Source organism: Schistocerca piceifrons, chromosome 7, assembly GCF_021461385.2.
Source record: "Schistocerca piceifrons isolate TAMUIC-IGC-003096 chromosome 7, iqSchPice1.1, whole genome shotgun sequence".
Taxonomy (NCBI): domain Eukaryota; kingdom Metazoa; phylum Arthropoda; class Insecta; order Orthoptera; family Acrididae; genus Schistocerca; species Schistocerca piceifrons.
Window position 1 is genome coordinate 94,143,095 of NC_060144.1, and position 143,699 is coordinate 94,286,793.

The 143,699-nt window shown below is 42.6% G+C and overlaps 1 protein-coding gene across 1 annotated transcript; it reads left to right on the forward strand.

Moving 5' to 3' along the window:
- Positions 1 to 11,467: 11,467 nt before the first annotated feature.
- LOC124805468 (myogenesis-regulating glycosidase-like) lies at positions 11,468 to 92,135 on the forward strand. The gene is made up of 6 exons (XM_047266032.1): positions 11,468 to 11,477; positions 20,532 to 20,636; positions 48,476 to 49,464; positions 62,359 to 62,793; positions 77,294 to 77,450; positions 91,936 to 92,135. Exons 1-6 carry the CDS (start codon positions 11,468 to 11,470, stop codon positions 92,133 to 92,135), a joined length of 1,896 nt encoding a protein of 631 aa, XP_047121988.1.
- Positions 92,136 to 143,699: the final 51,564 nt, after the last annotated feature.

Here is a 143,699-nt window from a genome sequence, read left to right on the forward strand (position 1 = left end):
ATTTTTATACCTATACATATACATAGGTAGGCTGGCAGCAGCATCGTACGCTGCTCTTCAGCCTTCGAGTTTACAATGAGAAAAAACATTAAGAAAATATATAATAAATAGATTGACGGGCAAAAAACAGTAGACACAGGAATACAAAACATGGAGCCGTTCACACTCGACGAAAATGGCACTGAAACACGTTGGCACGGCCCACAAATACTGATGATTCGATAGCACAGGTGAACGTTGGAGTGTGACGGTGAACACTAACACAAACACGACGGACACACACGAGAAACTGATGGCGATGATCTCCGCGAATGTCCATGTAACATGTGCGAGTCCAGGGACCTCCCAAGAGGGGAAGAGGGGAAGAGGGGTGAGGGGAGGGAGAGGGGAGAGCAAAGGTGCCAATGGCAGAGGAGATGGGAGGAGGAGTAGAGGGATGGGGGTAGGGGGAGCCTGGGGGAGGAGTGGGGAGAAAGGGAGGAGGGAGAGATGAGAGAGAGGGTGCCCAAAGGAACAAACACAGGAAGAGGGAGGGAGGATCAAAGTTGATAGGAGGGGTAGATGGAGAGAAGGAGGGCATCTTCAGGGAGGGGAAGCTGGCAGAAGCCACCTTGGGAGAGGGTGTGGAGAGTGGAGAGATGGAGAGCAGGTGGGAAGTACAGGCGCAGCAGTAGAGGATGGGAGAGACCAGCAGGTGAGGAGGATCGAGTTTATGGGAGGTGTAGAGGATCTGTATCCGTTCAAGGAAGAGGAGGAGGTGGGGAAGGGAATTAGGTCGTACAGGATCCACGTGGGGGGAGGGGAGATGGATGCGATATGCGATGCGAAGAGCATGGCGTTCTAGGATCTGAAGGGATTTGTAAAAGGTAGGGGTGGGCGTAGCAAAGGATAGGGCGAATGAGGGATTTGTAGGTATGGAGGATGGTGGAGGAGTCCAGACCCCAAGTACAGCTGGAAAGGAGCTTGAGGAGACAGAGTCGGGAGCGTGCCTTGGCTTGGATCGTCTGGAGGTGGGGGGTCCAGGAGAGGCGTCGGTCGAGGGTGACACCAAGGTACTTAAGGGTGGGGCTGAGGGCGATAGGACGGCCATAGATGGTGATTTGGAAATCGAGGAGACGGAAGAAAGGGGTGGTTTTGCCTACAATGATCGCCTGGGATTTGGAAGGATTGACCTTAAGCAACCACTGGTTGGACCAAGTGGTGAAACGGTCAATATGAGATTGGAGAAGGTGTTGGGAGCGCTGCAGGGTGGGGGCAAGGGCAAGGAAAGCGGTGTCATCGGCGTACTGGAGAAGGTGGATGGGGGGGTGAAGATGGCGGCATGTCCACCGTATACAAGAGGTACAGAAGAGGGGAGAGGATGGAACCCTGGGGCACAGCGGCGGTGGGGAAAAAGTGTAGGAATCCGTGTTGTGGATGGTGACGTAGAAAGGACTTTGGGAAAGAAAGGAGCCGATCAGACGGACGTAGTTGATAGGAAGGGCGAAGGTTTGGAGCTTGAAGAGGGGACTGGGATGCCACACGGGGTCATAGGCTCGTTCAAGGTCAAGGGAGAGGAAGATAGCAGAACGACGCGAATTAAGCTGTTCAGAGAGGAGATGAGTGAGGTGAAGGAGAAGGTCATCGGAAGAGTAGGACGGCCGAAAGCCACACTGGGTAACGGGAAGGAGGTGGTGCTGGCGGAGATGTTGGTGGATGCGTCTTGTGAGGATGGATTCCAGGACCTTGCTGAAGACTGAGGTAAGGCTGATCGGACGGTAGGAGGAGACAGCGGACGGCGGTTTACCGGGTTTGAGGAATCAGGATACGGGAGGTTTTCCACAGGTTGGGGTAGTAGCCGGTGGACAGGACTACATTGTAGAGCCTGGCCAGGGTGGAGAGGAAAGAGGCAGGAGCTTCGCGGAGGTGGCGATAGGTGACACGATCGTGACCAGGATTTGCTGGGCTCAGTGAAGGATGATTTAGGTTTGAGAAAGCCTGGGATCTACAATATTCCCTGCCACTGCGGGAAAGCCTATATTGGAAAAACGATTCGTACGGTCCAGGATCGATGCCTGGAACATCACCACCACACGAGTTTATTACAGACAGAAATATTCGCATCGGCGGAACATTGCTTACTGAAGGACATAAAATGTTGTACGATGAGACACAAGTTGTTGTCCCTGCGTCGCGGTATTGGGACTGTGTAGTGAAAGAAGCCATTGAAATCTGGCTGTGTGACAATATTATAAACAGACATAAGGGGTACCCTTAAAGTAAAAGTTGGAACCCTGCTCTATTCCACATTAAGAAACAGCCGTCTTTGTTTCAGTCATCAAAAGCTCTAAATAGTGTTTGATATTGATTTATCGTTTCCGCGAGCTTTCCTCCTGGTGCGTTGTTGTGTCATGCGCTATAAGGCAGTTACATTCGCGCAGGCGCTTTAGACCTAATGTTGGTATATAAAGGGGCCGCCGCAGAGATAGTGCAAATTAATTTACTCAATTGGAGACGGCGATAAAGTGGACCGTCGAAATAATGGGTCAAAATATAGATGTATTCCGGATGGAGACTCGACATGAATATCAGAAAATACTACTACGAAAAAGCAACAGCGTAAATATTAGATCAACAGTTGTTTGTGAGTGTGAAATTTACGATGTGCTCGGTAATCAAGATCACGCAGTCAGACGCATCACGGCTAATCGAAGCATAACTGTTACGGTGCACACGGTTGCACGACGAGTTTAAATCAGATTTTTTACAATAGGCCCGTGGCATTTTCCTTTATATTTGACAGGAGTAAAGACGGTGAGGTTCCAAAGGCACATTCGAGACATCAATGTCAACAATTCACTCGACTACACGATTTACGTTGGCCAGACTGTTCATGTTTTACTGTCCACTTAACTTGGTGCATGAAACAACACTTCTCTGAAAGTCGAAGAAGTTCACCATGATTAGTAAAACCGGAGTGTGGTAGGGTCCAACAGCCGAATCTTTCTGCTCAACACTCGTCCGCCTTGTGCTTATCTCACAAGTCACACTCATCCACCACTTCACCTCAAGTCTGCAATTTTCTTTCCTATTCAGGTATATAACACTGTGACCATCCGGCTGTTTAATTTACTATCCACGTTTTCTGTGACACACAACATACCATCGTCACGCAGTTCTGTGCCCGCCCAAGCGAATCCAGAGGCAATTTTTGGTTTAACTTTCTCTTAACGTGAAGTAACTAATAAATATTAATTGTGTTGCGCTGGAGTTGTTGTAGATGGCTGGAATCCTTGTTGTGGAGGCAACTGATATTGTCGTAATTTAAATGGAAAAGATAGGGTAGGTTTCTTGTAAGGTTCCCAATCACGAAACATTGCGTCACTTTCCTGCAGCGAGAGCATGTAATGCTGTTTATAGTGATTCATTCGCTGGGTGGAGTCGTTAACCTGAGCAGTTCTTTTGCAGTTACTGCATAGCAGAAGATCTTATGCCGACAGCAGGTTTGAGCGTCTCCCTTCTTTCTATTTTCGTTGTCATTCGTGAAAATTGAAAATACCACAAGATAAACTTTCATCACGATTACATCCGTGAAACTTCCTGATCGATCAAGAGCGGCATCAGCAAACTACCTTCACATGAAACTAGTCGAGTAAGTCAATACAAGCTCCCCACAAATGTTTCTAATTCAGGAACAATTTACGTGTCAAGAATTGTTAATTTGCTTCAACTCGTCGACAGGATAGGCAATGATTCTCTAACAAAGTGTGACACTGATGTAAAAATATTTTACATCGCTAACAAAAAACATGAAAGATATTTCTTCAAATAATTCAGTACCTGAAAAACTAGCTAGTAACCTAATCAATACCCACCTTCATTTACTTACTATCATTTGGTGGAAACCTCCTGAACTGCTTGATTAAATGGATTGCCATTCTTAAGGATGGGCTAAAAATTAGTGGCGAGGAATAAGTTATCATCAGATACGTTGCTACGCTATGACTTGGACAGTGACCGAGAAATAATTTGTACATTTGTATATATCATCGTTTGTTGTCAAAGTGAACACACCACATTGAAAAGTCGTCAATCACTATAACACTCTGCAAATAGATTCTTGGAACCTAAGAAGGAGAGGCCACAACCACAGACGAATTTCAAATAAGTACCGAGCCATGGACCAACGCCTGTTGGAAGTACAGTAGTTTCTAGGACAGGGTTTACGTTATTACTTTTCCGTGCCCTTAAAAGAAGTAGTGATGCAGGATACGTTTCTGTCATTTTGATTCGCTAGAACTCTCAAAAACTGGCAAAATTCTTCTTATAATCATCAGATGTCGAGAAAACAAAGAACCTGTGATTTCCACCTCGAGCCGAGGTACTCGAAAGCAAATCTTTCGCTTACTGTGGTAGTTACCCTACTCGGCTGTATCGCCTGTGAATCAGAGTCACAAATTCTTCAGTTTCTTGAAATCAATTTAATTGGGGTAAGTGACTTATTCCCTTCTTCTCAAGTCTTATAATTTCACATGGTGCGAAAAGGATGCTGCATCGTGACATGTAACCTCAATTTTTCTTGGAAACGGAAACGTAGTGACTCAAATCCTTTTACAAGATACTTTATGTCACCCTCTCCCCTTTCCGACTACAGCTGTTAAAATTTACTTGACTCACTGCTTCAACTAGTGAGTTAACGAGCATTGCGCTCTTGTTTAAATATATGGCCGAAAGAGTCAGCCTACAGGAATTGTGAAACGAACCCTGTCGTCGAGGACCGTGTGCCACAAAGGGCGCAGACTCACTACAAGATGGGTAAATTCACAGGCGTCTATTGCTTATTGAGGCCAGCGCTGTAGTGTGCGAGTGAGACAGACGAAAACCTACGTCATAGGGAAACCCAGTAGAAGGCTTTTGTGGCTGAAGAGATGTAGCAGTGTAAAATATGGCGGACCTAAGATCGGCCATAAAGGGAAACATTTATGAAACCTAATTAATTCTCTAGTAGTGCAGGGAATTAAGCCACAGTAATTTTAATCTGCCATCCTACAATACATAAATTTTCCTGGTGATCCCAATAAACCTTGAATATTGATCATATCTATAATAGCTTAGGATTTACTGTTAAAGTGAAATTAGCAAGTTTTGTAAGAAAGATCTGAATACTAAACTTAACGATCGATATTTCATATAGAAGAGCATCGATAAAGTGACAAACGTTGTAAATATCAACTCTGTAACTTTATTTGTTTAAAAGATGTAGTGAAGTTAAATTATCGGTATTTACAGTTAATCACCAGATCACCATTTCCTCCACACAAAACACATTGAACGATAACTGCAAGACACCTTATTGAATTATTAGGTAATAGAATATTTGTTATGAAGTTGAGTGCATAATAGTTACTTTTGCTCTATTTATTTATCAGAAAGCACATGGGTGCAAGGCTAATGCCCGTGGCATTCAAAGCTAAGAAGGAAACTGTATTGGTTTTATGCAAAAGAATTTATCGTTTGTCAGGTAATGGAGATTACTGTTACTTTATTTAGAACGTGAAAGTGGTAAAGTTTTGATTATTTAAATGTGTTAAAGTGTAAAGTAATGTAGAATAAGCCGTAGCCAATCAGATGGTCGGCTTCAAGAAAGGGAACTGCGCTAGTCAGTTGAGCGATTTTGTTTGTTTTCATTTTCTTCAGTTCCAGAGGGTATGATTTCATGTGTTGTACAGAAAATGTGTGTGAAATCTAATGGGACTTAACTGCTAAGGTCATCAGTCCCTAAGCTTACACACTACTTAACCTAAATTATCCTAAGGACAAACACACACATCCATGCCCGAGGGAGGACTCGAACCTCCGCCAGGACATGTGTCTTAAATATTGTTTGTCCTAAAAGACTGAACAACGTAAGAATTAAATTCGTCATATGTTACGGTATGATAAAGCCCAGCGCCGTTGGTCAGAGCACAACCATACGAGTCAGTCAACAGAAATGGTTTGCACTTTTCACGTCTACATAAAGAGTGAATAACATAACGGTGGACTGCTTCCATCCAGTAACAAGCTAATGGATAGAATTGTAGCTCTATAAACTGAAGTTTGACAACCGCCACCGAAAGAAAAGAGATTTGGAAAAACATCGGAGCTTCAAACTACGGGGAGAAGGCGTTCTATTCAGATTGAATTACCAATATACACGGTGCAACAAAATTAAAGCATCACTTTTTCCAACGTCGTTATTGTCTCCCATTTGGCTCAAAGGTGCTACAAACTACTTATGTAGTGGTGCACAAAAGCGCGGGGTCCTGCGTCGTCACCCTCAGGCTCATGGACACTTCAACAGTAAGGTGTCGAAAATGCGAAATAAGTCCAGTGCTCCGAAGTTCATGTGAGCTTTAATCCTGTAAGTGGACATGACGGATGTACCCCTCGACGCTCTGCTTATTCACAATGGGTTAGACGGACATATCTATCCGCTGCGTTATGTGGCTAGTAGCTAGTGGGAATGACGAATTACCGGCCTTCCGTTGAAACTGTGATATCAGCAGCTTCGTTCACTATAAGGCAGCTCTTTCAGGTAGCGTTTCGTGGGCTAGTTGTAACATTTTCCACTCAAGCGCGAGACGATAGTACACGTCCTGTGACGCAGCCGCAAAAGCGCGACTTGTTTGTCTGTATTTGCCGCCGCGTTAGTGAGTGATCTTTTGCAATGGCGAAAAGAAGTCGTTTATCAGATTCGGAGAAAGTGCAGCTGCTTTTAGAAAGCGACGATAATTTCACTGACAGTTCTGCAAGTTTTCAAGATGTTTTCAGATGTTGAGGCTAGAAACATTTGACGACGAGACACTATTGCAACAGATGGTACATAGATCAATTGTGCGTGCTAGTTCAGTTCGTAATAAATATTTTTTCAGTGGCAGTAGTGGTACAGTTTGGCCTCTAAAACAATGTGACGTGATGAGTTGTTTTATTTGTTTTGTGGAAGATGCTTTGTGCAAAGTAATAGCTGAATAGCTGAACTTATGTACAACAACTCATAGCTTCTCATCACAATTTTTCAACATCGTAGTTGCCAGGATACTACAAGCGATAAGACAAAGAACACTTATTGGAATGTTCATACTTCAAGGAATTCTCCACAGACCAGAATATAAGATGTACTTTTGAAAGAGAAAAGCAGTTGACACACCTTTCTTCAGGAAACTGATGAGTGAAAAGCGGTTTCATATTTTATTGAAATTCCTCCACTTTGCTGACAGTACCTCGAATGACCCGCTGAGTGTTATCAGCAGAAAACTATTCAAAATTCACCCGATTATGGAGCATCTGTGACGTAAATTCAGATCAGTATACATGCCAGAAAGGAACCTCACCGTTCACGAATCGTTATTGTTTTGGAAAGGACGGCTTTGATGGAGGTAGTTTATTCCATCAAAGTGCAGAAAATTCCGAATTACATTTTACGACCTCTGTGAAAACGGCTTCGGTAGATATGGATCTTTGCTTGCAGTGCAAAGGACACTAATTATGGTAGCCACTATCAAGAAGAAACAATAACCTTTTCAATTTTTTGGAGCTTCCAGTTGATCTACTTGATGAAGGTGACTACATTTATCGTGAGAGCTGGTTCACTAGTCCAGATCTGATAGACAAAATAACCAGCAATTGCACCGCCGTTGTCGGCACAATGCGGCAGGACAGGTAGGGGTTCCCTGACTTCGTAAGAAAAGGAAAAACTGAAGAAATCAGCGTGCATAATAGAGAACAGAGGAAAAAAGATAGTAATGAAATGGAAGGAAAAAAGAGACGTTGTTCCGGCCAGCAGTTTCCATGACGATACATTTTTAAATGTTAACTCGAAGAACGAAATCGTTCAAAAGCTACATGTCGTTGATTACAACAAGAATATGGAAGGCGTGGATAGGTACGATTCTCAGTCGCGCACCTGCCGGATGTCGATGCGGAGGTTGAAAAAGTATCAACAGGAGCTTTTCCGCCACTTGTTGCACATTGCATGCTGGTGAACAAAGTAGAATGAGCTTTCTTATTTAGTCTTGGCGAATAGTTGGCCATCAGCAGGACCTACCTCGAACACTGAACGCAACACGCCTTACAGCCGGGAATTTTCCAGACCTTCTGCAGCCCACAGCGAAAAAAAGACCAACAAGAAGGTGTGTGGAATACACGAAAAAGATCTTTGCAAAGAGAATTCATGCTGTTGAGCTGTATGCGAAGTTTCATTGTTACAGCACCTTGCTGTAAAACGTGTCTCGCTGAAAACAACTTGTAATATTTCGGAAATAAGTTTTTGTTAACTTCTGCAATATATTTTATTCATTCCCACCTAGTAACAATTTAAATTCGAAAACTGAAACACAAAAGAAAACTTTTGTGTGTCACAAAAGTACACAGCACAACCGCGCCAAGGCGTGCTGGCTATTGAGGCCATATTGGTACCAAATTTCATCACAGTTCTGCCCAAAGCTACAGTGGAGGCGTCACACGATAAGGTTGTCACACACCTATTACCCATCTTTCATCCCTTCTTTTGACTCCTCTGCGACGGAAGTGGAAGCTGTGAAACCCAGACTTAAAATCACGCGGTTTTCCTGTGAGCGGCATAAGGAAACATTTCGGACACATCGGCGCTCAGAATTGACATGAAGAGACCTCAGGGTGTGGCGTAAAATGCGTCGGTGAAACAACCCCTTCCCTTAGGGCATTGATTCCCAAAATTTTGCTGTCATACAGGACAGTTTGCAGTGCGGTGAGAAACAGGACGACATTCTTCACAACATTCCACACTGCTGTCAACCTCTCGGCGTTCCAACCCTACACTAAGGACATGGTGAAGCTGCAAGCCAACCTAACTTGATATCAGGCCTTTGGAGTCCAGTGTATCAGCAGTTTTTTCTCTGGTATATATGGCAGAAACACTGGGAAGCATTCAAAACCATTCAACGAAATCGTAACGCGATCCAAAGAAGCTAAGGCGTTCTATGTTTTTTCAGCGCTTGTGTTTCGTGCCCTCCTGTGCTGTGTTCACGGAAGGTGCCACTCATCGACCTCTGTTGGGCACCTTATAAATGTATCTGTCAGAAACCACACCGATTCAGCCACGTGGCTCCTCTGACACCTGATTGTTAGTCAAAACTATAGTTGCGGTGTGCGTAACTAAAGGCGCTAGAACAGCCGCGAGACTAAATTGATATCGAAGTTTCCAATAGGTACCTTACTAAATGCTCAACAAAAGTGTTGCTGGACTGGTAGGTGATAGAGGGACCCTTTGGCGTTTTACTCAGGCACATAATAATGTAGCGCTCCCCTCCCTCCCTCCTCCCTGTGTTCACGCCACAGGAGAGCGTTGAACAGAAGTGCTGTAAAACCATAAAACACCCTACATGCTTCGAATGAAGTTAAAATTTCATGTAATGGTTTTGAACGGTCCATAGCAATTCTGTCTTGTACACCAGAGTCAAAATTGCGGTCGCCCTACACTTCAAAGGGGACAGATCATGTTCAGTGGGGTTACAGCCCTAGCATATCGTTAGTGTAGGGTTGAATCACTGAGACGACATTTATACCTGATCCAAAGCAGCAAAGAATGTTTACGTTCTTTCAGCGCTTCTGTTTCGCGAATTGTTTGGGAATAACGTCCCAAGGGAAGGGATGGTTACAATACCGCCTTTTAAGTCTCCCGTCGGGGAGTTTTCGTATCGATTCTGGTTGGCTTATCGCTATGTGTCGCCATTCTGACCTTCACCACAGAGGCAGCAAAAGAACGGGTCAAATGTGGGTGAGAGCAGGTGTGACGACTTTACCATCTTGTGACGCGTCCACAGTGGTGCTGGGCAGCATTGTAGCGAAATTAGATGCCAATGTGACATCACTAACACACCTTGAAGCTCACATGAACTTCTAAGCAGTGGTCTTTCTTCGCATTTGTCGATCTCTCGCTGTTTGAGGTGTCGCTGAGCCCAAAGGTGACGACTCAGTCCACCACGCTTTTTGCACCACTACAGAAGAAGTTTGTAGGCAGGCATGTTTGAGCCCAATGTCGAACTTAAGCGTAGGACTGAAAGACAGTTACGGAGTTCGAGAAAGTGAGCCCTTAATTTTGTTACGTAGTGTAGATTAATCTGCCAAGGATGCGAAATGTCGTCATACTTAAGATCATTTTTGCTGAAAGAAGCATTCGATACTCAGGAAGTTATTGGTCATCCATTACGAATCTCGTTCTTTACAGTCCACGGATAAGCAAAAAAGCATTCTTAGAACAATAAGAAGTTGGATTAATAGTAACAGATGGACAAAAGAAAGTGGAGAATACTACAGTGAGCGTTATGGAATTGGAATGAGGCAACACTGGCCACCGCAAAATGGGCTAAGGTGAGAGTCGCTTTGATTCTTACTAGTATTCTCTTCGACAGAAACTTACCGTAAAGAAACAGGAGAGATGTACACTGGAACTTGAATGTGATAGTTTTATTACGTAATGAAGTAATATAGAGGATTTTATACGACAGGTGATGGAAATTGGCTGATAATGATGATGCTGATGATAATCACTTGCCTTATTTAAGAGTAAATACCTAAATTACACTCTCTCACACGCAGATACTGTTCTTAAAACAGAAAAAGGCCTTCTGTTGTACATCCTATTGTAATCTGTTTATTTATGCTGAATTTACCCTACAAAAGTTTGATGTAATACTAGCTCATACTCGGTTGCTAGGACAGATGCCACAGTTCTTAAATTTCTTTCAATGTATTACACATGTAAGATTTGTGTCTTTATGGAAGTTAATAATTGTAATATAGCTTTGGCCCATTAAAGTGCATTTTGTGAATTCTTATGAGGCTAAACTGCATGTCGTAAAACACTTATCTGTCGGTTTCTCCAGTTGATCATTAGGAAGCATTAGAAAACTTCTCATATCGTTTTTTCAAGCGATCCTTAACCATATGTCTTAAGTTTCAGTTTGATTGGTGATTCCAACTTCTAAAATATTAAAGATATTTGAGCGTCATTGTGGATTTTATTAGTTCTATGAAGCACATTAATAAACAAGTCACACCCCATCAAAGAGGCCGTATTAACGTATTTCTAAATACAGAACTTTCCTCTTTACATTTCAGTCTCAGGTTACTCGCATTTTGTTGTAATGGACAGAATCTTGCAGTTTGTACGCTATCTCACTCAACTAAAATAACTGAGCGTTTAGCCCTTGGAATCATTTTATTAGATACACATTCGAATGCTCTAAACCCTGATGATCGAGATAATAGACGTATCAACAGGGAGAATTATGATTAGGTCTCGTGACATAAAACTTCCGGCATGACAGAACTTAAAGATAAAAATCTACGTCTTTGTCTCAAGAGAATCTTCTCCTGGTGACACTGGAGTGGTCTGATAAGGTTACCCTACATATGCATGAACGAATACGTGGGAGCATTTCTGATGCTGCTCACGCACACTAGGGGAATGTCACCAGGTAAGCTCTCACCTCTCCTGTTTACGATATCAGTAAAATTTCACCCCATGTTTCAAGGCTAGTGTTTCTGCGTTTTGGGAATTAGTTCACGATCTCCGTGAAGTATGTTTCAAATAACTTAAACGGCTAGCTGGGAACACAATCTTACCACTTGCTACAGATAACGGCTTACAATTTGGAGAAAATTTTAGTAATAAATTCAATATTAGACCTAAAATGTTAATTAAAGGTAGTAACTGGAAAATACATTTCCCTTATAAGAACTCCGAAGCTATTAAAATAATAGTGGTCTGAAAAATACCTCGTCCCAATCAATTGTTACTTCCGACATAACTACAGAACGTGAAGTTTGTAAATGTATTAGGGCAAGGTCCCTACAATCATTTTTAACAACACTCATTTGCAGTCAATTGCTTGGAAACCACCTTTCAGTGCACATTTTATCAGATATACAGTGTTACTTAAGAAAAAGACTTCAAAGAAAAAACAAAATCAAAAACCGCATAAAAATTATAAAATGGAGTAGTTATGACTGTTTTATATTGAACAACGCCTAAATGAAACCATTCTCGGTACACATTTCTCAATGTCAATGTTTTGAAGTAGCTTGTTTATTGGCTTGACGATTTGACCTGTTTATAAGTGGAGACATGTGTCCAAATTGAAAAATCCTTACACACATAGACAATATCAAATAAGTTCATTAGGATTCAGTTATCAATAATGTGCTGTAATATTATTTTTTGGAGAAAAATGTTACACCTATAATATTTAAGAAAATCCAAATAGTTGCCTCAAATATTTCTACATGAATCAAATAGCATGGAAACAAGAATACAGGAGTCCTGGTTATTAGCGGAAGGTTTATTTAAAGCTGTCAGGACTGGGGCAACAAAAGATGTTCAACAAACCGTAGTAAGGCACGAGTATGTCGATTCTTTCGAAGTCTCTGGATCTGCTCCTTTACAAATGTAATTCAATTACTAAATGTGCTCTACAACAATAATATCTTCCACTCTTCATTCTTGAACAGATATAAAAAATATGCGACCATTTCTCTTTAAAGTTTCAGTCGGTTGTCAGTATTAACTATCAGGTGCTCATGGTGCGCATCATGCGGACACACATTTTGGTTTTCAGTGCCAAGACAGTTGCACCAGACGATTAATATCCAATGGACTCACGAGGTAAAGGCTTCTATGTTTTATTTGTTATGTCATGAGCCCTCTGAATGGTTTGATGAAGCCTTCTCCGAATTCCTCTCTTACGCTAACCACCTCATCTCAGAAACGTCCTCAGTTATTTGTTGAATGTGTTCCAGTTTCCGTCTCCTCCTATAGTTTTAGTCCTTTGCAGCTTCTATACAACCCTGAAAGCAATCCTTTCACTCCATAACACGTGTGATACCATACTGTCCGTTATTTTGTCAATGTTTTCTACACGTTCTTCTGGAAAAACTTCTCATTTCCAATATTAACAGTTCACCTAATATTCAACATCCCTGCGTAACACAACTTCTTAACCCATCTATTCCTCTTCCGTTTTCCCAGCAATCACTATTCATTCCAACACAGTGTAGTGCTCCAAACATACATTCATAGCACTTCCTCAACTGGAATAGTCGCTTTGTGGCCATTGCCCCCCCCCCCCCAATACTCCCACCACCCAAAGATATGAGAAATTCCGCAGGAATGTTATTTGGTCCCCTCTTTCTTACTCCATAGCACGTCTGCCAAACCTCTATTAAACCCTCAATCTGACGCTAGAACCCCTGTCTTCCATATCGGCTTCCATTCCGTCTTCTATCGCGTAATAGTACTTTCCTATACGCCGAATCGTCAACGAGCCTTGCTTTTTCTGTTTTTTTTTTTTTTTCTCAGTTTTCCTGAAGCCATTTCGCTTTTGCTTTCTTCTAGTTCCTGTTGACTTTATTCGTAAGGGACAAAATATTCCAGCATTTTCCTGAACATATTTGTATTTCTTTCTTTCGTCGCTTAATTGAAGCATTTCTCTGTTATCCGAGATTTCTTCTCAGTTATCTTCGTTGTACCCATTCTTTTCTATCGAACTTCCGTAAATGGCAATTTTAGAGATGCCAATTCTTCTTCGTACGTACAGTAATTCTTGTGGTGATATTCTCTATCATAGTATCCACAGCTTTAGAAAACTTCAGATATACCTCAGCTTTTCTGAGTACTGTGGAAGACCATTTCATTCTGCTTTGATTATACCAAACGATTCTCTTAAGCTTCAGTCTATTTTTTTCCGTACTAAATTGTGATCTGAGTCCCTATCTGCTCCTGGGTACGCCTTACACCCAGTATGTGTCTTCTTTTAATTCCCCTACAACAACGTTCCAGTCACCATGATTAGTAGAGTATCATCTTCTTTTACATATCAAATTACCCAGTTGGTACCTTCACATAGGCCGCGCAGGGTAGCCTTGCGGTCTGAGGAGCCTTGCGCTTCGCGCGGCTCTCCCTGTTGGAGGTTCGAGTCCTCCCTCGGGCCTCAGTGTGTGTGTTGTCCTAAGCGTAAGTTAGTTTAAGTTGGATTAAGTAGTGTGTAAACCTAGGGACCGATGATCTCAGCGGTTTGGTCCCTTACGAACTTACCACAAATTTTCAAAATTTTCAAAATTTCCTTCACGTACTTTCTATATCTCTTTATCTTACACTTGTGATATTAGCATCATCTGTGGTTGTACGCTTCGCTTTGCTGTCGGTTCTAACGAGAACAAACATTTTACTATACAAGTCACGCTAACTCGCTCTCTATCATTATTTCTTATTTATAGCAGCTCCCTCTTCCATTATATCGTGTTGTTACATTACCTTATATTAGACTGGCCACATAAATTTATCTTCTTTCCATTTCACTTCACTGACCCACATTATATGTAGACGGAACCATTTCATTTCCCATTTCATGTTTTCTAGACACCCTGTCGTGTTAAACCTCCTAACATTCCATGGTACGACACAAAGAATGTTACCGTTTCTCTATCATAATTTCTTATTCATAGCAACTCCCTCTCCCATTATATCGTGTTGTTAGATTACATTATAAGTCTGGAAACATAAATTTATCTCCTTTTCATTTCACTTCACTGACCCCCATTATATGTAGACGGAACCATTTCACTTCCCATTTCATGTTTTCTAGACATCCTGTCATGTTAAAGCTCCTAACATTCCATGGTACGACACAAAGAATGTTACCGTTTCGTTGGTTGTCCAGTCTGCTACTCATGTTCAATTCGCCATTACAAGTCACCTCCCGGAGACCTGAATGGGATGCTAATCGGAAATCTTTCTACAATGGAGAAATCATCATGATCCTTTCTCCGTTAAAGGCCACATGTCCTGTAGATTCACATTAACTGCCTCGAATGCAGTGGTTTCCATTACCTTCTCCATCCTCATGCCGTTCGTCGTGCCTCGTCCTTCCACCTTTTAGGGGAAGTTTCCGACACCAGAGACATGAATATTCCCAAATTACCCGCACTTCTGCCCACTCTTTCACCGTCTTTGATGAGGCCGTTATAGAACTATACCTGATATCTTCGGCCTCCGTGCCTGGGAACGCCATCAGTTCCATTATCGTAATTAGTTCATTATAATGTTCTGTTTTCAGTCTTTGAATTGGAATCTAATTCCATTATTCACTCTCTGCAAATCACTGTGGATCGCATGGTGCAGGGTACTTTAAATTATTTTGAGTAATAGGTATCTTTCGCATTTGATGCGCAGGAAGAGTGCTTGTCTAAACGTGTCTGTGCGCACTCTAATTAGTGTAGTCTTGTCTTCGGGATCGCAGTATGTTCCATGGTTCCTCAGTTGAAGCTGGATATTGAAACCCTATAAGTCGGCTTTCGCAGGATATGTAGAGTATATCTTCAAGTGTCTGTTACTTAGGGTTTTTCAGACTCCCATGAGTCACAGGTACCTGTCTGTATTAGTGTTGATCTTCTTTGTATACGTTAACTGTCTCCTGTTAGTCATATTTGATACTGGACCCACATGCACGAGGAATATTCTGGGATGGGTCGCACGAGTGTTGTGTAGACTGTTTGCGTTTCTGTACTTGAATTTAAGTAATTAAAATAGAACAGTGATAAGAAAATTAATGGTTGTTTGGGTAGCCACCGGCATGATTCTGGACGATTATTATTGAGTTGGTGTACAGACATATAAAAGACACAAATTAAGTTTTCAGTTGTGATTGCAAAACTGTGTAATTACACAAAAGTGAATGAATTCAAACTGAACATGCAACAGATCAATGAATAAAGGAAGAGATCAGAAAGAAACATCACTAGGCGAGTGAGCTCCAATGAGTTATCTCGATAATGAAATTAAACTTGACTTGTAACGAAAGAAAATAAAATCATTTGAAACAAGAATTATATTGCAGGAAATCTTAAATGCCAGAGAGTGAAGCGCATAGATCAAGTTAGAAATACTAATAAACAGAAACTAGGAATAAACTCCTCCTCCCTCAGTATATCGTAGTTCCTGAACTCTGGACTGTACATTGCAAATGCGATGTTATCGTGACTGCCACTGAGGTGGTTGCAGACAAGACGGGGTGCGCCGAATTGCGGCCGCTGATAACTGTTGCTGGGCTGAGCCGATGTGATGATGATGTCTGATTTCTGGGGCTCTTAACTGCGTGGTCATCAGTCCAATTTTTACACAATCCAATCTAGCCACATTCATGAACGATGTTGATGATGATGAAATGATGATGACAACACAAACAACCAGTTCCCGCGCAGAGAAAATCCTCAACCCCGCCGGGAACCGAACCAGGGACTTCATGATCCAGAGGCAGCAACGCTAGCCACTGTGCCACGAGCTGCGGACTGAGCCGATACAATGAGAGTGCGAATCGCGGATCCCTTCATTTTTACTGGCCGCGGATGCACGTAAATTCGAAGTGAAACGTCGAAAAAAGACTGCGTATAGAGCCGAAGTCAGGAGAAATAAGTACGAGACAGATTCCAGAGTATAATCACCAAACAGAAGTTCGAATCAGAATACCCATACAAATCCCAGTACTGACTCCGAATCCTCTGTCAATTTTTTGGTAGCCTTACTTCAGACCTTGGAAAGGCATCAATCGCAGAAACCGCCTTAGTGCTCTTGCAACCAGGGGCTTGAAAGTCCGTTTCATAGCTCCAACCATAAAGGTAAAGATTTATCCGCCAATGAAGTAAGTGTATAAGGAAACGGGAAATGAGTGTCTTCCCGTGCCCACATAGACTTGTTTCTCGCAAATTGTGGAACTTTGCTGAACTTCACACAGTGTCCCCACGGGAAGTGCATAGTTTGGAAATTTGCAGACACACTAGTGGCTATTTAATTGCCTTCAGCAAACATATCTGGAGAAAACACACAGCAGGATAACGTCACGTGAGCGGCTGAGGACTCTACCTAAAACTTACTAACGAACAGAGTTGTCACCCCTTCCACCAGTGGTTTCCTGTTCAGCTATAGAGGACACCAGTCTTCCATTCTGCCGCTCATTGGCTCTGTGGAGCCTCACCCAGGAGGATAATCCCTGAAAGGGTTGCCTGACTCCGAGCCGTCTGCTACTGTAGGAGCTGCCTTCTCAGTGACCGGTAGCTCTTCCAAAGCTTAGGAAATTTCCTCTTCTTTACCCCCTAGGGGAAAGGCGTTCCCCCTGTCAAAGCCGGATGCATTTAATGGGAACATCTACTACAAGAATAAAGTATTAAGTTAGATACAGAGAGGTCGGTAATCAATCTGGCTATAAGCTGCCCCTTATGACTCACGTAATGGGCGCGCAGTATCTGTGGAAAGTTGACAAGTGAAAACTGAATCGGAAAATAAAGAAGGCAAGAGGATCTCGTATGCAAATTCAGTATGCAAATATGATAAAATGTGAGGAGAAAGGCTTGAAACAGGCTCACGTCCCAGAAACGAAAGTATTTTGAACAGCAAGACCGTGCTGTGCTATTAACATCTAGAAGAGGACACAGTGCTGGAAGAATAACAGAAAAAAGCAATGCACCTGAGTTATGTGACAGAGAGTAGTGGACTACCTAACTATAATAGTGTCATTTAATTTAAAGCCGGGCGGTGTAACTGTTCTTCTGAGGCGCCTTGGAACGGTTCGCGCCCCCAAGTCAGAGGTTCGAGTCCTTCCTCGGGTAAGGGCGTGTGTGTTGTCCTAAGCGTAAGTTAGTTTAAGTTAGATTAAGGAGTGTGTAAGCCTAGGGATCGATGACCTCACCAGTTTGGTCCCATAGAAACTTATCACACATTTCCATTTTTTTTTATTTTAAAAAAGTATCAGTAAGAGACGAAAAACGACAAATTGATTGAGATGATAATGCTAGGCGTGATTATTGTTCAAAATCTCTTTGGTTTACCTGCACACGATGGAGTGGACTCCACCACTCGGTGTCAGCGACTACTGCAGTCTGAATGCTGCGGCACACTCCACGTCTTGGGTCGGACTCGTAAAACATGGCTTCCTTCGTTGTGGCAGATGTTCACGCTGTCTCCCTGTTGTTTGGCATTCCTATTGGTAGATTTTCATATTGTTTTTTGATTGTTTGGCGTTCCTCCTACGGCTTTGTCCATCGTTGCAGACGCCGTTGATGCACTGTGTTCCCTTCTTCTGCTAAGGGTAAATACTATACAACCTTTGAAATCCAGCCGGTACCACTAATAATTTTAAGAATCTCACTGGTATGCGCTCCTGGGACACACTACGAACACAAAGCGTTTCGATCCAAATGCCGAGTTAGTTTTGTATCTCTCTAGTTTTGTTTCTTGTCATCATGCACCATGTTCTTTTCTTCTGTAAAGTTTCAGATATGTTCGTTTAGTTATTTACATTAACTCGTAATTATGAAGCATTAATATCGACTCTTTATCGAAGCGACTTAGAGCAACCTTCAGAAACAATGAATGTTTAGAGCCTACTGGGGTTTTCACTCAGTGAATCGGTTGAATTATTATGTCCCGAAACAGAATCACATATACAGGATGAACCACCTAGAACTTTCATCGCAGATATCGTGGAAATGGGAAGTCCTATTGACTGGATAGTTAGCTATGGGCTGGTTAGCGATTCAATAGAATGTAATAATTATTAGAAAGTGTGTTTTTTGTGCAAACATACACTTTTTTATATGCAGCAGCACACATTAAAGAACAACGCAAGTGCATAAACTAGCTATGAGGTTTCTGATCAGAAACGAGACAACTGACCAAGACAGATTGTGTTCAAAATGACCACTGCCTGCGGAAATACACGACTCCAATCTGGTAAGGAACGACTTCCTCGCACGGGCTAGCTATTTCAGAGGAGATGTCCGAGCAAGCTGCAGTGATACGTCGTTGCATATCATCGGGTGTAGTTGCTACGTCATTGCAGGCAGCGTCTTTCAACTTCAAAAATGGCTCTGAGCACTATGCGACTTAACTTCTGAGGCCATCAGTCGCCTAGAACTTAGAACTAATTAAACCTAACTAACCTAAGGACTTCACACACATCCATGCCCGAGGCAGGATTCGAACCTGCGACCGTAGCGGTCCTTTCAACTTCCCCGCAGAAAAGAGTCTGTAGGTGTCAAGTCCGGGGAACAAGCCGGCAAGGGTATATGCCCTCTACCTCCAGTCCAACGATTTGGAAACAGTTTGTGAAAACACGCCGCAATATTGTACTATGGGCCGGACGACCATCATGTTGGTACCATATGTTCCTCCTAATCTGCAGAGAAACTTCTATCATCCGTGGAAGGTGGCTTGTGGGAGGCTGCGATACTTCTTCACCTTCAGTTTTCCGTCTACAAAAATCGGACCTATAAGCTTATGGTTCGCTATTCCACACCACACGTTTGCACTCCGCGGACGCTGACGTACCATCTAACGAAGTCAGATCGTCAACAGACCATCAGTCCATGTTTCGGAGGTTTACCTGACCATGATTGGTAAACGTGGTTTCATCACTTAACTGGACACATGATACATTTGGAGCATTCTGTCTTAGCGCCCATGTACAGAAGTTAACATGGGTGCTCTTAATTATTTCCATGCAGCTTTTGATGGAAAGAGATGCGATAGGATGGAACCTATATCGATGGAGAATGTGTAGAACACTTGCCTGACTAGTGTCACTTGCTCAACAGCAACAACAACATTAATTTCCCCTCTTTTGTTGTCACTTGTTTCCTTCTTTTAGGTTGTCTAGGTGTTACATTACCACTTTCACGTAACTGCTTGAAGAGGGTGATACACCGTACAAGGACGAAGTACATTCCCCCTACACACTCCATACGCCATGAGCATGTCGGGTTTTTCTGCGTTGGTAAATGCTTGGACTTTCTTAGGTCGCTATTCACTCAAGGAACACACAAGCACACTGTAAGGAAACGTCACAACATCGTACCTAGCAACTACGCAGGTTGAATAACACAAACAAGTGTCAGTGAGGAAGGTTTTTAAAATGCGATATCTCGTAAATAACTTGCCCTAGAATCCTGCAACCAACACCGCTGATATCCCCAATTATCCTACTATTAGTTAGTTAACGCCAATCGACACTCTTCTATTTAAAGAAGAGTATGTTTGCACAGAAAGTATACGTTGTAAGTAGTATTAGTATCTATTATTGGCTAACAATACAAACCACTGACTACTAATCCATTCTGTGAAAACCGCATATCGATAGCACTTTCCATTTCCTCTATATTTTCTATGCAATTTTTAGGTAATTCACCCTGTATACTTAGGATAGACCATTTATTAACGATAATTCATAGCTATAGCTCGATGATACTGCAAACAAAATGGTACCTATGGAGCCATAAGCAAATCAATTACAATGGAATTTGTGTTAACTGCTGCAGAGGAACACTGAATCATCTCAAACAATGAGGTTGGTCATAAGCATGATTCCTCAGCAATCGAAGTCCTTTCCATAGCAATCTTTTTCGTGATTGGGTAACGTCTGGTAGTCGAACAACAGGTAAAGACACTTTCTACCGTTTATAGTTTATGAACTTCTCTGACGCAGGTTCGAGGCTGCTCCTGCTGGGATTGCTGGTGTCTTCCGCCGCAGCTAACCTTAGCGCTCGATACGACGAGAACACTGGCCGGCTCCTGATACTGTCCAACAAAGGTGAGTGTATAGAAAGATGTAGTGTAATGTGCTGGTGGCGGCAATTAACGCTAACTCATCCGGCAACAGTTTTTGTACAGTAAGTTCATTAAAACAAAACAAAAAGTCTACTTCAACACTTACGGGGTATACTGTTCGATATTTGTGCTACCCTGTTGTTGACTTCGCACCCAGAACCGGATTCTGCAGCTTTCCACGACAGTGAGCTCTGTCCAAGCCTTTTCATCTCTGAATACCTAGTCCTGACTACATCCACGTGAACCTGCCTACTGTAGCGAAGTGTTAGTCTCCCTGTATAATGGTGATTTTTTCCGCGGGGTACAAACCAGGGTTTATCGATGAGAGGATGTGGAACAAAAAAGGTCTGTAAACCTATATACGGAAAGGCATGTTTGCCATGCTAGAGACCATTTATTCAATCATACGTTGTTATACACGCTGTGCCATGCAGCTACAGTTCCGTATGCAGGGTTTCCTCCTAGAGGATGGTACTGTTCCTCATACGTCATGCCCTAGCCCTCTCTCCTGCCACAGAAATTGCTAATGTTGTATCCAATTCACTTCTGTTGCTGACTCACCTTGTAGTGGATGTGATACAATGCCGTACGCAATAGTTCCGTATTCTAATCAAGAGCTTGCCGACATTGTGTTTACGGAAAGGCAAACGGCAACAGGCGGTGGGCAGTAAGGTTGTATCAGGAACTTATCCCCACCAACAACGAACACGGCATCATTGTTTGCAACAGTGTTTCACAGTTTGTCTGAGACAGGGTCGTTTCAGGAAACAGAAAATCACAAAGGACGTACCCGAAATGTTCGGATACCAGGCTTGAAGAAAAATATAATTAACATAGTGAAATGGTGACCGGCGTGTCAGTACCAGGCAGTAGACCCGCCACTACGAGGTAAGACAGACGACCGCGTGGAACATTCCCCATGACAATTGTTACTACCCTTAGCACTTACGGCGTGTGCAAGGTTTACTAACGACAGACTTTGGACATCGGGAGCAACTTTGTCACTGGTTTCTTCACCAGGCAACCACGACTCCAGGATTTTTGTCATCGATTCTGTTCACAGATGAGGCCACCTTTACGCGGAGTGATATATTGATGTTTCATAACAGTCATCTGTAGCATAGCATGCAGAACCTCCATGGTACGGTGACAGCGAATCATCAGCATTGATGCAGTCGGAATGTGAGGGCTGGGATAACTTGTGACCATATTTTGGGAACAGCCTTCCAAGTCGCCTAACAGGCCGAAACTATCGGCATTTCTTGTGAGTGACTTTGCCTCCCCTGCTGGAAGAAGTGCCATTCACTATTTGATGGATTATGTGGCTGCTACGTGATGGTGCTCCAGCCCATTTACCCTTCAACATCCAGACGAATCTCAATCGTGTCTTCCCTGATCGATGGTTCGGACTAGGGGATGCAGTTGCACGACCTGATCATTCACCGGCTTTTAACTCGTGCGATTTCTAGTTATGGGACCATCTCAAAGGTATCGTTTATGCAGAGCACATTCCAGATGTGGAGATACTGGAGGAGCATATTGGTGTTGCCTTTGACACTGTTCGGTTCCAGCCTAGAGTGTGAATGTGTGAGACAGAACCTGCTACGGCGCGTACACGAATGTTTAGAGGCACACAGAAACCATTTTCAACACGTACTGTAACTATGGCTGCATGGTACAGCACGTATTATACCCCAGTCTCTGCAACAATCTGTGATCGAAAAAATCGTCTCTAGCATGGAAACAATACATTTCCCAACATAAGACCTTTTTTGCTTCGTATCCTCTCATCGATCAGTCCCTAGCGTTTGTGCACGGTGAAAAAAATCACCCTGTATACAGCCACCCCACTGCCCTACAGCACCAAACTGATTATTTTTTGACGTCTCACGATGTGTCATGTCAATTGGTCGGTTCCTTCAGTCATGTTGTACCAAAATTTATTTTACATCATATCCATTCATATATAGAATGATTTGGGCCTTGTGAAGATGACAGTTATACTATTGGCAGACATCATCCACGTAGGGCAATACATAAAGGTATCCATATAGTTCGCAATATATTCGCTCATATTTCCTTCAATCACTACGGGGTATTACACGGAAGTCCAGGTGAACGTCCTCCATAACACACTACTGTCGCCACTACCGTGCGTCTGTTTCACAATGAATGTTTCCTGAAGCTATTTGACAGCATGACACCATATCTGGTCTTAACCATGAAGCTGGTGTAACAAGAAACTTTATTCATCTGACCAGGTGACGAGGTACTATCCAATATCGATGATCCCGCAACCGCTGCTGACATACTTGACGATGTAGTTGGCTCAAAAGTGGAACATGTCCGAGTCATCTGTTGATGAGCCACAGTTCCAGAACTGTGCGCTAAACAACGCTCTGCTCTCTTGTACCTGTGCCAGCGTTGTTCTCCGCCGTTAGACCTGCCACAGATTACTACCTATACTGATTTACAGAACGTGCAAGCTTTCGGCCTCCTCTTTCTGTGACAAGGTGTGGACGTCCAACACCTCGTCGCCTACTATTGTTTTCACTGTCCAACCACTGTCCATTGATTCTCTCGGCAGCTGGGCGGCAACAGCCGATCAGCTATCCGTTACCGAGATGCTCATTCCCAGGAGACGGGCTATCTCGTCAAAGTAGTTTCCGTTAGTGGATTTCCTAATCTGCTGCCGTGTCGTCCCTGGAATCACCCCCCAGTCACTTCTGCTCCTATTACATACTGTCTGTTACGCCGGCAGGTGGTATTCAGTCTGATAGTGGACAGTGGTCATTAAGTTTACGCTAATTAACTCGGAAGCGGTGCAACGTATCGAATTTTTCTTAATAATTATTCTCTCAGCACGATCTCCCCTGCAACGCACCTAGAAACTTCTCTGAACTATAACTGACAACCCAGTATAATTATAAGGCAGAGATTTCGAAGTTATATTATAAAAATGTCAAGAAGCAATGGCTGTAGAAAGAACGTAAAGCTGCTGACTGCAGAAAAAAGGTGTATGACTTTCAAATGCTTGGTTGAAAGCCAGTACTAAGCCAAGATGCAAAAGGTGACAGGGGAAGGAACATGCGAAGGTGGTACACAAAGAAAACAGATTCGAAGACGATGTTATGGGTAGAGAAGACGACCAAGATAAACATTAAGCACTCCGTCTTCAGACCACAACTGGCCCATCGGGAGCATCCGACCACCGTGTCATCCTTGACTGAGGATGCGGATAGGAGGGGCGTGTGGTCAGCACACCGCTCTCCCGGTCGTTATGATGATTTTCTTTGACCGGAGCCGCTACTGTCCGGTCGAGTAGTGCTTCAGTTGGCGTCATGATGCTGAATGCACCCAGAAGATAAACATTGCAACTGAGATATAACATTGCTAGGAATCTAAACAAAACAATTTGAGTAAATGACGCCCAGTGCAATTGCTGAGATGCTTCGGAGATTATACCATAACAAAACATTTTCGACCTTGTGTGCAACGTATGTGAGACAGGCTATATACCCTCAGACTTCAAGAAGAATTTGATAATTACTGTTTCAAAGAAGGCAGTTAGTGGCAAATGTGAATATTAAAGAGCCCTCGGATTAATAAGTTTAATAAGTTGTGGTTGGTAAGTACTAATACGACTCATTTGCAGACGAATGGACTTAACGATAAATTGTGGTACTGGGGAAGATCATTTTAATTTCTGGAGAAATGTAGCAATATTCAAGGCAATAATTCCTTATCACCTATCTCTGAAGACTATCGGAACGGAGGCAAAGCTACGTTTAGAACATTTGTAGATTTAGAAAAAGCTGCTGGTGATGTGATTGGAGTGCATTCATCGAAATTCTGAACGTAGTAGGGATACTATGCAGGAAGGGTAAGTTTTATCTACGAATACTACACTACAACAGAAATCAGACTGTATTTATGTGAGTAGAAGAACATGAAAGGGAGGGAGTGAGACAAGGTTGTTGCCCATCTTCGATATTATTCAACAACCATTATTGAGCAGTTAGTAAAAGTAACCACGGAGAAATTCAGGTAGCGATTTAAAGCTTTAGGAGACAAAGTAAAAACTGTTTGCTGATCACATTGTAATTCTGACAGAGTTTGCAAGGAGAAGGGCAGTCGAACGGAAGAAATGGAGTGTTCAAAAGAAATTATAAGTGACTATCAATAAACTTTATTAAAAGTCAGCAGAATGTAGGCGTTAGATGATACTGAGGGAATTAAATTGGGATAAAAGATACTAAGAGCAGCAATGAGATTTTAGACTTAGGCAACAAAATAACCGACAACGAGTGAACTAAATAAAATGCAGCACAGCAACAGAAAGAAACCCATTTCTAAAAAAAGAGATTTTAATGGCATCAAATTTGCACTAAATTTTAAGAAGTCACTTCCGAAGGTACTTATCTACAATGTAGCCTAGTGCGGAATTGAAAAGTGCATCATAAGTGAACCTATCATCTTTGCCTAGGTGTAGTGTGTCGTCTTCCGGAGCCTTGGCTTTGCTCTGCTGCCATTGGTCTGTTTGCTTTTAAATTTCGGAGGGCGCTGCGTTCTGGGAGAGACCTGCTGACGGCGAGAGTATCGAGTGCTGCTACCGGAGTGAGACGGGGAGTTGTGTGGCAGCACATTGTTGCGGGAAAGGTGGTACAATTCCCTGTGAACGCACGTGATTGCTACGAGCGTGTGTACTACGGACGGCGGCAGTCGTTCTGGACGGGCTGTGTGATAAGGAAGGTCGGCGTGGCAACTGTTGACGCAGCGTGTCCGCGTTGCTATGGCGGAACTGGGGCGATTGACATAACTCGAGTTCGTGCTGGTTGCAACCTGTCGCCGAATGCTTGTCTGCCTTCTGGACTAACGTGAGAATTTCTTGAGTTGATGTGTCTCACTCAGTTTCTGACCGTGTCGTCGGGTGTGTTGTGCTCTAAGGTCGTGTGCTGTGGTGTCACCGCCAGACACCACACTTGCTAGGTGGTAGCCTTTAAATCGGCCGCAGTCCGTTAGTATACGTCGGACCCGCGTGTCGCCACTGTCAGTGATATCAGACCGAGCGCCACCACACGGCAGGTCTAGAGAGACGTACTGGCACTCGCCCCAGTTGTACAGCCGACTTTGCTAGCGAAGCTACACTGACCGATACGCTCTCATTTGCCGAGACGATAGTTAGCATAGCTTTCAGTTACATTTGCTACGACCTAGCAAGGCGCCGTATTCAATTGATATTTATTATGTGAAGCATGTATCATCAAGAGCGATGTTCTACAATTGTGGATTAAAGTTAAGTATTACATCATCTACGTACTTTATTTGCAATTCTCAAGATATTGTCCTGTTCCAGACCTCACGCCAGTCAGCGTGTAATTAAACGCGTGCATTTCGGCCTCCTCTAGCAACACAGTGTTGGCGCTTCTGCCAACACTACTTGTGCCATGGTGTTTCGCAATTTTAGTAGGCTCAGGCGTGCCCGAAATCCCGATTCAATGATCCGCTGTTATATTTTCAAGTGTAACTATCACTAGAAAAAGAGTGTTAACTCTCTGCGCCTTAATAACTGAACCTAAAATATTATCTGTCGTTGAAATTTTATTCTGACCCAGGTGAAATAACGATCTTATATTGTACAATTTGTTGAGTGGTATTATTATTTAGTACTGGCCGTCACATTTACTAAGTGGAAGATTTACGAAGGCCAGTGGGCGTCATTAACAGTTCCTGCATAGACAGGCGTTATATTTTGAACCACGTGTTTCAATGTATAGTAATTTTTATTTTATGTGGTGGATTCGCCACGTTGGTGAAGTTTCTAGTTGTTCTGCTGGTCTGTGCCATATTGCTAAAGCAGGCAGTCCTAGCACAGCTGATTGTAAATTTTTCCTAGTGGCAAGGAGCACGGGCTGGTTTTAAGTGCTAACTCACTAACTTCAACCATTCTCAAATATTTATTACTACTGATATTCAGGCCTTTCAGGCCGAGTGGTGACATCACTACCCCTTTTTGGTTATTAATTTTATCTTGTTAGCTTGTTTCATTAAAAAAAAACTTTGGTATATGATTTTGTCTTTTGGTCTTTACTGCTCTTTTGGAAGAAGTAAATTAACTGTTGGTTTTGCATTCTTGTAGCATTATCAAAACAGCATTTGTGGTTATATTTGATTGGACCTTCTGGCCGAATGATTAAAGTCATTCCTTTCAGTAACTTATTGTATTGATCAATAATTAATGAAAAGTGTTGGGTCCTTCAGACCGTGATTATCTCCTTATGTTGAATCTTAAGGTTGTCATTCTGACATTACAGTTGTGAATGTTCAGCGGCCCTTCAGGCCTGGAGTTAAAATAAATTGTGTTTGGAACTGTAACCTCATTTGGGTCTGTTGCCTTTGAGCTCTGCTTATCTTACGTTTTGGTTAAGTTTCCCCATACCATGACGTATGAATAAGCTATTCAGACGAGAAGAGAATCGAAGCTTTTGAAATGTAGCGCCACAGAACCACGTTAAAGATTTGTGAAATCGTATAACAGATGATAAACTTCTGAATAGGAATGGGAAGAAAAAACTTCAAGGCCCAACTTTGAGTGAAAGGCAGAATGAGTTGATTAACACATCCTGAGCCAACAAGGTAGTGCCATTTTGTAGAAGGAGAGAGAGTTTTGGCAGCTAAAACTGTACACGCAAGACAATGCTTGTCTATAGAAATAAGTTCAAATGGATAATTATGTAAAGATAAGAGGCTTCCGTAGAACAGACTAACGTGGACACATTCCTTAAACCAGTCTTCGCGTTTAAGATCCCGATACCACCGACACTATTGTCTTCTAATCTGAACTGTTTATCGTTCACGTTTCACTTCTGTAATTATCGACAAACAGTTTCAGAAAGAACCTTGTGACAATGAAATTTGTGTAAGATGTAAATATATTTTTAATAATTTGAATTTCTTTTTCTACAATCCATTTTATGTCACTTTTACATCGGCCGTCGATAGTCTTTTTCTGCCAAATCATAAATCGTGTTTTAATTTTAGGAACTCCTGCCCTAATCTAATTCCTTCAATTATAGCTGACAGATTATCAGTGTCATCTACAGTCGTTTGGGTATTAGGTTTACAGTTTTTTGAAATTGCGATAGAGTTGTCATTTCATATTTCCACAATATTTCGACAACTCCTCTAGTTGTGTTGGTCAGATTTTGTTCCCCGCTGTATGGACTCCATCCAGCCACCGCTCGCAGCACTGTCAATTGTTTTCAAGCTCTGTTAAACAATAAAACTACCAACACAGAGTTTTATGTTTCAGTAGAAGTTTGAAACAAATGTTTGTTTAGGAGGAGCAATACTCTACCATATCTTTCATGCTGACTAGGAGAAGCATAAAGCTTAGCACTGCCAATGATTTCATAATTTATCACGACCAAATTGAGAATTGCTCAGTGCCAAATACAAGACAAATATACTTTACTAAAAAGTTAAATTAATATAGTCACGCAGAAGAATGTGTAATTAGAAGAATGACGAAAATTAACTTCACTTAACGAAGGTTTATTCAGCACTTGCACATACAAGAGCGCGGAACGAACTGCCTCCGGCCAGAACAAATACATTATATATACAGCTACAGAACATTCCAGTACAATGATCCTTCACATTTGTGGATACTTCTAGAATGTACTCCAACCGAACATAGAAGTTAAAATTGTACAGTCCAGGGGAGTTTTGAACTCACGACCCTTCGCGCACCTGTTTAGTATCATAATCACTATACCACGGTGCTACCCAGCTTCTGCCGTGACATTACTCCCTCCTTAAGTGAACAGCATCTCGCTGTTACGTCCTAGTCCGGGAATGAGTCGTCATACTCCGACTCCTGATGACTGAATCTCGCCCTGGCGGTGATCTTCTTAGAACTTCTTTTGCCGCTACGCTCTTCGTCACCTTTCCGCTTGTTGCCTGTCGCTAGAGCTTCGAATTCACCCTGGGTTGCAGGATACTTATAGGGCTTCATTCAAAAGATGTGGACCGTATCTCTGACCTTCCGTCGTCTTGTGTCGGGGTCGAAACTTCATAAGTAACATCAGACAACTGTCTTAAGCCTTATAAGGTCCAAAGTAGCGCCTGAGGAGCTTCTCAGAGAGACCAACCTTCCAAAAGAGGAGCGAAAATCCAGACGAGGTAACCAGGCTGGTAGACAACATGGCGGTGGCTGGCGTCATACATTCAACGATCGTTTTCTTGAGCCTGCAGCGTGCGGAGCCGAGTTATCTGCCGAGCTTCCTCAGCTCTGATTAACACCTGGTGAATGTAGTCGTCGTCCACGTCATCAGTATGTAACGGAAACACAGTGTCCATTGTCGTCGTCGCCTCACGCCCATGCACCAGGAAAAACGGCGTAAATCCTGTGGTGTCTTGTTTGGCGGTGTTGTAGGCAAACGTCACGAAAGATAGCACCTCATCCCAGCTGCTCTGCTCAACATCGACGAAAACTGGTAGCATGTCGGCTAAGGGCTTATTAAGTCGTTCAGTAAGCCCATTAGTTTGCGGATGGTAGGCAGCCGTCATGTGATGAGTAATGTTGCACCGACAGGTTATCTCTGCCACAAGATTCGATTGAAAACCTTTCCCTTGATCCGTAATTAACGACCCTGGGGTACCGTGTTTTAATACAATGTCTTCCATGATGAATATGGCTATCTCGGATGCTTCGGCTGCTTTCACGGCTTTTGTTATGACATAGCGTGTCGGATACTCAGTGCAATCAATAATCCATCTGTGGCCACCAGCAGGCGTTGGAAATCGTCCGAGGAGATCAATCCCAACACTCTGGAAAGGCTTTTCGGCTGGAATTGGCATGAGTCGGCTAGATGATTTCTGAGGAACTGCCTTTCTCCTCTGGCACTCTCGACAGTGCGACCATACTGACGGACACTCCTCAACAAATCTAGCCAGAAACGTCTCTTGCAGATTCTATCGTATGTCTTGATAAATCCTAAATGTCCAACCTCAGGTGTGTCATGAAATTTCAGTAGAACATCTAAGCGCATGAGTTTAGGAATCACCGGTAGCCACCTCTTTCCAAACGGATCAAAGTTTTTCTTGCAAAGTAATCCATTAACTACCTTAAATTGTCTTTTCATATCCTCTGACCGATTTAAGGCAAGCATAATTTGAGATATCTTGGCGTCCTTCTTCTGCTCAGCAGGGAGATCCTGGAGTGCAGCGAGACAGTCATTATCTTCATCAAAGTCTTGATGGTCTTGCGCAGGGTTTCTTGAGAGACAGTCGTCATCTTGGTGTTTTCTTCCACTTTTGTACACTATGGTAATGACATACTCAAAGACGTAGTGCCCACCTGGCACCTGTCAACCGACAAGGTGAATGATGGTCTGTAACAACTGTGAATGGCCTTCCATAGAGATACTGTGGAAATTTACAAATGGCCCAGATCACAGCAAGACATTCTCTTTCTCTAGTTGAGTTGTGTCCTAGAAGCATAGGCTTCAACCTTCTCTTTTGCATCTTAAATTTGCCCAGAACAGCACCGATCCCATACCCGTTGGCATCTCTGTGTTGTTCTGTAGGTGCTCTCTCATCATACAGACAAAGTACAGGGTCAGTCATCAGAGCTTTTCGCAGCAAATCGTAAGAATGTTATTGAGTACCACCACGGATAAATTTCGCGTCAGCTTTTAACACTCTTGGAGTGGCCTGGCTTTGATTAAAGGACGGTAATAAGAACACAATACTTTTAGGAATAGGAAATTCCGATATAGATCTCACCTTTTCTGGGTCTGGCCGCACACCTTCATTTGACACAAGGTGTCCAAGTCTTTTGATTTCTTTTGCTTTAAAGAGACACTTTCTTGGATTAAGTTTCAGTCCGCCTTGTTGGAACGGCCCTCAGTCTTTTTATATGTTCATCAAATGTATCTGTGAACACTATTATGTCATCTAAATAACAAAGACACATAGTTCATTTCAGGTGCCTTAGAAGATTATCCATCATCTGTTCAAAAGTTCCTGGTGTATTACACAAGCCAAACGGCATTACATTATACTCATACAGGCCCTCAGGGGTGACGAATGCAGTTTTCTCACGATCAGCCTCATCTACTTCGATTTGCCAGTCCATGGTTGAGAACAACTTAGCTCCCTTCAGACAATCTAGTGTATCGTCAATTCGTGGAAGTAGGTAAACGTCATTTTTAGTTATCGTATTAAGCTTCCTGTAGTCAAGACAAAAGCGCCAACTGCCATTCTTCTTCCTGACGAGGACCACTGGTGACGACCATGGGCTCTGAGAAGGCTGAATGATGTCATTCTTCTTCATTTTCTCTACCTCGTCGCGAATTATTCGACGATCCGTTGCTGACACAAGGTATGCTCTCTGGCTTATTGGCTGATGATCTCCAGTGCTAATCCGGTGCTTCACAGTCGATTGGCCTAATCTTCTCTTCACCTCTGGATTCAAACATTCAGAGAAATCTTGAAGAATGGCAAGTAGCTGCTTCTGTTGTTCCTTAGTGAGATCTGGTGATAGTCAAGCTAGCAGATCTTGTCTCGTAGTGTTAGCGCTAATTTCGCACACAGACTCGGCATGTGAGGTTTCTATGACACTCAGCTGTTCTTCAATTAATGGCTCAGCGTTTGCTATCCATATGCATCTTGGAAGGCAAATGTTGATGGTGTTAGGACAGCAACCAGCCACAAATTTACTTTGAGTTCCTTTATTCAAAGGAAACCGTTACCGGTTTCGAATCGTTGTGATTCATCATCAGACGGTTTACACGCTTTCTTTCTGACATTTAGTGTGTTTTTATAGATTAATTGTCCTAAAATATAAATAAAACATAATTATAAACACGCCACACACAGATGGTTGCGTTACAGATTTTCGTTGCATGTGACCTACGTGAAACGTCGGTTTCGAGTGATTGTTTTCATAACGTTCGTCCAATCGATGTAAATGCATTCCCGCTGCATCCTCGTTGTTGCACACGTAATAGTTCTCACTGTACACTTTAGATTTGTCGCTGAGATCATTTCAACCACGCACCACATGTTTTGATACATGCAAAGAGCTTACAAACATATCAGTGTCACAGATGCTATGATATATCGTAACATTTGACGATGATGTCCTATGTTTGGAAAGGATCATATATTCTTTTACAAAACTGTAATGCCTTTTACATTAGTACGGAGACATAGATTTTTTTTATCTGATATTGCTAGTTTAATTATAAAGTTTTTATATATATTTAGAACTGTATAGGTAAAATAGTATATTATTTTATTACATTTTGCAGCATGAGAATTGTAGTAACATATAAATTTGCTACTTGATCTGCAGATGGGTGTATTAATATTATTTGCTTTGGGGGCTGGAAAGTAATTTTTGGAAATTTTTCAGGAAAGGGGTGTTAGCTAACTCTGTTTGTTCGTTAAGGATATAGTCTGGGGTGCTGTTTTTGGGTGTGTGTATTTCTAATTCATCTAATATATTCAAAGTCCCGGCGGAGGCTCGAGTCATCCCTCGGGCATGGGTGTGTGTGTGCTTGTCCTTAGGATAATTTAGGTTAAGCAGTGTGTAAGCTTAGGGACTGATGACCTTAGCAGTTAAGTCCCATAAGATTTCACACACATTTGACATTTTGAACGCGGAATGGTAGTTGGAGCTAGACGCTTGGGCATTCCATTTCGGAAATCGTTTGGTAATTCAATATTCCGACGACTTTAGTGTCAAGACTGTGTCGAGAATACCACATTTCAGGCATTACTTCCCACCACCGATATCGCAGTGGCCGACGGCCTTCACTTAATGATCGAGAACAGCGGCGTTTTCGTAGAGCTGTCAGTGCTAACAGACAAGCAACACTGCGTGAAATAATCGCAGAAGTCGACGTGGGACGTGGGACAAGCGTATCCGTTAGGACTGTGCGGCGAAACTTTGCGTTAGTGGTCTATGGAAGTAGACGATGACGCGAGTGCCTTTGCTAACACCACGGCATCGCCTCTCTTGGGCTCCTGAGCACGTCGTTTACATTGTAGACGACTGGAAAACCGTGACCTAGTCGGATGAGTTCTGCTCTTCATTTTGATTAATAATCAACATTGGCGGCCGAAGACTTCCGACATTAGAAGTCACCCTAATTCAGCCAATGGCCTTGTCGAAGAGGAAGGAGGAGGGCACAGAGGTCCAGAGCCTCTCTTGTCCTTGGGTGGGAAACTGCCCCTAAAGGCGGAAGAATCGCACAAATCCCTAGTATTGTACAAATCAACCGATGCCTGCAGCTGCTTTACCTACGACTGAACCTATGTAACGATTCCACTTCACATCCCTAAATATCGTTGCACACAGATGTTTGTACGAGTTGATTTATTCTAAGTGTATTTGTAGGAGAATACCTTTTCCGTTTGATGCAGTTCGCAGTTTTACGTTTCGGAACAGTTAAACCAAGTAGACAATCTTTACACCGCTTGGATATCTTATCGAGATATCACTGATATTTGTGTATCTCGTTCAAGACAATACTTCGTAATGGATAACGCCATGAACTTTGTAGAGTCTGAAATTGCTACTAACGTTTCCGGAAGGGTTATTAATATGCAACACGAACACCACTGACCCCAGCGATCTTCCCTGGGGAATGCCTCAAGTAACTCATCCACCTATCGCAAAATTCACTTCATACCCGTGATACCAGTATAGAACTGCTGAGTGATCTGCTATATTGTAGCGTGCCGTCTAGCTGTTGCAGTCCACTGGACGGCAGTTGTCGTTCAACTGCTGTCCACTGAGGATGACGCCACGGCAGCTGAGGTACTGAAGGCCTGCTGCCCCTGCCCCCAAAACCCTACGGAACAAAACTTCCTGTCTGAGCCCGTAGGCGGCCCATGAAGCTGCTGACGTCGTGGCAAAAGTGCGAAGTGCCGTACTAAGCTCAATGCCGTAGCGTTGCTTTTTTCTGACCAAACGGATTTCCAGTTCTATTGATTATAGACGTACCATTTTACTTATCGTGTTGAAAGGGGTCAGTTTAAAAAAATGGTTCAAATGGCTCTGAGCACTATGGGACTTAACATCTGTGGTCATCAGTCCCTTATAACTTAGAACTACTTAAACCTAACTAACCTAAGGACATCACAAACATCCATGCCCGAGGCAGGATGGTGGCGGTCGCGCAGTTCCGGACTGTAGCGCCTAGAACCGCTCGACCACTTCGGCCGGCAGGTCAGTTTAATCTGTTTAATAAATACACCGTGGTTACAAGGGTCATGGAATAGTGAAGTGCACATATACAGGTGGCGGTGGTATCGGATACACAAGATATAGAAGTGCAGTGAATGGCGAAGCTGCCATTTTTTTCCAGGTGGTCCATGTGAAAAAGTTTTCGACGTCATTATTGCCGAATGAACGGAACTAAGAGACTGTGAGCCTGGAATGCTAACTGGAGCTAGACGCATGGAACATTCCATTCCGGAAATCGTTAGGGAATTTAGCATTCCGAGATCCACTGCGTTAAGAGTATGCCAAGAATATCGAATTTCAAGCATTACTTCCCACCATGAAAATCGTCAGTGACCGACGGCCTTCACTTAAGCGGGGTAGGACGTGAAACGGGCCGTCTTGGAGCAGGAGAGGCACCATAGGACATTTTATTTTCTACTGTCTATACTTTTACAAATAAATTCATAAAACTTTGTTAGCATGACCAGGAAGGATTCAGGATTCACACATAGCAGAGGAAGTTCAAAAACATAACAAAACAATTTTTTGTTACATGTGAAATTTCATCATATTTTCACTTGGTATTGGCTGCATTTGTTGCTGTAGGTACACTTTTCTTCATAAGTAAGAGAGATTCTTCGATGAATTTTGCACAGCATTCATACAGGTGTATGAAACTCTAGAATTTCCCAAATCTGTTAAAAATTGTGGTAAAAATTGAGATAATTAACTATAAAATTCGAGTTTTCTCTAAACACCCATTCATTTTTCCATAGATTAAATAAATTCTAGAGTTTCATACGCCTGTGGGTATGGTTTGTATGCTGTGCAAAATTCATTGAAGAATCTCTCTTACTTATGAAGAAGAGTATACCTATAGCAACAAATGCAGCCAACAGTAAGTGAAAAAAATCATGAAATTTCACATTTAAAAAATATTATTTTTTCGTGTTTTTGAACTTCCACTGTTATGAGTGTGAATCCTGAATCCTTCCTGGTCATGCTGACAAAGTTTTATGAATTTATTTGTAAAAGTGTAGACAGTGCAAATTAAAATGTCCTGTGGTGCCTCTCCTTCTCGAAGTCGGTCCGTTTGATGTCCTACCCCCCCTTAATGATCGAGAGCAGCGGTGTTTGCGTCGAGTTGCCAGTGCTAAAAGGCCAGCAACACTGTGTGAATCAACCACGGAAATCAATGTTGGACGTACTATGAACGTGTCCGTTAAGACAGTGCGTCGAAATCTGGCGTTAATAGGTTATGCCAGCAGGCGACCGACGTGAGTGCCTTTGCTAACAGCACGACACTGGTTGCAGCGTATCTCCTGTGCTCGTTGTCATATTGGTTGGACCTTAGACGACTGGACAGCCATCAGATGAGACCCGATATCTGTTGGCAATACCTGACGGTAGGCCTGAGTGTGGTGCAGACCCCACGAAGCCATGAACTCAAGTTGTCAACAAGCCACAATGCAAGCTGCTGGTGGCTCCATAATGGTGTGGGCTATGTTATATGAAATGTACTGTGTCCTCTGGTCAAACTGAAGCGATCATTGACCGGAAATTGTTATGTTCGGCTACTTGCAGACAATCTGCATCCATTCAGGAACTTTGTGTTCCCAAAAAACGATCGAATCTTTATGGATGACAATGCGCCATCTCACGCTGCCTCAATTGTTCGCAACAGCTTTGAAGAACATTCTGGACGATTCGAGCGAATGATTTCGCCAACCAGATCGTCCAACATGAATCTTATCGGACACTTATGGGATACAATCAATTAAATCCTGCACGAAATCCTTCACTGGCTACTCTTTCGCAAATATGGAAGCCAATAGAGACAGCAAAATGGCTCCACATTTCTGCACGAGGCTTCCAACTGCTTGATGAGTCGATGGCACATCAACCTGCAGCACTACGTCAGGCAAAAAGAGGTCCGGCACAGCACTAGGTGGTGTACTATTACTTTTGTCTCCTCATTGTGTTAAGAGCACTTTGCGTCTATCATGTTAGCAGTGTCTGGCTCACTGTCGTTTTTACCCAGCCACAATCACACTTTATTTACCCATGCATAGCCCACTTCGATTCACTTTTTTCTTCTACGTGTCTCTGTGTGAATGCACGTGTGCGAGAGGATATTTTGAAGTTTGTAGCACAGAAAGATTGTATTGCCAACCTAACGCGGTACTGGCAAGTAGTAGGATCCATAGAGTTTGTCGAACATTGACAGCGAAAGAGCTAGGCTAATGCATCTTCAAGAAGTAGTCCGTATTCCGCATCTGGGGGAAATGGTCTGACGCTGCCTGCTAAGTGTCACTCGGTCGTGGATGCTTGGACTGCTAAGTATTTATGGATGGTTTTTGCTGTTTACTTAGTAAGGACGAAAGGTAATGATTTTACTTTACTTGAGCCTAAAGGATCGCTAACATTTTCTTTCAGCTGTGATTTTAGGTTAGACGTTCCACGGACTTCCTACAATTTGGCATTTCTATTGACACAACTGTTTCATTTAATTTGTTGGTGAAAACTTAAGGTGGTATCTTTGTTTCTGTAGCAGCGTCAAACATTCTGTCCTTTCTGTTGCAGTCGGTATAAATGAGGCGAGCTTTGTACTTCGTTTCTATAGTAGCCTCCCATAATCCAGAAAGCTCGGTTGTTGTGATTTACATACTTGTAACTATCCTTTCAATTTATTAATAAGCATGTTCATGAACGGAATTATCCATGAGTAGTTTCATTATAGAATATCGATATTTATAAATTGACATACTTTCTGAGCCCTATTAATCACTTGTGGCGATAGGAGTAATAGTGATTCACATTTGTAATCCAATAAATCCTGATTGACTTCTTAATATATTCTAAAACACCTTGAAGCCGCACATCATGCATCACCTCAGTTTACATTCTAACCTGATTCTTTGAGAGACGCTGTACCAAGCAAATTTGATAGTACTGAGAGAAGAGTCAAAGTGCTTAATAACAAGTTAACATATTCACCAGTCTCGTCCCATTTGCGCATCAGCCTTCTAATTCCTCAAATGTCTGTCAAGCAATCAGTTTTATTCACCGGAGTTATCCACTGCGGCCGCGCGGGATTAGCCGTGCGGTCTGAGGCGCTGCAGTCATGGACTGTGCGGCTGGTCCCGGCGGAGGTTCGAGTCCTCCCGCGGGCATGGGTGTCTGTGTTAGTCCTTAGGATAATTTAGGTTCAGTAGTGTGTAAACCTAGGGACTGATGACCTTAGCATTTAAGTCCCATAAGATTTCACACACACGTTTTAATCCACTGCGTGTAGTAAATATTCAAATTACCGCGATTTAAGGGCTCGTTTTTGTACCTGTGTTACTGGTTGATAGGCATGCTGGTCAGTGAAGTTGACGGATATAGGTATGTATGTGGTTCCTAGAGAATCAATAAATGAAGATACAGTCCCTCGATAACCATTATTCACAGACGATTTTAAATGAGATCACATCAAATAATAGATGATCAAAAACAAGTCCGTCCTCCAAATACAAGCCTCTTCTACTTTACATTAAATTTTTCACTAATTTTTGTCCTATAATTTCTGACGACTGATCATTAGTTATTCTAATCAGAATCGTTAGCAAGCCAATGACAACAATAACAGATCAGCTACACACGTCGCCGTCGCAAGCAGAAGATGAAGAGACAGACAATACATACAAGTTATGCAGTTTGTAGATGGAAATGAAAATACACACACCAAAAAAAGTTTTTTCACCCCGGTTCTCGGAACTCCTGAAGATAGATGTTGACTGTGGATATTGTATCACAGACACAGTCCCTTCGACTGTTCAGAGATGACACAAAATCCACACAAAGATGTAAACAACCATGCGTGAGCTGCTCCTAGTAAACGGAGGGGGTCCGACAGCCGATCAGTTCCAGTCATTCTACCAGGAAGAAGGTACGCGGCTCGTGTTGTCTGTAGTTCAACCATTCCTAGACGGTCAATACCGCGGTTCGATCGCGTCCACATTGTTATTTTGTGCCAGGAAGGGCTCTCAATAAATGAAGCGTCCAGGCGTCTTGAAGTGAACCAAAGCGATGTTCTTCGGACATGGAGGAGATACAGAGAGACAGGAACTGTCGATTATATGCCTCGCTCAGGCCGCCCAAGGACTACTACTGCAGTAGATGACAGCTACCTACGGATTAAGGCTCGAAGGAACCCTGACAGCAACGCCACCGTGTTGAATAATACTTTTCGTGCAGACACAGGACGTCGTGTTAGGAATCAAACTGTGCGCAATAGGCTGCATGATGCGCAACTTCAGACGTCATGGCAAGGTCCATCTTTGCAACCACGACGCCTTGCAGCGCGTTTCAGATGGTCCCAGAATCATGCCAAATGGACCGCTCAGTATTGGCATCACGTTCTCTTCACAGATGAGTGTTTGCATATGCCTTCTATGCCTTCAACCAGACGTGTTTGGAGGCAATCCGAGCAGGCTGAACGCCTTAGTCACACTGTCCAGCGACAGCAGCAAGGTGGAGGTTCCTGCTGATTTGAGGTGCCATTATGTGGGGCCGACGTGCACCGCTGGTAGTCATGGAAGGCGCCGTAATGGCTGTACGATACGTGAATGCCATCATTTCAACGATAGTGTAACCACATCGGCAGCATATTGGCGAGGCATTCGTCTTCATGGACGACAATTCGCGTCCCCATCGTGCACATCTTGTGAATGACTTCCTTCAGGACAATGACATCGATCGACTTGAGTGGCAACCATGTTCTCCAGACATGAACCCTATCGAGCATGCCTAGGATGGATTGAAAAGGGCTGTTTGTGGACGACGTGACCCAGCAACCACTCTGAGGGATCTACGCCGAATCACCGTTGAGGTGTGGGACAATCTGGACCAAGAGTGCCTTGATGATATTGAGGATAGCATGCCACGACAAATACAGGCATGCATTAATGCAAAGCTACTGGGTATTAGAAGTAGCGGTGTGTACAGTAATCTGGACCACCACCTCTGAAGGTCTCGCTGTGTGGTGGTACAACATACAATGTGTGGTTCTCATGAGCAATATAAAGGGCGGAAATGACGTTTTCGTTTATCTCTATTCAAATTTTCTGATAAAGTTCCGGAACTCTCGGAACCGAGGTGTTGCAGAACTTTTTTTGATGTTTGTATAATAATCATGAGGGGAATAACGCTGTAGTAGGGGAGTAAACAAGTAACAGTGTTATGGGAGAGTGTGGATATGAGGGAGAACATTTCAGCTTGTAATAGCGAATACACTGTTCAAAAATCCCAATAGGATGAGATATACTATGAAACCACGAGAAGACACGGGAAGATTTCAGCTGGATAGCAGAATGTTGAGACAGAGATTCAGAACTCAGGTATTAGACTCTCAGGCGTACACATTAGAGGGTATAGACTCGGATCCCAGCTTAGTTACGATGAAGAGCAGATTAAAGTTTAAGAGAATAACAAAAAAGAATCAGTGTGAAAACTAATGGGGTACCGAAGCGCTGAGGCCTGATGTGATTTAAATTTCGTTAAAACAGTGGATGCTGCAATGATGATTATCACAGTAGGCTGTTCAGTTGAAGAGTTATTGACATATGCAAACTGAGTAAGCACGGAAGTTGGACAGACAAATATAACTACAAGAGAGGTGATGGCGAGAAGGAGCATTAGTAAATCGGGAAGACTTCAGATACGGATCTGTTAACCAGTCAAAGAACCTGATGGATTCGCTACAGTTGCCATTTGACTGTCCACACTAGAAGTTTTTGCCTGTTAAGTCCATAACTGCTTAAACACTACTTCGCTGTACGCTTCAAATTATAAAATGATTATCAGTAATACAGCCCTTCTTATTGCACTTCATACCAATTGCAATGAATGAATGGTGTTTTCTGTTCAAATGTAAGCTTACATGCTGCAGAAATTTTTGTCCTACAAAGACATTAACTTCATTACATGATCACAAATCTCACATCTCTTCCTATAAATGAAAAATGAAACAGACAAGAAAAAGAAAAAAATGATAATACACTGCCGGCCATTAAAATTGCTACACCATGAAGATGACGTGCTACAGACGTGACATTTAACCGACAGGATGAAAATGCTGTAATATGCAAATGATTAGCTTTTCAGAGCATTCACACAAGGTTGGCGCCGTTGGCGACACCTACAGCGTGCTGACATGAGGAAAGTTTCCAACCGATTTCTCATACACAAACAGCAGTTGACCGGCGTTGCCTGGTGAAACGTTGTTGCGACGCCTCGTGTAAGGAGGAGAAATGCGTACCATCACGTTTCCGACTTTGATAAAGGTCGGATTGTAGCCTATCGCGATTGCGGTTTATCGTATCGCGACATTGCTGCTCGCGTTGGTCGAGATCCAATGAGTGTTACCAGAATAAGGGATCGGTGGGTTCAGGAGGGTAATACGGAACGCCGTGCTGGATCCCAGCGGCCTCCTATCACTAGCAGTCGAGATGACAGGCTTCTTATCCGCATGGCTGTAATGGATCGTGCAGCCACGTCTCGATCCCTGAGTCAACAGATGGGGACGTTTGGCAGACAACAAACATCTGCACGAACAGTTGGACGACGTTTGCAGCAGCATGGACTATCAGCTCGGAGACCATGGCTGGCTCTACCCTTCATTCGATCCCTGAGAAACCCTACATTCCAGCAGGATAATGCACGACCGCATGTTGCAGGTCCTGTACGGGTCTTTCTGCATACAGAAAATGTTCGACGGCTGCCCTGGCACATTCTCCAGATCTCTCACCAATTGAAGACGTCTGGTGAATGGTGGCCAAGCAACTGGCTAGTCACAATACGCCAGTCACTACTCGTGATCAGCTGTTGTATCGTGTTGAACGTGCATGGGCAGCTGTACCTGTACACGCCATCCAAGCTGGGTTTGACTCAATGCCCAGGCCGTTATTACGGCCAGAGGTGGTTGTTCTGGGTACTGATTTCACAGGATCTATGCACTGAAATTGCTTGAAAATGTAATCACATGTCAGTTCTAGTATAATATATTTGTCCAATGAATACCCGTTTCTCATCTGCATTTCTTTTTTGGTGGAGCTATTTTAATGGCCAGTAGTGTAATAAACAGCAAAACACATCAACGGAAAAAGTCGCAATACAAAAAAATAATTGAGTAATCAAACTTCAGGGATACATTTGTCTAGGTAATGTTTTAAGCGATTAAAATTACAAGATCACAACTTAAGTGTAAGCGCGAGGAAAGACATGGCAAATGTGAAATGCTGGTATATTAACAACCCGTGCAACCACCATAATGTTGAATGCAAGCATGCAAACTTGCATGCATTGTGTTGTAGAGGTGGCGGATATCAGTTTGTGGAATGCAGTTGCATGCCTGTTGTACTTAGTCGGTCAGTACATGTCGATTAGTGCTGTTTCTGGAAGATGCTGGAGTTGTCTTCCGATAATGTCCCCTACGTGCTCGATTGGAGACAGATCTCGTGATTGAGCAGGCAAAGGCAATATGCCGATACACTGCACAGCATATGAGGCTACAATGACGGTGCGTGGGCGAGCGATATCCTGTCGGAAATCACCACCTGGAATGCTGTTCGTGAACAACATATCGAATCACCGTCCTGACGTAAAAATTATCTGTCAGAGTGTGTTCAATAACAACGAGGGCGCTCCTGCTGTCATATGAAATCACATCCCGTAACTCCAGATGTAGGCCCAAGTGCCTAGCAAGCAGACAGGTTTGTTGCAGGGTCCCCACTGGCCCCCTCTCGAACGGCCTTCTCCTAACCAACACACGGCCATCACTGGCACAGAGGCAGAACCAACTGTCATATGAAAACACGACAGAGCTCCGTACTGACCTCCAGTGAGCTCTCACATGTTAACACTGAAGTCACAAGTAACGGCCACTTGGGATCAGTGGAATGCACGCTACAGAGGATCTGGCCCGGGGCTGTCCTTGAAGTAACCGATTTGTAACACTTCATTGAATCACTGTGGTGTCAGCTGCTTCTCAGATTGCTGCTGCAGATGCAGTACAATGAGCCAGAGCCATACACCAAACACGATGGCCTTCCCTCTCGATAGTGTCAAGTAACCGTAAGGAGCCCGGTCGTCTTGCGACCTTAGATCCCCGCAACTACCGCTGGCATCAATCCTGTACAGTGACATTCCTGCCAAGTTTCTCTGAAACATCGCACAAGAAACAGTCAACTTCTCGTAGACCTATTACACGGCCCTTTTCTAACACGGCGAGCTGTTGTGAATGACGTCTTTCTCGCCTTCAAATCATTACTGACTAACACCAGCTCATCAAGTCTAATCCGAAAGTTAATTAGCGCTCATGACAGTTACAGCGTGTGTTTAAAGCATCCTTGTAGTGGTGCTATTAGCACCGGTCTTATGCAACTGGCGTGAAATTTGAATCATCTTTCAAATATAGAAACATGCCTACCAGTTTCCGTTAATGTCACACAGCTTCTTCTTCGTGTTTCGACCTTCTCTCAGTCAGTGCATAGAAAAATACATGTGAAAAAATAATAAAATAAAAACTGAAAAGGACACACACACACACACACACACACACACACACACACACAGAGAGCTTACATCAGAACACATACAGTTAAAGAAAAAGCAATGTAGAGCAAAATGTGGAAAGAAACATATAGATATGAACAACACTCAAGACACAGAACCTATATATGCAGATGATGCCCTACATGTGCAAACTGTGTAATATTTCAGTACACTCGCTGAAGACGGCTTGTAACTACAGCGAAACGCGTCTGGGGCACAAGTTAAAAAATGTTCAAATGTGTGTGAAATCTTATGGTACTTAACTGCTAAGGTCATCAGTCCCTAAGCTTACAAACTACTTAACCTATCCTAGGAACAAACACACACACCCATGCCCGAGGGAGGACTCGAACCTCCACCTGGACCAGCCGCACAGTCCATGACTGCAGCGCCTTAGACTGGGCACAAGTTATATAAAAAATCTTAATGTGCTGTATTCAGAAGGCATTTTTATTTTCAACTGTTGCAATTTATGACTATTTCTTTTTTTATTAAAGAGGGTGGAAGTAGTCTGACGGTTCAAGGACTCAAAGACTTAAGTAAGTCTGTTCTCACCGTTACTGCCCTCTCAAAACCCAAAGTGGATTCATGAATTTTGAACTAAATTTAAATTTGGATGGCTGGTCACAGTTTCACAGCAGTTGCTGAGATAGTCACATAGAGCAGATAGAGGTAGCAGCAGTAGAATGTAAATAAACAGTTTTCATAGCACTCATCTGTTATTGTTCTTCGTTATTGAAAGTTGTAGGGTCACAATCCGTGTACATGCGAGATTCTTAAATGTAAGTTCATATACTGGTTTAGGGTATGCTTGACTTCATATTCTTAAATGATATGATCGCTTGTTGAGCTTCTGTTGTCGAATATATAAATTTTTAGTTATTTCAGTACACAGTACAACTAAGTTCAACTTCCAGGCTATCTAAACACATACATAACTCACACTCCATATTCGTACTAAATTAGATACAGTCTTGTACAGTTGTTTGGTTATGGATTTCTGGCTTTTGAGTCTTTGATTAAGAAATAATTCATTGCATATTATTCAAGATCGGTTAGTGCATTTTTCCTCACCATAACCATTTTATTACAAGTACCCCCAAAAATTTCTAAAGCACAAAATGTGAGAAAAATTTTGATACTAAATAATTAAACTGGTTATATCAACAGGTTTTGGAGTATAACAAAATCAATATTCATAGGTTCTTCATTACATGATATAAAACAAAATTGCATTAGTATCATTCCTTCATTCAAGTGAGGATAAGCACAAAGTTTCACCTTACCAAGGTCTTTTCTCAAAAATTTTCAAAATAATTGGCTGTTCACTATCTCTCAAATTATTAGAAAACCTCATATAACATACATGGGATAAGCAATAGATGGTACACATATCAAATATTTCTACTTGTATCTCTATTCTTTGAAATAAAACTACATTCATAGATGATATGACATTGGCATACAGTGGAACCTATTTTCCATGAAAATGTCTAAGTATTTTCAAAAACCGAAAAATACTGTGATCAACAAATGTCTGTATGTAACCACACGCTACACAAAAATTATACTCCTTTATTTACTAACATTTATATGTCTGACTTTAATTAGTGAAATATTGTTGATTGGTAATGCACTGCTGCCAGAAGGAAACACCTTAGTCCATGTAGAGTTGTTTGAAGCGCTTTAAAGGACATATAGCAAAATACTTTCAGTCACAAAAAAAATTAATTTACTTAGTTAGAAACTTGATCCTTGTACTTAGAATACAAATGTTTTTGTAACAGCATTTTACAATATCCTTCACATTTTTACTAATATCTTTAATTACTTTACAATATCTCACATCAACAGATATACAACTTCAGAAACCAGTGCTCATCAGATTTTGAGCCAATTTTTCCAAGTGCTAGTTCAACATTTTTGTCATTCATATTGTCCTTTGGTCTCTGATTGCTACAAACATTTTTCAATCATTAGTTTTCATGTCACATAATGGGCAATACAATAGCTTATGAAAACTTGTTGAAGAACTTCTTTAACACATATCTTAATAATTTAGATATATCATATGATTTAATAGGAACATAGTCTCCAACGCTGAACTTAGTTATTTTGACCTTACTATCGTGTCTCTTCTTTCATATTTATCACTTCTTCTTCATGGTTTCTCTCACAATTGCTTCACATTCTTGAGTAGACATGCCAGTACATGGTGCAAAATGTACTAGTTCACAGATAATATTTGCTGGTTTATTATGAAACATGACTTGAACAGGTAAAAATCCTGTGGAACTGTGTTGCAAGCTATTCACTACATCTTCAAATTCACTGATGTGTTCATACCATGTAGGATGCTTGTGGCTACAGTATGTGGAACACAGATAACTAATTTAAAGTATATGTCTTGCTGCTAGATTGAATGAAGGATGACAAACAGAAATTAAAATATGTTTGTTACCATATTTTTCTATGAATAACTTCAAATACATTGATACAAATGTGATCCTTTGTCTGAGAGAGTTATTTTAACTTTTCCTACATTTTTGAAGTAATCTTTTTCAATTTTAGCAATGATCTTCTTACCTGTATCTTGTAAGACAGGATATAATTTTATATATTTGAGGGAAACATCAACCAAAGAAAAAAAGAAACAATAAACATTTAAAATTTTTGGTAAATTTCCAAAAGTCCATAGCAGCTAAATCCATAGGTTGGCCAGGTATTATATTTTGCATCTCACCTTTACAAGTTCTGTTACTTACCTTCAATCTCTTACACTTGTCGCAAGTAGACAGTTCTTTCCTAGCCTTTTTAGCTGTGTTATAGAAATAAACATGTTCTTGCAGTTTCTTTAATACCAGTGTTTCCCTAACACTCATGTATATATTTAGTCAACTTCCCAGCTTGCTCCTCTGGCCAACAGTACTTCCAGTCGTTAGAATCCACATCTGTTATCCAGAAAAGTGTTCCTTTATGTACTCTATAATACCTGTCCCATACTTCAAAACATATTTTTCCGAAATGACTCAGTACCAACCTCCAGTTTCAGTCATGGTATTGGTTCCTTCTAATTTCATTACACATCACGCTAATAACATTTTTAACATGTATACCTTTCTTATATATCATTTTAACCCTTTTCACATTTTGATCCAACTTTTCCTTACTCTTATCTAATAACACGCTTAACAACACATCTACAACAGCATTGTTTGAACCTTTAATATATTTAATTTCGTAATCAAATTGTGGCAAATAAATTACCCATTTTGTAAATCTACCATGACATAGCAAATGTCCAGTAAACAACTAAACATTCTTTTCCTGTAACTGTGTAGGATTTCACATGTTCAGCAACATTCCACTTGCAAAAGGAATTGTGTGATGTATGACTTCCCCATTAACTTCTTTTTCCTGAAATAGTTCTGCTCTCAGATCATAGTCACTATTGTTTCTATGCTAACAAAATGGTAGGCTGAAACCTGTTTTATGTAACAGAATTTGATTATACAATTCCTTCTTAACTTTTTCGAATGCTTCCTGACATTCTTGGGTCCAAACCCTATTAGTATTATTTTTAAGTAAATTGCTTAAACAGAATGCATCCAAGCTCTATCCATTCACAAATTTACAATAAAATCCACACAAATTACGAAAGTACTTCAATTGTTTTCTGCTACATGGTGCTGGAAAATCTGAAACTGCTTTAATTTTATCTGGATCTGCCAAGATTCTTTCCCTAGCAACTACATAATGAAAGAATTTTAGTTTATATGCAGTAAGTTTACGTTTCTAGAGTTTCAGAATCATTGCTGTTTACCTAAATTTTTCATATACGTGCTTCTACCATTCGAAATGCTCTTCTCAACTTTGTCCTGTTACCAAAATATCGTCTATATAAACTGTATGTTTTCCTTCCAGGTCTTGTCCAAATACGCAATTTAGTACTCTTATAAATTCAGCTAGAAGTGAGTTCTAACCAAAAGGTACTACATTGTATTGGTAACATCTAGCACTGTAAAGAGGAGCAGTATATTTACGAGTTTCTGGAACAAAAGGTACATGATGAAATCCAGAAGTTAAATCCTAACGAGACATAATCTGAATATTTTTAAACGGGTGTAAAAGTTCCTCAATGGTTGCGTAGTGGTCCCCTTCCGTGTAAACAAATTTGTTCAGATGCCTAGAATCCAGAACCATTCTCTCTTTTTGAAAGAATGACTAATGGGTTGCTATATGGCATGACACTTCTCTCGATGATATCACACACTTCTTTCTTATGCAACTCATTCTCAAATGCGGCTCTCTTAGTTACAGGTACACAATATTTATTTATAAAATGTAGTTGGTGTGGTTTTAGATGTAAAGTGCACTGATATCCTTTCACTATACTTGGAGTGCCACTAACTGCATCACTATACTCCCTCAACAAAGATTTTAACACATTTCTGGTTATCAGTTAATCCTTTTCCTTCTGAAAACTTAGTGTCTACACGGTCTTTAAATTCTGCTTCATCTGTATCCAATTGTAGCAAATATTTAACTACAAACCACTGTCTTTTAAAAATTTTGTAATGTTTAATTTACCCTCCTTACAAAATACATTGGAATTTATAAAATTTCCACCAGGTGCACTGATAACCAACTTCTGCTCTCTCCAATCAAAACCTGTGTTTACACTGGCTATCCATGACATTCTGAAGATACGATCCTCACTATGATCTCGAATTATTAAGCAGACATGTATAAAAGATACTTCCTCAGTTGTGGAAGGTATTAAAGCGTGACTGTCAAACACTTTAACACACTGAAACTTCCTGGTAGATTAAAACTGTGTACCGGACCGAGACTCGAACTCGGGACCTTTGCCTTTCGCGGGCAAGTGCTCTACCAACTGAGCTACCCAAGCATGACTCACGCCCCGTCCTCACTGCTTTACTTCTGCCATTATCTCGTCTCCTACCTTCCAAACTTTACAGAAGCTCTCCTGCGAGCCTTGCGGAACTAGCACTCCTGAAAGAAAGGATATTGCGGAGACATGGCTTAGACACAGCCTGGGGGATGTTTCCAGAATGAGATTTTCACTCTGCAGCGGAGTGTGCGCTGATATGAAACTTCCTGGCAGATTAAAACTGTGTGCCGTACCGAGACTCGAACTCGGGACCTTTGCCTTTCGCGGGCAAGTGCTCTACCATCTGAGCTACCCAAGCACGACTCATGCCCCGTCCTCACAGCTGTACTTCTGCCAGTATCCTACCTTCCAAACTTTACAGAAGCTCTCCTGCGAACCTTGCAGAACTAGCACTCCTGAAAGAAAGGATACTGCGGAGACATGGCTTAGCGACAGCCTGGGGGATGTTTCTAGAATGAAATTTTCACTCTGCAGCGGAGTGTGGCAGATTAAAACTATGTGCTGGCACACGGTACTGAACAAGAACAAATATTTACCTATAAAAATACTACTGAATATCGATCTATTCATGCAAAATAATCTACTAAAACAATGTACACATAACTGTTTATCGTTACCTATATTTTTAAGATGTCAACAATAATCTCAGTAGTTGCTTATAGTGTTTGTACGTGTTGATGTTTATACGTTTTCAAATATCTCTTTGGTAGTGAATTTCTGGATTTTGAGTCTTTAACTTGGGAATCAGTCATTTCATATTATTCTAGATCCGTTTGTGCATTTTATCTCAAAATAACCAGTTTTATTACACTCTTCATCTTCCTCTGATACACCAGTAATACTTTTAACCTGTCTTACGAAAACATTGTACACTTAGTCAACACCGAAAATAATGAAACCGGTTAATGCAGAAATGCTCCATTTACAGATTTTAACTTGAAGCTGGAATCATTAATTTGTTGTGCCATGTATTTCATGTTTGTCTTATCGCATTTCATACACTCGCGGCTTTCATAAATTCACTTAGATGCTATTCAACCTGTTAAACTGAATGCTCATTTACATGTTGCAGGTGGTCATGTAGTGGAAGTGGGATACATCATAGGTCACAGTGACAAGAGTTCCCCCACTCCATGGCATGAGAGGCGCAGCAATGAAGAGTACCTCTACTTCGACAATTCTTCAGTATCCCTGCGTCGTCACGACGGAGCGGATCATTGCCTCAGCGCTCAGCAGACGATCAAGTCTTCAACAAAGGCGGTCACAGTTTGTCAGAAGCACCTAGGGGCCCACATCTATGGCGGACTCGAGTCAACGTATCAGACATGGCCCATTGAGAGCACTAAGTACGACCACCACCCGTATGTGCCCAACGCAGGTAACCACCAGGCCGTGGTTGTACGCTACTGGCTTTTCTCCGACGGAAGATTCGTCCACATTAAACCAAACGTGCCCCTTTTCATCGACCAGAATACGAATCAGTCCCTAGATGCAATTTGTTTCATTGCCGAGAATAAGGCTCCTTATCCAATTGATCAAAGTGAGATTGTTATGGAGTGGGATCTGTGTTCTTTCGACGACGTGAAACAAGCGCATGTGTACGCAATTGAAAACTATTTGGGCAAACCGACTTCAATTCCGGATGCGGGCATGGCTACTTACCCCATTTGGTCAACGTGGGCGAGGTTCAGAGCATCTGTTAACGACTCGAAGGTGAGGCAGCTCGCCAAAGAGGTAATTGCCAACAAATTCTCCAAGAGGCAAATAGAAATAGACGACAACTGGGAGACCTGCTATGGCAGCTTCACTTTCGACACGACCGCATTCCCCGACATGCGTGGCCTCACGAATGATCTTCACGCACTGGGATTCCGCGTGACGCTGTGGGTACACCCATTTGTTAACTCGAACTGCGAACCCGTTTATTCGGATGCACTAGCCAAAGGTTACTTTGTGAGCAACACAGATGGAAGCACTTTCACTGTATGGTGGAGAGGATCTGGTGCCATCGTCGACTTCACTAACCCTGAAGCAGCAGCCTGGTGGTCGAATCGTCTGTGGGTGAGTCAACTTGCTTTCAAACATAGTACCAGTAGCAAAGCACTCTACCTCAAAGCTCTACTTCCAGGAAGATACCATCACACCCAGCTGTAATGGTAGTTACACTGGTATACAAAACATCACGTGAAAGTCTTCGTTAAGACATCCACGTGGTGTGTCGCTGCCAAGTAACATAACTCGATGGAACTTGCACCCTACTCAGAAAGAACGGCCTCACTGCAGTACAGACGGTAACTGAAGGAACTACTCAATGAGACGAGCAGAAAGGGCAATATTTTTCAGAGATAGTAATAACACTGAATTCACCGCGAGTTATGATGATCCCTTGTATATTACAATACCATGCAGAGTAACACATAATCAGCAATGTGATCTGATGCTGGCCACAATAACGGGAAGGACTTCTTGTGGCAGGACGCTCCGTTTTCCCACCAGCCGTGTTGACGCTGTATGGTCGTTTGTGCATGTGGATACGTTGCAATAAGTCTCCCCATAGGCGCTCGACCGAAGTAGCGCCAGAGGAACAGGCAGTCCATTCTGCTTCAAAAATGGATCAAATGGCTCTGAGCGCTATGGGACTTAACCTCTGAGGTCATCAGTCCCCTAGAACTTAGAACTGCTTAAACCTAACCAGCCTATGTACATCACACACATCCATGCCCGAGGCATGATTCGAACCTCAGACGTAGCGGTCGCGCGGTTCCAGACTGTATCGCCTAGAACCGATCGGTCACTTCGGCCGGCTCCAGGAGTTGCTCCACAAGCGTAAAAATGGAGTCATGGCCGAGTGAATCGCTAAAAAGAGGCATATGGGGGAGTTGTACCACGTCACAATAGCGTTGACAGGTCAGTGAAAGATGTTAAAAGATTTGGAGGTGAGTACACCCAAGTAATATTATGCCTCCCTGCACCAAAACGCTTACGTTATCAAAACGACTGCGTTCGACGATGTTCCTGGGTACATTACATGTTCCCATCTCTCACCGTGTGAGGTTAGATCGAGAATCACTGATGAGATTGAATCTGCTATTATAAGGGAAAAGACCGCCTCCTCTCCTTCCGAGAACAGTGACGTCGTTCGGAATGCTCCCCATGCACGTGAAACAATCCTATACCGAACTCTTGGGCTACACTCGTCACATTTAGTCATTCTTCCAATTGCGTGGTGATTCTTCACGTGTGAACTCATTCACAGGTTGTCTCCGTGTCATGTTGTAAGGAAGAACACCACCACAGTGCACCGTAACTGCTAGCTGATTGACGCAGGCCGTATTTTTCCGTTCCTACAACTGCCTCTTGTTCTTGGGCCAATCCTATTTGGATATATACGAGGGTTACCAAGAAAGTAATGCACTGCATATGTTTTTCTCAGGCGCAAACAATTCAAGGAATGCGAAACATTACGTATGTATTATTTGAAGTTCTCCTGAGTCAGAGCGCCAAGTTTCCATCACTTCCTACAGATAGCGTAGCGGCGGGACAGTTTCAAAATGGCGTCTGTAGGTGATGTATGTTACAAACAATGCACCGTCTTTGAATGCCTAAATGCAGAGAAAGAAACTGTGGGGAACATTCACAAACGCTTGTGAAATGTCTATGGAGCATTTGCTGTCGACAGAAGTACAGTTAGTCGCTGGGCACGGAGGGTGAGGTCTTCAGATGGCGGTTCGGCGGAGCTCCACGATTTGTAGCAGTCGGGGAGGCCATCCACGGCTGTCACACCTGACACACCTGGCCTGCCCCCTCGGACTTCCACTTCTTTGGGCAGTAAAGGATGCCATCGTGGAAAACATTTTGAGGACGATGAGGAGGTGATTCACACAGTGAAGCACTGGCCCCGCCACCAGGACAAGTATTGGTACCGACAGGGCATACACGCCCTTGTTACGGGCTGGTGGAACGCCATAGAACGGTATGGAGATAACGTGGGAGAATTGGGTGTCTAGATAAAGCAATTCTTTTGTGTGTGTAATTCTCATTATGTTCAATAAAGAACCGCTGAAAAAAAAAAACGGTGCATTACTTTCTGGGCAACCCTCGTAGTCACATAGTCACTCTGGCTTGACGCCGTGTGATGTCCAACTTTCTGTACACGACTGAGAGACTTCTGGCAGTATACTCCCGCACTTTCATTTCTTTCCACTGAGTTGTTAATACATTATCCAACACGTTCCTAGCTTTTACTGTGGAGTATGGTTGGACTTACCTTGTAGAGGTACCGGGAATGGTGAGTCGTCGTATTATCCAAATTACCGCACTAGATAGCCTTAAAAAATTAAAATAGGTGTATTAATCGTTCGGAATTTGACATTCTTAAGTTATGTATTCCGTAATTTTCGACAAAGAATGGAATCTTACCTAAAACTGAGGATAACTTGGTGTGCTGCATGGAGAGGCTATGTCACAAGAAACTATAACAATCGCCATATCAAGAACGATTTGTACATGAAACAGACACTATCAAAGGAGCCGAATTGACAAGAAACTATAAATTTACATCAAGAACGAATTATCCATGAAATCAACACATTAAACACTGTCCATAGTACTCATAACTTGAAAAATAAGCGTACAAGTTAGGATAAGTACAATAGAAGCTACGAATATTTCATAAGCCTTCATATCTACTTACATGGTAGCAGTTTACATGTTTATAACTGTGTTCTGTTCGGTGACTTGCGTAGAGGAATTTCTCAAAGAAATGCAACTTTTCTTTTGCGTAAACATATTATTAAAGTATGCCATACTTAACACTTTTAGAATTGATTATCACTTTTGTGTACAAAATCAATTATTTCTGGATAATGATGAGACATTTCATATGATTAGTAATCATTACTTAACCCACTAATCTTATGCTTACCACGCTCGCTGTATTTGCTACACGGAGATGAATTTTAAGCGATAAGTCCCATGAACGTATTCTCTTGTCCCTGCAAACAAAATTTATTGGGTTCAAATGGCTCTGAGCACAATGGGACTCAACTGCTGAGGTCATCAGTCCCCTAGAACTTAGAACTACTTAAACCTAACTATCCTAAGGACATCACACACATCCGTGCCCGATGCAGGATTCGAACTTGCGACCGTAGCGGTCGCGGGGTTCCAGACTGTAGCGCCTAGAACCGGTCAGCCACTCCGGCCGGCCAAAATGTATTCTCCATCTGCGTACATTCTCTGCAGATCACCATGATGCCCAAGGCCGAATCAGGATTCGAAACTGAGACTTTGCGGTGGTTTTCTTATCCTCCAAGCTCATGTTCCACAGTTACACGTCTTCCGTCTACCAGTCGCCCTAGGGAAGCTTGAATGCTTCGATATGAAGACACCGACTCAAGAAGGAGCAACGCAAAACTAGGCTTTAATATAAATCCCTGTAATTGTTACGATTCTCTTAATCGTTAACAAGCTTTAAGCAGTATCAATGAAATCTGAGTAATCCGAAGGTGTCAAGGTGAAAAATCCGTTAAGTATGACAGTACGTGAAAAATTCACCAAGTCACAATTTCAATCCGTCTTTAAGAGACACGTTAGAATTTCAAAACGGGTATTTAATAAGGTGGTCAATCGGTCAGTAATCTTTTAATTGTTTAGAATCTATCACCTTTGGTACCAACACCAACAGCCGGCCGTTGTGGCCGAGCGGTTCTAGGTGCTTCAGTCTGGAATCGCGCGACCGCTACGGTCGCAGGTTCGAATCCTGCCTCGGGCATGGATGTGTATCATGTCCTTAGGTTAGTTAGGTTTAAGTAGTTCGAAGTTCTAGGGGACTGATGACCTCAGATGTTAAGTCCCATAGTGCTCAGAGCCATTTGAACCATTGTTTACACCAATACCAACAGTCCTGAGGCAAAACTGCGGGGGGAGAAAATTTTTGTAACTGTTTCGTTGAGAATTTCTGTGCTTCCGGAGCCGACACCATCCAACCATCAAAGGATGAGAGTCTAGGGAAATATATTCCTGTTGCCTTGTTTTCAGGTGCTGCGTGGATTGTTAAACGCATTTCTGCGGAAGTAAAACGTTCTAATAGGCCCTCGTTTTGAGCCTGCCTTACCTCACTGAGCATGTAAGGTGGAATGGTATTCTCGTAATTAGAACAGGATTTCGGTAGCGCATAATATTTGGTAAAATGATATCCTACGTGTTGCTTTGTGGCCACCTGTGCATCTTAATACATATTCTGTTCATCAATTAGACGTTTAATTAACTTCTGCTTGATTTTCTTCTGTATTCCACATAATACGAGAAGTAAGTTCCGAAGGAACATCATAATTGTTGATTGCTCAGATTAGTCTGTCATACAAGAATTGTCGAGTTAAGGATATGTTTTTTTTTTCTTTAACCCATTTTATTTTAACAAAGCTTTGTTGCAAGGCTTCATGGTTCGCGTTTAAATCTCTGACATACATGAAATGTAATTCGATAGTTGATTTATCCCACTTCGCTTTTTGCTTGGCGCACTATTTCGCTTTATTTATGGTTTAACGTATTCGCACGGCTCTGATAGCGTGTCCGCTTGGAGCTCCATTGGTTCCATAATTCTAAAATAGCCTGTTTCACTAATTGGTCTTTCAAAAGGCAGATGTTCAAGTTCCGCGCACCACGTCCTCTAAAGGCTGTTTGGCAAGGAATGTTGATCCTGATATGGTAATCACAGTGATTGAAAAACTTTCTGGTCACAATTTCGTGCCGGTTACAGTGAACATCAGAGCTTTGTCAGTACGTTCTATCTAATCTCTTCGCGGTGATGTTCGTTAAAAAAGCGTAGGTCGTGACATTGGGGCGCAGTGTTATCTAGGCGTCTACCAACTCTACTCCACTAGTCAAAGTTTGCAGTTCCTCACAATTATTATAGTTTGTGGCCCGGTCTTCCCCCTGTGGTACATGTCTCCGCCTACGGCCATTGTGTAATGAGAGCTTCCTAAAATAATTACTAAGTCCTCGGTAAATAAGTAGCTTCTGCGTGCTCTGCTATTTGTTCCCGATGGCACATCAAGGTGGACAAGAAACGCATTGTGCAATTGCAATGCTGCGCTCCTTCCGATGTCCACAGCAGTCTTTATCGTATACAGAATATCTTCATTGAACAAAATTACAGTGCCACAAGAACCGTCAACTGCCTCAAAATTACTTATTCTCTTTATTTCACACTGCTTGACTTCTTGGAGTAGAATAATACTACCTGTGTCTGCAGCGAAAAGATAATCTTTTAACGGCCGGATATTGAGAGCCGATTAAACGCTGATTATATTGAGAGTTGTAATGTTATAACATTGCATAGGTAGTCTTTTCGTAACGAATTGCCAAATGTTATTCAATGAACACCGATATCGTCGGACCACGGAATCCTGTTGACCATAGCCTGCACCTCGGTAGTATCCGTGGATTCGACGGCTCCTGTCTGCAATGTCATAATGTCACTGTCTTCCGGTTTAAATTTGCCACCTTCCTCTACAGACGCTGCATTTCCTATGTCTTCAAATTTTTTAGAATTTCTCTAATTCGATTCAGTTTCTGTTCTAACACCTGGATCTCTTGCTCCGTCTGTATCATAGTCGTTTTCTTAAGTCTAAAGTTTCTGAAGCGTTTGGGGTGTGTCCGCTTCTGTCTGCGGAATCTGTGCTCCTCCATTGAACTGTTTGAATCGTCGTGGTTTTCGTGCCTATTATTTCTTTTACGATGATCCACTGCCGGCACTGCTTTGGGTGTGCAGTTTCGACGGTCTCCTGTTCCAGGACTCCTATGTGCAGCGCCACGGAAGTGCTTCAGGATGCCTCGGTTGGACTCACTAGGAGTGGCTCTCAACGGTGTACCGTTTGGTCTATGGGTCGTAGTGTGTGTCGTTTTTATCGTGCCGGAAATCGAGATCCAGTGATGTCTCGTGCCTGTATCCCCGTCTAAGTGTTGTGGCATTTTGTTTCCCGTGCGTTTCGTCAATTCACTCCCTACGTATTCGCTTGATATAGCTAGCTGTATGGACTGACATTTTGCAATTTCCTGACCGTAATAATGGAACCAAATACGTACGTCCGCGACTTTCAGCAGTAGGATCCTTAATGAAAAAGAAAACTTCAAAGCATATTTTCGCACTGGTTGCTCCATTGTGGAAACAATAAATGCACTCGGTCTCCTCTCTGAGCTATCGTAGGCCGACTGACTAGCAACTCTCACTGCTTTTCTTCCCCCATACGGTTTCGTATCAACACCGGTTTCACTGCGGAATGAAAAATTCATTCTAGAAACTGTAACTCATATTGCACTGAGCCACGTCTACGCAATACGCTTTCATCCAGAAGTGCTTGTCCCGCAAGGGATGCAGGCGAACTTTCTGCGTAGTTTGGGAGGTAGGAGGTAAAGTACTGTCGGAAGTGAGGCAGTGATGGTTAGTCGTGATCCGTGCTTGCGTGCTAGGGTAACTGAGACGGCAGAGCACTTATCGGCAAAAGGAAAAGGTTCCAGTTTCGAGCGCCAGCCTGGTACACAGGTTTAATCTGACAGGAAGTTCCATATGAGCGAACACTCCATTCTAGACTAGTCGTGTTCTCATGATCGCAACGGTAGCGATACACAGTCACCTCAAGAACCTTTCTGCATTCTTCATTTCCGACTGCTTTTTGAAACCTTGTAAGCTCTCGTCCATGGGGTAACTGGTATCTGTCTTCAATGATCTACCAGTTCGGTTCTCATATATTTTCGTGATGCTCTCCCGTGAGTTACGCGAACCCATAACCATTCCTGACGTCGTTCTTTCTATGTGCTCAGTACCCCCCATTAATCATATTTGGTGTGGGTCTTACACATTTACAGTTCATGGTAATGAACTGAAGACAGCACTGATAAATTTAGAAACACAGGGGTATACAGATTACAATGTGGCGGGTGTGAAGGCTTTTATGTGAGGCAAACAGGGAGATCGTTTTTTACGTGCTTTCGTGAGCACACGAGTGCCCACAATGAGTCCGCTTTGGGTGACCGTCTGCGGGGCTCGAACCATAAAATTACTGATACGCAACCAGGTATGAAAATCTTGCATGAAGCCCCTAAAGGAAGCAAACTCAACGTTTTGGAAAACATCGAAATTTACAAAAACAGAAAGAGTTTTCCAAGCAAACTGTTGAACGACCAATTAGAATCGGCGGACCATAATTTCTTTTACATATTTAATGCGGTGCTCTAGTGATCGTATGTGGCCTCTTCACACACTATGATGGCTGTTGTGTGTCTGTTATGCTCGGAAAACCACCTATAGAGTACTGTTAATGCCATTTATTGGTCGCGTTTTTTGCAGGGCGTGGCCTGCTATGTTGTGGTAAATGCTTGTTTGAGGTCTGCCGTGTAATTGGTCAGCCTCGCTGTATATCTTTGCTTGATGACTACCATTGCCCGCCAAATGTGTATTCGTCACATTTCTATATTCTACAGATATATTTGTGTATGGCCGGCCAGAATGGGGGTTTCTTGGTATCGTAGTAATGTGTTTCTCGTTACTCCCCATGCGGTGAGTTTTAGGCGGAACGAGTTCCATGCCGATGGGAGCGCACGTGGAGTTTTTGTGTACCTTGGTGCGCATGTCTGTTTTCTCCCCTGTTCCCGTGCCCCCACGGTTTGTTCTGACCTTCCTTAATTTTGTGTGCCTATGCAGGTTTTCATAGTCGGTCCATACTACGTTCATAATGAGTTCATAGATGGTGAGAGCCTTGTATAATATGTTAGTACTTTTTTAGCCTTTACAATACCTCAGACCGTAGTTCCCAGACAGGTAAAGCACTCCAAAAAGGTTTTAATCACTCGTCACATTGTATCTATGTCGTGTTATGAACGGCTTACTGTGTGTAAATTCCTGACTTCCATATATGAATAAGGGTCAATTATAATATGTAGTTTTGTATGGCGCTAATATGTATAGTGCCTTTGCTTCAGATGTTTTTACTCTGTAAATGACGATTATGTGTGGTATGTATAGTATGCATAGCATATACAGGGTGTTACAAAAAGGTACGTCCAAACTTTCAGGAAACATTCCTCACACACAAATAAAGAAAAGATGTTATGTGGACATGAGTCCGGAAACGCTTAATTTCCATGTTAGAGCTCATTTTAGTTTCGTCAGTATGTACCGCCAGTTGGCCCAATTGAAGGAAGGTAATGTTGACTTCGGTGCTTGTGTTGACATGCGACTCATTGCTATACAGTACTAGCATCAAGAATATCAGTACGTAGCATCAACAGGTTAGTGTTCATCACGAACGTGGTTTTGCAGTCAGTGCAATGTTTACAAACGCGGAGTTGGCAGATGCCCATTTGATGTATGGATTAGCACGGGGCAATAGCCGTGGCGCGGTGCGTTTGTATCGAGACAGATTTCCAGAACGAAGGTGTCCCGACAGGAAGACGTTCGAAGCAACTGACCGGCGTCTTAGGGAGCACGGAACATTCCAGCCTATGACTCGCGGCTGGGGAAGGCCTAGAACGACGAGGACACCTGCAATGGACGAGGCAATTCTTCGTGCAGTTGACGATAACCCTAATGACAGCATCAGAGAAGTTGCTGCTGTACAAGGTAACGTTGACCACGTCACTGTATGGAGAGTGCTACGGGAGAACCAGTTGCTTCCGTACCATGTACAGCGTGTGCAGGCACTATCAGCAGCTGATTGGCCTCCACGGGTACACTTCTGCGACTGGTTCATCCAACAATGTGTCAATCCTCATTTCAGTGCAAATGTTCTCTTTACGGATGAGGCTTCATTCCAACGTGATCAAATTGTAAATTTTCACAATCAACATGTGTGGGCTGACGAGAATCCGCACGCAATTGTGCAATCACGTCATCAACACAGATTTTCTGTGAACTTTTGGGCAGGCATTGTTGGTGATGTCTTGATTGGGCCCCATGTTCTTCCACCTACGCTCAATGGAGCACGTTATCATGATTTCATACGGGATACTCTACCTGTGCTGCTAGAACATGTGCCTTTACAAGTACGACACAACATGTGGTTCATGCACGATGGAGCTCCTGCACATTTCAGTCGAAGTGTTCGTACGCTTCTCAACAACAGATTCGGTGACCGATGGATTGGTAGAGGCGGACCAATTCCATGGCCTCCACGCTCTCCTGACCTCAACCCTCTTGACTTTCATTTATGGGGGCATTTGAAAGGTCTTGTCTACGCAACCCCGGTACCAAATTTAGAGACTGTTAGTGCTCGTATTGTGGACGGCTGTGATACAATACGCCATTCTCCAGGGCTGCATCAGCGCATCAGGGATTCCATGCGACGGAGGGTGGATGCATGTATCCTCGCTAACGGAGGACATTTTGAACATTTCCCGTAACAAAGTGTTTGAAGTCACGCTGGTATGTTCTGTTGCTGTGTATTTCCATTCCATGATTAATGTGATTTGAAGAGAAGTAATAAAATGAGCTCTAATATGGAAAGTAAGCGTTTCCGGACACATGTCCACATAACATATTTTCTTTCTTTGTGTGTGAGGAATGTTCTTTGCATGGGTATTTGATTAGCAGTAATAGTAAAGTTGTATTGTTTTATTAATGAGTGGTTATACCATGGGACTGCGTGTGCACTGCTTGGACAACGCTATCTAGTGGCCGGTTGTGAATCACTAGAATCGCAGCCGGTAAACCGGCGCGGAATAGGGCGGTGTGAGGCCGACCATTGTTAGTCGAACAGCGGTCATGTACCCGTACTTGTGACTTCGGTTTTACATATCTGAAGTGAAGTAATGACCATGAGAGTATTTTTTTTTTATTTTTTTCTGACATTGATTTTGTATCAGCTGGTCTGCCTCATGTCTCGTTATATCCAAATGGTTTATAAATGTTAAGCTACATTCAGGTATGTGGTACTGAACTGATAGTAATGTATATAATGTAACTCATGTAAACCCTCCCTCAAACCTGTGATGTTATATCTTCACATATCCAGTGATGGCACCTTTAGTGTGTTGAAACCGGGTATCCAGTAAATAGTATTTAAGCTGTCTTGGCTTTTGAATTATTTCTACTCTTGAATAAATCATCCAGTTTTCTTATATTATAATCATTTGTTTGTGCGTACATGTACACCAGATCTACCTATTTACGTCCCATTCGGATAAATCCTTCGTGGTGCGTCGTGTAGTTATTTTCTTTTCTTGTGAGCGTATATAAAATTACGATTCCTTCTCTTTTCACTTGGGAAATGCTAAATTAAATCTAATAATGGATTCTAAATTTGGAAAGCAGGAAAGTTATTATATACATGTACACATAAACATATACATTACCAGCTAACATAGAGTAGTTCAGTTGGCTACAACCTCTGCTGACGGTAAAAAGATTGAAATAACACTTGATGAAATAAAAGAAATTGTACAGATAATTAAGCTAGACGAAAAGTTAATTCTGATATGGGACAGGATTCGACAGTAGGAAAGGGAAGAAAAGAAAAAATTTTGGATGATATGACTGAAGAGAAAATTTGAAAGGAGAAGCTGCGTGGGATAAATTTCCACGCACCCTTATTTAATCACTGCAAACGAGAATCATGAAAGTAGTTTTACACATGGAAAAAATCTGGAGACATCGGAAGGTCTCAGATAGATTATATAATGGTAAAGCAAATACTTGATAACTACATTTAAGACTGCAGTACCTCTCCAGGGACAAATGTGAACTCTAGTCATATCTTGCTGGTTCTGTACCGCGAATTAAAGTAAAGAAATAGCAGTAAGACAGAATTAAGAAGAGGAGACACTGATGAACTGAAAGAACAATTGCGTGTTGAGAATTTCACGTGACTACACAGGAGAAAAGTATACTAATGAAGACAACTGGGTAGCTTTGAGCGATGAAACAGTAAATTCAGAAGGCGACAAATAGGTAAAAAGACAAGACCAAGGAGAAATTCTTGTATATTACACGCGGCGATAGCAGTGATAAAATACAGAGAGCGGAACTTGCACAGATACCAGACTGAAGTTATAAGAGTCGAAGGAACTTTGCGGTAAGTTTCATTTGCTTCAAAGGTTATATGAAGTAGCCATATTTTTATTTTGAGGACAATTTTGTAGCGACAACCATTAGCCGTGAGTCATAAGAATGAAGCGGAACGGCTACACTTTAAGCTTACATGAAGACTAATGATATTGTTTTAGTACCAACTCTTAGAAACCAAGTTCTGCAGATATGTCAGGTGAATCGATCAAATTTTATATATTGCTTAGCATGATAACCTTGTTCGACCAAGTATCGTCCCTTACATCCGGCGTTATAATAGTATTTATTTTGCATTTTTGCTTCTTGTAGGCAAGTAAATAAAATCTTTTGGTCGGTCGATAGTGACATATCATAGGCAGTGAGCTATGACAGTCCAATAGGGTGACGTCAGCCCAACGCATCAGTTTGAACAAATCGAGAGTACCAAGAATGGGTTTATACTGTAGAACTTCTGGAAGGGTATACGTAAGGTAAACGCATTGAAAATAGGCTTGAAAAACCGATGTTTATCAGATTGTATTACATTTAAAAACAGTACAACGATATGAGCTTTTTATTAACACGTTGTGAACTGTAAAATGCACAGAACTTAATATACAAGCTGTTGATCAACGAAAGCTAATATTTACAGTAGATTATAAACTTGTCGTTATAAAGTGAAACGCAATAAGAAAGAAGTTTCCTTATGTGGGTGGGATACTGACATTTTTCCAAGTATTAAGAGAGTGCCTATAGCTAAAAAGAAGTCGAATACTTCGCGAGTGTGATCATCCCTTAATTTACATTGATGTTCGACAGTTAAATGTCATGGTTTACAAATGAAATAAACGTCTTGCTTAGTTTATTCGTATTGATTCCACTATTAGCCGTTTATTATGTTCATTTCACTTGCAATTTCGAGTACTTCTTGTTTACTTCAGGATGGCTGACTTTCAGATTTCATGTGTTTCTTATTTGTAAGAGCAGTATTTGCACCAGTGTTCACGGAGGCTGAGTGCGCAGCTTATAATTCCAGTTTAAGGCTGATCTATGAAGAGCATTTCCCTTTTGTTCATCCGTTAACACGTTTTAGCTTAAGGAAATTTCCAAGGCAAGCACAACAACATATTGCTAGCGTGTAATCACTACCAGAACGTCTGTAAAGTCGAATACTATCCGTTCGCACTTTTGGTTTTGTGCTCAGATACAAACAGGGTAGAATTACGTTCGAAATCCATGAAAACATACAAGTGCCGTTATTTGGAATTAACGTATAGAATAATACAGCAAGCCCAAATAGGACTGTAAGATATTAGACGATATTTCTAGCGACAGTAATTCTCGGAATATTAAGCAGAATTTCGGTATTAAATGAGACGTTTCTTGCTATGTTTGTATTTCTCACAACACGTTTGGAATCTGGATATTAGCTTTTGTTAGTAAGAGACTTGAATTCTAAGTTGAGTTCATTCATGGTATTACGGCTCACAGCAAAAGAAAATACAGTTTTAAATGTAATCTAATCTGGTAAATATCGGTTTTGTAAGCAAACTCTCTGATTCCTTTACCTTACTCATCTCATGCATTTACCTTACCTACCTCCTCCAAGAAATTGTACGATGTTGAGTCATTCATCGTGCTCTCGATGTGTTCAACTTGAAGATGACTAAACTTGGTTTCTAGAAAACTCTAAATGTCGCAAAACGCAAGACATTTCTCTTTTCTTCTCATGCGTGTATACGTCTGTACTAACTTATCTTCTGAATGTCAGGTCATGTTTTTTTTATTTTTTGTATCATGCACCCATACACATACACAAAATTTTTGTTGTCTGCATTATTTTTTTACTTTACACAGACTAAGCTGCCGTTTTCTTCGTATGCACAGACATTAAATTGCTAGCTTACTTTCAGGCGCTCCTCAATGAGACTGGGATCGACTCGCTCAAGTTCGACGCCGGCGAGACGAACCTGCTGCCGCAGCTGCCCGTACTCGAGCCTGCCGAACTGAACCCCGTCGTCTTCACCGACCAGTACGCGAGTACCGCCTCCCAGTTCGGGCCGCTGGTCGAGATGCGCGCCAGTGTCCAGAGCCAGCGACTGCCCCACTTCTTCCGCATGGTCGACCTGGACAGCAACTGGAGCGGCCAGAACGGTCTCCAGGCGATGATACCCAAACTTCTACAGATGAACATTGTCGGTCATCCTTTCGTGTTGCCGGACATGGTGGGTGGGAACGGCTACCACGGCGAGAGTCCATCCAGTGACCTGTTCATTCGCTGGCTTCAGACCAACGTCTTCATGCCAGCGGTGCAGTATTCCCTCGCGCCATGGAACTTCGACAACGAGGTGCGTTAGAATCTCATGTGTATGGCGCTGTTTCCTTACACATGTGCACACTAAATATTTATTTCCTGGTCAATAAATTAGAGTCCAGTTGCAGAGTCACTGGCATCGGGTGATGTGTACATACAGTTAAGCAAATTGATATGGAAATCAAATTTCATTTGAACCCTTTATCGCTATACATACGTACATAACAAACAATAGCATGGTGGAGAGTAGGACGGGTTTGAGTACTGTGAGAGATAGGTAAGCTAGGCAGGATAGAAAACTGGTCCGAATAGAGCATGGATGTCGCCCAGTGGCCTCCGATGGAGCAGCACTAATAGGTCATACAGAGGTAATTAAATGGTTTAATGATTCTATGATTTCGGTCCCTGAACTATTTCCCAATTGCGTCTATAGTCCCGGCGTCTAGAGTGTCGAGACGAACGTAAGATATGCTCCGATTACGGGCATCTGCTATCCTATCAACTAAGTTCGCGACTCCTTCCCAACAACTGACTACCTTTTTGTGACCACAGTAGTAATATCACTGAGTACTGCCGTGATATGCATACGGATGATTGGCCGTCTCGTCTCCAGACAGAGTGTGGGGAGTGCTCAGTACACATAGTGAATTATCAAAGCAATGGGAGGCCCTTCTTTTAATGAATGGATAATGGTAAATTTGAAAATGACAGTTACGTGTTTTAATGTGGTTAAATCCTGGCGAAATAGTATTACTCTGTAGATCTCTCTTTCCCTACGAAATTTTGACTCATTTGGTGTATGGAAGAGGTAAATGTGATCTCTGTGTGGTCATTAGATGTTTCTAAGGGCTTTACATTCTGTCCGACAAGCAGCGTTTGATAATAAGGGATACGACAGGAACGATCATTCGAAGCGAAAACGTCTGTTACATATAGACTTTAACATGTATTCCTCAAGAGCTATCAGCACTTCTTCATTTTTCGATAATGTGAAACAGATCTCTTCTACTACAAGTTCCTCGTTTTCCATATTTTGGGAGCAGATAGTATAACGTTCTACGAGTCGGGGCGTGGAATGTCAGAAGCTTGAACGTGGTAGGGAAACTAGAAAATCTGAAAAGGGAAATGCAAAGGCTCAATCTAGATATAGTAGGGGTCAGTGAAGTGAAGTGGAAGGAAGACAAGGATTTCTGGTCAGATGAGTATCGGGTAATATCAACAGCAGCAGAAAATGGTATAACAGGTGTAGGATTCGTTACGAATAGGAAGGTAGGGCAGAGGGTGTGTTACTGTGAACAGTTCAGTGACCGGGTTGTTCTAATCAGTATCGACAGCAGACCAACACCGACAACGATAGTTCAGGTATACATGCTGACGTCGCAAGCTGAAGATGAACAGATAGAGAAAGTGTATGAGGATATTGAAAGGGTAATGCAGTATGTAAAGGGGGACGAAAATCTAATAGTCATGGGCGACTGGAATGCAGTTGTAGGGGAAGGAGTAGAAGAAAAAGTTACAGGAGAATATGGGCTTGGGACAAGGAATGAAAGAGGAGAAAGACTAATTGAGTTCTGTAATAGCGAATACCCTGTTCAAGAATCACAAGAGGAGGAGGTATACTTGGAAAAGGAAGGGAGATACGGGAAGATTTCAATTAGATTACATCATGGTCAGACAGAGATTCCGAAATCAGATACCGGATTGTAAGGCGTACCCAGGAGCAGATATAGACTCAGATCACAATATAGTAGTGATGAAGAGTAGGCTGAAGTTCAAGATATTAGTCAGGAAGAATCAATACGCAAAGAAGTGGGATACGGAAGTACTAAGGAATGGCGAGATACGTTTGAAGTTCTCTAACGCTATAGATACAGCAATAAGGATTAGCGCAGTAGGCAGTACAGCTGAAGAGGAATGGTCATCTCTAAAAAGGGCCATCTCAGAAGTTGGGAAGGAAAACATAGGTACAAAGAAGGTAGCTGCGAAGAAACCATGGGTAACAGAAGAAATACTTCAGTTGATTGATGAAAGGAGGAAGTACAAACATGTTCCGGGAAAATCAGGAAGACAGAAATACACTCCTGGAAATGGAAAAAAGAACACATTGACACCGGTGTGTCAGACCCACCATACTTGCTCCGGACACTGCGAGAGGGCTGTACAAGCAATGATCACACGCACGGCACAGCGGACACACCAGGAACCGCGGTGTTGGCCGTCGAATGGCGCTAGCTGCGCAGCATTTGTGCACCGCCGCCGTCAGTGTCAGCCAGTTTGCCGTCGCATACGGAGTCCATCGCAGTCTTTAACACTGGTAGCATGCCGCGACAGTGTGGACGTGAACCGTATGTGCAGTTGACGGACTTTGAGCGAGGGCGTATAGTGGGCATGCGGGAGGCCGGGTGGACGTACCGCCGAATTGCTCAACACGTGGGGCGTGAGGTCTCCACAGTACATCGATGTTGTCGCCAGTGGTCGGCGGAAGGTGCACGTGCCCGTCGACCTGGGACCGGACCGCAGCGACGCACGGATGCACGCCAAGACCGTAGGATCCTACGCAGTGCCGTAGGGGACCGCACCGCCACTTCCCAGCAAATTAGGGACACTGTTGCTCCTGGGGTATCGGCGAGGACCATTCGCAACCGTCTCCATGAAGCTGGGCTACGGTCCCGCACACCGTTAGGCCGTCTTCCGCTCACGCCCCAACATCGTGCAGCCCGCCTCCAGTGGTGTCGCGACAGGCGTGAATGGAGGGACGAATGGAGACGTGTCGTCTTCAGCGATGAGAGTCGCTTCTGCCTTGGTGCCAATGATGGTCGTATGCGTGTTTGGCGCCGTGCAGGTGAGCGCCACAATCAGGACTGCATACGACCGAGGCATACAGGGTCAACACCCGGCATCATGGTGTGGGGAGCAATCTCCTACACTGGCCGTACACCACTGGTGATCGTCGAGGGGACACTGAATAGTGCACGGTACATCCAAACCGTCATCGAACCCATCGTTCTACCATTCCTAGACCGGCAAGGGAACTTGCTGTTCCAACAGGACAATGCACGTCCGCATGTATCCCGTGCCACCCAACGTGCCCTAGAAGGTGTAAGGAAACTACCCTGGCCAGCAAGATCTCCGGATCTGTCCCCCATTGAGCATGTTTGGGACTGGATGAAGCGTCGTCTCACGCGGTCTGCACGTCCAGCACGGGCGCTGGTCCAACTGAGGCGCCAGGTGGAAATGGCATGGCAAGCCGTTCCACAGGACTACATCCAGCATCTCTACGATCGTCTCCATGGGAGAATAGCAGCCTGCATTGCTGCGAAAGGTGGATATACACTGTACTAGTGCCGACATTGTGCATGCTCTGTTGCCTGTGTCTATGTGCCTGTGGTTCTGTCAGTGTGATCATGTGATGTATCTGACCCCAGGAATGTGTCAATAAAGTTTCCCCTTCCTGGGACAATGAATTCACGGTGTTCTTATTTCAATTTCCAGGAGTGTACAAGTCGCTGAGGAATGAAATAAATAGGAAGTGCAGGGAAGCTAAGACGAAATGGCTGCAGGAAAAATGTGAAGACATCGAAAAGGATATGATTGTCGGAAGGACAGACTCAGCATACAGGAAAGTCAAAACAACCTTTGGTGACATTAAAAGCAACGGTGGTAACATTAAGAGTGCAACGGGAATTTCACTGTTAAATGCAGAGGAGAGAGCAGATAGGTGGAAAGAATACATTGAAAGCCTCTATGAGGGTGAAGATTTGTCTGATGTGATAGAAGAAGAAACAGGAGTCGATTTAGAAGAGATAGGGGATCCAGTATTAGAATCGGAATTTAAAAGAGCTTTGGAAGACTTACGGTCAAATAAGGCAGAAGGGATGCATAACATTCCATCAGAATTTCTAAAATCATTGGGGGAAGTGGCAACAAAACGACTATTCACGTTGGTGTGCAGAATATATGAGTCTGGCGATATACCATCTGACTTTCGGAAAAGCATCATCCACACAATTCCGAAGACCGCTAGAGCTGACAAGTGCGAGAATTATCGCACAATCAGCTTAACAGCTCATGCATCGAAGCTGCTTACAAGAATAATATACAGAAGAATGGGAAAGAAAATTGAGAATGCGCTAGGTGACGATCAGTTTGGCTTTAGGAAATTGTAAAGGGACGAGAGAGGCAATTCTGACGTTACGGCTAATAATGGAAGCAAGGCTAAAGAAAAATCAGGACACTTTCATAGGATTTGTCGACCTGGAAAAAGCGTTCGACAATATAAAATGGTGCAAGCTGTTCGAGTTTCTGAAAAAAGTAGGGGTAAGCTATAGGGAGAGACGGGTCGTATACAATATGTACAACAACCAAGAAGGAATAATAAGAGTGGACGATCAAGAACGAAGTGCTCGTATTAAGAGGGGTGTAAGACAAGGCTGTAGCCTTTCGCCCCTACTCTTCAATCTGTACATCGAGGAAGCAGTGATAGAAATAAAAGAAAGATTCAGGAGTGGAATTAAAATACAAGGCGAAAGGATATCAATGATACGATTGGCTGATGACATTGCTATCCTGAGTGAAAGTGAAGAAGAATTAAATGATCTGCTGAACGGAATGAACAGTCTAATGAGTGCACAGTATGGTTTGAGAGTAAATCGGAGAATGACGAAGGTAATGAGAAGTAGCAGAAATGAGAACAGCCAGAAACTTAACATCAGGATTGATGGTCACGAAGTCAATGAAGTTAAGGAATTCTGCTACCTAGGCAGTATAATAAGCAATGACGGACGGAGCAAGGAGGACATCAAAAGCAGACTCGCTATGGCAAAAAAGGCATTTCTGGCCAAGAGAAGTCTACTAATATCAAATACCGGCCTTAATTTGAGGAAGAAATTTCTGAGGATGTACGTCTGGAGTACAGCATTGTATGGTAGCGAAACATGGACTGTGGGAAAACCGGAACAGAAGAGAATCGAAGCATTTGAGATGTGGTGCTATAGACGAATGTTGAAAATTAGGTGGACTGATGAGGTGAGGAATAAGGAGGTTCTACGCAGAATCGGAGAGGAAAGGAATATGTGGAAAACACTGATAAGGGGAAGGGACAGGATGATAGGACATCTGCTAAGACATGAGGGAATGACTTCCATGGTACTAGAGGGAGCTGTAGAGGGCAAAAACCGTAGAGGAAGACAGAGATTGGAACACGTCAAGCAAATAATTGAGGACGTAGGTTGCAAGTGCTACTCTGAGATGAAGAGGTTAGCACAGGAAAGGAATTTGTGGCGGGCCGCATCAAACCAGTCAGTAGACCGATGACCAAAAAAAAAAAAAAAAGTATAGGCCTAAATAAAGAAAAACTGTCCAGTATACATGGAGCTATGAGCATTTGTATCACTGTAGCCATGATGAACAAGTGATCATAGTTCTTAAACTATGCACCACTTTAGTGCTCATGCTTACTGGATTACATTTTTTGTGCTGCATACCGCTACTTCTCAAAAAATGGAAATCTAAAAGCTTTCAGTAGAAAAGAGAATTGTTTCGCAGTACTGATGATGAAGAAGTGCTCCTCGCTCTTGACGTATACATTACATAGTTCACATTTACCAGACATTTTGCTTCGAATGATTGTTCCAGTCATATCCCTGCATACTGACCATTCCTCGTGGGACAATCTGTATTGAGGATATCTATGTTTACCGGTTTTTACACTGGCGTGAAGGTCATTTGAGGTGCTACCTGTGATGTTTCAGTGCATTCTGACGCCGATACCGTAATACTTCATTTAACCTTTCAACATCACAATGATAAACCATATACAGGGTGAAAAGTATTTAAACCGACAAACTCTGGGAGGTTGTAGGGAATATCAAAATAAACATTTTCCCCTAATGTCATTTTTTCCTATGAGCAGTATTTAAACCGGTAGAGGAAGATTTCTCTGGCGGAAATTAATTGAACCAACAAACACTTTTCCATTTTTTTATGACCAAGAGACAACGCATTAAGACAACCCAATTTCAATTACAGTAGATTTTCAAATATGCCTCCATTGACACGTAAACAAAGGTTACACAGTCGTATCATGTTCTGTCTGACATGGGCAAAAACCCCAGGTGTATCCTGAATTGTTCCTGCTGCTGCTACTATCCGGGCAACCACATCCTCTTCTGATGCAACAGGAGTTGCGTAGACAAGGTTGCGCATCTCTCCCCACACAGAAAAGTCCAGAAGGGACATATCTGGGGATCGAGTAGGCCATGATAGAGGACCACCTCTGCCAAACGTGTGTTTCTGGGAACCGTCGGTCCAGGAATAGACGCACACGACGAGTGAAATGTGCCGGTGCCCCGTCATGTTGGAACCACATGCGTTTTCTTGTAGGGAGCGGGACGTCTTCCAGCAATTCTGGAAATGCTCTGGCGAGAAAATTGTAATAGTGTCTGCCATTTAATATCCTAGGTAGCAGATACGGTGCAATTAAACAGTCCCCAACAACACCGACCCACATATTAACGAAGAACCGCACTTGATGAGCGCTAGTAACTGTGACGTGTGGGTTATCCTCACACCAAACATGCGATTTGTGCATGTTGAAGACTTCATCGCGCCCGAACGTTGCTCCATCGGTAAACAACACAGAGGATGGAAATATAGGATGCATTTCACACTGCTCCAGGTACCACTGCGAAAAAATGTGCTCTGGGTGCATAATCAACTGGTTCCAGGTTGTGGGCACGCTGTAAGTGAAATGGACGTAACAGTTGCTCTCGAAGGTCTGTTCTTACATTCGTCTCATTCGTCCCCATGTTACGTGCAATTGCACGAGTGCTGATTAAAGGATCCCACTCCACATGCTGCAAGACAGCTTCCTCAAATTGCAGCGTTCTTACCATGCGACGGCGTCCCTGTCCAGGTAATCTGCTAAATGACCCGGTCTCACGCAGTCGTTGGTACACAGAAGCAAAGGTCGTATGATGCGGGACAGGGCGATTAGGATATTGTTGTTGATAAACCTGCTGTGCAGTTCGTCCGTTGTGGTGCACTACGTAGTACGCACCAACCATATCAGTGTACTCACTCCAGGTGTATCGTTCCAATAGTAAACAGACAATGCACTACTACACTGGTGGACAGCAGTTGCCTACAACTGAAGAGCGTAATACGCCCTCTGACAACTGAAGATCGTAATACGGCCTCTAACAACTGACGAGCGTAATACGGCCTCCAACGATTTAAATAATCCTCACAGGAAAAAATAACATTAGAGAAAAATATTTGTTTTGATGTCCCCTACAACCTCCCAGCGTTTGTCGGTTTGAATACTTTTCACCCTATAGAGATCTCATCGTAGACCAGCACCATCACCCACTTGAATTAAACATAGCGTGATCAGAAGACACTTTGACGACTTTGATGCTGCTCTAATACAACCCTATTTTTAATTTCGAATAAACTTTTTAGGAGGTGCGACAAATCAGCATTTCTGCCACTTATTTTGTTGTCAACAGCAGTTTCCTTTGGGCCAACACTTCTTTCTTTCATTGAGAATGTAGCCCCTTCTCTTCTTGCATACATTGTTTTCAGTTGTTTCTTTTCTGCTGTCGTGAAAGTTGTCTTCTCCATTGCTTATTTAAAAAGTATTTTATTTCTCATTTTGCCCGTTTCTACTCCTACATTTTCGACATCTCTTCCTACTTTTTTCAGTCATGTGACTTCGCATTGGCAATTGTTTAGCAATTCTAAGATTTTTTAGTTATTCTGTTCATAGCGAACCTGTATATGTGTCCATGCAATTTTAATTTACTTATTCTCATTACATTTGCTAACTTTTCAGCTTTCAGGTAGACAGGTTGTAACTAAATTCGCTTTACAAAATTCGGGGACTTGTAGTGGGACCCAAGACGGTTACGTTTAGCATAGGAATTCATGTCTGGAAACGTAGCTTTTTCTCTCTACATTCAAAATACAACAACACACGTTGCTCTCTGACTCCAGCCTACTTTCATCTTGCCCACTTACAAGTAGGTATCGATGTGACGAACACTGTTGTGAACACAGATACGGTACCTCTGTAACATGTTCTGGTACACAAAATTACCAGTCCCTGGACTTACAGCATTTGGCGCAGCCACAATCTGCACCGTTAAGTCTTCCTTAGATACAACAGGGGTCTCAGCACCAAGGATTTCTTGTGACCGGAAGGTAGCGGTCTAGCGGGTTCAAGTCGCGAGAACATGCAGGCCAAGAAATTGGGCCAGCACATCCTATCTGCTGTTGCCCAAATAGTTTCACGTGAAAAATTAGATGGTGCGACATCGTGCCACACGTTCTGACGCACATTCAACAGCAAACCTTCCAAGAGACCATGCAGTATGCTGTAAAGAAATTGCACGTCCATCCAGGAACCGATAACAAATTTATACATCCCATTGGGAAGGGACAGCGGGAGGATGGAAGTGCAGCATGCACGTTTTCATCAGCCCGCACTTTACTGCTGTGGAATTTCAGAACACCATCTCTGGTGAAATTGGCTTCTACAATAAATGGTCAAATATGTGTGAAATCTTATGGGACGTAACTGCTAAGCTCATCAGTCCCTAAGCTTACACACTACTTAACCTAAATTATCCTAAGGACAACATACACACCCATGCCCGAGGGAGGACTCGAACCTCCGCCGGGACCAGCCGCGCTGGCCATGACTGCAGCGCCTCAGACCGCTCGGCTAATCCCGCATAGCAACTTGGCTTCATCCTTGAAAAGGGTCAACCTTGGATAATCTGTCTTGTCCACACAACGGTGTTAGAACCACCTGCAGAAATGGGTTCGTAACGAAACGTCCCGTGACTGAATTGCCCTTGCCTTCTGGAGGTAGTACATACGTAGCTGCTGCTCATGCAGAACACGAAGTACATTTTAGTGATCGACATTCAGTCTCCTTGTTACGTTTCTGGTACTCGTCATCGCTTCCTCTTCAACTGCTTGGGATACAGACTATTCAAGTTCGAATGTGTGGCGCCACCGTGGAGCACGACAGTCGGTCCTCCTAGAGATGCATGTACCCATCTCTGAGGCCCGCTGGTACACCCTAGCAAAGAGGGAGTGCGAAGGTGTCTGATGTGGAAAGCGCTCCATATACAATTAACGAGCAGACCTTCTACTGCGCCGAGCTTCGCCTCACAATAACATCATCTAGGCGTATTCCGCAAACGCGTTGTTCACCATGATCAACAGCAACACGCCAAAGATGAAATTTACGTACAACTGACATTTCGTACTGTAGTGAATGCTTATTATTGTACAGGACAATATGAACGAAGATCACAAGCGCAAGAGCAGGTAGAAAGCTCTCTGACCAGATCACAAACTTAACTAAATGGCATGTAAACGAACATGTAGTGGGCATTGTACATGAGATGATAAGTGAATGACGTACATAATACCTTACTCAGCGTCGCTGGAACTGCGGGAGATTTCAAAGTGTGTTGTGGTGTTTTCCTTATAGTGGGAAATCGGTACATTCCCATCGCAGACATGAGTTCCTGGGCTAAACTTAACCATCTTGGTCCCCACTACAAATCCTCAATGTCTGTGATCGATATTCAGTTACACCCTGCAGTTCTCTATTACGTCATAATCTGCTGCTATTGGGCCCTAGTATTTGCCTTACTATTTTTCTTTCAGCTTGTTTCTAATTTTTCGAGCGCTCCTCAGCTAGTTCAAGAGCTTCCACTCGATTGTGTATTTCTGGCCTGATCATTGTCCCACAGTATTTCAACTTTGTGTTCCAGGATAAAGATTCCTTTGGTGTGTATATAACTTGCTGCTTGAAAAGCCGTCTCCATTTTATATACTATAGTATCTACTGCTGCCTTATCCTTCATGTTGTATGACATCCATTCTCCAAACAGTCTGCTTTAAATATTGTGATTTTACATAAATTAAGCTTTTGAGGTTCATTACTGACATTTGTCATGAACTGCTATATATTTATAATCCTACTGTTGCTTTTGATGTAATTCTGTGATTTGTTGTGCAATTTCAAGTGAATCTCTAATAAGTGCCATTTCATCTGCAAATACTTGACACTCAACAGTGATCTACTCTGGCTTTCTTCCTAGTTGTATACCTTTGGCATTTATGTTCTTTCTCCATTCCTTACTCCCTTTCTCCAATTACTACGTAACCATCCTACCGATGGTGCTGATACAATTCGACTAGGTAGGATGTTTACCGTAGCTTATAGTGTACTAATGTTTCTGCAAGCTACCCGCTGTAGTACTGCTTTACAAAACTCGTGTGCTCCACGAAATTACAGGCCCCTGCGAGTTACAGTTGGGGTATTAATAAATTTTTACCTGGTGGGTTTAACTTACCCACAAAAATCTGAAGGCAACAGATAACGCAATCTTTATAACAACTTCAAAAGGATCCTATGCAGGGCTTATTTGGAAGCATACAGCTTTTAATTATTTTTATTTGTTGAGCCAGCATGCGACTGAGGTAGGAACTAATTTGTGGGGGTTTGCCTGTCATCTCTTAGGGACCTTTTATCAATCCTATTTTCCAATTTCTAGGGAGGTTTGGATATTTTAGGTCTCTCCTATTCTTTAAGTTATTAATGATAAAGGGAGGAAATAATCAGTAGAGGATTTAGATTAATTGATACTTATTGACTACCTACAGCATTTGAACTATTAGTCGTGTATCTATTGGAATAGGTACTGCCCATTCTTATGCAACATCAGGGGCTCTCATATTATACATCATGACAAATGGTCCCTCTAGTCAACAGGATTTACTTTCACCACATAATTATGGAAAGGGAGAGGGAAGCGCAGACCTGGTTTCAGTGGAATTTTATGCAGGCACACAATTAAACCTAAACCCATGCCTCCTATTGATACTACGTTTAATTACAATAGGTCACGCACAACAAGTTCAGAAAAAGACACTACAAGTCAGGGCGGAAGAGCATCTGCCTAAATATTTCAAATTTCACTAAAACGTGCCCCGAAGAATGGTAGCAAGTGGTCCACTTGACTATGACTGCCAATATGGTTTACTAGTGCGTTCCGAAACACCACGTTAGCCGGCCGGGGTGGCCGAGCGGTTCTAGGCGTTACAGTCTGGAACCGCGCGACCGCTAGACACAGAATTATGGAAGCACTCTAATGACGATAGGCGACTGATGACCTCGTAAGTTAAGTCCGATAGTGCCCAGAGCCATTTGAACCATTTTTGGAACACCACGTTACTGAGCTGGGGGCGCAAGAACATTTACTATAATATGGCGGGAAAATTTTGCATTTCCAGAGTGTCCGGACCCCCTTTATTGCCTAAATAAAATTACGCACGATCTAGCTGCCGTGAAGTGAAACTGAATAGTGATATGATTTTCAGTCATACTACGAAAACGATTTACACATTTTCGATAGTCATCGAGACCAACCATAGATTTCAATTTTCGATATATCAATAGCACTGTTAGCTATTTTAGCCAAAACCAACTACTGCATATTGTTGGCCTTATTCGAGCTCAGTTGTGTTGTTCATCATGCACTGATTAATAAAACGACAAATGAGATCAAGCAGCTGATGTAGTTGAATTCAATGTAAGTGCTGATGTTTATTGCTTTTGTTTTATGCGCTGTTGTGATAGTTTCTAATTAGAAGTAAGTTTTTGAAAAGAACGATTAGTAAAACCAATATTGATTCGTCTCTAGGGTTATGGTATCTGAAAGATACGTATGCGCTACTATAATACGCTAAGTACCTGTCTACAGCACTTTACTGATAGCACTGAAGTCCTTATTTGAGAACGTAGAAGTTTTGGATTGCAATAATTCAATATTTCACAAAGCAGTGGAGCGGTAAACATAACTACAGATAACATTAAATTAAAAGCAGTGCATAAAAATACTCTAGGATTTGCTTGCATGCTCTAAAAGTCCCGTTGATGGCAAAAATATCGTCCAAAAGGTGGTAGTTGCATTTCTTCAAAACATTTGCTCGAAATTCTGTCATTAGAAGCCCAAATGGCAAAATTTAGCCAAATCTGATCACCTGGGCATTACTCATTTACGAAAACCAGTTCCGATATCTGTCAACGGGGAAGGATTTGTAGACAGTGGAAGGGTTATGGTTATGTGGTGACTGCGCATTCAGTAGAGCGTTCATTTCTAAGACTTTTTCAATGGGCTGCTTGAATACGTCTGATCCGGCTACACCCTCCATTCCCACTCTGCCCCCCTACCGGCAACCTTCTTTCATAATCTATTTACGCACTTTTAACATTACTATATTTTTTCAGATGTTGTATGAAAATCGTTAAACTGTAATGTTTTTAGATTGTTGAAACAATTATACTAAAATACAATTCGTTGCTTTTGTGACAGTACTTACCTTGAATTGGGGTAATAGTTATTTATTTCTCGGGCAGACAATAACTAGTTTTAATGTTGTTTTGCATAAGGTTTCGAGAATATGCGCAATTCAGCGACATTTACATTGGAAGGCTGCTAGTATTCGACATTTTGTACTATGTACCTGTACATAAAGATGATTCACTTCTGGAACTGCGATTTACCATGTCTGAAAGTTCCACTGCAAGAAAGATGTTCTACTGTGAATGTCTTATTCGTAATATCCTTTTACCAGTGATCACCTAAGAAAACTGTGGTATTTTAAAAAATGGAAGATACATTAAAACAATTTGAGATTGAATTGAGGAACTTGGGATGCTTAGACTTGCTGAAGAAATTGGTTTCAGATATGTCAGAAATTTAGATACAAGATTGTGGTAGGAGAAAGACAGCAATCGTCAAAAGAGATCTGAACCATTCACCATCATAAGTCATTCAATCCAACATTAAGATTTTTCTGCTCCGTGATAGTGAAACTTATGAAGACTGAGCTGTGTTTTGTTAGCCATGAGCAAAGAGGCAAAAGAGTACATCATATATATATATATATATATATATATATATATATATATATATATGTTTCTTGCTTGTGTGTGTGTGTGTGTGTGTGTGTGTGTGTGTGTGTGTGTGTGTGTGTGTTGAGATACTGTATCTGTTTCACTTATTTAACAAAGCTTTTCTTGCTTATCTTTATATACCAAAGACTAGTTGTATAATGGCGTCCCGAAAGCAAATTATGTACGTAAAATTACAAAAAATTATAAATTTGTTTTCAGAATCAAGAAAATCATGAGCCTTTTTAAGGTCCTCTTTAGCAAATCAGACCCCTCCCCCTCCTCACCCCCCTACCCTGCTTTTGACAAAATCCTGGCTACGTTCAAGGGCGCATGGAGCTTCTCTCCAGTCTATGATTTGCTCTGACATGTCGTCATTGAAAATCGTTAGGAGTGAGTACTTAGTAATTGACAACAATATTTGCTTACATCAATACCAGTTCATAAGAAACTCCAAATGAAAGCTCTTGCATTACTGAGCAATACTTTCTTGATTGTTCAGTAATGTAGGGTGGTTAGATTAATTTAGGTTGTTTTAAGACAAGGCTTTTGATGACGTTGATTAGAAGACACTCTTTGAAATTCTGAAGTATCAGGTATAAATCGCAGAATGAGAATTGTTAACTACAACTTGTGCAGGAACCAGAGTGCATTTACAGCAATCCACGGACATAGGAGGTAGGCAGCAGTGAGAGCAACGTACGGTCGCATGCTGTCTCCCACGTTTATCAACCTGTACATAAAGCAAGCCGTACACTAAGGGCCAACTTGAAAAACGCAATTAATGTTCGAATAGAATGAACAAGAACCTTAAGGTATGCCAATATCCTTATTAGGGGTGTCAAAGGGTTGGGAGGTCTGTCCAGCATCATAGATAGCAATTGCAAAGAGGCTACAAGATTAACACTTACAACAGTAAACCAAAGGTAATGGTGTGTTGTGGAAAAAAGTGGAAGGTCCTCTGTGGGGCCCAGCTTAGAAGTGTTTTGATACTCGCTCTGAAAAGTAACAGACGATGACAGAAATAAAGAGGATATAAAATATACTCATATTGTTGCACCAAGAAATAGTTTGATAATGACGGTAAATGGGGAGGGGGGGGGGAGGAGTTGTAGAGGGATACGAAAGTTAGTAAATAGAAAAAGAGTTCAAGTAAGTGAAGGTTCCAGCAGTTATAGAGAGATGAAGATACCTGTGCAAGAGAGTCCATCATGGAGAGCTGCAGCAAACCAGTCTTTTGACAGTGTGATGGTTGTACAACTTTAGCTGTCTGTTTGTTACCATCTACAAGATAAATAGAACGCGAGTGTGACCATCCCTTCATTGTGTTGCTATTGTTTTGTTCAGGTATAGGGTTTTCTTTAACAATGTGTAACTGTTAATCTGTTTTCCTCTTCTAGATACAATATTACGAGACATTATTGCCCCGCATTCCATTGACTGGTGTGTTTATGGTCCAGTTCCGCTTTAAGCGTTTCATTAGCTGTATGGTGAAGAGTTTCTTCTCAGGGGGGTTCCACAGCTTTATAGCGTTTAATTGTTTCCCATGTTACAGACGCTGGAGATCTGTCGCAACATGACAGACCTACACATTCAGTACGGGCCCCGCATCGTGGAACTCATGGAGAAGGCGGTGAAGGATGGAACGCCGGTTAACCTGCCCATCTGGTGGCTCGACCCCACCGACGAAACAGCTCTCACTATAGACTCAGGTACGACACACGCCTCACTTACTGTACATATTTCTACCGTCTCACTTTTGTCTCTTTGTATTTAATTAGTCTCCCTCTTAGATGTGTCTCTCACACTGGAAAGTACTAGATTTACCCAGCAAGTTGGAATTGGAATTTGTGGTAAGATCCTGTTGGACCAAACTGCTGAGGTCATCGGTCCCTAAGCTTACACACTACTTAATCTAACTTAAACTGACTTACACTAAGGACAACACACACACCCATCCCCGGGGGAGGACTCGAACCTCCGACGGGGGGAGCCGCACGGAACGTGACAAGGCGCCCAGACCTCACGGCTACTCCGCGCTGCCTTACCCACCAAGTCCAAAAAGTTTCGATACTAGATTAACAAAATAAACACAATTTAATAGGTGATTGTACTGCTTCAGGTATTCTACATAGTCTGTTCCCACTTGGGTACAACGCACAGAACATTAATATGCAATATGTAACTGTCAGAAATTTGCTTCTGCTAGATTGTCCAACTCGTGCGTCGCATTGCCTCGAAAACAGTCTTCAAACCGTTCACCCAAATGTGAACATCCGCAGTTTGTCGTCTTGTGATTGGTAACACCAAATCTCGTGATGATTTTTTCCAGAAGAGAATCGTCAGCGTTTTGCATTTGAGTTAAATTGCGGCTGGTGTCCACGCTTTGCTCTGTTTGTTGGGGAATCAAGACTGGCGGGACAAACGTTACACATACTTTTCTCTTCTTGAAAACATTATAGCCAAAGTCTTGAAAATTTGGTTTAGAGATTTTGCTGCACTGCAGTTTGTAACGCAGAACGCTGACATACTACGGTCGCACGTCTACTACTTAACACTGCCTGCTCACAGCTCACTAATCAAATGCATGTCTGCTGTTTACAGTTGTCAGTTCACGTCGCCACCATAGTTACTACATTGTGGTCGCTTATACGCCAGAAATAAAAGGAGTCTGGAAACTCTTTCGAAGGAAGGTGTATGCCGTGTAAGTGGTTCTTCCATATTAAATCACGCTCAGCAGAAGCTTATAAGTACACTACTGGCCGTTAAAGTTGCTTCACCAAGAGGAAAAGCAGATGATAAACGGGTATTCATTGGACAGATATATTATACTAGAACTGACATGAGATTACATTTTTAAGCACTTTGGGTGCATAGATCCTGAGAAATCAGTACCCAGAACAACCACCTCCGGCCGTAATAACGCCCTTGACACGACTGGGCATTGAGTCAAACAGAGCCTGGGTGGCGTGTACAGGTACAGCTGCCCATGCAGCTTCAACACGATACCACAGTTCATCAGGAGTAGTGACTGGCGTATTGTGACGAGCCAGTTGCTCGGCCACCACTGACCAGACGTTTTCAATTGGTGAGAGATCTGGAGAATGTGCTAGCCAGGGCAGCAGTTGAACATTTTCTGTATCCAGAAAGGCCCGTACAGGACCTGCAACATGCGGTCATCCATTATCCTGCTGAAATGTAGCGTTTCGCAGGAATCGAATGAAGGGTAGAGCCACGGGTCGTAACACATCTGAAATGTGACGTCCACTGTTCAAAGTTCCGTCAATGCGAACAAGAGGTGACCAAGACGTGTAACCAATGGTACCCATACCATCACGCCGGGTGATACGCCAGTATGGCGATGAGGAATATACGCTTCCAATGTGCGTTCACCGCGATGTCGCCTAACACGGATGCGACAATCATGATGCTGCAAAAAGAATAAGGATTCATCCGAAAAAGTGAAGTTTTACCATTCGTGCACCAAAAAAAAAAAGAAAAGAAAAACAATAGTTCAAATGGCTCTGAGCACTATGGGGCTTAACATCTGAGGTCATCAGTCCCCTAGACCTTAGCACTACTTAAACCTAACTAACCTAAGGACATCACACACATCCATGCCCCAGGCAGGATTCGAATCTGCGATCGTAGCGGTCGCGCGGTTCCAGACTGAACCGCCTAGAACCGCTCGGCCACAACGGCCTGCTCGTGCACGCAGATTCGTCGTTGACTACACCATCGCAGGCGCTCCTGTCGGTGATTCAGCGTCAAGGGTAACCGCAGCCATGGTCTCCGAGCTGATAGTCCATGCTGCTGCAAACGTCGTTGAACTGTTCGTGCAGATGTTTGTTGTCTTGCAAACGTCCCCATCTGTTGACTCAGGGATCGAGACGTGGCTGCACGATCCGTTACAGCCATGCTGATAAGATAGCTGTCATCTCGACTACTAGTGATACGAGGCCGTTGGGATCCAGCACAGCGTTTCATATTACCCTCCTGAACTCACCAATTCCATATTCTGCTAACAGTCATTGGATGTTGACCAACGCGAGCAGCAATGTCGCGATACGATAAACCGCAATCGCGATAGGCTACAATCCGACCTTTATCAAAGTCGGAAACGTGATGGTACGCATTTCTCCCCCTTACACGAGGCATCACAAAAACGTTTCACCAGGCAAAGCCGGTCAACTGCTGTTTGTGTATGAGAAATCGGTTGGAAACTTTCCTCATGTCAGCACGTTGTAGGTGTCGCCATTGGCGCCAACCTTGTGTGAATGCTCTGAAAGCTAATCATTTGTATATCACAGCATCTTCTTCCTGTCGGTTAAATTTCTCATCTGTAGCACGTCATCTTCGTGGTGGAGCAATTTTAATGTCCAGTAGTGTAAATGAAGCCGTGAATGATTCCGCATGATACTTAGACTATATCAGATCCTTTTTCATCACTTTACCCGCATTGATCACATTTGTTCGTGATTAGGGCGAACTGCCAGACTCTGTACCACTTACTGACACTCTATTTATTTCGTAAGGTTTTTACTAGGTCTTTCTGCACATAATTGCCTCTAACGTTATACGCCAAGTCATTTGTATACATCTCTCGTAAACAGTAGTACGGCTGTGTGGAGGCACTCCATATACTATCTTCGCTTATCCTTTAACAACGGTTCGCTGTGTTCAGTTTGCTACGTAGTTTTCAATCCTTTCGCACGTATGTCCATACATTTCGCATTCGCATATATTGATTAGTAGGCGACGTCGCAGAATTGTATTTATAGATTCTGGGAGAAAAGAGATACTCCAAACACCTTTAGCCACCTATCTACAGCCGTCTCGATTGCACGACCGCTGCTTGCAGAAGCCATGTAGATTTCTACAGTGAAGTTGTTCCGTCCCCAATTACGCCATCGTAGTCAATACATTGATCAAAAACGGTTTGCGTCGTCATCGCGAATTACATATTTTTTCATGGGTAACTTTTTTTACACTACTCTTTTGACGACAAGTAACCATTAAACACGCAGCTGCCTGGAAGTGGATGTAAAACCTGCTTTGTCATTGCAGTTCAACAGAGAGACATCTATCTTCACTCGTGAACGACGGAACACGCCTTGTTCACACTAGCATTCAGTAAGTATGCTTCGAATGGTTAATGGTAACTGGAAGTCTAGACCGTTAACACATCCTCACTTTAAGAGGAGAACGGGTGTCAACGAGGGAAGAAGGTTGCTCTACATCTACGTCTGCAAATGTAGCAAGCCATACCAATTCCACTCACGAAGGGAGCGAGAGAAAAACGACCGTCTACATACCTCCAAAGGAGTCCTAATTTATCTTGTCTTCGCGGTTCTCATTCAAAATGTACGCTGGATGTAGGAGAATTTTCTGCACTCATCTGAAAATGCCGGTTCTCTAAATTTTCTCAATCGTGTTCCGTCAGAAGTACTTCTTCCCTACAGCCATTCCAATTTGAGTTTAAGTAGCATCTCCATAATTCTCGTTTGTTGATCGAATCTACCGGTAATGAATCTAGTAGCACGCCTCTCAATTGCTTCGATGTCTCACATTAATCCGACTTGGTCGGGATTCCAGATGCTGGAGCAGTACTCAAGAATGGGTCGCACTAGTGTTCTATATGTGGTCTGTATTACTTTCCTAGGGCTCTCCCAATAAACAGAAGTTAACCATTCGCGTTTCCCACTAAAATCAACACATGCTCGCTCCATTTCATTCTGCTTCGCTACATTACGCCCTGCTGTGTCAAGCAGCATACTACTAATGCTGTGTTCGAACATGACAGGATAGTTTTTTGTACTTGCGTGCATTTGCTTATATTTTTCTACCTTTAGAGCTAACTGCCATTTGTTACACTAACTAGAAACTTTATCTGTCATTCTATAACCTCCTGCAGTCACTCAACAAAGACACCTTTCCGTACACCACAGCTTCGTCAACCAACAGCCTCAGACTGCTGCTCCCCTGTTCGTCACAAAATTTATGTAAAAAAGAGAATAAGAGCAGTCCTGTCAATCTTCCCTACGGCGCTCCAGACGATGTCCTTGACTCTGATGAACACTCACCGTCTAGGAAAACATAACTGGTTCTGTTACCTAAGTCTTCAATGAAAAATACCGCGCAAGCAGAAAAACACGAATTTTACAGGAGACACAAAAAACTGTCTAAAATAACTGATACGTTTCATGATGTTGTTGTTGTTGTGGTCTTCAGTCCAGAGGCTGGTTTGATGCAGCTCTCCATGCTACTCTATCCTGTGCAAGCTTCTTCATCTCCCAGTACCTACTGCAACCTACATCCTACTAAATCTGCTTAGTGTATTCATCTCTTGGTCTCCCTCCACGGTTTTTACCCTCCGCGCTGCCCTCCAGTACTAAATTTGTGATCCCTTGATGCCTCAGAATATGCCCTACCAACGGATCCTTCCTTCTAGTCAAGTTGTGCCACAAATTTCTCTTCTCTCCAATCCTATTCAATACTCCCTCATTAGTTATATGATCTACCCATCCAATCTTCAGCATTCTTCTGTAGCACCACATTTCGAAAGCTTCTATCCTCTTCTTGTCTAAACTATTTATCGTCCACGTTTCACTTCCATACATGGCTACACTCCATACAAATACTTTCAGAAACGACATTCTGACACTTAAATCTATACTCGATGTTAACAAATTTCTCTTCTTCAGAAACGCTTTCCTTGCCATTGCCAGTCTACATTATACATCCTCCCTACTTCGACCATCATCAGTTATTTTGCTCCCCTAATAGCAAAACTCATTTACTACTTTAAGCGTCTCATTTCCTAATCTAGTTCCCGCAGCATCACCCGACTTAATTCGACTACATTCCATTATCCTCGTTTTGCTTCTATTGATGTTCATCTTATATCCCCCTTTGAAGACACTGTCCATTCCGTTCAGCTGCTCTTCCAGGTCCTTTGCTGAATCGGACAGAATTACAATGTCATCGGCGACCCTCAAAGTTTTTATTTCTTCTCCATGAAATTTAATTCCTACTCGTAATTTTTGTTTTGTTTCCTTTACTGCTTGCTCAGTATACAGATGAATAAAATCGGGGATAGGCTACAACCCTGTTTCACTCCCTTCCCAGCTACTGCGTTCCTTTCATGTCCATCGACTCTTATAACTGTCAACTGGTTTCTGTACAGATTGTAAATAGCCTTTCGCTCCCTGTATTTTACCCCTGTCACCTTCAGAATTTGAAAGAGAGTATGCCAGTCAACATTGTCAAAAGCTTTCTCTAAGTCTAAGAATGCTATAAACGTAGGTTTGCCTTTCCTTAACCTATTTTCTAAGATAAGTCGTAGGGTCAGTATTGCCTCACGTGTTCCTCCAACAAGGACCTAAATTTGAATTGTTGCACTACAATGATCTTCCGAGTCGTAACAAAAAGTGAAACAAAGAAAATATTCTTCAGGAAGCTTGATTACGGCAGATAAGCGGAATTGTCTCGGTATTTATGTGTCAGGAATGTTATTTGCGCGGTATTGGTTTGTCAGCCTTCTGTAAGACTTACCGTTTTTGCGGTGTTTTTAGTGCTGAAAAAAAAGATACAACATCGTTTCGAAAAGACTTTACTGAACGAGTTCTTGGAAAAACTTCAAATATACACGCGGTCCACATAGGGTTTGTTGAATCCTCGTTTCCAGCTTTTATGTCATCTCGTTGTCTCTGTAGACCTGTGCCACGGGGAGCAAGGAGAGGATGTTGGTTGGTAGCCGGTATCCTCGTTCTATAGCACAAACTGCACACAATTATTAACTGGGTTCTTTATTACATAACCAAAGAGCAACTTAACTTAGGCTTCCATGTGCTGTGGACAGTTCACTTTAGCCTCACTGCTGATGAAGTACGAAGTCCCCTATGAACACTATTGTGCTGCCTGATTCTAAGCTAGAGGTTGTGTCTGCGGCTCCGTTTCGGTGACACGCTGGAGCTCACACGGCGTACAGACTCGAACTAACTGGACCTCCGGTCCACCAACTGGACCTCCGGTCCACCGAGGCGATCCTGAATACCGGCGGCCGAGAGGGCATTGGCGAGTTTGTCGTTGGCGTCTATCGATCTTCTTGTGGCTATGCTACTGTCTATAGACTTGTTCAAGAAAAGACTGTCGAACAAAGAACAACATCGCACTGCCACTCCTGAAATAGCAACGTCCAATATGATGATCATTCATAAGGAATGTCGTCAAAATAGCAATGAGAAACGGCTTCATATTGTTGGAAATGATCCAATTTAGTGTACTTGATTTTCAGTGTTTCTTTGTATACAGAATGTATGGTAGAGCACTTGCCCGCGAAAGGCAAAGGTCCTGAGTTCGAGTCTCTTTCCGGCACACAGTTTTAATCTGCCAGGAAGTTTCATAACTTTTATTGTATAGTTTGGGGAAGCAAATTTCTCCATAAATTTTTCTCGGACGTCTTCGTACTTTTTGCCACACGTCGTCGAAAGTGCACTTGTAGTAAATAAAACAGTTTGGACGATACTGCATCGCCCTCAGGTCCATAACTGTTGGCTCACACTTTGCAGCTCTTCCAAGGTAACCTAGTCATACAACCATAAATTTTTCACTTCACAGTTAGTGAAACAGGGGAAATCTAGGTAACAAACTTCGTAAGATCCTGGCTTTCTTCTCGCCTATTTAGATATCAAGGCATACAAGCTACAAAGTGTAACTTCACCTCCTTTGATCTTCCACTCGATGGAACTGTGAACTGAATCACATTCCATCTGAGTATGGCTTTTCGCCAAATAAATTTGCGTGTTGAGTACTCCTGAATCAATTGCTAATCTTAAGAGAGCGTTTGATAATCACCACATTTCTGTTCTGATATGTGCAGACGCCAGAAAAGAAAATGACTGTCACAGGGATTTCCTTAATCGTTTTGGACAGTGTGGGCACGATACGTAAGGCAAAACATGAAGCAATCAGTTCAACTTGCGTTTAATCGAAGCAGTAATACACTGCATCATGACTTTTCAAATTATACATTGTGAAGCTATGGGCAGAGAATTTTGTTTTATAGTAAACTGGACTTGCCTCTAAAAGTGGTGCTGCATTCACGGCGCCTACGTCCGTGGTGTAGAGTGTGCACAGCTTGCGCTGGGCATCTTTCTTATCTAGATCTTTCTGCAACCTTGCCTGCTCTTTCCTTCGTATGCCTCCATTCAAGTTTCCGAGCCTGTAACTACAAGACGCACAGGTTTTTCTTGGGAGAAAATAAGCTGTTACCCTCTTAGAAAACCAAGTAAAATGTGGCGCGACTAAATGGTGAAACCTGTTCCTTGCTACAGTTTTGGGCGTAGAGTCCGTACAAGTGTTGTTTGCCTTGTGCGAAAGGCTCAAGGTACAGCTTCGGGGAGGAGTTCTTGGAGTAACGCGATGGCAGTTTCGGAAGACAGTCCAGGAATTCTGTTACGAAGTTTTTCTCATCTTTCTTCTTCGTTTGTTTTATTCGGGAACGTGACGATTTTGAATCTGGGCTCATTCCGTGTGTGCAGTTTTCGAGCCAATATCTCACTGTCCATTCTTTAATGCCAAGAATATTTAGAATTTTTTTTTCATTCTTGATGCTTTTCACTACCATTTCTCAGTTAATAAATCAGCTTGCCTTTTCTCCTGGATTCACCAGTGATCTTCCCTGGACATTTGGTTGTGATTATGTCCACAAGATTGATTACGGAAATCTTCCTCTGATCCCATGACATCGTTTTCCGGAAAGTGGTAAAAATTGCGTGCCTGTCAGCAGAAAAAAATTGTTGGTCCTTCCTCTGAACGGATTTCTGACACATCTTTGGAAGTACACTTCGGACCTAATTTTCTTGCCTCTCTTGGACTATTATGAGTAATTTTGCAACTTCGACTTGTTTTACATCCAAAATACGCTTTTCCGCACATTCACAGAGTGTCTTTTGCGTCTTTCTTTCAATCTTCAGGGCAGGCTTTAGATTTCCTTTTTCTGTCATTGCTTAGGTCACCCTAAAATTCTTGGCATCCACTTGCAACATCCTTGCTTCTATCATCTTCCGATAAGTTGTTTGAATTGTCTACTAAAAAATGAACACTGTCGTGTAGCAATAAAAGTGAAGAAGTACTGTCGTCTGCAGTGGCAACTGTGATTGCTGTATCATTCTGAGCAGCCTTGGATGCAGTCAGCGAAGTTTCTAGACAAGAAATGTTTGAAAAATGAACTTAAGGCGGCCACAGTTGAATTGCAGTTTTAAGATAACGAACGGTTACAATATCATTAATAACACCAACAGTCACAAAAAAATTACCTGTGTCATTAGATGGCCCAGGAAAAGCGACTGAGAACACCATATACAGAATTAAATCTTCTTCTGTTCGTTTGACTTCACTGCTGCTAGTGTTCTCGGCTGTTGTTCGTTCTGGATTTACATGAGAACCTATACTCAAGTTGGTATTTAAAAAGGAATAAAGGGCACAGTAAGTGAAGTGTGGCGTTACAGTAAAACAGCTTTGTTACTACTAAATTATAGAGTTTTAGCGGGCCGCTGTTAATGCGAGGTAAATGACATAAAAATTCCTTACCACTGTTGCTCTCAAGTCGGGGTGCACTCAGCCTCGTGATGCCAATTGAGGAGCTACTCGACCGAATAGTAGCGGCTTCGGTCAAGAATACCATCACAATGGTCGGGAGAGATGTGTGCTGACCCCGCGCCCCTCTTATCCGCGCCGGCCGCGGTGGTCTAGCGGTTCTGGCGCTGCAGTCCGGAACCGCGGGACTGCTACGGTCACAGGTTCGAATCCTGCCTCGGGCATGGGTGTGTGTGATGTCCTTAGGTTAGTTAGGTTTAAGTAGTTCTAAGTTCTAGGGGACTTATGACCTAAGATGTTGAGTCCCATAGTGCTCAGAGCCATTTCCTCCTATCCGTATCGTCCACGGAGGATGACACGGCGGTCGGATGGTCCCGGTAGGCCACTCGTGGCCTGCAGACGAAGTGTACTGTTGCTCTCAATAACGATTCTCCGCTTTCATACGCTAAGTTCAGCTGAGAAACAATTTCTTCCTCAGTGAAGACATGTAAAACGCTGTCCATTTTCAGGAGCTGAAACTAGAAACAAGGAACCACTTTCGAACACTGGAATATACGTAGTAAGCAATAACAATGCGGTATGGCTGCGCACGCTTTTGCATTTACGCGGGATTGTTTACTACATCCAAAACAATCTAGCTACTCAGTATTTCATTATTTTGCACTTACGCGGTATTTCCATTCATGATTCGATGTGTCATATACGCTGCATTGTTTTAGTTCACTTTATTTGCAGATAATTAAAAAAACGGCACTCTGCCTGTAAGAGTAGGTGTGCAAATACTTTAAGGTGTCAGTTACGTGGTACTGTTTCTTCACCGACGACATATGGGAACGTATTCCATATGCTGGGAGTTTCGTTATCAGTTAGCAGTGGAGCACCGTGTCAAACGCTTTCTGAAAACCTAGGAATATGGAATCTGCCCGCAGCTCTTCACCCGTGGTTAGCAGGATATAGTGTGAGGAAGAGACAGAGTATCACAAGAACGATGCTTTCTGAATGCTTACTGATTTGTGGACAGAAAATTTTCTTCTTCAAGTTAATTTATTATATCCGAAGTTGAAAGTAAGTGCAACAATTCAGCAGCAGCAGATGCTAGGAATATTCGATAGTAATTTTGGTGATCCGTTCTTTTACCATTTTATAGACAGGTGTCACCTGCGTAGTTTTTTTTTCCCGCTTGGGTCTTGGCGCTGGGCGAGACACGCGATAAATGCAACCTAATGCCCGACATGCCCAAAAGAACAGATAACATCTTCATACAGATAAGGCTAACCGGGCAATGATATTCTTCAGTGCCGTTGCGCTCGTATTGCCCGAACTCTTACGGGAATCGGTAGATTGACTGCCGGGAGTAATAAGTATAGTGGGCAAGGGAACTACAAATGTAGTGTGTGGACAGGAGGTTGGGAATGTGGGTCTCACGGGGAGCGTGCCAGAGAAAAGTCTCTGTATTCGCCGTATGCCCTGGGTCCTCGGTGACTCCTGCGGATGCCGGCACGGTAGCTCAGCGTGTTCTCTCAGGAGGTTAGCTACTCTCTGTAATAAAAACCTGAGAGAACGGATCAACGAAGAATGTAAATGGGTATCATCGAACGTCCGCCCCGAACAAGTTCAGCTAACAATATAGAACAAAATGAGATCAGCCAAAAAAAGAATACAGATACAGCATCTGCCATGTAAGCAGGGGGTTCCGGGTACGAGATGAAGTCTAGACCTTTAGCTGCTTACAGGCGTTGATAAATATCAACGGGGACAGTGAAAAATTTGTGCTTTCGTCAATTAAATGCAATATTTCTTCTGTTACCCAAGGATTTCTACTAGCCCTCGTCTTTTTACCTACTTGATCCTCTGCTGCCTTTACTACTTCATCCCTCAGAGCTACCCATTCTTCTTCTACTGTATTTCTTTCCCCCATTCTTGTCAATTGTGCCCTTATGCTCTCCCTGAAACTCTGTACAACCTCTGGTTCTTTCAGTTTATCCAGGTCCCATCTCCTTAAATTCCCACCTTTTTTCAGTTTCTTCAGTTTTAATCTACAGTTCATAACCAGTAGATTGTGGTCAGAGTCCACATCTGCCCCTGGAAATGTCTTACAATTTAAAACCCGGTTCCTAAATCTCTGTCTTACCATTATATAATCTATCTGATACCTTCTAGTATCTCCAGGTTTCTTCCATGTATTAATTTAAAAACTGTACTAATTTACTAATTTAAAAACTTATTTACCACTGGGTCAGTCGTTTTTCGGTCAGTAATTCGAAGGCTATGTTTTATCTCCAAGCTATTGTTCTGCCATACAGTCATCAGTTCGGCAATGAGTTCGTCTCTGAGGACGAAACCGCACGAGCAATTATCGCCCGTTTCGCTGACACGTTCCTCCAAGCCGCAGATATCAACCGAATGGAATGGCCTGTGTTGAGAATCCAACTGACCTCTCTTAGAACCATATGAACTCACTGTGGGCCATTTGCATGAAGCCCACTAACACTTAATGACCTCAGGGGGATCGCCGTCCAGCGATGGGGTTGATTCGAGCATCGAATTCTCGGCCACGTTGTGGACAGCACGCCCAGGACATTTCAAGCACTCCACAATGCAAATGCTGGAGCAAAACTGTATTCAGTACTACCCAGCAGCAGAGCCTGATTTCATAGGAAAGCGAAGATGTTCGTTTTGAACGGACGGTCTTTTTTTCTCTTACTTATGTTTTTATTCTACCCAGCGCTATATTTTAACTACGTATAGGTTATTATTGCATTCTCTGCTTCCCTTGAATCAAAGCTGACACATATTCTCAGTTCATGTCCAATAATTCTGTGATATATTGACGTCGCTATTGTCGCTATTGTGATCCTTCCTGTAGGCCGAAAGGGCCTCCGCCTTCCTGCAGTTATGTGTCATGGTGCATTGTTCCGGGAACAACACTATGCCCAGGGTGGAAGAAAAGCCAATTCTTCTTCATTTTCACACCTTCAGGTCCTCTGACCTTTCCTCTCTCCTGAAATTTTGCCTGTTTTTCAAATCTATGCCCACTTATATTTCTACGTCTGAAACGCCCACTAAACCCGCTGTGCAGAGCAGGTGATTAGGACAGTGGAAAGGGCCAGATAAGATGTCGGTCAGGTTCACTCAAAATTGTAATTTATTGTAACTCAATAACACCTTTAAATCAAAACAGCACATAGCCGAGCCTTTGCCAGCCGGAGTGGCCGAGCGGTTCTAGGCACTACAGTCTGGAACCGCGCGACCGTTACGGTCGCAGGTTTGAATCCTGCCTCGAGCGTGGATGTGTGTGGTGTGTGATGTCCTTAGATTACTTAGGTTTAAGTAATTCTAAGTTCTAGGGGACTGATGACCTCAGAAGTTACGTCCCATAGTCCTCAGAGCCATTTGAACCATTTTTTGAGCCGAACCTTTAGAAATACGAGTTTCAAAAAGGCAATTATTTCACTGCTGAAGGCCTCCAAACAACAAATCTTAAAGCAACAAGATAAATCTCAAGTGGTAGAAACATGCATTTAAAATTTCAAATAAAATAATTAACTTATACAACACAGCGAGGCTGAGAGCCTCAAGTCAAGGGTGAATAGACAATCATAAACAAGATGCAATACAAACAGCTGCAGGCCCACAATAAAATTTTCAAGATTTTAAAATATATTACACAACATTTCAGAGACAGAAGGCTGCCATTTTTCTTTTTTTTTTTTTTTTTTTTTTTTTTTTTTAGTAAGGATTTAAGTTGCGAAGGCCCACAATTGATTTTCCAAAATTTAAAAATACACAAAATCCAGTAAAAGCAAAAATTTTTTAAATTATTGGCTATGATAAATGATAAACAATCAAACACCGGTGAGAAGGACAGTAAGGGAAACGGCAGTCAGAAGCCTCAAGGGAGGTCGGTCTGCCCTCGTGAGGCAGGTGGTGCGCCCAGCTACACTTTATCCGTCGGTACCCAACCAGGGGACAGCCACGGACCGACCGACAAAACGACTTGCTTGCCACCGATCGGTATATGATAACTCAAACACCAAAAGTTACGAACGTGATTATGCACAATGAAATATGTATTAAGCAGTCAAAACTACACACCACGTTGGACAGTGATAACAGGTGAGGAAAGGACGCTGCCTGAAATTACGTTAGTGGCCAGGGCAGGTAACCGGAACACTAACGGCCACAAGGCACAAAATTCCAGTGGTGCACTTAAACTGTAGTCAACCAATATAGTTAATTGCACCGAATGGCTGCTAAATTTCAGCAATAGAAACACTTGGTGTTGCTCACAGGAAAACCTTCCCAACAGCGAACCACCGAAACGAACCACACAACATGAATGGACGTGGCTTGGGTAGTTGAAACCACTACTCAACTTTGACGTCCTGGGTCGGTGAACCACGAAGCTCGTAGCGGTCAGACAGCTCCACACACGCTCCGACACTGTGCAGGGACCGCCAGCGGACCCAGCCGACTGCATCGAGCGCGGATATCCTCCCTGGCTCGCAACAACCGACCGACTGCCGTCAGAGTGCCGAGAACATCTAAAATAGTGGTCAGTGCACATAGAGCCAACTACACACACAAGCTGACAAACACTTGCACGAAGATCTCAACGATACCCAACAGTAACTAAACACGCACGAAGACAAATCGGGAGTCGATGCGCACACACACACACACACACACACACACACACACACACACACACACACGACTCATGAACGATCGGCGAGCAAAAACACGTCGTCCGGTAGGACGACCGACCGACGATCCACCGAGACCGTGGCATGGCTCAAGTGATGCGTGGCGGCAATGGACGGGCGAGCCATGCCGACGCAGACCTCACTGCTGCTCCCACCCTACTGCACTAGTGCTGCATTGCAACTCCCCGACTGGCAGGTCCGGACAGTGCTCAAGACACGTTCCAACTGACTGGCAGACCCGAACTCGCGATCCGAACTCGCAACCCGAACTCGCTTACGACAGACAACGACCGGGAAGTAATAGCAGTCGAGAAAGATACTATGAGAGGGGATATATCGATACGCGCGTCTAGCAAAGCAGCAACTCAGTGACAGTAATAATTTAATTAAGGTAGTGAGGTGGAAGTACGTTAAAAACAGGGTGTAAACTACATGATGGGGGGAACACGAGCCACGCACGGCTCACAGTCTACGGTCGAACGTAGGAAATGTGGCGGGATTTACTTCGTTGAAACAGTTCCCACAGACAGTTAAGTGCTGCCACCTTTATTTTGTTAAGTTTCGTTCCATTTCCATCGTGAGCAAAGAGCATTTGGGCAGACCATTTTGTTCCAGTTGCTGACTTTGCCTAGTATCAAAACCGTTTTGACTGTTTCACAACTCAGCAGGTCAGATCTACTTTCTGAACTCTCTGAACTTTGTGCTTAGCTTCCCTTGCTGTCTATAGCTACCATTGCACACTGACATCACGCATTAGCAGTTTTGTGTCGCTTGCAGATTTGCACATTTTTCAGCTGTTGCAAAGTTTATGTTCATAATCAAGGCCTCATAACAGTGTCACAGCTGAAGGGCAATATGCTATTCTGTATCCTCACTCTAAATTGATTTCCAGAGTTCCTGCTGGGCGAGGACCTGCTAGTGGCACCGGTGCTCTACCACGACTCGGTTATGCGCGACATCTACCTGCCGAAGGGCAGCTGGAGGGACGAGGCCGACCCGGAGCACCCCACCATAGACGGTCCCACCTGGCTCCGCAAATACCCTGCTCCTCGCAACACTCTTCCGTACTTCACCAGAGTCAGCTCTTCCTAAACCTCATCGAATACATGTATATGTAATCATTATGGATAAAACGTAGTGTTCACTGATACGGCAGTACCACTGCAAATGTAGTCACTGGTAACCGCAAATTACATCCATTCAGTGACGTCGTCTTTTTCTCTTATTTACAGACCTTCCTCAGCCTCCGCAATTCTGTTGTCCTGCTGTGATATCTTTTGCTACCATTTCACTTCATAATTACAGTGCTTTGTTCTTCTGTCAACATAAACTCCTCCACAAACTCCGAGGGAAATAACGCTTCCACTGTAAGCTGTGGAGGAAATAGTAATTCAGCACATGTCCACAATGTTACTCAACATAGCCTCGAGTCTGACCCTGAATAATGTCTATTTTATAATAAAACATGACTGCTGCTGTTCATCTAATAAGAATTTTACAGAAATTTTAAGCACATAATGCACGTATTTAATTTTCAGGTGGGTTACGTGATGTACAGGAGAAGGTAAGAATTAGCTATAAGTTCCATTTGAAATCTTTTCACTCCATTTAGGACAAAATACTCCCACAGTTCAGTCACACACATAATACGCCCATTGCGCTGAGTTATAGCGCGTGACAGAAATGTAAGCGCAGCTACTCACACAGGTCCAGTGTGGGCCGTAATCATCCAAACGTGGTAAGATATGCTAGTGCGTTAATGCGGAAGCGATTTAAACAGGGCAAAATTAGCTCCAATTTTTGGCAACAGGGTCAAATGTGGCTCAATGCACTGTTTGTATGACGATGTGACATCCATGCCTTCATTTGACAGGCGATAACGGTGAAAAGTAAAATCAATAGTATACCTTCCTCACGTGTTTGACGTTTCTACCAACGTCCCGTTCCTAACCCATTACAAGTGGAAACATTTCTATGCATCTTTCTTGCCTTCATAGCTCCAGATTCCCAGCTGGCGGGCAAAACTGGAACTTTTTTTCTTCTTTTTTCCATCGTAAATCTATTCCGCATTAATGCGTTAGTAAATCTACCAAGTTTCACTGCATAAAACTCTCTCTAAATTTCACAAGCTGCGACATCGTCGAGAAAAAACAGTGACCCGTATATGTAATAAGTTTCCTTTCATTTTCGTCTATGGTCACAATATTTTCTGTTTAACAGATAACCGGTTTCGGTCATTAATGATCGTCATCAGTGCATTAGGACTTTTTTTTATGAGACAGATCTGATGATGGTCATTAAAGACCGAAACCGGTAATCTGTTAAACAGAAAAGATTGTGACGATAGACGCAAATTAATGGAAACTTATCTCTCTAAATTGTTTTCGGTCTTTCTGTTCCATAGCCTCCTCTCTCTCTCTCTCTCTCTCTCTCTCTCTCTCTCTTCTCTCTCTCTCCCCCCATCTCTTTCTCTCTCTCTCTCTCTCTCTCTCTCTCTACTCCCTCTGCCCCCCACCCTCCTTCGCGCCCCCGCCGCCCCGCATCACCAACTCACTTCCACTCGCACTGCAGTGCATGGCCACGTGAGTGGCAGTAGCAGCTAATACTGACGTGAATAAGGGAATGACAAACATTCTTGATTAACTCCACAATAACTAGCTATATAGTGTAATAGGTATAAATATCTCGCACTAAGTATATTTTACTATCTTTACAGATCTGTAGATGGTTGTGCAGGCCGAAACCGTTTAGCAAATATTTGACGAGCAACCGTGACGACAAATAAACTGTTATTTACAGACTTTGATGGAGGAATTAACCACATATGTGGCTGTAAATCAAAGCAACGTGTGTACATATGGTGTAAATTAATCGCTAAGTGAGGAATACATACATTACTACACTGTGTGATCAAAAGTATCTGAACACGTGGCTGAAAATGACTTGTAAGTTCGTGGGGCCCTCCATAGGTAACGCTGGAATTCAGTGTGGTGTTGGCCCACTCTTAGCCTTGATGACAGCCTCCACTCTCGCAGGCTTACGTTCAATAAGGTGCTGGAAGGTTTCTTGGGGAATGGCAGCCCATTCTTCACGGAGTGCTGCACTGAGGAGAGGTATCGATCTCTGTCGCTGTCACGAAGTCGGCGTCCCAAAACATCTCAAATGTGTTCTGTAGGATTCAGGTCAGGACTCTGCGCAGGCCAGTCCGTTACAGGGATTTTACTGTCGTGTAACCACTCCGCCACAGGCCGTACATTATGAACAGGTGATCGATCGTGTTGTAAGATGCAATCGCCATTCCCGCATTGCTGTTCAACAGTGGGAAGTACGAAGGTGCTTAAAACATCAACGTACACCTGTGCTGTGATAGTGACAAGCAAAACAACAAGTGCTGCAATCGCCCTCCACGGGAAACACGACCACACCATAAAAGCACCGCCTCCGAATCTTACTGTTGGCACTACACAAGCTGGAAGATGACGTTCACCGGGCATTCACCATACGTACACCCTGCCATCGGATCGCCACATTATGTACCGTGATTCGTCACTCCACACAACGGTTTCCACCCCCACCTAACTATCATAGTACTTGCAGTGGATCGAGATGCAGTTTGGAAATCCTGTGTGATGGTCTGGATAGATGTCTGTCAATTACACATTACGATCCTCTTCAACTGTCGGCTGTATCTGTCAGTCAACAGACGAGGTCGTGCTGTACGCTTTTGTGCTGTACGTGACCCTTCACATTTCCACTTCACTATCACATTGGACCTAGGGACGTTTAGGACTGTGGAAATCTCTCATACAGACGTATGTGACAAGGGACACCCAACCACCCGACCACGTTCAAAGTCCGTGAATTCCACCGAGCTCCCCATTCTGCACTCAGACGATGTCTAATGACTACTGAGATCGCTGATATGCAGTACCTGGCTGTAGGTGGCAGCACAGTGTGGTTAATATGAAGAACGTATGTTTTGGTGGGTGTTCAAATGGCACTGAGCACTATGGGACTTAACTTCTAAGGTCATCAGTGCCGTAGAACTTAGAACTACTTAAACCTAACTAACCTAAGGACATCACACATATCCATGCCCGAGGCAGGATTCGAACCTGCGACCGTAGCGGTCGCGCGGTTCCAGAATGTAGCGCCTAGAACCGCTCGGCTTTTGGGGGTGTCCGGACGGTTTTTATCACATAGTGTATTTGCAGGTTGATGCACGATGATATGAAAATATTTTAACATGTTATTCTACAAGTAAAACTAAAGAAAAAAGTTCACATAAACATGCGTCCCCCAATGCTTAGTTACGGAGTTACGACTAATAAAAGATTTTGCCTGAAATTTAGCAACTTCACTAATATGAAGCCATCGCAAAACTATACGAGTTTCAAGTAAAGCATGATTTACTTTTATTTTCTTGTTATTGGTGAATGTAATAAAACTTGTCCCAGACGTGTATCAGCAGTAGTTTTCCAGAACATTCGGAGAAGCAAGGATTATTATACAAGTAAATTTGTTTACTTTCCATTAATGAAAGCACATTATCTTACACATTCATATAGCTTCGGTTAACGTTATTACCATCATTTTTCCAAAATTAAATACTCTACAACTTCTGTTGAAAACTTTGTGCAATTGTCTGGAACTTAAAAGCAAACGGGGCCAAGAAGTTAATAAGTTAAAAAAGTTACGAAATTACGTCTTTGCTTTTCCGGATGTTTTAGAAAACTACTACAGATACACATCTGGGACATGTTTCATTAGATTCACCAGACCAATAACAACAAAATAAATGGAAATCGTGCTTTAGATTAACCTCGTACAGTTTTGCGATGGCTTCGTATTATCGAAGTTGCTAAATCTGAGGCAACATCTTTTATTAGCCGTAACTCCGTAACTACGCATGCACGGACCTATGTTCATATAAAATTTTTTCTTTAGCTTTACTTGCAGAATAACATATTAAAATATTTGCATATCTTCTTGAATAACCGTGTATACACTGAGGTTACAAGTCACTGGATAGCGATATGCACTTATATAGGTGGTGGTAGTATCGCGTACGCAAGGGTAGTGCATTGGCGGCGGCGTCATTTGCATTCAGATGATTCACGTGAAATAATATCCGACGTTATTACGGCCGCAGCAGCAAAACTGCATGAAATAACCGCAGAAATCAATGTGAGACGTACGACGAACGTATCCCTTGGAACAGTGGGGCGAAACCTGGCGTTAATGAGGCACGGTAGCAGACGACCGTCGCGAGCGCCCTTGCTAGCAGTACGACGTCGCCTGCAGCGGCTCTCCTGGGATCGTGGCGATAGCGGTTGGACCGTAGACGACTGTGAGACTGTGAGCTGGTCAGATGAGTCCCGCTCTCGTTTGGTAAGACCTGATGGTAGGATTCGGGTGTGGCGCAGACCTCGCCGAGCCACGGATCGAAGTTGTCAACGGTGTACTGTGCAAGCCAGTGGTGGCTCCGCAATGGTGTGTGCTGTGCTGTGTTTACTCGGAGTGGACTGGTTCCTGGTTATGTTCGGCTACTCGGAGACCATTTGCAGCCATTCATGGACTGCATGTCTTCAAACTACAATGGATTTCTTTATGGATGACAGTCCTCCGTATCACTGCGCTACAATTATTTACGATTGGTCTGAAGAACTTTCTAGACAGTTCTAGTGAATGGTTTGACCAGACAGATAGCCTGACATGAATCTCATCAAAAATTTATGGAACATAATGGTGAGGTGAGTTTGTACACAAAAGTCTGCACTGCCAATCCCTTCGAAACAATGGATGATTATAGAGTCAGCATGGCCCAATATTTCTGCAGGAGACTTCCAACGAATTGTTGGGTCCACGCTGCGGCGAGTTCCCGCACTACGCCGGGCAAATGGGATCCGACACGATATTAGGAGGTATGCCATAACTTCTGTCACCTTCATGTGTGTGGTAACTGTGGTGTCACGCCAGACACCACACTTGCTAGGTGGTAGCCTTTAAATCGGCCGCGGTCCGTTAGTATACGTCGGACCCGCGTGTCACCACTATCAGTGATTGCAGACCGAGCGCCGCCACACGGCAGGTCTAGAGAGCTTCCTAGCACTCTCCCCAATTGTACAGCCGACTTTGCTAGCGATGGTTCACTGACAAATTACGCTCTCATTTGCCGAGACGATAGTTAGCACAGCCTTCAGCTACGTCATTTGCTACGACCTAGCAAGGCGCCATTATCAGTTGCTATTGATCTTGTTAATCATGTACCGTCAACCGACGTTCACCAGTAATGGATTAAAGTTAATTATTCCTCCAGCTACGTCCGTTTTTCTACATTCTAATTTCCCTTTCCTGTTCCAGACCTCACGCCAGCCTGCATGAGCCAAACGCGTGCCTTTCGGCTTCCTCTAATATTCCTGGGTTGGCTCTCCTGCCAATCCACAACATTTGGCGACGAGGCCAAACCGCGTTCTTACCGATATTGCCCTGATTTACTTGTGTAATGGCTTCGCCACAATCTCCAGATGTACTGTCCGATTTTTATCGCTTACCGAATCAGCAGACTGTGCCTTCAGACAGTGTTTCTCGTCTATGTGAAGAATTTGCAGACATTTTTGCACCGGGCCTTGGTTGCGCTAAGAACTATAAAGCACATTTGGAACTGAAAGTCAACGCCCAACCGAAATTTTTCAGAGCGCGCAATGTTTCCCACGCATTGCGTGATGAGGTCGCAAAAACATTACACGATTTGGAATCACAAGGTGTGATTGAACGTGTGCAGGCTTCTCTCTGGGTATCACCCTTAGTAATTTTACCAAAACCTTCCGGAAAATTGAGACTTTGTGTGGACTTCAAGGCCACAGTGAATCCACAGCTAGTGATTACAACTTTTCCTTTACCCCGCCCGGAAGATCTTTTTGACAAACTGTGCCCGGGTAAATATTTTTCGAAGTGGGACCTAGCAGATGCCTACTTGCAAATACCGGTGGACGAAGAATACCAGCGCGTTTTGGTGGTTAACACGCATCTTGGTTTGTATCGATTCAAACGACTGCCATTCGGGTGTGCATCCGCCCCTGCATTGTTTCAGCAATATCTACAAACTGTTTGTGCGTCGGTCCCTACTGCAGCAAACTATCTGGACGATATTGTGATCTCCGGAAAGACGGAAGAACAACATTTAGCTAATCTCAGAACATTTCTCGGGACTTGCCCTACCTGGGACATGTACTCAATGCCCAAGGCATACATCCCAGTCCCGAGCACCTCAGTGCCATACAAGACTTGCCTTCGCCGCAGAATTTGAAGCAGCTACAGAGTGTGCTGGGAAAAACCAACTATTACCATAAATATGTGCGCCACGCCTCTTCCATTTCAGCTCCGCTTCATCGCTTACGCCGTAAAGGTGTTCCATTCGTCTGGACGACGGAATGCGAGCGCACCTTTCGCCAGTTGAAATCGGCGTTGCTTTCCAATACTTGCCTTACGCCATTCGATCCCCAGAAACCCCTTTTGTTGATGGTGGATGCATCGGATTTCGGGATCGGTGCTGTGCTTGCGCACAAAGATGGATCGCACGATCGCCCTATTGCCTTTGCGTCCAAATTGCTCTCATCTGTGGAAAGAAATTATTCACAGACCGAGAAAGAAGCATTGGATCTCGTATTTGGTGTTACAAAGTTTCATGATTCCTCGTATGGTCGTCACTTTACCATCATCACAGAGCACAAACCTTTGACGTCGCTTTTTCATCCGAACAAGCCTGTACCTCCACGTACAGCGCAGAAATTCATTCGCTGGTCTATTTTCCTCTCGCAGTACCGCTACAATATCTTGTATCGGTCCACTGCCAAGCACGGAAACGCCGATGCGTTGTCCCGTCTGCCTGTTGCTGAGGATAGAGCATTCGATTCCTCTGAACTTGCTTGCATGTTCATTGATTCGGAAACCGATGACTTGGTCGAATCGTTTCCGATTGATTTTCGTCGTGTAGCTACAGCAACAGCTACTGACCCTGTCCTTGCTACCGTTCTGCGTTTTGTTGCTACGCAAAGGTCCTTGTCAAAGTCACGGATCAGGGATCCGTTGGTTCGCCGATTTTTTGCTCACCAGGAGAAACTTTTTGTTCGACGTGGTGTTTTGCTGTTGCGTTCTGATAATGATCAGTCCAGGGTCGCAGTTCCACGTTCGTTACAGTCCTCTGTCTTACAGCTTCTCCACCAAGGACATTAGGGTATAGTGAGAACGAAACAACTTGCTCGTCAGCACTGTACTTGGCTCGGAATCGATGCCGCGATTACGAATAAGTGCTCTTCTTGCATGGTGTGTGCCGAACAACAATCAGCACCACCGCGGAAATTCTTTGCATGGCCACAAGCCACTTCCCCTTGGCAACGCTTACACATCGATTTTGCTGGTCCATTCTAGAATGCTCGATGGTTGGTTGTCGTAGATTCATTCAGTAATTTTCCTTTTGTTGTACAGATGTCTTCCACGACGTCATCTGCCACCATCCAAGCGTTATCCGCTATCTTTTGCACTGAAGGTCTTCCACAGACTATTTCTTCCGACAATGGCCCACAATTCATGTCCGCAGAATTTCAGTCATTCTGCATGGCCAGTGGTATTCAACATCTGACGTCCGCGACGTTTTCGCCTCAGTCAAACGGTGCCGCTGAACGATTGGTCCGGACTTTCAAGTCACAGATGTTGAAGTTAAAAGAGTCGCATTCTCGGGAGGACGCGTTGTTGCTCTTTTTGTCTTCGTATCGCTCTCAGCCCCGAGATGGTCGCTCGCCGGCTGAGTTACTCCACGGTCGTCATCATCGAACCTTGATGTCTTTGCTGCATCCGCCGCATCAGGTTCCTGTGCAGCGACGGACACCTGCTTTTGCTCCAGGCGGCGTTGTCTACTATCGTCAGCACCGAGGTTCACGGCGTTGGCTCGAAGGGCGCATTCTTCGCTGCCTCGGACGGGCTATGTATTTGGTTTTGGGGGCCTCTGGTGAGGTGCACCGTCGCATGGGATCTGCCGCTCGCCGTCTGCTTTCAGTGACGGTGCCGTCCGGTCAGCGCCCTGGGGACCCATCTACTGGCTCGCTTCAGCCCCAGGTGTTACCGACGCTGCCTTCCATTTTGCCCCATGGCGACGCGCCGCCGCCGCCGCCGCCTGTTCTCCCGCCGGCGACGCCCGCAGTGGACGCGTCGCTGCAACCACCAGGCGCCTCCCTGGGTCACACGCCGCCGATCGCTTCCCGTGCCCGGATGTCCTCCGACATGGAAGTCTTGCCCGCTCCGGACCATATGTCGTCTTCGCCAGTCGGGTGCCCCGGCCCGATGGAGGTCGACCCTTCGGCCCCTCCTGTCTCTCTGCGGGCGCATACACCGCATGTTGGCGTGCACCCTGGAGCAGGTTTTCAGACGTTTCCTAGCTCCCCGCGGACCGAATGGCAGGGTGCGGGTGGCACAGCCTCGCCTGTTGTTAGGCTCCCCACCTCGTCGCATACGCCAACATGGGGTCCTCCCAACGGCGGGCGGAAGCCTTATAACACAACCGTACACCGATTTGCGGGGGAGGTATGTGGTGTCACCGCCAGACACCACACTTGCTAGGTGGTAGCCTTTAAATCGGCCGCGGTCCGTTAGTATACTCGGACCCGCGTGTCGCCACTATCAGTGATTGCAGACCGAGCGCCGCCACACGGCAGGTCTAGAGAGACGTCCTAGCACTCGCCCCAGTTCTACAGCCGACTTTGCTAGCGATGGTTCACTGACAAAATACGCTGTCTTCTTTTTCATGGCTATAGTGTACATATTTGTTTCGCAAATGATTTAGGCACTTTTTTGGGTCTCAAGAATTCCAACATTTTTTGGAAACTTGATTCTCCATATTTCTCTCATTATAGGGAACTCCATCATGCGGCCATCTTTGTAAAAGAGATATAAGTAAACTTCGATTTCACTAGTCAGAATGTTACTTCAGGCATGAAGCAGACGACGCGCCTTGTGCGTACTATTCAGTGTGACAACGTGCCTCTGAGCGTCATTCCAAGCTCAGGTCATCTGCGCATTGCCACTCTACGGCAAGAGGGGATGTCAGCAGGGGAAATTGCCCACCGAATACTTGGGCATCACAGTGAACGTTCATTTGCTGTCTTGAAACATAAAAAAATTAATAAGTGAGTCGTGATGGTCATCTCAGATCAATAACACACGCTTAACTAGAAACCATAGTTCGTTGAAATGGCGAGAACAGCGCAACAGAAATGCGCTCTGTCGATATGGAAGCTCTTGGGAGGGCTGATTCGGCACAGGCAGCCTGCAATCGCCTCCTCTTGATATGTCTTCCCCACGCCTCATTACGAACTCCATTACGTGGCCTCAACGTTGCTAATGCCAGACAGGTTGCAGAAACCACCCACTACACGTTTCTGGGATTGTACATTGTTTTAATCTTCATAACAGCGCAGGGTGAAGCGGTAAATGAAAATTTGTACCGACGTCGGGATTGGAACCTGTATCTCCCGCTCACTAGGCAAACGCGCTGATCCCTACGCCCTGGAAGAGCGGCTCTGAACAACTGCTCGGACTACCCTAGCACGCCTCCCTCCTAGATCCAAAATCCCATTCACGCCTCAGTCCACTCCAAGCTGACCAAGTTGCGCAATTCGCCTGAAGCGCAAATGGGACTTTGAATCGAGCAGGGAGGAGGGTTCGGGTAGTCCGTGGAGTTATGCAAAGGAGCTCTAATGCAAAACAGTGATTAGCGCATCTGAGCAAGAGACCTGGGTTCGAATCCTGCCGTTGCTACAAATTATCACCTGGCGCTTAACTCTGTACATATACATTATAGACTTGAAGGGGCCTCTGAGACCATATACGCACATCAAAAAAAGGTTTTGCATAATCTCGGTTCCGAGAGTTCCGGTACCTGTACAGAAAATTGGAATAGATATCGACATAAACGTCATTTCCGCCCTTTCTGTTGCTCATGAAAGCCACACATTGCATGTTGTACCGCCATACAGAAAGACCTTCAGATGTGGTGGTCCATACTGCTGTACACACAGGTACATCCTAATACCCAGCAACACGTCCTCTTGCATTGATGCATGCCTGTATTTGTCGTGGCATACTACGCACAAGATCATCAAGGTACTGTTGGTCCAGATTGTCCCACACCTCAACGGCTATTCGGCTTAGCTCACTCAGACCGGTTGGTGGGTCATGTCGTCCATAAATAGTCCTTTTCAATCTGTCCCAGGCATGTTCGATAGGGTTTACGTCTGGAGAACATGCTGGCCACTCTATTCGAGTGATGTCGTTATCCTGAAGGATTTCACAAGATGTGCACGATGGGGACGTCAATTGTCGTCCATAAAGTCGAATGCCTCGCCAATATGCTGCCGATATCGTTGCACTATCGGTCGGAGGATGGCATTCACGTATCTAATAGCCGTTACAGCGCTTTCCATGACGACCAGCGGCGTATGTCAGCCTCACATAATGCCACCCAAAGCAGCAGAGAAACTCCACCTTGGTGCACTCGCTGGAAAGTGTGTCTAAGGCGTTCAGCTTGACCGGGTTGCCTCCAAACACGTCTCCGAGGATGTCTGATTGAAGGCATATGCGACACTCATCGGTGAAGAAAACGTGATGCCAATCCTGAGCGGTCCATTCGGCATGTTGCTGGGCCCATCTGTACCGCGCTGCATGGTGTCGTGGTAGCAAAGATGGACCTCGCCATGGACGTCGGGAGTGAAGCTGCGCATCATGCAGCCTATTCTGCACAGTTTGAGTCGTAATACGACGTCCCGTGGCTGCACAAAAGCATTATTCAGCATGGTGGCGTTGCTGTCAGGGTTCCTCCGAGCCATAATCCGTAGGTAGTGGTACTACTGCAGTAGTAGCCCTTGGGCGGGCTGTGCGAGGCATGTCATCGACAGTTCCAGTCTCTCTGTATTTCCTCCATGTCCGAGCAACATCGCTTTGATTCACTCTGAGACGCCTGGACACTTCCCTTGTTGAGAGCCCTTCCTGGCACAAAGTAGCAATGCGGACGCGATCGAACCTCGTTATTGACCGTCTAGGCATGACTGAACTACAGACAACACGAGCCGTGAGCCTCCTTTCTAGTGGAATGACTGGAACTGATCGTCTGTCGGACCCCCTCTGTCTAATTGGCGCTCCTCATGCGTGGATGTTTACATCTTTGGGCGGGTTTAGTGACATCTCCGAACAGTCAGAGCGACTTTGTCTGTGATACAATATCCACAGTCAACGTCTGTCTTCAGGAGTTCTGGAAACCGAGCTGATGCAAAACATTTTTGATGTGTGTAGTTTCATTTACCTAATGTATAAGGAGCGTTCTACACAGAAAGTCCACGTATACTTAAGCGCCCCCTCGACGGCTAATAATATTGATAATATTTCCTGGATGTGCAGTAATACTGACAGTTGACTAATCGGGTTGAAAGGTTGCGCAATAATACTGACAACATCAAAAACTTTGAAAATATACTGCAATTCCTGGAAATCTTGTGCCGTCTGTAGGCAGTATTGACATTATCCTTGACAGTTTATTGTTTGCTACACAGAACAATGACGTAAAGTTAGGTTACGTATGCTGTCCTTGCATGGAAAATGAGTTCAGAACACGACGAAAGATCGTTATTATTATTTAGAATGCATCGGAATGTATAAATCACTGCCCGCATTGTAGTATGTTAGAACATAAGAGTACAAAAAGAAAAGTGTTAGGAAAGATTCCTATTGCTCAGAAAATTTAGTGAACGTCCACAAGGAAGACGTTTCTAAAAAATTAATTCAAAGAGAACGAATAAAAGTATACATAGATATTTATCTCCGTCTCCGTGTATACGTTAATACCACATTATGCAAACTTTACACACATGATGAAAAGTCTGTAGTACCTTAGAGGTGGTAAGCTGAGAGAAGCTCCTGCAGTGAAAGCCATTGAACTTTTAGGATAACAATTTATTAGTAAACTAATTTACAAACAATTGCCACTGAGCAACAGTTATTTTAAAAACTTTCCAAAAAGTGATATTTAATATGTCTACCCAACTGTAGCAGTTACTTATGTTAAAATTAACTTCTGTCGAATAATAAATGAACTTACGGGTACTAGCAAACAAAGTTTTTTTTTTTTTTTTTTTTTTTTTTTTTTTACACGAGCTACGAACTACGGACACTACGCCAATGCACCAGCTAAATTTTGCTAAAAAAGTATACTGAATATTGCACACTTTAAAATATTAGATTATTAAAATTTTCCTCAGCATGCAATTAATGGGCACTAGCCCACAACAGCAATTATTGTTTCATGAAAAGAATGTATTAAAGTTTCAAGGATCTTACAGGAAGTAGGTCACTGGAACAGTTGCCTTCAAAGAATGAAACGGTGTAGACACCCCGTGCAAACTGTCTCAGCATTAACGGTGTATGACAACAGCCTCGGGTCGTTACTACCAAACCACTAACCGTTTTATACAGTCCTTATCAAATAACTTAACCACTGCTAACAGATACTAGCACGTATTCTCTAACTAGAGACACAGATTCAAACGCATTTACGTCGCTAACACCTGATGACAACCAACACCAAATAGAAATGGTTAGTGCTAGCCATTCAAATGAAATTGTTCAAATGCATTGACGTACACTAACACACGGTGGAATTTACTCTCAGAACAGACGTAGTTTTATACTGGTTATTCAAAGAAGTTTTCAGCCACTATCACACTATGAACTCTATTCCTTAACTTCCAAGAAACCTTTCAGATACATTTACGTGCGCTAACATACTCTGGAAGTTACTCTCAAAACAAATACATCCTGATACTGGCTATTCAAATAAAATATTCAGCCATTAAAACACTGTGATATCCATCCCTGAAGTTGTAGCAAATGTTGAAATATATTAACTTGCGCTACCATACTGTCGCAGCTACTAACAAACCGATTGTTTTATACTGACTGTTCAACGAAATTTTCCGTGCACTGAATACTGTGACAACTACGAAACCATCATCAAAGAGACAAAACAACGAAGGACCATGGGAAACCTCTGAACCTTGTAACCAGCTTTCAAATGGACAATTGTGGCGTCCTCTGGCGAAGCTGCTACTGCATCAGATCGTACAAAGCAGCGATTACGATTCGATTGTCGCCGGTTGAGGATTGAGCTCCGTTGCGAGATGGTGATGTCAGTGGTAGACTGCACTACAGCTCGGTACAGCCTGCAGATTGGCTGTCCGCAACACCACAGTCGGAAATATGGGACACTAATTGCACTCCTTTCCCTTGTGCACACACACACACACACACACACAACACTAATGATTTACTGTTTTCTAACGACACTATCTTTTTACCTCTGTGTAACAATGTCATTCAGTAGTTTGAATAGTATCTTGGCATTCTATACATGTTTCTTTAGTTTATTAATCATAGACTGTTCACACTATCGTCACTTAACCGTTTTGGTTCTGTCACATAAAATAGTTCTCACTCTCTGGTACCCTCATTAGTTACTTGGTCGCTTTCTATACAGGCTTCACTTGCTTTCCCCAAAATAAGTGATCTTGTTTTTAAAATTACTCTTCTAGCCGAATTAATCCTGATTATAGTTTTCATTGTGCTTGTGTGTACATGCGTGTGGTGCTTCTTTAATCACAGAACATGTGAACAAATATTCTAAAAAGCATTTATTATTAATCTAGAATAAACACATGATTAATTAACTAAAATTCCCACACATAATCATCTTTAAGATGGTTCTAGCAATAACTCAGTGGAACTTATATTAATTAATTGATTCTTCTTGTAAAACCTATCATCTACTTGGATGACTCAATTAAATTTAATTAAAAAATAATTATAACTATTAACTACTAATCTACTAATCTAAATAGAAAACATAAACATTCTTAGTCTTCTCTTGCTACACAAAATATCTTGATGCATAAAATAATTATTCTGGACTAACTAAAATACCTTTTTAATTCAAGATGAGGATAAAGTCCTTTTATTTTTCTATGTTCCTCGTCTTTTAGAAGATAACTCCCAGCATCAGGAATCGGAATAATTCAGCACGATCCATTATATATATTACACCATTTCTTATTCAGTCTCCTTTTTCTTGACGATTTAGGATGGTTTTTCCATAATATAGAATCACCTACTTTAGAGCTAATTACAACACCTATTCTCTTATCAAACTGGTTCTTGCGTATTTTAGCCTTATGTTTTAATCTCAAGTACGCTTTACGTATCATTTCCTGGTGATTTTTTTCCATCTGGTGTATAGATGGTAAAGTACCAAGCCAGTTGTCATTACTCTGCTTATTGAATAAGATTTCGTTTGGCGAATAACCAGTCGGTAAGTGTGGTAGTTCATTGTACAGGGTTTCAAAACTATCTAGCAGCTCTACCCATCGGTGGTGCTCTTTACCCACATACGTCCTTATAAATCTATTTAGTTCTCGAAATATCCTTTCAATTGGGTTCCCTGATAGGTTGAACCGGGCTATGAACACATGAGGCACGCCCCATGTCTTCATTGCTTCAAGCCACATCTTACTTTTAAAGTAAGAGGCATTACCTGAAATTAACATCGTCGGTTTACCTACGTTAATTAAATAGTCATCCTTGATTTTTCTCAACATTGGTTTGACATTAGTGGATCTTAACGGATACAATTTTACATGTTTCAAAAATAAATACATAGCAAACGCATATTTGAAATTCCCCTTGGCTGTCGGAAAAGGTCCACATATATTGCATGATACAATGCTCAATGGTTGCTTAGGAACTATGGGATGTAAGACACCTTGAATACTATAATTAACTGGTTTTGCCTTTTGACATACCATACACTTTTTAGTACTTCTTGAGCTCGCTTTAATAGGTTCGGATAAAAACACAGTTGCTGTAGTTTCATAACACATGACATGACCCCAACGGACATGAGTAAACCATAAAATAGGATCAACATACTTATAAGGAATACAGATCTTCAACTTATCCTTTTCATTTTCCCGGTAGAACAATACACCTTCTTTTATTCTATAATGATTCTTAATTTTATTACTTTTGCCAGTACGTAAATCACTTATAACTTCCTTCCACTTACAATCTATCTTTTGCATCCGCTCTGTATGCAAACACATCTCACTTACCTCTTTCACATATGGAACTGTTTCAAACACCATGATCTTAAAATCTACTATACGTTCTTCTTGCATTTCGTCAGACTTAGGTGTTGGCAATCTCGACAATGCGTCTGCTACGACATTGTCGCGACCCTTGACGTGCTTAACTGTCATGCTGTACTCTTGTAACCCTAGGGCCCAACGTGTAAGTCGGCCACGCAACATTCAACTTGACATAAGAAATGTGACAGCTTTGTGATCACAATATATAACTATTTTCTTACCATATACGAAATACCTGAATGTTTTCAACGCCCATATTAACGCTAACACCTCTAATTCAGTTGTACAATATGAACGTTCACAATTAGATAGTGTTCGACTCGCAAAAGCAATTATGTTTATCGTATCTACATTTGTTTCGTCATCCATTTCGAATAATGTAGCCCCGAATCCCGTCTCTGCTGCATCATTCGCGATGAAAAAATCCATTTACATGCGTGGATGGTGCAGCAGCGGAGCATTAATTAGAGCACTACGTATTTCATCGAAAGATTTACTGCAAGCATTAGTCCAGTGCCATGGTACATTTTTTTGTAACAATTGTAATAGACATTCCTTATTCAATAACTGATGGAATATAAATTTCCTGAAAAAGGACGCTAACCCCAAAAATGAATTTAACTGCTTTTTGTTTATAGGACATGGGAAGCTTCTAATGGCATCTAACTTCCTAGGATTTGGAACTATTCCATCAGGTGTGGCTATGTGACCCAGAAATTTATTTTAATTCGTTCCAAAATTTTGATTGTGCCGAATTGATCGTTACTCCATATTCCAAAAAATTTTCAAACACACGATTTAGTAATTCCAGATGTTCTGCCCATGTTACTATGGCATTTAACAAACTGTCTACGTAAACTGTAGCTCGTTCCAAGAGATCTTGACCAAGCACTTTGTCCAATGTGGTTATGAATACACCACCACTAATATTTAGCCCGAATGGCATTACTTTAAATTGATAACTTCTTCCCAAATACATAAAAGCGGTGTATTTTCGTGATTCCTTGGAGATTTTTGTTTGCCAGTAAGAGGTCTGAGATCTAGGGAGGTTAGAAATTTCACTCCATGAAATTTTTGCACAAGTTCTCCAATATTTTCTGGTCGAGTCCTCACTGGTTTGATACTTTTGTTGATATCCCCCGCATCTAAGACAAACGTATATCTCCATTATGATTAGTTACGGCTAAGAGAGGGCTGGAGTACGCTGACGTTGAAGTTTTGGTGATACCCCAGTCTAACACCCTCTTTATTTCCTTCGTTACCGCTTCCCTCTTTGACCATGGGAATCAGTATGTCGTCTTACAGAATGTGGTATGTGGGTAAGTTTAGATGTTGTATTCGAAGTTTTTTATTGTCCGTGGTTTTTTATTAAATTCTGGTAGATATAACCTTAATACTTCTCTTAATTCTATCTGTTGCTGTATCGATAAATATTCTGATTCTTTAACTTTATCATCAATGCTCAACATATCAGCTTCAACATCAGTTGACTCAGCACAGTCATCATCTATGTAATGCAAAGCATTCACCGGAATACAGTTGACAATTACATGTTGACAGTATTTCCCTAAAATAAGTCTTTTCTTTCTTAGCATTATCTTTGATGTCCTATCATTAACAGTTAACATACACCTTCCTTAATGTCAAGGATTGCACTATATTCATATAAAAATCCATACCTCATATGCACGGTGTAGTCATTTTAGATACTATGAAGAAAGTACATTCTAATTTAATTTATTGTAGTTCTACTGCTACCCTTACTTGTTTAATTATCCTTTTTGCTACGCGCTAAAGGCCCCCAATACCGTACATCGTAAAACTGGCAAAGTGAGTAGCTTCTGTTGTCTACTAACCATATTTAAACAATTAATCGTCATTACACTGACCGTTGCACCTGTGTCAATCAGAATATTTACTGAAATGTTATTGATCTTCGCTACCACAATAGCCTGTAATGTATATTCTTCCTTATTAACTTCAGCCCTTGGTTCATTCACTAAATCGTCTCTGATGTCGGAGTGATTGTGATACTCAAGGGCATAGATGGACTCGTGAAGTTTGCCTCCCTCCTCATAACCAGCCATACGAGGAAGGCCTAAAATGACTGGCTCTCATTTGACCGTCTGTCACTTAGGTTTCTCGGTGGTTCGTGTATTTCGACTAGATGTACCTCGTTCACTTTTTCTGGATACGCGTTGTCTACTATTACGTTTCTCCCATCTGGTAATGATATAGGTCGATTATGGTTAAAGGACGTGCCGGTATCATTGGTATTAGCCCAACCTACATTGTTCATTTGGCATGTTCCCCAACTGGACTTGTTAGGCGGCTCCACAGGAGCACAGTTGTTCTGTCGGCCATCGCCACAACACTGATGGTTTGGCGATTGCCGCCCCCTCCCCCCCCCCCACCCCCCTCCCCATACTTTCTCTTCCTGTTCATTGATACTACATTTACTCTTTGGAAATCGCTTTGTCCTGGCGTTTGATTATTGTTCGGTACGAAGGCGCCTTTAGGACGGTTATAATTCGAGTTCCAGTTTTGGTTATTCTTAGGCCTGCGATCTATTTGTGCGCTACCGTTTATGAAATTCTGATTACTCTGGTTAAAGTTGGTAGAATTCTTATTATTATTCTGCCTATTTTGATTCCACTGACTATTATTTCCATTATTCCTATAATTATTGCTGTCATTGTTGTGCCATAGTCCTCCATTAATATATCAATTGAGTCAATTACAGACAAAAATTGTTTTACATCACTGTCCATTAAGTGAACGAGCTTTTCCCTTATATTGAATGGCAACCTGCCCTTCAATATCCTCATGACTTTACGACTGGAAATGGGTTCAGTCCAGTATCTAGTCTTATTAAAATAACGCTCAAAGTATTCCCTTAAAGTCTCTTTCTTAGGGTTGTAAAACTCATGTTGGTAAACCTCCTCACGCAAACGTTCTTGACGACTTAAGGACCAATATTTCGCTAAGAAAAGCCTTTCGAACTCTGAGCACTTATTACAAATCTCACTAATTTCCGTGGCCCACAATGCAGCTTCTCCTATGATCTTAGACACGATAAATAATATTTTATTAAGTTCAGTCCAGCTGCGCGGAAATATTCTCTTAAACGAGTTTATAAATACCTTCGGGTTGATGTTATTTTTCTCACTAGAGAATTTCCTACTCTTAAAGATGCTGTGTTTCACCTTTAAGGAAGAAACACAACTCCGTTGTACATACGGGTCATCATCCAATTCCAATTGTGAGTTTATTTCCCACGGATCACTAGCATACACGTTGGATTGTATACGCGGACGCTTCGTTTCGCAGTTGGATTTTAATTGAATACATACATATTCATTTTCTGGCTTCGCGTCATTACGAAATTGTTGCTTGGGTGTTCGATCAAAACTATGGTCACAACAATGAATTACTTTAATTTTAATTTGTTTAAATTCACTAATAAAATAATTTATTAACTCATTATTCTTACTTGTTTGCTTTATCACTAACTTGCGTGCGGTCTCAAGCGTACATCGCACTTTATCGTCTATATCTACAGTCGTTTGCGCAATCCACTATGATAAATCCTCTTTAAACTTTTTACTCTGACCGAGAAGATAGTTATCGATCTTTTTAGCTAAATTATTTTCGGTTTCAGTCAGACGATCTGTAATATTGCTATTATCATCCGTTAAGGAATTAATTCTTACTGATAAAATTTCGCATTGTTCCGATAAATTACCGACATTTTCTTGCAATTTATCTATACGATCAATAAGTTTCACTTCTTGTTTTTCCTGTTTACTTAACCTAGATTCAACATTCACTAATTTATTATCAACTTTAACCTTCTGATCGGCAAGTCTAGCTTCAACATCCTCTATTTAGTTAGCTACTTTAACGTGCTGTTCGACAAGTCTATTTTCAAAAATCTGCAATTGTTCACTGAATTTGACTTCCATAACAGCTTGCTGTTGCACTATCTTAGCATCTCTATTAGCTAATTTATTATTTAACATTGCTTGTTGCTCCGAAAATGTATTATTTAATATGGTCTGCTGTTCGGCTACTTCAGAAAATTTACTATTCAATGCTGTTTGCTGTTCCAGAAATCAATTTTCTAAGGATGTTTATTGTTCTGAAAATTTCTTGTCTAAGGTAGTTTGCTGTTCCTTGATTGCATCATTCATATCATCCAATATATTTAGTTTTGACAATATGACACTGAGTATGTCCACACTTCCAGAGCTCGTCTGTGCGACACTCATTCCACATTCGCGATCTATTTCCTCTTTAGCATCAGAATTATTGTTATATGCTAATTCTACAACTTTATTTTTTGTTCTAACACCCGATACACTAGGTGACACCACTTCATCAGATTCGGTAAACGTTTCACCTTCTGCATTGACAATGGATCTATTACCTTCTTCTTGTTCTGATAAATCACTAAACTCCTCCCCCGATTCGGGAATTCTCTTGTCCATATCGCTACGCAATCTAATGTTCCTCTTAGACATGATGATAACCCGTTTAGTATAGCTCACAGTTATTACACTATTTCACCCACTAATATTATTACTACTACGAAAACACAAGCACAGTGAAAGTATAATATTCCCACTATGATAAATAATCTACTCTGCGTACGATTACTTATTTTGTGGATTGCTTACGTTTTCTCTGGTGTTCAAGACTGTCGTGGCGTTGGTGTTGTCCCTGGTGACTGCGCTCTGACGCGCTGCTTCGTTCTGCGTGTAGCTCACTCGAAGTCGTGAAGTGTTGGCTGTGTTGTGGAGACGTCAGCCCCCCACGTTCTCTCTGCACTCGTAGTTGAGGATAAGCGTCGGACGGTGTGGCGTCCGGCGTCGTTGATTTCCGTTCTGTGGACAAACAATGTATAGCTGCTGTCCACGAAGATCACGTCGTCTTCTAGATGATTCGGCTAGCGTTATCTGCTCGATGAGGCGTCGACTGTCATCCATAGGCGTCGCGTTGTCTCCCAGATGAGACGGCAGCTGGCGTCGTCGGGCCCCACGTTGTAGGCGCCAGAATGATGTGACGTCCCCTCTCCGCGCGTGCTGGTGTTGTCGACGCCGTGGAGCGGTTACTGCTACAGCTCGGTCGGTGGAGTCGAGACGCGATGCACGATAATGGATGTCTCCGTCGGTTAACGAGAGACAAGATCTGAAAAAGCTCTTAAGAAATCGTTCCTCGCGCAATGATTAAAGTTTGGTTGCGAGTCCGCACAGTTTCCTTATTAATGCGAACTGCGCACTCTGATTGTCTCTTAGGGGCTGCGTTCACACTGCCGGCCGGGCCGGGCCGGGATGACACGTACTGGCTCGGCTCGTGCCTAGCCAGCTCAGGCCGACGTGTAGTGCATTAACATTGCGCGCCGCGCCGAGCCGGGACGGCGAAATGGGGGAAAATCCACTTCTCCGATTTTCATGTTTTAAAAATTCTTAGCGGTATATAAGACTTCGCCACATCGTTTTATGAACTTATTTTTTCCTTAAAAGCGTTACTTACGTCGTGAAAAAAGAAGAAGTCTACTTTTCGCTTCGCGTGATTTCTTAGTTTCGTAAAGCTTCCCAACCGATTTTGAAGAAAGTATGCGGCTAAAAAATCTGACGTTTGTACACGTGGTAGTGCAACATCTTAGCTTCGTATTGAATAATTTATCTTTCCATATTTGTTAACAGTCATTGTGAAATGATGCTATTTGTCAACGTTGTGCACTTGATTTACAAATCTTGTAGTGAAAAAGTTATGTAGCGGGTAGCTTACTGTTAGATCCGTTTTAGACCCTACATTGTTGGGAATGAAATGTAGCTAAAAGTACCAAAAAGTTTTTGAAATGATAATGATACTGATATCTGTCTCTGGTCACAAGTAATGCGAGCAATTCAGTGGCGTCAGTGCCGCGTCCGCAAGTTCGCGCGGTTGCTGCTTGGTTTAGTGTAGTCACATAATGCAGGACAGAAAAAAACTAATTACTAGTGATCAGCGCAGACCTAATGTCGGTCCCTCGTATTATTTTAATGGTCTCATTGTCTAGGTAAAGTGTCTAGATAGAAGTGTCAATGACAAAGGTCTGATAAAATTTTATGTAAACTAATCACAAAAACAAACTGGAGATTTGTGATACGTTTACTGCAGAAACTGAAGCGCAATTCTGTAGTCCCGTTGTCTACTTTGACAGGAAAAATAATGGAGAGTTAATGAAACTACTGTAGATCGACACAGATGTGCGTTTCATTGTTCTTCACTGTTTTTTTTTTCTTCCGTGACGGGCTGCGCTGCACTGTCAAGGTAATCCCCACTCTTTGGCTAAATGGTTGTTAACTGCCGGAGGCCAAATTAATAAATTTAAAAAAAATCCCCACCCTACGACAGCTGACAAGCAAGTTAGTAGAAAACGCAGCTGCAGTCAACAGTTGCTCGCCTTTAGCTAGTCTGTGCTGTCGTGTGGAACAATGTCTTCAGTCTTTTATTGGTATTGTTTTGACTCTGCAGTAACTCGTCGAGTTTTGAAGTACAGAAGAACTAGGAGGTTATGGATTCATCCCATAAATAGTGACAGACATTTAGGAGAGTTTTTTTCTTTACATGAAGAACTTAAAAACTATCCTGAAAAACTTTATTCATATTACAGAATGAATCATAATACATTTCAGTATATGCTGCAGAACATTCAAGACAAAATTTCGAAACAGAACACAAATTTTCGCAGAAGTATAACAGCAGAAGAAAAATTGTGTGTCAAGATTTTAAAGATGGCTGCAACAGCAACTGTTGAAATTTTTCACTATAAAGGATGACAGCCATAGTTCATAGGCGAAGTAATGGTGCTAAACTGTTCGCTTTGACCCTGTGCCTATAGTCATGTTGTACAAATGGACAAGATGTCTTAATTATTGACGACGCCTTTGGCACAATTGTTTTATTAATCTCCATTGCATGATGTAATTTTACATTTTTTACTTCTGATTAAGTTATATTTATATGTACCGAAACCTTGGTCAAGAATTTTAATAAATTTTTATCCTGCAACTGTTTTTGGCTGTCATCCTTTATCGTGAAAAATTGTGTGTAACGATAAGGTAAGATTCGTTAGTACACTCTTTTTGGTTTGCAGTAGAACTTTGTACAGCATTCACTACCTTCAATTAATTGTAGTCATGCTTTTGTATTTTAAATTTCACAAACGCTACCTCTGAGGGGAAGAGAGTTTGTGGGACTCCTGAGAATCATTAGTAAGTAATTAGCTTCGTCATTCTGGGTAATGTCTTGCTGTGCCTTCAACGAAGAATCGCAGAAATACTCCTTCAGCATTTTCCAACTTTTTTCTTCTTTTTTCTTCATGATGCAGCGCTTGGCAGTGGTGATGGTTCATCATGTGGTGCCACTGATGACCTCACAGAATTCTTTTCATTACCTTGTAAGATTTATAGGCCAAAAGTTTTGAGATAATGCCCTTTGACTCAGTGGTTCTATTTCCACTGATAAGGAACTGTGCATAGCTCTTGGAACTTAGGAAAATCATATGACCGAACAAAGCCCGAGTGGAATTGCATTTTAATATACTATTCCCTAGATCACATGACCTTATTTTGCCAAGTTATACAAGTTATTCTCTGTATCTGTCTCTCAGGTCTTTGCATTTCGATTTCATTATTTTAATTGAAAGAATATAGAAGGGTGCAAGAAAATGTCTCTTTAATTATTTATTGTTGTACAACTGTGAAATGACATGGACCAGGTAAATATCTACTGTGCAAACAAAACTGTAAAAACTTCGCCCAACACCACACTTGAGTAACACATTTTACGATTTTTTTCTCAGGTATCTGTCCACTGGCATCTCCTTTCATGCACTAGCATCGTCATTCCGATTAGGAGTGTCCACCGTATCAGTGGTGGTGAAAGACGTTTGTATGGCCATATGGGAGTCACTTGCTCCCATTCATTTACCAACGCCAACTGTTTCTCGATTTAAAGAAATTGTCAGTGAAATGCATACGAGATGGGGATTTCCAAACTGTGTTGGATGTATAGACGGGAAGCACATACGTCTCCAATGTCCTAAACTTTCTGGCAGCATGTTTTAGAATTACAAACAGTATTATTCGATTGTACTCCAAGCAGTTGCTGATGCAAATTACAAATTTATAACTGTAGATGTTTGTGCCTACGGTAAACAGTCTGATGCAGGCGTGTTTAAAGAAAGTATGTTACATAAGAAACTTACAAATGGGAAGCTGTTATTACCGCCACCAACAAGACTTGAAGGAATGTGTCAGGAACTACCGTACGTCATTTTGGGAGATGAAGCTTACCCCTTATTAGAGAATTTGATGAGACCTTTTCCTCGCAGAAATTTGGACAACGAGAAGATTCTATACAATGGTATGCATTCCAGAGCAAGAAAAGTTGTTGAACGTGCATTTGGTATAATGACCAATAAATGGAGACAACTGAGGAAGGAAATTGAAACATCCATTTACGTAGCTGATCACATAGTCAAGTGCATTGGTTGCTTCATAATATTGTCATTGACAGAGAAGGATGCAATGTTGAAGCTGAAAGGTTTGAAACAATGCTGATATGCAGACAGCTGGTGCCACATTCAACAGAAATTCCACATTACGTTCGAAAACTGTCAGGAACACTTTTGTTGAATATTTCGTTCAAAATGCAACTTAAAATAATTAAAAAACCTTTCAAAAATAAATTTTGGAATTGAAAGTACTTAGCTGTTTACTGTATTTTCTTGTATCTCATTTCATTGTAAATAAAACAAAATTATAAGGTAAAATAATTTATATTTGTGTGTAGTATCTGAAACAAGCTCCTTGGTTACTTCGTTCCATAATCTGGAAACTGCGTCATTACTGTCATACTAGCCGAATTTTTGATACCAAATTGATGGACACAAGTTAATGTCATGTATATGTTATTCTGCATTCATTAAAGAAAGAACATCGCAAAAAGATGTCACAGACAACTTATAGTAACGTGCCACAGCATGACTTTACAATGCATTGTCATCTGGTAGAGACACATTTCCGTCCCTCAGTGACACTCATATCTGTCTCCGTTTACAAGTAAATGCCAACTATTCAGTGGCAGCAATGCCGCGATCGCTGGCAAGCTATTGCTGTAAATGCATGTAAATACGGTAGATTAAATAAGTGAAATAAAAGTAATTTCGCATGTATCATTATAATAAACGTAATTTTTCCTCACTGATTGTGAAATGTGAGGTAACATCTTAAACTAAAAGACGTGTGCAGTCACACTTGTGATGAAAGCAGAAGGGAGACGAGTGATGCGTGTACTGCAGAAGCTGTAGTGCTGCTCCACAGGCTCGCGCCTGCGGTCGGCTCGCGCCGGCAATATTAAACACTCGGGATGTCGCCGGCTCGGCTCCGGGAGGATCACGCCGTGTCGGCGCGGCCCGGCCGCCAGTGTGAACACCGCAGTTCAAAACCATGTCTTTGATATCGAAGCGGGCGGCAGCCCGGCCAGGCTCGGCTCGGTCCGGCCGGCAGTGTGAAAGCAGCCTTATGGTTTGGAGTTGAATTATTATGTGTCCGGTTAATACTTTAGTGCAGTAATTGATGAATTTGCCCTCATGCACATCGGCCACATCACCAAAAGCGAGGAAAAAGTTCAATTGCAGATCGTATTGATCGTTGTTTGTTCGTTGATAAGTAAAATTGTTCGCTCTATATGACGCGAGATCCACAGATGCTCTTTAACAATATTATGTACGTCCAAACCTTCCTTGTCACAACTAACAGTCCACGAATTTACTTCCAAGTTAAATAGTCACTGTTCATTAACTTTTGATGAGCAGTTACTAAATATTCATAGGATGACACGTTGAATCTCCACTTTTGATGAACAATTTTATTGTTCCTTTTGGCTAAATACTTTATAAACATCACGCCACGCACACACACGGTTAATTAGCACTGGCAGTTCTGTTAGTTTCAAGTATCGTGACAATTCGTGTCAATGTCTCCTACTCGAGACTAAACGTGTATTATAGTCTTTTGAAACTTCGTCCATTCCTTTCTATAAGTTCACTTATATGAATGTTGAGTCCAGTATTGCCTACTTCCGTTAATAAAGTCCAACAACACGGTATACACACTCAGAATACTATCTCGGTTCAGTTCTCTAATCTCAGTATCAGTTCACAAAATCCGTGCGCCTATGCCACGCAACAACGACTCTTGAAAGTAAAACAATCTCGTCGCGCTACGTTCGCTCAACTATTGCAAGAGCTGCTCTCGTATGCCTTGATAGCACGATAGCTAGCAAGCGACTTACTTTTTCGTGAATGAGTATTGTAGACGCATTGCATTTCTTCGTTGCGTTTACAGCTCTCTTCCACATAAAAGTTATCTCTGACCGGCATTTCTTTGGACTTAACTTTCATGGTATTAATTTGCAATTATTACTTAGATTTCCCCCCATGAACCATGGACCTTGCCGTTGGTGGGGAGGCTTGCGTGCCTCAGCGATACAGATGGCCGTACCGTAGGTGCAACCACAACGGAGGGGTATCTGTTGAGAGGCCAGACAAACATGTGGTTCCTGAAGAGGGGCAGCAGCCTTTTCAGTAGTTGCAGGGGCAACAGTCTGGATGATTGACTGATATGGCCTTGTAACATTAACCAAAACGGCTTTGCTGTGCTGGTACTGCGAACGGCTGAAAGCAAGGGGAAACTATAGCCTAATTTTTCCCGAGGACATGCAGCTTTAAAAACTGGTAGAAGCGGACCTCGGGGAAGATCAGTTTGGATTCCGTAGAAATGTTGGAACACGTGAGGCAATACTAACCTTACGACTTATCTTAGAAGAAAGATTATGAAACGGCGAACCTACGTTTCTAGCGTTTGTAGACTTAGAGAAAGCTTTTGACAATGTTAACTGGAATACTCTCTTTCAAATTCTGAAGGTGGCAGGTATAAAATATAGGGAGCGAAATGCTATTTACAATTTGTACAGAAATCAGATGGCAGTTATAAGAGTCGAGGGGCATGAAAGGGAAGCAGTGGTTGGGAAAGGAGTGAGACAGGGTTGTAGCCTCTCCCCGATGTTATTCAATCTGTATATTGAGCAAGCAGTAAAGGAAACAAAAGAAAAATTCGGAGTAGGTATTAAAATTCATGGAGAAGAAGTAAAAACTTTGAGGTTCGCCGATGACATTGTAATTCTGTCAGAGACAGCAAAGGACTTGGAAGAGCAGTTGAACGGAATGGACAGTGTCTTGAAAGGAGGATATAAGATGAACATCAACAAAAGCAAAACGAGGATAATGGAATGTAGTCAAATTAAATCGGGTGATGCTGAGGGAATTAGATTAGGAAATGAGACAATTAAAGTAGTAAAGGAATTTTGCTATTTGGGGAGTAAAATAACTGATGATAGTCGAAGTAGAGAGGATATAAAATTTAGACTGGCAATGGCAAGGAAATCGTTTCTGAAGAAGAGAAATTTGTTAACATCGAGTATAGATTTAAGTGTCAGGAAGTCGTTTCTGAAAGTATTTGTATGGAGTGTAGCCATGTATGGAAGTGAAACATGGACGATAACTAGTTTGGACAAGAAGAGAATAGAAGCTTTCGAAATGTGGTGCTACAGAATAATGCTGAAGATAAGGTGGGTAGATCACGTAACTAATGAGGAGGTATTGAATAGGATTGGTGAGAAGAGAAGTTTGTGGCACAACTTGACTAGAAGAAGGGATCGGTTGGTAGGACATGTTTTGAGGCATCAAGGGATCACAAATTTAGCATTGGAGGGCAGCATGGAGGGTAAAAATCGTATAGGGAGACCAAGAGATGAATACACTAAGCAGATTCAGAAGGATGTAGGTTGCAGTAGGTACTGGGAGATGAAGAAGCTTGCACAGGATAGAGTAGCATGGAGAGCTGCATCAAACCAGTCTCAGGACTGAAGACCACAACAACAACAACTTAGATGTTTGGCAGATAACTAAAGATGACCTTTCTTTCTTCTTCCTTTCTATCAAAACACACTCTGTAATGCTTAATGTTGGTGTTTATCGTAACTTAATATATCACCCGGTGTTCTCGGCTCGTAGCAGGTTACGTTAGGTCCTGCCTCATCAGCTAAATTGCACTTGGCGACTGTGACGGCCACCGGCTCTTCCTCTCCATAGCTTCTCGCAGTAGGGCCCAATCTACAGCGCGTTGCACTTCGGTTCGGTGGGTCCTTCCGCTCGTTGCTCGCACACGCGACCGCTTCCACTGCCCGTCGCCAACCAACTACTGCTCGCGCCACTCACGGATGTTATTACCATTGACCGTTTCCTAGCCGGGGACTGCTATGGACATGTGTCATGCAATAATAAGTACGGATGATAAATGTCTGTCGAAGATTAGAGAGGTTTGCCCGCCCTGGCTTACACCACGATTCTGCTGAACGGAAGGAAGTCGTGTCGAACAAAATGAGCCGCACCAAATGCTTAGAGAAAGTGTCGCTTCATACTGCTAAATGAAACGTCGCACTATACCGAGAATGACCGAGCGAAGCCGAGACGTACCGATTGGAACCTCGGGCCACACGCGGGCAGCATGTTGTCCACGTGGGACGTTTATCACGCCACGCCAACCCCGCATTAAATAGGCCCAGAACAAAGAGAACATCTGTATGCAATTATCTTAAAATGAGTCCTTTTTAAATTTTCCAGTCATCACATAATTGAGACGATTTATCAAGGGAGAAATCGTAGTAAAGTTGGATCGATTTGCGACTTTATAGAGATTATCGCTTAATTACTTTCTGGCAATCATATCGTAAACGATTGGGAAGCAGCTGATGAGGCGATAAGAGCACGTTTTATAAAGGTTTGTACAGGGCAGCCTGCAGAGACCTAGCAGTCACAAGGAAACCGTATGAGCTCTAAAGTATTGCACAGCGTCCTCCACAATGCATAAAGGTGAGCAGCTGTTTTAGATAAAAGTGACAGACCTGATTTTTACTTTATACCATTATATAGGCTATAAAATTAAAGTTAACTTTATGTAATTGTGAGATGGCGAAGTTACGTTTGAAACTCTTTTCCGTTACATGGTACTGCAGGTTAACAAATATCTTGCCTCGCGACTCTTGTTTCACGAAATAGGTGTTTAGTACGCAACTACAATTACGTTTCGGGGGGACATGATATTGATGGTGGTTATCTTATTTAAAGAAGAGGTCGTGTGCCTTCATCTACATCTACATCTACATCCATACTCTGCAAGCTACCTGACGGTGTGTGGCGGAGGGTACTTTGAGTACCTCTATCGGTTCTCCCTTCTATTCCAGTCTCGTATTGTTCGTGGAAAGATAGATTGTCGGTATGCCTCTGTGTGGGCTCTAATCTCTCTGATTTTATCCTCATGGTCTCTTCGCGAGATATACGTAGGAGGGAGCAATATACTGCTTGACTCCTCGGTGAAGGAATGTTCTCGAAACTTCAACAAAAGCCTGTACCGAGCTACTGAGCGTCTCTCCTGCAGAGTCTTCCACTGGAGTTTATCTATCATCTCCGTAACGCTTTCGCGATTACTGAATGATCCTGTAACGAAGCGCGCTGCTCTCCGTTGGATCTTCTCTATCTCTTCTATCAACCCTATCTGGTACGGATCCCACACTGGTGATGAATTTCAAGCAGTAGGCGGACAAGTGTACCGTAACCTACTTCCTTTGTTTTCGGATTACATTTCCTTAGGAATCTTCCAATGAATCTCAGTCTGGCATCTTCTTTACCGACGATCAACTTTATATGATCATTTCAATTTAAATCACTCATAATGTGTACTCCCAGATAATTTATGGATTTAACAGCTTCCAATTGCTGACCTGCTATATTGTAGCTAAATGATATGGGATCTTTCTTTCTATGTATTCGCAGCACATTACACTTGTCTACATTGAGATTCAATTGACATTCACTGCACCATGCGTCAATTCGTTGCAGATCCTCCTGCATTTTAGTACAATTTTTCAATTGTTACAACCTTTCGATATACCACAGCATCAACCGCAAAAAGCCTCAGTGAACTTCCGATGTTATCCACAAGGTCATTTATGCATACTGTGAATAGCAACGGTCCTACGATACTCCCAGCGGCACACCTAAAATCACTCCTACTTCGAAAGACTTCTCTCTGTATCGAACGCCTTGCGGAATTCAAGAAACACGGCATCCACCTGGGATACCGTGTCTATGGCCCTCTGAGTCTCGTGGGCGAATAGCGCGAGCTGGATTTCACACGATCGTCTTCTTCGAAACCCATGCTGATCCCCATAGATTTCTAGACTCCCGGAAAGTCATTATACTGGAACATAATACGTGTTCCAAAATTCTACAACTGATCGACGTTAAAGATATAGGTCTGTAGGTCTGCATATCTTTTCGACCACCCTTCTTTAAAACGGGGATGACCTGTGCCCTTGGTCAATCCTTTGGAACGCTACGCTCTTCTAGAGACCTACGGTACACCGCTGCAAGATGGTGGGTTAGTTCCTTCTCGTAGTCTGTGTAAAATTGAACTGGTATCCCATCAGGTCCAGCGGCCTTTCCTCTTTTGAGCGATTTTAATTGTTTCTCTATCCCTCTGTCGTCTGTTTCGATATCTAACATTTTGTCATCTGTGCGACAATCTAGAGAAGGAACTACAGTGTAGTCTCCCTCTGTGAAACAGCTTTGGAAAAAGACTTTTACTATTTCGGACTTTACTCTGTCATCCTCTTAGGGTCTGGAACCCACCAGCAGCTGTGCTGTAGTGTTAAATTATGCTGGCTGCGCGTAAAACCAGGCTGGAACGTGTCGCCAGTTCTAGTGGGAAGATCATCGACTGTAAGCGAAAATATCTCGGTTGAGAAACAGGACAGTCAGGCATCTGACATTACGATGCTCTAGAACGTAATAACTGTGACATATTTGCGTGATTTCAGTAGTTTTATTCTATCAGAGATGACTATCTGAATATCTGTAATCGACTAATCGATATCGGTAACAGCCATACTCTCACTAATGAACCAAACGTTGGCTGGTTGCTGAACCAATCGGTGAAATACGAGGCGTGTTATTTAAGTGAGTACCGTTTTGAAATTAAAAACAGACATGCTAATATATCTCAATAATTTTATTTTTACATGAAAGCGTGTACCTTCATCTACGCACTGACGCCATTACAGTCTGATTCTTCCTTGTTTACGTTGTGTACTGAGTGTTTAAGATGCCTCCGATAAACGTGAGTCCCGCCGACTGTGAAGTACGGGCTGTTATAAGATTTCTTAGTGCTAAAGGCCTAAGATCGTGAGATCTCTGCTGTTCACGGAGAAAACGTTATGAGTGATGGAATGGTAAGAAAGTGGGTGAGAGCATTTAAAGATGGCCGCACAAATGTGCATGATGAACTACGGAGTGGGCGTCCTTCGGTCGTTAATGAAAGTTTGGTACAGGAAGTGGAAAATAAGGTGAGAGAAAACTGACACTTTACGATTTCCTCCTTGCGGGATGACTTTCCTAATGTTTCTCTTAGTGTTTTGTATGCCATTGTGACCGAGCACTTGAATTATTGAAAATTGTGCGCGTGTTGGGTACCGAAAATGTTGACGGATGTGCACAACCCAAACGTTTAGACAGTGCATTGACTTTCCTTGAGCGATACCACAACGACGGTGGTGATTTCTTAAGCCAAATTGTTACGGGCGATGAAACATGGGTGGCGTACGTCACACCACAATCAAAGCAACAGCCCATGGAAGTTGAGCAAGGGCATCGTTTTGCTGCAAGTCAATGCCCGTCCGAATGTGGCGAATCAGACCAAAGATCTCATCACATCTTTTTGATGGGAAACTCTAGATCATCCTCCGTACAACCCCGATTTTGCGCCCAGTGACTAACATCTGTTCCCACACTTGAAGAAACACCTGGCTGGTCAGCGACAAAACAGAGGTTAACAAGTCAGGAGGCAGACTTGTATGAAGAGGGTATTCAAAAACTGGTACAGCGTTATGAGAAGTGCCTCAATATTGACGGAAATTATGTAGAAAAGTAGATTAAGGTACAGGCTTTCATGTAAAAGTAAAATTATTGAGATATCTTATCACGTCTGTTTTTAATTTCAAAACGGTACTTACTTAAAAAACCCACCTCGTAGTATGTGACGGCGGGTGCAGTAGTCTGCAAAATGCGTTATGATAATCACTGTACTCAAGATAAACTACAGTGTCGCTGAACTGTTCTGCACCCTCTTACGAGCAATGCTTACTGCGTGATGAGAGTTTCACAGCAGGTCACTGTAGACCTATTCATCGCACTGCCATTTGAAGAATGTTTACTTCTTTTTTGAGTCATCGGTTTCCTGACTGGTTTGATGCGGTCCGCCACGAATTCCTCTCCTGTGCCAACCTCTTCATCTCAGAGTATCACTTGCAATCTATATCCTCAATTATTTGCTGGATGTATTCCAATCTCTGTATTCATCTACAGTTTTTACCCTCTACAGCTCCCTCTAGCAGCATGGAAGTCATTCCCTGATGCCCATTCTCCTTGTCAGTGTTTTTCACATAGCCCTTTCCTCTCCGATTCTGCACAGAACGTCCTCATCCCTTACCTTATCAGTCCAGCTAATTTTCAACATTCGTCCTGTGAGGTAACGGGCGAGTTGCGGCGCCCAAAGTTCAGAGTTGGCGGCAACCGCTCAGGCCGCGCGGCAGGGCTGAGTTCGTTAGCATCCGCGTGGTGCCTCACAACAGCCGGCGCACGTGGTACATCGAGCACGTGGCTGGGAATTCCTTGGTGACGCTGTGCGGCGTGAGGGTCAAAGATGGCGCACTTCGCGAAACCTTAGTGGCAGACATTTCACAGTTCGTATAGAAATTAATAGTACCCAGATGAATCATGATACCTCAGAAACAAACATGTTCATTACTATTTTTTGCACGGCGATTCTGATGGTGTAATCAGATATTCAATATTTTTATTAGTTTAAAGTTTAGAATCTGACGGTAAATTATACAAGTAAGACCCAGCAACGAATTTCCAAAATATAAACGCTTCATCCAATTTTGTTGATCGCGGTGTCTTTAGAAAGCTATTAGTGTAAACCTAAATTGCTATGAACTACAGGCACGTAACTTGATTAATACATGAGTTATTGGACGTCAGAGTGGTCGATTACTATCGATCGCGTCAGGCCATAAGTACTCCACAGTTACATGAAAAAACGATTGCAGCATGCTTATAAATGTATTTATTCATCTAGGTCATTGTTTATATCTGATCTATACTATTCATGAAGAAATTAGTTAAATATTTACTGTGTTATAGAAAGCACAGAGACCTTAGGCTACTGGCCTACTTTTTGTTCTGTTCCTTTGATATATGTTTATTTAATCTGTTTATGTATCTAATAATGACTTCAAAAGGCGTAAATCACTCACTCACAAGAACAAAATTTCGCTTCGGTACCCTAAGAAAGTGACTGACTTTCTGAAGGGACCGTGGCTATGTTACAGTTTGCATAGCTCGACCAAACACCTGACAGTCATTCACTGTGAAGGCCGTAAAGATGTTCTTGGAACGAGCATACTTACAAAAGATGCTAGACTACAGAGAAAAAAGACAGGACCAGTTTTGAGCCTACATATACCTGAAACTGTCACGGAGAGATCTTACTTAGTTGCCTCTCTAGAGATTTCTGCTGTTGCGTAGGTGCCTTGTGGAGCAACGTGTTTGAAGAGATGTGAGGTTCAGAGATAGACGTACCGCGTCCCTTTTTTTTTGTCCCTTATAAAATTAACACTGTGACTGGCTCTTTGCGTGGGACAGAATTTAAAGCGGGAGACCGAAACATTGCTTTTTTGTGTAAATTTGATGCCAGCGATTCGTTCTATTTACAGTAGATAGCTTTTTTATGTGTGTTTAAACAGCAGTTCAGTTCCTGCGTCATCACAAAAACTGTTCCCACGCGAAATTTTCAACAAGAAGCTTTTCGTGCTTCGATGGTTAGTTTAGGCATCATAGTGCTTTATTAGGCGCAGTTCTACTGGCTGGAGGTGGTATGTCTTTGATTTCCCGTCCATATAGGGACATAAAATATGGATATACTTGTAACCACGTTGCAACTATGCATTTTTAATGTGTGAAAAGCATTAGGTTTTAGCAGGGATGAAATATAAGTTTATATTCGATTTTAACAACTTTCTTTTTCTCAGGAACGCTGTTCTTGCTGTTGCCAGTGCTTATTTCACATTCTCCCTGCTTCGAACATAGTCAGCTGTTTTCCTGCCCAAATGTCAAAACACCTCTACTACTTTTATTGTTCCATTTCCTAATTTAATTCCCTCAAAATACCTGATTTCATTCGAGTGGAACATAACAACATCTAATAATGTGTGTTAGAGCCTGTTTATGGTCCATCCGTAGGAATATTTATATAATTTCAAGTCACTTAAATGTAAATCCAGTACTTCGAATGTTTTTCATTATGTTTGTGTGGGTGCGTTGGCATGAAGACATCGTGCGAGAGTTCTAGCCAGTCACAGCGCTCGTGAATGGGGAGACTGGATGGAAGCGAGTTCGGGTGAAGAGTGTTGATAATACGGGACAGTACGCGGAAAGTGCTGGACAGGACGGGAGAGGACGGCACAGAGAACTGGAGAGTGTGGAGTGGTTTGCGCGTGGTCGCGGCAGATAGAAATACTTTGGAGTGCTGACTTGTGTACTTGTGAGATTTCCGTGGCTTCTACAGTGAAGACGTAGTGTGCGTTCAGAAATGAATACCTCGCGAGCTGTGTTGCTGTTCATAACTAATTACGTGCAGTAGGAATCTATTGTTTCCCTGTTGTTCAACTTATGTTTTATTTAATTGCTGGACCATAGACACCTATGAGTGTTTTGCAGAAATATACCGGATTTTCAAAAGTACTTCTACTATCGTACTCATCATTTAAAGTCGTTAAGATAGTACCTGCAGAGTTTATTTAATTGCAATCTTTCATTTATAAATTAATATGTTACTTTCATATTTCGCAATTTCCCAGTGATACAAACCTTTGACCATTCGATTCATGTGTGTATTTTTATCGTATACAATAGACTCAGCGGTATATGGCCTGTAATACGGCAACTACGTATCCCAGCCCCTAGACAACGAAACCAGCCAAAACTTTTAATATTGCAACTCTGAGTCGGAGGGTACGTAGTTGAGGGCCACATCACATCATTTCCCAAATTGAAATCCTGCAGACTGTAGCACCACATCTCAAATGTTTTGATTCTCTGCTGTTCCGGTTTTCCCACAGTCCATGTTTCACTACCGTACAGTCTGTGGTCCAAACATATATTCTCAGACATTTCTTTCTCAAACTAAGGCCTATATTTGATACTAGTAGACTTCTCTTGGCCAGAAATGCCATTTTTGTCAGTGCTAGTCTGCGTTTGATGTCCTTGCTACGTGCGACACGGCTTATTTTGCTGCGTAGGAAGCAGAATTCCTTAACTGCATCTACTTCGTGACCATCAATCCTGATATTAAGTTTTCGCTGTTCTCACTTCTGCTACTTCTCATTACCTTCGTCTTTCTTCGATTTACTCTCAGTTCATATTCTTTACTCATTAGACTGTTCATTCCATTCTGCAGAACATGTAATTCTTCTTCACTTTCACTGAGGATAGCAATGTCACCAGCGAATCGTATCATTGATATCCTTTCATCTTGAATTTTACTTCCACTCCGGAATCTTTCTTTTATTTGCATCATTGCTTCTTCGATGTACAGATTGAACAGTAGGGGCGAATGACTACATCCCTGTCTTACACCCTTTTTAATCCGAGCACTTTGTTCTTGGTCATCCACTCTTATTGTTCCCTCTCGGATCTTGTACATATTGTATATTACCCAGCTCTCCCTATAGCTTACCACTACTTTTCTCAGAATTTCGAACATCTTGTACCATTTTACATTGTCGAACGTTTTTTCCTGGTCGACAAATGTCTTGATTTTTCTTTATTGTTGCTTCCATTTTCATCCGCAAAGTCAGAATCGCCTCTCTGGGGCCTTTACCTTTCCTAAAGCAAAACTGATCGTAATTTAATACATACTCAATTATCTTTTCCATTCTTCAGTATATTATTCTTGTCAGCAACTTGGATATATGAGCTGTTAAGCTGATTGCGCGATAATTTTCGCACTCTTCAGCTCTTGCAGGAAAAGTGTGGATGATAATTTTCCGAAAGTCAGATGTATAGCGTGAGACTCATACATTCTACACACTAACGTGAACAGTCGTTTTGTTGCCACTGCCCCCAATGATTTTAGAAATTCTGATGGAATGTTATTTATCCCTTCTGCCTTATTTGATCTTATGCCCTCCAAACCTCTGTAAAACGACACATTCCGCAGTCCGATTATAATTTCAGATTATTCTGAACAAGAGATGATTTAAGGCCGTTCAATACTTTTCAGAAATCAGTATTTGACACATGTTGCCTTAATACATAACGATTCTTTATTATTTGTTCGAAACGGGTGTTTCATTAAAGAAGTGGAATAGAGCTACTGCACAAAATCATGAGTTTTCAAATTATAGTTTCAGCTGATTCCTTAGAGGCGAGCACCGGAGCCTTGAAGAATTCAAAGAAAATCAAAGGCTTTTAGTCGTAATAACTATTTTTCCTTCTTTTCGCAACAGCGGTCAGTTTAGTCATTGTCACTTACAACATAACAGCCAACTCAAATATGATACAGAATACGAGTATATTCATCCAGTCTAGCCGTAGCTTCGTAACAGGTGATCATAGACAGATAACCATTCAAAATTGCTTTCACGGATAAAAACATGTTTTTCTATTACAAATAAGTAATCTCGTCTGATGGCGTTAGTATTTGATAACTACGCAGTAGTTTCAAAGGATACGTGCTGTTCTGGTGTAATATCATTTACCTTTCCATACTGCCCACTAGCAATGTGCAATACTGAAATACAGGTTAAGCTAGTATACTGCATACTAATGGATGCATGTTTTGGTGTATATAACATTTATGGCAAATAAAATCATGAGTTTTCAAATATTCAGAGGCTGGCCTTAAGGAACCCTAATTATGTTCGTCGGTATTGACAATTGTAAGTTAACAGAATTTTACAAGGTTAAAAGTCTAGTCGAATATAATTGATATGACATTGGACCATCACAAATTCTTTCTACAATGGCTATCCTATTCAAAATAGAAAGAAGCAATGGCAGAGTGTTAATGGTTTACTTTGTGATAACTATTCGAGTTGACAATCCAATTTTTACATACATAAAATGCACTGTGATCCCACTAATAGACCACGTATAGAATCTGTTCTTCGTGTTCAAAGATTCTCGGATGCACGTAGCGGTGTGAACTACAGGACTGACGAGTTGAAAACCATTATCCACAATAATGTGCTAGTCAGCATGGTAGAAGCTAACAATTTCAAAATATACCTGACTGTAATTCATCCATGGAAAGCAACAAGAGCCGGCCGAAGTGGCCGTGCGGTTAAAGGCGCTGCAGTCTGGAACCGCAAGACCGCTACGGTCGCAGGTTCTAATCCTGCCTCGGGCATGGATATGTGTGATGTCCTTAGGTTAGTTAGTTTTAACTAGTTCTAAGTTCTAGGGGCCTTATGACCTCAGCAGTTGAGTCCCATAGTGCTCAGAGCCATTTGAACCATTTTTTTTTTGAAAGCAACAAGAGAAAGGAATAGAACTCCCTCACCGAGCCATGTCGCCGTATACACCGGACTGTTATAGGGAACGAGGTATACGATGAACGCCGACAGTCTGTTATCGACTCTGTGAACCCATTTAAATCTTTTGGCACAAAAGGGGCAACACAACATTGGAAATACTGTGCAGTTTTGCTTCACCTGTTGTCACGTTATAGCAGCAACACTTGTCATTAGTACATTCATCTACTACTTCTAGGTCCTGCACACCTTCCTTTCGACGTAAATTCCGCAAGATTTTGTCTGTCGGCCAACCAAGAGCAATTTACAAATTTCCAACTGACTAATACCTTTTATTATTGGAACAAGTGTTGTCAAATGCATCTTCGCTTTATAAATTACTTTTAACAGACATACCCTGCTATGTCTCATATTTGCATTCTTGAGCACTCTGACTATAAAGCGAGTGCCAATAATTTGTTCATTCACAGTTTCTCCAGTGTATGCCAGTCACTTTGGTATTTTACTGGAATTTTACACTGAGCTCACGCACAATGTCATCAGAAAAATTCAGTATTGAGTGGAACGACGGCGACGGTAGAACAAGCCCTGGACATTTCAAAATAACATAAAACTATTAAAGTATATTTCTAGTCTGACAAAACAAAAACTACATCTGTTTATCAGAGTGGCACGTATTTCTAACTTTGTACTCATTAACATAAGCAATAAAATAAAAATTAGTGACGTATGTTCTATGTGATATGCTATCAAGATATTTGTAATCGAACAGTCCCATATGGTTAATCAAAATTTGGTTGTTTCTCAAAATCAGGTGAACAGGGTAAATAAAACTCTTATTACATAACAATATTCCCCATCTAAACTAAGTAATCATTTCTTGCACTTCTCACTTTCAGCACGAGACGTCAAAGAAGCGTACTGTAGATATTAACGCTTCGGTCCTTTTCAGCCAAAGGCAGTGACAGACGGATTTCCATTTGCGAATAAAGATATTTAGTCCATCGTTGTTATCAAATAATTCACTCAAACAATATCAACTGCAAGAATCATTGTTATATTGAAAGGAATTGCAATACAACATGTTTCAGCATTCAAACAGTCTTTATGTGTTTTTATACAGCAAATAATATTTGCAATTTATGTTATGTCCTTCACTAAGCCTCTGAATCGTTATTGCCAACTCAGATTTTCACTTCTGCGTCTCGGTTGTTTATGCTGACACAACTACCGGTTTCAAGTCCCTTATGTGTGGGTTTTTTTTTTTTTTTGGTTTGTGTAGACAAAAAACCAGGGCTCTTACCTTTTCTCATGACCGGTGTCCCGATTTCTCGCTGTACTGCTATCTGATAACAATCATCTTTGGATGTCGATACGCTGTCAGCAGTAAGCTGAAAGTACCACGTTATGTTTCAGTTTATCTGCTTTCCACAAAACTCCAGACCTTAAATTTCAGTGTTCCGAGATCTGGAAAATAGTTTGACGAAGTTACAATTTGGAGTGCCAGCGGAAATTCTTCTTTATCTAAAAGAAAAACTGACGTATTGCATTTTTTGGGAGACTAGCACACACAGAAATTTTATAAATGTTATCTGCAAATTTATTTTGGAAAACTTAGATCCACAACAATTAATACTTACACCAATTCTCCCTCATGGTCAAAATAAATAATATTTTATTGGTTCTGCAAAGAGTTTTAACAGGTACTGAGCTCCACTGAAGAAACTCACTAACGCGTATGGTGCTTTTCTCAATCAGTGGTCGAGATTCATGGGGCCTTTGTTTCAATTGTTCTACCACTCAGGTGAAGGCGCCAAATTTCGTACCGCAGTCTTTTTTGGCCTCTGAATACCATATCTTTAAATGAATTTTAGCTGTGCACATTTATTGTTTGTCATCTTCTGTTACGGTACTGTCGCCTGGTCTTCTTATTCCATTTACTGTCCTCACTAAGTTCCTGCCTTACCTGCCTGTGAGTGGCAGCAGCAGCGGTTATCGATAAATGCACTGTCGTACCATCTCTGGAGCGACCGATTGTATTTCCGGGTCGTCGTGTGTCTGGAGTTCAGTTGGCAGCTCTGTCGGGACACAGCAGCAGTGAAGTCGGGGACGTAGCACCGGTGAGGCGCGGACAGTCAGTACTCGCTCGACCACTGGCGATGTACATGCATTGTCCAATGGAAGGAGATTTGAGCGGGGACGACCGTTGGTTGGTCGTTCGGCCGGTTGTCTCATCGGGTGACGTTTAACTGGTTCTCTGACCGCTTCTGGGTCACCTCGCCAGACATGGGTCGGTTCCTTGCCTGTGCAGAGATGTCGCAGTGTTCCCACTGCATGGTTGGGTCCGAGCCAGTGTCTCCACGTCGTCGTATGTCCGAGTTGCGAATGGACCTCAAGGAAGTCGGGCACGAAGCAGTCGGGGAAGGACCAGCAGGGCAGTCGGAGGCAGTCTGTCTGTCGGAGACGGACCAGCAGTCGCTCGATTGGGGCAGAGAAGCGAGGAAGTCTCCATGGCGCATAGTCGGGCCTGAGCCACCTGCGGCGTACACGGATCGTTGGAGTTGTGAGGCGCTTCTTGTGAGGGTTACGAAGTTCGTCGCCCACCGATCCTGGACACTAAAGTTGAGTGTTCACTTAACGTACTATCAACCTTCAACCTCTATCACGTCTTTTCGTTTGATCCTGGTTGTCGCTTTCTGGGAGATTCCCGTGAGCAACAACATGTGTAGATTGAAGTCGGCTAGAATTGCATCCATCTTCCTGTGTCGTGTTTAATGCAATTCATTCCTTCATTAATGAAGTGTACCAATGGTATCGTCTTCCTTGTTGCCGTTGACGTTCCGGTGACCTTCCCTGGTCGTTGACGTAGTTTTCGGCAGTGTATTTTCCTCGTCATGTTGATGCTGTCCAGCACGGCGTGTAGTTCGAAAGCTGAGCTTTTGTTGGTAGTTCTGGGCCTTTATCCTGAGTTGGCTGGATTGGGCACCAGTATCGAGAACGTTGTGCTATTGACATCTTGTTGTCATTTTGCTGGTAGGGTGGAGCAGAACTGATCTCGTTGGTTGGTTCGTCGGCTGGCTTTCCTTTGGGTTGCCTTGCGATAAGAGGTTGTCAGTCTGGCTCCCTGTCTCACCTAAACGTGCGTTAGTATTACCTTCCCAGGCCGATCCTGGGAACCTTCTGAGCGCTGCTCCTTGTGTTTACATAGCGATTTCCTTTTAACCTTAAGTACTCCATGTGGCCTTCGCCCGAGTTTTCAGCCTTTTCAAATCAAAAGTTGAAAAATTTTGTCCAGGCCTTAAGCCGTAAGAAATATTTTCTAGTTTCTATGTGGCCTTCAGCCGAGTTTTATGTGAAGCATTTTAGGATAAAACCTTTAGCCTATTTTAGTTGAAATTTAGAATCTCTTCCCTTTAGGCCTTAAGACATAAAACTGTTTTCTGCATGGTGTGTGGCCTTCAGATGAGTTTCAATCTCTCTTAAATTAAAAATTCAAAATCCTTGTCTTGGCCTTAAGTCATAAGATTGTTATTCTTTAGTATGAGGCCTTCAGCCAAGTTTTACATGAAATATTTTAATATAAGGCCTTCAGCCGTTTCAAATTGAAAGCTCTTCTTCCTAGGCCTTAAGCTATTAAATTGTTTGTTGATATGCGGCCTTGAGCCTAGTTTTCAGCCTATTTAGATTAATCATAATCGGCCTCAAGTAGTAACACCCTTCTTCATTAATGTGGGGCCTTCAAGAGAGTTCTATGGGAAAAATTCTAGGTAAGGCTTTCAGCCTATTTATATTGAAGATAATTTTTTTTTCCTAAAGAAGTGAAACCTCCAGAAGAACTTCTGTACCTCAATTCCTTGCTTAGACCTTGTGCCTTTCGATTTTAGATGTGGCCTTCAGCCGATCTAAATTAAATCAAAGGATGTCTTTCGTTAAAACCTGGAGAGTTTTAATTCTTACTTGTGTGATTGTGTGTTTTAAGAAATAAACTTTATATACTGAGTTCAACTGACAGTAACTTATTTAAGCCGCTTTCCAAAAATATAACCGCATCCGCTCTATCCTGCTAGCCCACGGATTTCAGAATTATTAGCAAAAAGTTTACATAACACCACCAGCTAAGCCTACACATTGTATTTAGCTCACAATATATCAGAAACGATTTGTTATCTTTACAGAAAAAAGTTTAAAAGCAATGTACTTTTACCAAACTTGGAAAAGCGGTCCTATTTCCGTCTCCTACTAATACTTCCCGTAGAAGAGGTATCTACAATTCAAAAAGAAGGTAATAATAATAATAAAGACATGTTACAATATTGATTTATATTAGGTACAGGTTCGCTCCTGAGCGCATTTCCTGTTGCCGCACGGAGCATTGAGTGTAACGCACCCATTTTTCCCCATGATTGTCCTGAGAAAAACGTTTTAAGCAAATGAGGCACTTCTTGTCATCTTCATTATCCTCGCTTCCGCTTGAATCTTGGTATGGGACATCACAGTCGTCATCAGAATCACTGGATATTTCCAGTGCGGTTCAGGCGCTCAGTCCGGAACCGCGGGACAGCTACGGTCGCAGGTTCGAATCCTGCCTCGGGCATGGATGTGTGTGATGTCCTTAGGTTAGTTAGGTTTAAGTCGTTCTAAGTTCTAGGGGACTGATGACCACAGATGTTAAGTCCCATAGTGCTCAGAGCCATTTGAACCATTTTTTTTTATTTCCAGTGTTGTTTTCTATTTTAACGGTTTCTTTACCTTTCTTGGAAATGTTTTCGGAATTAGATCTAACAATTTTCTCACATTACGATTGGTTTTCTCTTGGAATTTTTGTCGTTTCATCTTGTAAGGTGAGCCTTTAATAAGAGAAGCCCTGCCTCGTCGCTTAGATGAAGATGAACGGATAACAGGCATTCCTACGATATCTCTGCGGCTAAGTGCTTTTAACTGTGGCATCTGCGTGCTACTTGAAGATTGAGCGGCTGGAAAGTCCTGCTGTATAGAAGTGCTTGTTGAATGATTTTTTGCATATGGGGCAGAAGCTGAGGAGGCGTCGTCAATCGCTGAAAAGTCTTTTGGGCCAAACAAATTCGGGTTCTAAGGCAGAATCCCAGTTTTCTTAAAAACAATCAGGGCTGTATCTACAGCCTCGCTGTGCCACCTGAAGGTTACTAATAATCCTGCCAGGATGGATAGACAGCCAATTTTCTAATGCCTGTGCATAAAATGTTTTAAAAGGAAACATAAGCGACACATCGAGAGGCTGCAGTTTTGAAGTGGAGGGAGGAGGCAAGCAGACTACGGCAACATCATTATCACGAGCAATGTTAATAATATTCACATTGCGAGAATGTGAATAGTGTCCGTCCAATATCAACACAATAGTATCTTCCTTTGACGGCTTTCCAACTGAAATGAAATGACGAAACCATTTTTAAGGAGACCACTCGTGATCCACCCACACTTATTCGCTGCTCCTATTGGCCCAGGTGAAACTCTAGCCATGAGTTCGTTCTTCATCAGCTTCCTGGGAAAAATCTCTGGAGGAGGCACAAATGTACCTGATGCCAACATGCACAAAACAACCATCACTAATGCACCTCTCTCTGCAGACGACAGTTTGCGCACCCTTTCATAGCAACAATCGTTCTTACTTTGTGTTGTGTCACTGTGATGCCGGTTTCATCTACGTTGCACACTTTAAGTGGATTAAATCGTATTTTCTCCAACTCGGGCTTCAAAATAGAGAAAATGAGCTTAACACTTTCTTCGTTGAAACCTTGTATCCTAGCTGGTGACAAGGACTGCGGCGTTCGTGTAGAAAGTGCCCGATGCCTCTGAAGAAACAGACGCAACCACTTCCGTCCAGCTGCTTTTTGCCCGACTGAAAATGGGTGAGTAAAATTATTGCCTATAGCAAGCTGGAAGGCCATCCGCCTAAGATCATTCAGAGTAAGGCCATAGAAACTTTTCTCCATGTCCTTACAATAAGACTCTAACTAAGCCTCTAACTCACAGGAAAAAAATTTGGTTTTCTACGCACACTAAATGTCTTATTCGCAGCTTTATATCCAATTTCCTTGTTTCTCACCGCAGTTATTGCCGATTTCATCGCCTCTCTGTCCTACTTCTTCCTAGGTGGCATCTGAAACAAAATAAAAAAGTATGTTCTAAATTTCGTCCCCTGAACGAATGTGGGAACAGATGGGAGGAAGATAATAGGAACATTCTACTGGCCAATATGGCGGCTTCCTACACTACGTGAAGTAAACCAACACAGCAAAACGCTCAGATCACTCAGTTTATGGCTTACCCTAACTAGATATGTCAAATACAACTAAATAAACACATTACAATAATTCGGAAAGGGCATTTACAAATAGCATTTCGACAACCTTTTGACAAATTAGAATACGTGTTGTCAAACGGCAACGCAGAGGACTGGACGTATGAAACTTTCATAACTAAAATACTCTGAGTTTTAGCGGACAGAACATGTCCACATTCTTAAGAATGCAGATGGTTATGTTATATTTTCAGTGTTATTGTCGCTACGACCACACAGTTCACAAATTGATCAAATAATAGTACATATTTACTAGTCTATAAACAAGGAGAAAGCATTATTTGGCCTCAGAATATGGATAAGATAGCAGTTTATGCATCCATGCATATCTTCTCTGGGACGATGAAATGCCACGAAAAGCAAAAGCGACCATGTCACACGCCTACTTCGTACGAACACTATGGTTTATAAACATGTACGCTGCTAAACAAAGACTTCAGCAGAATTCAAGCAACAGAATTTAGATTCATTAGAACTACGAGCCAAACAACTAGAAAGGACATAATCGGAAATCAGGTTCCTGATATGGGCACACAATGAGAATGAACAGAGAAAGACCTGCCAAAACGTATTTCAGTCTGTACCTCATAGGAAGAAGACCACGAGGAAGACGAAGAAAATGCTGGATACAGACTGCAGATGTGGAGGAGGACGGATACAAATGGGAAGTTGTCCTGAAATAGAAGATGTATGAAGACAGAGGGAAATGACGAGTGTTTGTACACCGCACCCGTGACACTGAAGTTGGAGAACAATGATGATGATGATGAATCCCAATCGCTCAAGATCCGTTTTCACTCACAATTACTCTTCACTTGCCGCGATTGCGGTTTGCCGTCAGCGTCTATGGAGCGATTCACATCACAGCCTGGCTGTCCTCGACGCAGTTCTTCAGCGAAAAATAACCTATTGAGGTAACACTGTGGCTACGCACTATATTAGAGTTCGTATCGTGTGGCATTCTGAACCCTGTCCCATGTACATTTTAGCTTTTCACTGTTTCTCCAAGCTGCAGTTATTTGCAGATGCTGTCTTTTATCGTCTTGTTAAGTCATAAGATGAACAAAACCAATTGCAACATGATATAGACAGTACATCAGTGTGGTGCGGAAAGTGGCAATTCACTCCAAATAATGAAAAGTGTGAAGTCATCCAAATGAGTAATAAAAGCAATTCGTGAAATTTTGTCATGCTATAAATCACACATATGTAAAGGCTGTCAATTCAACTAGATACTTATGGATTGCAATTACGAATAAACGGGATCTATTACATATATAATGTTGTGGGAGAAGCTAACCAAAGGCTCCACTTTATCGGCAGAACACTCAGAAAATGCAAGACGTTACGTTATGCTTGTTCACTTTGTTTTGGAGGGTGTGCGGCGTGGAATCAGCTTCAGATAGGATTGGTAATCCTTAAAACAAAGGCGTTTTTCGCTGCGGTAGTATCTTCTCACGAAATTTAAATCATCTGCTTTCTCATCAGAGTGTGAAAATACTTTGTTGGAGCCCACCTACACAGGGAAAAAATCTGATATGACTGGGCTGGCAGGGCCAGAGTGGATTAGGTTGTGGAAAGGGGCCAAAATGAATTCCTGTGAGCTGCACTTAACATACAAACTTTATTTATCAACACACAGTATTACAACAAGGTTTCAAAACACTCAAAACTTTAATTGACCTCCTTTGATTAACTTTAGATCGGCTGGAGGCCACATTCAAAATCCAAGACATAAGGCTTCATCAAAAGTGAATTACAAGGTTCTTCTGGAGGTTTCACCTAAGAATATTTTCTAAATCTTCATCCTAATCCGCTGAAGGTCTTAGCAATTTAACTTTAATGGAACTAGGCTGAAGGTCGCATATTAAGCAATAAGAGGAGTTTCAATTTAAAGGGCAGAAGGCCTTATCTTAAAACCTCTCCAGTAAAATTCGCCTGACGGCCCCATATAAAAATATAACAATCTCATGCCTTATGGGCAAGACAAGAACATTAATTTAAGAGATATTGATACTCGGCTGAAAGCCATACATCAACCAAATAACTAAAATCCAAACAGGGGAATTACTACATAACACACAAGGAAGGGTGCTCAGAAGTTTCCTAGTGTCACCCTGGGATTGTAACACTAACGCCCGTTTAGGTGAGACGGGCAGCCTGTCCAACGACTTCTTAATCTGGAGGCAACCCAACCAACAGAGAGCCGACCGGCCAATCAACCAAATCAGTTCCGCTCCACGCAACCAGCAAAACGACCACAAGATTTCAATACACGACACACAGAATATTGGCGCCCACAACGACCAACAACACTTCAGCTGTCGAACTACACGCTCCACTGGACAGCAACTACACGACGAGGAAAATACACCACATAAAATTACGTCAACCGACCAGGGAAAGTAACCGGACCGTCTACGGCCACAGGGTAGAAGATACCACTGGTGAAATTCCGTAACAGGGAATAAATTAATTTCACAGGAAGACGGCTAGAATCTTAGCCGCCGGCGGCTCCAGCCCGACTCCGCGCGATAGGGGCCTGCATGCTTCTCCACACCAACCGACCGACTGGACTGCTGGTCCGTCCGCGACTGCTGCTCCGTCGCGACTGCACGGCTGGTGCGTCTCCGACTGACTGACTTTCTTCATACGGACGACTTTCTTCATACGGACGACGTCCCGGAGACACCGTCTCGAACCCAACCATGCAGAGGGAACACAACCGACACCTCTGCACAGCAAGGAACCTACCCAAATACACGATGTCGATGAGATGACCCACCGAACGACCAACCAACGGTCGTCCCCGCTGATATTGGCTGTGCGGACCTCACTGGGGCTCCGTCCCCGACTGCACTGCGTTCCAACCCCAACTACCTTCCAGACACACGACGACCAGTAAATACTATCGGTTGCCCAGAGATAGTACAACAGTGCACTTATCGATACCCACTGCTGCTACCGCTCACTGGTAGGCAAGACATCAATTCAGTGACACCAGTAATGAAATTAAAATGACGAGGCGGCCGAACGGTAAAAACAAGATGTTAAATAAGGATGGCACGAATATGAGCCACGCACGTCTCAAAGTCCCTCGTAACAAAATAAAAGAAATCAGAGCTTACTCGGAAAGATTTAAGAGTTCGTTTCTTTCCTCGCGCTGTTCGAAAGTGGAAAGGTAAAGAAGTGGCTTGAAGGTGCTTAGTTGAACCTTCCGCCAGGCTCCTAATAATTGCGAATTGCAGAGTAATCATGCGTCCTCTTCTTCTGTCGCCGGCCGGAGTGGCTGTGCGGTTCTGGGCGCTACAGTCTGGAACCGAGCGACCGCTACGTTGGCAGGTTCAAATCCTGCCTCGGGCATGGATGTGTGTGATGTCCTTAGGTTAGTTAGGTTCAATTAGTTCTAAGTTCTAGGCGACTGATGACCTCAGAAGTTAAGTCGCATAGTGCTCAGAGCCATTTTCTTCTTCTGTCCTACAACGAACCGCACAAGAACCTTCTGCTAACTGCTGAATGTAAGGAGCATTTAATGATAACAAAACTATGGTGATTTATTTTTAAACTTTGACGTGCATGAAACTCCCTGCAGTTTTTATTCGAGTGTACTGCAAGTGTTTGTCAGAAAAGTGGTCTCAGTGCCAAAACTTACTTGTTCCTGGAAAGTTTACATTACTCAGTTGGTATTTATGTAGAACATAAATGTCATGTTCAGCTATAAAGACTGAAATTCTTAATGTATGTACTGCAAACGTGAGCCACAGAATCGTCGTTAAGAAATCATTAAATACAAATCTTCAGTTTATGATTATTGCTGGAAGTAAATATCTCTTTAAAGGGAGTTACTTCACGATCTGTATATGTATACTTCAACTATCCACTTGTCACACTACGAAGTGTAACGGATGAGACGAATTGATATCATCATCATCATCATCATCATCATCATCATTTAAGACTGATTATGCCTTTCAGCGTTCAGTCTGGAGCATAGCCCCCTTATAAAATTCCTCCATGATCCCCTATTCAGTGCTAACATTGGTGCCTCTTCTGATGTTAAACCTATTACTTCAAAATCATTCTTAACCGAATCCAGGTACCTTCTCCTTGGTTTCCCCCGACTCCTCCTACCCTCTACTGCTGAACCCATAAGTCTCTTGGGTAACCTTGCTTCTCCCATGCGTGTAACATGACCACACCATCTAAGCCTGTTCACCCTGACTGCTACATCTATAGAGTTCATTCCCAGTTTTTCTTTGATTTCCTCATTGTGGACACCCTCCTGCCATTATGCCCATCTACTAGTACCTGCAATCATCCTAGCTACTTTCATATCCGTAACCTCAACCTTGTTGATAAGGTAACCTGAATCCACCCTCCCATACAACAAAGTTGGTCGAAAGATCGAACAGTGCACAGATAACTTAGTCTTGGTACTGACTTCCTTCTTGCAGAAGAGAGTAGATCGTAGCTGAGCGCTCACTGCATTAGCTTTGCTACACCTCGCTTCCAGTTCTTTCACTATGTTGCCATTATGTGAGAATATGCATCCTATGTACTTGAAACCGTCCACCTGTTCTAACTTTGTTCCTCCTATTTGGCACTCAATCCGTTTATATTTCTTTCCCACTGACTTTACTTTCGTTTTGAAGATGCTAATCTTCATACCATTTAAAGAGATACCTCTGTAGTTGTTACAATCTTTTCTGTTTCCATGTTTAAAGATTGGTGTGATTACTGCTTTTGTCCAGTCTGATGGAACCTGTCCCGACTCCCAGGACATTTCGATTATCCTGTGTAGCCATTTAAGACCTGACATGCCACTGTATTTGATGAGTTCCGACTTAATTTCATCCACCCCAGCTGCTTTATTGCACTGAAATCTATTGACCATTTTCTCCACTTCCTCAAATGTGATCCTATTTCCATCATCATTCTACCTCGAAATCTGAAACATTACTGATCGTATTTTCACCTACATTGAGCAAAATATTCCCTCCATCTGCCCAAGGCATCCACAGGATTCATCAGCAGTTTTCCTGACCTGTCCAAAATACTTGTCATTTCCTTCTTACCTCCCTTTCGAAGACTGCTAATTACACTCCAGAATGGTTTTACAGCAGCTTGACCCATAGTCTCCAACCTGTTTCCAAAGTCTTCCCAAGATCTCTTCTTGGATGCTGCAATTATCTGTTTGGCTTTGTTTCTTTCTTCAACATAACTTTCTCTGTCTACCTGAGTTCTAGTATGTAGCCATGTTTGATACGCCTTCTTTTTCCTTTTACAGGCTGCATTGACTGTGTCATTCCACCAAGCTGTTTGCTTCATCCTACTTTTACACACTACTGGTCCAAGACATTCTTCAGCCACATTCCTTCTCCAATGACTGTAATTGACTACATTCAACTAACTGGTACCTTTCTGAGATCATTGTTATGTACTTGTGCCTGATTTCCTTATCCTGAAGTTTCTCCACTCTTATCCTCCTACATATGGACCTGACCTCCTGCACTTTCGGCCTCACAATCCCTATTTCACTGCAGATTAAATAATGACCAGTGTCATCAAAGAATCCACTGAATACACGCATGTCCCTCACAACCTTCCTGAATTCCTGATCTGTTATTATATAGTCAACGACAGATCTGGTTCCCCCGCCTTCCCAAGTATACTGGTGAATGTTCTTATGTTTAAAAAAGGAGTTTGTGATTACTAAGCCCATACTGGCACAGAAATCCAAGAATTGTTTCCCGTTCCTGTTGGCCTCCATATCCTCTCCAAATTTACCCATAACCTTTTCATACCCTTCTGTTCGATTTCCAATCCTGGCGTTAAAATCACCCATGAGCTGAACACTGTCCTTGTCCTTTACTCTAACAACCACATCACTGAGTGCCTCATAGAAACTATCCATCTGATCTTGATCTGTCCCTTCACAATGCGAATATACTGACACAATCCTAATTTTCTTGCTAGACACTGTCAAATCTATCCACATCAGTCGTTCGTTTACATACCTTATTGCAACTACGCTGGGTTCCATTTCTTTCCTGATGTAAAGCCCTACACCCCATTGTGCAATTGCTGCTTTGACTCCTGACAGGTAGACCTTTCATTCTCCAACTTCCTCTTCTTTCTCACCCCTTACCCGAATGTCACTAACAGCTAAAACGTCCAGCCCCATCTTACTTGCAGCGTCTGCCAGCTCTACCTTCTTCCCAGAGTAGCCCCCATTGATATTAATAGCTCCCCATCTCATTACCATTTGTTTGCCAAGTCGAATCTTAGGAGTCCCTGGTTTGTCAGTTAGAGGTGGGACTCCGTCACCTCCAAAGGTCCGAGGCATTTTGCTCTGATTGTTGCCAGCATCATATTTAAAGTACCAGGGAAGCAGGTTACTAGCCTTACTTGCCCCGCGTCCCATTGGATTTTACCCCTAACGGTTGAGGGACTAACCGGAGGATTTGGTAGTCTTTGCCGTAGGAGCACAAAGGTGACCACGACTCGGAATATGTCCGAGATGCCCAGCCTTATTCGAAAGTAACTGGTATCCCGACTGTCAGGACCACTTACTTGGCCACTCATACGTTGCCCGTGGTTCATGAACTGGGGCATGACTACAGGAACCCATACCATGAACCACTCGAATTGATATACTATAATAATTTACCCCATTCTGTCGCAGACGTTTTTGTTCCCCGGGAGACAGATTGTTGATATCACTCTGTGTGCATCGGAACTTTTCTCATGTTAGCCAAGTTTTACGTGGCGGGAGAACAGATAAAAGGACATGGGTTATGGTGGGAAACGGATGGTCTGCGAGATATCGTGTCGCATTCATTTGGATCAAGCGATGACAGTTTAATAACGTCGTGAACGGTGACGTAATTACGATGAATGCTGAAGGCATTTACATCTTGAAGGTGATGTTGTATCAAGAATAAGTGTGGAAGTATACAGTGGGATGTACAAGGTGATCACTGCATTACACCACATATACCAAGACAACTACTTGTAACAACGATCATTATGCTTACACAAATTACCTTCCTACGGGCACTGTGAAAATTTGTATGACTCGTCCGACGATTTGAGACGGAGCTCACCTTTACTTTCCGATGTGAAAGCTAGTAAGTACGCTTTAATATGCAGTTTTCAATAACTTTCCTGTTTTCTACATTATTATCAATAAAGCAACATTTACTTAGCAACTGTTTTCATGTCGCTGTGTGAACAACTGCCTGACACATTCAAGAATGTTATATATATTGCTGAGTCAAGTGATATTACATGAAAACGTCTAGTACCAAGAAAATTTCGCGTAGGGCGTGGACGCCTCGTCAAAACAAGGACAGTCTTTTACGGCGACTTTTGGTGACATCGGTTGGGACCAGTGACGTTAAGCGCATTAAGACAAAGCGGCCCCTATACTGTCAATAATATTGGCCAATAACATGGTGCAACATTTTTACGGTTGGTCTTAGACAACGAATCGATAGCGCGCAGTGTTTGTGCCAAATCTCGGACATGCAGTCCTGACGGATATGGACGCCAGCTGCAATTTCCCTTTTGGACAGGCTTTACTCTCATGTGAGGAAAAGAGGAGGCGTAGATGGATGAATGCGTGGTATAAGAAGAGAGAAAGATTGACAGATGCACATTTACCGAGTGAGTCAAGGAAAGCGAGGTTAATGAGTACTATCGGAACTTTCTGAGGATCGGTACTCTCTTACCAAATGTACTTTTGGAAATGGCTACATCTACAACTGTAATTATATCATTCTAATATATATTTATTAGGATACAGTTTTAAAGGCCAGAAATACATAGATTTTTACTTATATTGTGTTCAAATATTTCTTGCCCTTCCAAAATATTCAAGGGATCGAGGTACCTGTAGCACATTAGCACCAGCTCCGCTTTACCATTCGCTCGTATTTGCTTTCAATTATTTCTTATAATTTGCCCGCAATGAATTTAATTTCCTTACTAATTGAAGCTTATCATCTTCCGGGTATATTTCCCTGCTTATCAGCTTCCGGGTACATTTCCCTCTACATCGACAACTTATCGTATTCCCCAATTTCTTTGCGGCACTACTAAGCACACCGGGCAAACAGTTAGTTACGCCTACAGAAATCATTACAAGCATCAGTTAATTTATCGTGTAATTCCGCCCCTGGACTTGACAGTCACCTAGATTCCCTTAGGAAGTGAGTCCACTAGATGGTGCAGATACGTGGCATCCAGGTTAAGGCGCCCACTGAGGATTTTATGGATGAATTTGTACTAGTTGCACTGGAATTACGAACA

What these genes read in the sequence shown, in the direction of transcription:
- LOC124805468 (XM_047266032.1), top strand. An exon ending in GGTGGTCGAATCGTCTGTGG is followed by an intron (nt 49,465 to 62,358) that starts GTGAGTCAACTT and finishes GCTTACTTTCAG; the next exon opens with GCGCTCCTCAATGAGACTGG. An exon ending in CATGGAACTTCGACAACGAG is followed by an intron (nt 62,794 to 77,293) that starts GTGCGTTAGAAT and finishes CCCATGTTACAG; the next exon opens with ACGCTGGAGATCTGTCGCAA.